We start from the raw sequence: 144,179 nt of genomic DNA, 5'->3' as shown, positions 1-144,179 counted from the left end.
GGGGTTCTCCCTACTGCCATTTTGCACAGCCAGGCCAGGCCCTCCCCCTAGACCCTCCTTCAATTGCCTCTTTCTCCACTCCTAACTTTTTCTGAGCCCCTTAGCACCTCTCTCCCAGGCTGCCCTTGAAACTTAAGTCTCTGTTCTCTGTATCGTTTGAGCAGTTCCCCGTTCCCCCTCTCACTGTTATTTATCTTCTTGGGGTGATTATGACCAAAGGCATTGTAAGAGTCCCTCCCCTCACCCACTCCCCCAATTAAAGAAAAAATTATCTTGCTTTGGGATTTGGATTTGTGCCTTCATCGAGGATTAACTGGCTCAAACTTCAGTCTGCTTTTTTTAAAACATAAAATAAGCATTTCAAATATAGTATTAGACTATATTCCAAGGAAGACTTTAGAAACAGCAATTTTTCATCTATTTAGCATGAGTTCTATATCATCTTAAAGGACACTTGGAGCTAAAATATTAAGCTAAAAAGCCTACATAATTACTGGTCTAGGAAAGAACACATAAAATGTACTACTGCACTGCCTTCAAAGAGATCTATCTTTTCCAAGAGGAGTCGAAACTGGCATCTGACCATTATAATCAAATTTCACAATGTTGAGCAGTAGAAAGAACACTGCACGGAGGAGGCAAAGACCTGAGTTTAAATTCAGAATCTGGATCTTGAACGTACTAATTATTACTCCGATATCACTTCTGTTCTAACCTATTTACACTCAGAAGTGTCTCTACATAACAAAATTATTCACCATCATACCCGATCACTTGTCTGAGATGACATGAATTAATTCCTTTATTCGTATTAGCAAGTGGTGGAGCTTGAATGTATCATAGTGCTTGGATTAGAATGTGATTTTCCTGAATGTTAAGTATACCTTTCTTTACACCAGAAGCCTCCTAGTGGCAGACATGCATCAAAAAGGAGCTTGGATCTTGAGAAGTTTTTCTTCTAGGTATAAAGATGCATGGTAGAGTTTGGCTTAATTTTGTCTGACCTTTTTGTTAAGAACTGATTAGCATCCCAAATATCTCTACTCCTACCACATTAACATGGATGTAGGCTTAGTTTAGTACAGGTGTATAGAAAATTGCATTAAGCCAGGAGAAGCCCATACTCTATCTGCTACAAACTCCTTATCATTCCATTATATTATTTTCCTTTTTTTATTTTTGTTTTTACATCTCTGGCTATTATTTCTTTGATAGTCATAATGCTTAACCAGAAATTATGTATAATGTACTCACTGCTAAATTTTAAGGGTTTGTGGGGGGTTGTTTTGTTTTATTTGTTTGTTTATTGAGACAGGGTCTTTCTCTGTCTCCTGGGCTAGAGTGCAGTGGCGTCATCATAGCTCACAGCAACCTCGAACTCCTGGGCTCAGATGATCCACCTGTCTCAGCCTCCTGGGTAGCTGGGACTACAGGCACGCGCCATCACACCTAGCTAATTTTTTTTTTTTTTAATTTTTTGTAGAGACAGGGTCTCGCTCTTGCTCAGGCTAGTGCAAACTTCTGACCCCAAGCAATCCCCCTACCTTAGCCTCCCAAAGTGCTAGAATAACAGACATGGGCCACCGCACCCAGCCTAAATTTTAAATTTTTCCTTACACCTGCTTTTGATCTGAAAACATCACAAGTCCTTATTTGAATCTGAATATAGCTTAGAAAACAAATAATTATGGTGTAGTGAAGAGAGGAACAACCTAATTTTCTTGATTCAAAGAAGCCTTTGAGTCTGGTTGAACAGAACAAAGAATAAATACCGGGTGTTTGGCTGATGCCTCATAACTGGACTTTTTGTGTGTAAATAGGCAGAAAAGATGACAGCACAAAAGTGAGCTCCAATGCAGATGTCTAAACACAGAGCTAGAAGTCAGGAACACCCAGTTCTGGACTGAATTTAGCTGCTAAACTGTTGCTTGATCTTGGACAAGTAACAATGTAAAATGAGGAATCCGATCATCCTCTGTTCTCTCCTCTAAATAAAGCTGTATGATTGCCTTAGTCTAGGGGTGAGGAAACTTTTTATGTTGAAAGGCCACATTCATTTAGCTATAATCAAATAAGGCCATATTCAAGAAACTTCAATTAGATATACTTAAAAATGTACATTATTTTGTAAAAATCTAGCTACTATATACTTAATAATTTCAAATAATGAAAGCTATTTGTTAATTTTAAAGTGAACTAACCTTTTAACGACTTTGTTGTGGCTGCTTTTTCTTGGAAAGCATTTGAATATTTGGTGCAGCATTAGAGGTCCACAGTTTCAGTTGATGGGTATCAGTTATTTGTGAGCTTAAGGGCGCCTTGATTCAGGTTAGGTAGGAGAATGTAGATTCACAGCAGTAAGTGGTTGAAAAGCAAGAAAGCATTTTTCAGGCATGTTGCCGAAGGAGTGGGTATTCTGCATTTTTCCATATTTCAACTGGATTTTTCTTAGCATCAAACAATGACTTTAAAATGTCATCTACTAAGGGCTTGATCAAGTCCATCTGTAGTTCTTTAGGTACCTTGGTGATACCAACTAGGTGAGGCTAAAATGCTAATTTGAGTGTGATGTCATGATTCTTAAAGTCAGTGAACCTTTCATTGTATTCTCCAATAAACAGATATGTAACAGCTACATATTCTTCAAATGATTTGCATATATCATCCTGCTCATCAGTGACTTTTGCTGTCTGGGGAAAATGTTCATCCCAAATTTCTTTCTGAAGAAGAAGTGTTTTGAAAACAGATAGCTTTGTTCAAAATGCTTGGCTTTTTTGTCACATATCATATCATATACAGACTTAGTTTTACCTTGCAAAGAAATATTCGAGTCATTTTGATTTGACATGATATCACACAGAAATGCTATATTCCTATAGAAATTTTCTTTCAATAAAAAATTCACATTGCTGATTCTGTTCTTCATACAATTTAACTATCTGTTCTCACAGAGATAGAATTTTGCCTAACACCTGTCCCCGTGATAGCCAAAAAATCCACACTGAATACCTCATCATTCAACTTTAGCATGTTATGAAACAGACAATGCCATGTTGCATTTGCATGAACATAGTTAATAATACTTATAAGTCATTGCAAAGTGTCACTTAAAATAGTAGCTTTAGCACAGAGATTTTGCTGATGCAAAATACAATGAAAAGAAATGAGAGCATCTGGATCTGTTAATACTTTTCTTATCTGTGCAACAAACCCTTCATATTTTCCTGTCATGGAAGGTGCACCATCTGTACATACACTCACTAAATTTACCAAATTCAGTCCAACTTCATGACATTTATATTGAAAGTTGTTGGAGATATCTATCCTCCTTGTTCTGTTTGCAACAGTGCCCAAAATGAGTAACTCTTTGTAGCAAAGAAAATCTGTTATGACCTGAATGAAGTATAAAACCTGTGCTGAGTCAGTAGTATCAGTTGATTCATCCAAAGTGATAGAATAATATGTATTTTCCTTTTGAAGTATTTCATGAAGTCATTCTGTTAAGTCAAAGGCTAATTCATGCTGCCGATCCATTATGGTTCTCCTTGAAAGAGGCAGTTGTTTGTACTTTGACATATTATCAAGGTCTAAGCATCCTACAACTTCAACAATGCATTCTTCAACAATTGCTACATCACTGAATGGCTCCCTTTTCTCCTGAGAATATAACCTACTTTAAAAATTGCTTCAGTGGTATTATTTCCAGGTCTTATTGCTGCTTTAAAGAATTGTCTTGGTTTTTGCTTTTCATCTCTGCAATACAACCTTTCATGCCTCTCCCTCTAATTTAAAATATTTGTGGTCTTATGAGACTTATAATGCCGATACACATTGAATTTCTTTAATGCTGATATTGCAGTATCACAAAACAAGCAAATCATCTTTCTATAGCAGTAATAAGATAACATTATAATTCCTAATCCTCATTAAAAAATCTGTTTTCTTTCTTCAGCATTCTCTTTGTCTTGTTTGACATGATGAGCTGTTAAGCAGACAGAATTAAAAAATACTGTTGAGCAGTGCAACTATTCAAAAATTCCACTTCAAACAGAAACACAGTGCACCATTGTCAAAAGCTGATAACAGACTGATGTACTCGACCCCCATAAACTCTCGCCAACCAGCCACATGCAGTAGTGGCACCAGTCAGGCAGGGGAAGTTAGAACTAAATCATGGGCATAGTGGCCATCGATTTAGCCCTTATAGCTTACCAATGTTCAAATTATGCCAGTCAATCTGGGAGGATTATTTCATTGAAACTTATTTTACTCTATGGTATTTTAAATATATTCATTTAAAAAATAAAATATAAAAGGTGAACAAAAATGTATTAATAAAAATGAAAGGATTTGTTCTGTAGAATTTAGATTCAGTTAAAAGTCCACACTTAGGGACCTAGACCACAAGTGGCCTTAAGGCCCCAGTTTCCCCATCCCTGTCTTAGTCTCTCTAAGCTGTTATAACAAAATACCATAAACTGGGTGGCTTATAAACAACAGAAGTTTATTTTTTCCAGTTCAAAGATTAAAGTGCCGGCAGATTCAGTGTCTGGCAAGGGCCCTCCTCCTGGTTTGTAGACAGCTGTCTTTTCTTGCTGTATCCTAACATGGCCTAGCTCTCTAGGGTCTCTTTTATATGGGCACAGCCCTAATGACCTCATCACTTCCCAAAGGCTTCATCTCCAAATACTAACATGTTGGGGATTAGGTCTTAACATTTAAATGTTGGGGGGATACAAACATTCAGTCTATTGCAATGGTTTAAAGTTTGTGGAATGTAACTGATAAAGTGGTTACCGTTAGCCAATCAGACTGGAATCAGAAAATTCTTTGCTGTAGTATATTAGCTAAAACTATATGAGATAAACTTTTGAAAGGTTCAACAAACCCCAATAGGTGATATAGGTGAAGGGATGTACCATTTTTCCACTGATTAACTTTTTCCCCATTTCTTATTCCTATACTACCTAGATAAAAATAACACTCTCTTTTCATTTTTAGCAACCATAATAATGATTCTTTTTTACAAATCAGTACTAATTAGTGCTGGAGAATGATAGAACAATCTGATGTCAAGCTTCCCAATGTGCTAAATTAATCTAAACCATAAGTTTTAAATCGTTTATTTCCCTGAAAAGGTTCTGCAAAATTTCTCCTCTGACATCTTAGAATTCATTAGCAAAAAACAATCCAATACATTCAAATTTACAATAATAGTCTGACATGCCCTTTTAAAATGAATTTCCAGGTGACATTGGTTTTCTAGGAGCATGCTAAGATCAAGACCCTAAACATAGCACAGCACAATGAATCTAATTCCAATTGCTTTTTTTATTTAATATTAAAAATAAAAATTATTTTTTTGTCTAGATGCTTTTCCAGACTTTCTTGGATTAAGTATTGATGTGTAATAAAGGTAAGTAGAAGTATAAGAGATAGCACAATGACTTGCTATTACCAAAACAATTGATTTGAATTTGACTTAGTCATACATTGGCCATACAAGGTCAGTTGTAGTTTAGAGCAGGTAGATCTGGGCATTGCCAGTTACTGGTTTTCTGATCTTAGATAATTTACTTAGCCTGTATCTAAAACTCAGTTTTCTCATCTGCAAAACAGAGATAATAATATCTGTCTATAGTGTTATTCTAGGGACTAAATGACACAGTATATGCAAAGTATTTAAAACAGTGTCTGGCATATTGAGACTGCTCAATAAATGGTGGCCATTACTATAATAAGTTTTCTCTTCTACTCTCTTAGGATCATTCAGTAACAAATAATCCAACACATTCAAACCTACAATCAAAGTCTGATCTACTCCTTTAAGATGATTTACTATATGAAATTAAAATGAGCTTTCTTTTTTAAAATACGATTATTCAACATGCGATGTGTTATATTTTCCACAGTTCCTTTTAAAAGAGAGACAAATTCTGGCTAAGGTTTTCATATTAATAAAAGTATCAAAATGTACCCTAATTTTGATGTATTGTTCAGTTTGCTATATTAAACAAAATGATGACCAATAAAATTTCCCAGTGGACATGATCTTTGATACTTTGATACATTTTAATGAAACTTGAACAGTGGGCAAGTGGTAGAAATAGGTATTTGCTCTAAGCTCAAGAAATCTGAGGGAGAAGACTCCCCCCAAAGCAAGATTTTCTTTCCTCTAACCAAGTCCAACTCTACATCTGGGTCCACCTTTCTTTCTTTCCCTTGCCCCTTCCTGTCTCTCAGCCTACCTTGCCAATCCAGTTTAGTAGCCACCTTGGCAGAGAGAAAGAAAATATTGGACTCTGTAATTTGAGGCCTAGATGGTCTTCTTAAGTAACCTTCAGAAGTGAAAGCACTTTGGGTTCTATAGAGAAGACACATTATTACATCCCCCAAAGTCCTTATTAAACAACATTAGCTCATAAGTGCAATAGCCCTCACTGATTTATATCAATTCTAGCTAATAATTATTCTTGAAAATGACTTTTGTGGATAAAATACAAAACATACTAGTCTACAAATATATCAATGACCTAACTCTTCACAATATTGTCTATATTTACCATTGCAAGAATAGAGACACATCTGAGTACCAAACACGTGAGGAAGCCTACTGACAAAACTGTGAGTTAAATTCAATATTTAACCATGTCTTTGGACATTGGAATTGACATAGAAACCCCTACATACCATTTTACTTTGATCAGCTAGTAGAGAAACTGAATAAGGGTTATTTTTCTTATTTAAATTTAAAAGTATCTTCCAGGGCAGAATTGAAATGATGAGTACAGTATGCTGCTTCTTCAGTCTACAGCAAGAGCCAAGTATTTAGGCAAAGACCCAGTGAGCAAGAAAAGCTACAGGGCTGTTACTCAACAGCGACATCTGCCGATGTCACAGGAGTATGGTTTCCCACATTAGGAAGCACTGCTCTTTGGCAGTAATGTGGCTGGAATTATAGCTAACTCTTAGGCGTTAAGAGGCTTACTCTCTGGTTTGTGGATTTTCTAGGTCTTTAGTGACTCTTCATTCTCCCACTTGCTCTCTGCCAGTTGGCTAAAAGGCTAATCTTGGCATTCTCACCAGACGTTAAGTAAGCAGAGAATAAAAAAGAAAACTCACATCAATCAATATTGCTTCTGTTACTCAATGGTTTAAAAAATACTCAGTTTCCTTACAGAAGAATTCCGAATAATATATGTAGATATTCCTCCCTCCCTCCAGGCAGCCAAGGAGGTGGAATTTATCCTTCTCACCCTCCAAGATGGGCTGGACTGAGGGACTCACTTACAAAGACTAGAGTATGGGGCCGGCCGGGGTGGGGGGGGGGTGGGGACAGTAACCTTATAGCAGAGAAGACTGGCAGACATTAGTTTTACCAGGTGAGTCAGGTGAACATCACCAACAACGTCGTATGGACACCAGGTACCCCTGATATGACATGACCAAAGGGCTCTTCACCTCCACCTCCATGGCATTCTTTCCAAAACCCCCAGGATAACTGCAACAGACCAGTCCACATTGGGGGCCATTCTACAAAATACCTGACCAGAACTCCTCAAAATTGTCAAAGTCATGAAAAACAAGGGAAGACTGAGAAACTGTCGCAGAGCAGAGGAGACTGAGGAGACGTGAGGAGCAAATGAACCCTGGTGTCCTGAGTGAGATCCTGGAGCTTAAAAGGACGTTGGTGGAAAAACGGGTGAAATCAGCTTTGTGAAAGTCTGGGGTTTAGTTAATAGTAAACAGTACATCAATGTTGGTTTCATAATTAGGACAGATTTACCACAGCCACGTAACATGACAACATTAGGGGGAATTAAAACTGAGTGAGGGGTATATGGGAACTCTCCGTACTATCCTGGTAAACTTCCCATCAGTTTCCAAGTATTCCAACGTAAAAATGTTTTGTTTTGTTTTTTCAACACTAAGGACTTGCTCTGTGTCCATCTCTGTGCTGGACATTCTGGTGGACAGCACCTCACATCTGAAGACCATATCACGATTAGAGTGTGTTTTCAGATACTTTCTCTCATTTAAACTTCCACAACAGCCCCGTGAGGCAGGCAAGGTGAGATTATTTCTTCATCAAGAGATGAAAAAACAGATTCAGAGATGTTTTGTCCTGCTCTAAGTCACACAAGGTGTAAGATGCAAAGCCAGGACCCAGCCACAGGGCTCCAGGACTCTTTCTACTCCTCACAAGTTTCTAGACTTTAAATTACAATAGAAGTGATTCTATTGGGAGTGGCTGACACTGTAACATGAGACTGTTGGATTTAAAGTATCCCTGTTATCCTGGCCTCTGGTGTCAGGATTGAAGTGCTGAAACAGTAATGAATGCTGGAAAAAAACAATTGAAATTCTTACGAGAATAAGTCCAAGTTCCAGTATGTATTCCCATACTTCATCATGAAGTAATAAACTTCTCTCTGCCAGGGAAAATCCCTCTCATCCTCTGAGGCTTAGCTCAAGAATGACTTTGTGAGTCCTTCCTCCGAGGCTCCCTTCTGCCTCCTGAGAGCACATTCCTACAACCTCTGTATTCCGGTAGCGCTGTCATCGCTTCTTTTGTTTTTTGTTTTGAAGGGCAGAGGGGACGTAAATATTAGAAATTTACATTCATATCTTTACTACATATAAAATTACTCTCCCACCTCTCCTTTGCTTACAACCTCCTTTTCTATTCAAATTTAATCCTCCAACATGGTTTTTCTAACCAAAATGACTCAATGTGGATGGCAAGTTAAGTTACTCAAGTGAAACGTCTCAAATTCAAATGTCTTCGGAGACCAGATATGGAGTATAAATGGGTAAAGTAGGGCCAAGTATAGGAAAACTCAAGTGGCCTTCTCTGTCATTTATTTTCCTGCTTTTGGAAGATCCATGAAAAGTGATACTTTTCTACTATAAGGAAAATTGCTGCTTGATGATAAACAGCAAGTGACATTTGACATCAGTAGTTGGGGGGAACAATAGTGATATGCATTGTGGCAGGCTGTGCATGGCCTGTTTAAAGGGAAAGTATGAGATGAGCCTGGAATGTCTTATTATGACAGAAAGCAAGCAGTACTCAAAGAGTAATGGAGATGTAGCAAAGGGACGCAGAAGCCAGTTTGGATGGCCTCCTACCGACCAAGCTAGGGGCAATCTGAACAGTAAAAGAAATAATGACTGTAAAGGGTTATGACTCATTGAAAAAGGCAGGAAAACATAAGTCTTAAATAAGTTTAAAGTTCAAAGATGAGAAATGGAATGTTGTTTCAAATTACCTTCCCACGAAACACTAATTAATATAGAAATTAGAAAGGAGTGATTTTACAGTGAAGAATCCTGGCAGACACCACCTTAGTCAAATGACAAAATGAGTATCATTGGTAATTGGACAAATGGAAATTCTGTACCACTTGATAAGATGCAATAAGAACACAGTGTCAACTTGAATGACATTCCTGCCAATAATGCATACTGGACCTAATTGTGAGGAAACTGCTATATGCCTCCACCTTGCACCTCTAGAACTCTTTTTATCTTGCTGAACAGAAACTGTATATCCATTAAACAATAACTCTCCATTCAGCCATCCCCCTAGCCCCTGGCAACCACTATTCTACTTTCTGTCTCTATGATTTTGACTACTCTAAATGCCTCATAATAAGTGGATTCATATAGTATTTGTCTTTTTCTGATTGGCTTAGTTCACTTGCCACAGTGTCCTCAAGGTTCATTCATGTTGTAGCATGTATCAGAATTTTCTTCCTTTTTAAGGCTGAATAATATTCCATTGTATGTGTATACCACATTTTGCATATCCAGTCATCTGTCCATGGACACTTGGGTCGCTTCCATGTTTTAGCTACTGTTACTAATGCTGCTATGAACATGGGTGCACAAATACCTCTTTGAGATCCTGCTTTCAATTATTTTGGTATATACCCAGCAGTGGAATTGCTGGATCATATGGCAATTCTATTTTTAATTTTTTGAGGAACAACCATACTGTTTTCCACTGCAGCTATACCATTTTACATTTCTACCAATAGTGCCCAAAGGTTACAATTTCTTCACATCCTCACTAACATTTGTTATTTTTCATTTTTGTCTGTTTTTTTTAATAGTCATCATCGTAATGGGTGTGAGGTTATCTCAGCCTGGAAAAGAGAGCATTTCTCTTTGTATATAGCCACTCATCCGATATGTTTTGTATGTCAGAGGTCCCAAAGAGAGATTGAATCTGGTTTAGGGACCCTGCCAGGGTGATAAGATCTGGCTACTTTTTGTTCTGAGATAGTAAACTAGGCTTTGACCGTAATTAAAGAGCACCCCTCCCACCCCCACCACCTCGAGAAAAGTGAAAGTTTTCTGTGCTTCAGGATTATTAGAATATCCAGTTTCCAATCTACCAGCTGTAAAGAGTGGGACTAGGCCCAATAACATGCTGTCCATATTTTGTCAGGCCTCTCAGGCCATGATCCCGGACATCACAAAGGTTGCTGGGAGGGCTCTCTTATTGTCACTACTTTCCCAAGCTTTTCCCTCTGCTCTTCTCTCCCCTGGTACAAAGCACCAGCTGGTTTTGGTGGCTCTGTTTCTTGGCCCGATGATTGAATTACTTGTTCAGAATGAACCATTCCATCTCTGCCACCAGGTAGCTCTTTAAACAGATTGGCCACAAACTGGAAACCAAATAACCCTAATGGTCAGCTATTTATTAAGAGAGACATAATCATTCATAATCATCTGCAGATTGCTGGAGAGTGATTCACATTTTGCTAACCAGTCACCGTCAACAGCTTTGCTCTCAAATCTACTATGATAGAGTCTCACCTGAGTTAGGTCTTGCTGTTTCTGTGCAATTATTGCCTTAAGCTGACAAAAAAATTGCATTGCATTAATATTTAAAATTAAGATCAATGATTACTCTAGCATAGTGACAGAATGCTTCTGCTGAATGTCATTGAATTCCTCATTAATATTAATTTGCAGTTTATAGAGAAATGGCTTAACAACTGAGCTACACACATCTAATTCAAATATTGATTAACTGAGCCATAAATCTGCGCTCATGAAAGAAATTGCTTTTAACCATCTGTGTTTAAATTTATGGTCTTTCTTAGCATTTTCAAAATTTATCTTCTTTTAGTAATAACATGTACTTTTTCTAGTAGGTTGGTTATTGGCAAATATTTGGCAATTTGTTGATCAGCATAAATTTGTTTTAGATTGCCAGGAATGACATAAAATTTTCCAATTATTTCTTTATCAAAAGATATTATAACCCAGATATCCATATTATCATTACCAACCATGATTTATTTACTGGATATATTTTAATAAGCTGGGACTGACCTAAGAATACAATTTTCCTTAGTATAGGAAAATGATACCATTGATCAGAAATTAGTAGGATACTTAATTTGAATTGTTTTTCTTGATTGCAGTAATTAACTTCCACTATGTTTAAAATATTAACATACTTGTCATGTTTTTAATATTACTAGTAGATGAAAATGTAACACAAAGCTCACTTAGCACTAATTAGAGATCCACCACCTCTACCTGGATGCTCTTGTGCATTCAAAACATAAGACTTGCTTTTTATAAGGAAACAGTTTATTTATTTTTACCATTAACAAATATTTATTAAATGTATAAACCATTATACTCATTGTTGCTGTGAAGTATATAGATGAATAACACACGTTCTTAAAACTCAAGGTGTCTCACGATTAATTAGGAAAATAGATGAGGCATGTATGCAATAACCAAAATGCAAACTCCACTTTTCACTTATTTTCTTATAAATAAATATGCAATCTCTGTACGTCTGGGAAAACCAGAGAGAACTAGAGAGAGTAAACAAAGTTATTGTAGAGATAAAGCTTCTTTTTGGAACCTGTCATATTTGGATATTCCTTCACTGGAAAACACACTTATTTTACACCACAACAGAATGCAAACTTTAGTGTGTATCAGAATCCTCTGGAGGACTTGTTAAAATGCAGATTGCTGAGCCCAACCTATCCTCAAAGCTTCAGATTCATTGGGTACAGGGTGGGGCCTGAGAATTTACATTTCTAATATATTTTCAGGTGATCTTAAGTTCCCTGCCCAGGGACCACACTTTAAAAACCACTAGAGTCTCTCAAAATTGGTCAGTAGTGACAAATTACATAGGGAGCATTTTCTTTTCTTTTCTCTTCTTTTTTTTAACTTTTTCCTTCCTCTCTCCTTCCTTCTTTCCTTCCTCTTTTTCTTTTCTCCTTCCCCTCTCCTTCTCCTCCTTCTCCTTTTTAACATGGAACTTCCTCCTCCTCACTCTTAAGAGATTTAGTGGCGCTGTGCCAGCAATCAAATATCAATACTTTTAAAAAGCTTATGCTATAATTTGCTGAATTCTGAGTTAGTTAATTTTCCTTGCACTGTTCTGGGGATAATTAAACAGGAGAAGAGGATTGGGCAAACATGGTGGGCAAGCATAACATAAATGTATTGATTAGATAAAACAGAGAATGAGCTTATACTCTTTCACTTGATTCGCTGACAGGCACAGGAACGCCCCTGCATATACACACCTGGGGAGCTTCCTCAGGTGCCCAAAGGTGGCAGAGTTTAGAACACTCTTAAAGGCTGGTACTGATTGCTGACGGGCCATGCACCCCCAGGGCTGAAGCTCAGCCACTGGAAGGGTGGCTGGACAGGAGGGGGCTGTCACTGGGGTGATTCTGAGTTACTGTGACCTCTGTTCCACTCCCTCCACATTGTAGATCTTTTCTTATTTTTAAGAAATTTCAAGGTCCTGTGCCATTTTTCACTCTCACCGTCCCAAATCAAGTAATACCCCTTTGTGTTTCCCAAACTGGAATAAGAGGACACCTCAAATAAGTATGAAGCACCCTCTGGAAATACTGGTTTTAATTAAAAAGTGCATTGTCACACTATCTCTCAGGGGAGTCCCCAATGCTGAGGATTTTAAGTACCACAGAAGTATGTGAGTGTGCGTTTTATCCTTTTGTGCTGGTAGGCTACGAACAGTTCTAATCACAATGTTTGCAGCTATTCTTCTGATTGATAATGGGCAAAATTTGGTATGGAAGATGGCAAAACTAGTCCTTCAATAAATTATGTAACTTTTATTGCCCAAATTTCCCCAAGTATTGATACCTACAGATGATGGCTGGATGATGTCACACTGAATGAATGGGTTTAATATTTCTTATTGTCAGCAGGACAACCTCCTCTAAAATAAACTTGTACATAATCAATTGCCAAGCTAGATCATATGTAAAAGGATGACCAACCCTATCCAAATCTTAAACCTATCAAAATCTAAAATCGCTTCTCATTTTTAAAATGGTCTAGCCTTTAGAGATGTGGTGTTTCTGCTCCAAATCATAGACTCATGCTCTTAAAAGGAGCTTTAGTTTGATGTCCCAACAAATAAAGAAGTCTCCTCCTCAACATCTCTGAGGAATTGGCAGCTGCTTCTATCCTCCTTCTTCTATCCTTCTAAGCAGAGGGAATTTATGACCATTCCCTTGCTGGAAAGCTCTAAATGATAGAAAGTTCTTCCTTTCCAAAGTTTTCACAATAATGCTAATCTTTCTTCCGTGAATCAGGTCTTTCTGATTCCAAAACCCATATTGTTTTATTGTATCACACTGTCTCCAAATGAATACCTACACCAAAAAATGTGCAGGACTATTGTTGGGAACAGAAAACTTAATGAGACCCAGTGCCTCTTCTTAAGATGTTTACAATCTACTCATGAGAGATAATACATGTGAATAATTAGTTCTAATTCAAGTGCCAAAGAGAACCTTTAAGTTTTATGAACCTTCCTTCAGATAACGTAAAAAGAATGCTATCCAGATGGAAGGAAGTTTCATGAAGGAGAAAACTGGTGGGTGGCAATACAGGAGGAGAGGGGGCAGAACGCGAACATTCCACGCAGAGGGAGTGCATGTGCTTATGGGGAGGGTGAGCACCCGGCATGCTTCAGACCTGGGTTAAAACGCCCTGGAGCGCAGCAGAAAGTAAATACAGGGCAGCAGCGAGAGCCATAGTTCTCAGATGGGTTGGGGTTAAGGTCTACACCCTGGAGTCCAGAGACAGCAGCATGGACTTGATTCTCTCCACTAATGTTCTCCAAAGTGGAACACAAACCCAGGATGTATATAAGAGTATGCATTGGGGTGTGAGAAGATGGAAAAACTTCTGGTTAGCTTTTATTTTTAATTTTAAAAATGAAAGAAATTAAGCATTACTAAAAGGTACTGCATTGATTGAATCTGGTTCCTTCACCATCTGTGTTTCAAGGTCACACATCACAGTTCCTGTACGGTACCGGAGGCAGACTGAGGGAAGATGGGGGCTCCGCGATGCTGAGAGGTGGAGGGGGCACCTTCGCATTTGCTACCTTGCAATGGGTTTGCAGGTCGTGGGGGGCCAGTTAGGTGGGTTTATAGATGATGTCATCTCATTTTAACTAAATTCATCTTTACAAAATGGCAAAGGGCTTTAACAGGTTCCTTCAGAGAACCCACAGATTGAAAATAATATTCATAAGACAATCACAAATAAATAAAATGTGGCAGACCTGACATTGCTTTTATTCCAAGGACAAGATGTTCAACAGCCACATTACAAGATGAAAACAGAGCTAATCTGATGAGGTCTGGCAAGAAATACTGTTCTAAAAAGTGACATTTGAAATATGGATATAGATCCAATTTTATTTATGATGAACTTTCCTGTAAATGGTACATACTCATATATTGTGCCTTTATGAAATGTTGAGAGGTTTTTCTTTTTTCCCCCCACAATAGTCCTTGAACTAGGAATTGAAATAAACTGAACCTGGAACTAGAACAGCAACTTCAGTTGCTGTATCAAAAAGTATTAAATCAAGGTTTTCAAAAATAATAAAGCATATACATACAGTACAAATATGCATAAAAATATGAATATAAAACAAGCATATATACTATATAAATTATATGCATATGTAAATAAACATGTATGATATAAAATTAATAATATAAATTTAGAAACTCAAAAAGCTTTTTGAAACATTAAGTAAAATAAAAATTATGGAAAATATTTTTATTTTCTCTTTATCTCCACCTTGAAAACTTTTTTGCTTGTTTAATAATATACCTGTCATATTAGTACAGTAACAACTTATATAGATATTTATATAAGTATATATATGTACATATGTCTATAGACTGTGCATTCTCAAAATGTTTTACCTGAAAGAGGGTGATCATTTTTAACTGCTATATTTATAATTTTGAAATACTGTTACAAATGTACTGCCACATTTTGAAGTAGGAATTCATTGAAGGTTTTGATCCAGGAATTGATACATCAATACACAGCAAGATACATCAATAAGTGTATTTAAGGCCGGGCGCAGTGGCTCACGCCTGTAATCATAACACTCTGGGAGGCCCAGGCGGGTGGATCGCTCGAGGTCAGGAGTTCGAGACCAGCCTGAGCAAGAGCGAGACCCCGTCTCTACTAAAAATAGACAGAAATTATCTGGCCAACTAAAATATATATAGAAAAATTTAGCCGGGCATGGTGGTGCATGCCTGTAGTCCCAGCTACCTGGGAGGCTAAGGCAGTAGAGTAGGATCACTTAAGCCCAGGAGTTTGAGGTTGCTGTGAGCTAGGCTGATCACTGTAGCCCAGGCAACAAAGGGAGACCCTGTCTCAAAAAAAAAAAAAAAAAAAAAGAAAAGAAAAGAAAAAGAAATATGATCTCAACCTCTAAGATGAATTATAAAAGAGAAATAAGGGAAGTGGCTTATAATTTGTTGAGATAATTTAGAGCACGAATAAGGGAGATTGCAATGGAAAGAGGAAGGAGAAGCTAATACAGGGGATATTGTGGAGGCAGGATATACAGGATCTCAATAAATTACTCAATACTGGGGAAGAGAGGGACGTAATGGAGACAAACCACAGGTTAACAGTAAATTTCTCCTCTGGGTTACTGAATGAAGGGGGAGGGCATTATTAGAAATTGAGATGCTATGTTTTAGGTTTGGTTTATAATAGAATATATTTTCCTCTTTTGAGTCATGATTTTTTCAAATAAAGTCACTCTATTCATATTAATCTTTAATTTAGTTAACAAATACTTATCAAACTCCTACTGGCTTAGTTTGATCTGGCTGATATAACAAAATAACATAGACTAAGTAGCATATCAACAAAAAACATTTATTTCTCATAGTTCTGGAGGTTGGGAAGTCTGAGATCAAGAGGCCAGCAGATGTAGTGTCTGATGAGGGTCTGATCTGTCCCCCATGGAAGGTGACTTCTTGGTGAGTCCTCATGTGGTGGGAGAGGTAAGCTCGCTCTCTGCCATCTCTTTCGTAAGGGGAGCCCTCATGATCTAATCACCCCTCTAATATCATCACTTTGAAGGTCAGTATTTCAACATACAAATTTTGGGGAGACATAAACATTAAGACCATAGCACCTACTAAATTTCAAATGGCATAAAGTGCCAAGTATTCAAAGATGAAAGAGATATTTCTAACCTCAGGAGCTCACAAACTAGTGGAAATAATAAAAACATGTGGATAATGATCCATACTATGAGAAGCACAGTGAGAGAACCACCTCTAGGCTGATCTGAAAGCACATGGAAGGGACAACTGGCCCAACTGGGAAGAAGTTTCGGAGATGAGGCTTCTGAGAAGTCTAAATAAATGAGGAAGGGCTAGTCAAGGGAAGAAGAAAGGAAGTACATTGCAGAGAGAAGTTGTAGGATGACTAAGGCAAAGTGTGGTATATGTGGGAAACTCTAGCAGAGAGAGTTCAACAGAAATCAGATCCCCTCTGACAGGTGGACGGTTTAATTCTGCTAAGAGGTCATGGGCTCATATATTCTGAAAAGAAAATCAATACGAAGCAGAAGGCTGTCAAACCTATGCAGAATGATGATCGGGGAGGCCAACTAGAAAGAAGAGAAAGTAGTTTGTATGTTAAAGCTGCAGCAGAGAAGTTGAATAATGAAAATACTAACTGTAATATTTAAATTGGAGACATTACTATCCAGTGCTTAAATGTGGTGCATATTAAATAAGAGAAGCAACCCTGAAGATTGGGACTACAAGAACAGATAAGTAAACACAATTAGAAACTTGCTTTTAGAGGATAAAAGGAAAGAGGACATAATCAGAGCTCCAGAAAGTACATGAATATTTATACCTTAATATTGGACTATATATTTATGTATGTGCATGAACATGTGTGTGCCAGATGAAACTTGAAACTGAAAGGGACTAGGAGATATGTGAAATAGTTATGTTTTGTCTGAGAATGTGGAATTATTGTACGAGACTTGGGCAGGAATGAAACAATATTGTACAGTTCCACTGATGGTGGTGTGGAATAGCTCAGATAAATGTGGCAACTGTATGTTATTTTACAGATTAGGTAATACAAATTGTTCACATCTTATTTTACCAAATCCTCACTACTCTATAACCCAGGTATTGTTGCAGCATTTTGCAGACGAGGAGACTAAGAATTAGTGGCATAAGGTGAGTTGCCCAGTGTCAGATGGTGACAGAGCTGAGATTCAAACCGGATATTCTGACTCCCAGACTCGGGCACTTCATCAGCGGTTTTCATGAGGGATTGACGGTTCCATGAGGCCAAAGAGTTTTGTGGTTCTGCCTCAGGGACAGTGTAGTGAATATTTGTAACTTTTTGGCTGTCTACCAAGCATCATTCTCCTTTCCTTTGGTGACAGCATATTAATACTTTTGGAAAATTATCAGCCAAGGCTTTGTTTAATGTCTAAAGATAGCTTCTGTGTGCAGAAAGGAATTCTTATGTTTGCATTCATTTTCAACAGTAGTCAATACATTAAAATTTTAAATGTAAGTTGTAGATAAATTAACAATAATAGGTTATTAAGTATGAAATGTCCAATTTCCTTAAGTACTAAGTTTGACAGTTGATATCTCCAACATTTCACTTTGACACTTGTTATTTTATTTTTATTGTGAAGGTACATCCTCATTCTTTCAAATGCATGGTTTGGCTTGTGATTACCTTTCAAATTTTTTTTTACAGCCAATTTTGTGAAACCATGGACAAGTCAAAAATTCATGTTATTTTGGAATATGAGTTCCTTTGTGAAACTAATGTAGCACAGACAGCTCAAAATATCCATGAAGTGTTTGGGAAGGATGTGGCTAATGAACGCATGGTACGTCGATGGTTTGAGAAGTTCCATTCTGGTGATTTTAATCTTGAAAATGAGCCACCTAGGTGACCTGAGACCAAGGTGGATAACGATGAGCTGAAAGCTGTAGTGGAAGCAAATCCATCTCAATCTTTGTGTGAATATATTAAGTAAATCCACTCACACATCTGGTGATTGTTAGTTGATACTTGATGAGGTTCTAAATTTAAAATGTTAAATCCCCTGAGTATTTACATACAACTTTAGTTTATCAATTATTTTGAACATTTTATTAAATATTAAATTCACTCAAGTTATATGTCCTCCTAAATATTGGAAAGTCTTTGTAAATGTGATTGATTTCATTACCTGATACTTTTCAACTTCAAATAAATATTTAATATATCCAGTTTTCTAAAGTATTTCAAATAGACAAAAAGGCAGAATTATAAATCCAGCACACAAAATTTTCTTAAGTACTTAAATGGTTCCTCTAAACCTAATAATAAAGATTTAATGATTCAGGTTATTTAAACTTATAAATACTGCTTAAAACTTATAGCAAATAACACTGAATCTTTTAAAATTAAAATCATAATTAAAAATCTTTTCAAATTGAAATTACAACTTTAAAATCTCAGATTTAAAACCAAAACAACACACGTTATTCAGGTGACTTTAAAATGTTCAAATTCCTCATTGTTTTTTCATTTATTTTCTGCAGTTGTGGTCAACTCAATTTGCCCTTAACTTGGTACAAAAATATAGATCCCAAAAATTCAATTTCATCTTTTTTCTTAATGCATATTTTTACACTTTCCTTGAGTTAAGTCATTTACCATCTCTTTAATGAAAAAGTTTCAGGCTCTAGTTAGAGATTCTGGATAGGGACCTGGAACCTAGTGGCAATTTCCAGAATAATTCTGCTCAAGCTGCTTGTTAATGTGCTGAGCCTCTTTACATACAAAGGGGGCTTTTCAAGTCCCAGCCTTTTCTTGCAAACAGTTTCATCTGGCTACTTCTTAGCTATTTATTTCTACTATAACTTCTGACACAACACTTGCTATAATACCGTCCACAAATTTGATTGCCTAATTTGGGTACATGATTTCTGACACCCACCTGCCTCCTTCCCGACCCCAGTCAGTTTCCATCCATCTTTGCTGTCTGGTAAAGTTCAGTGAAATCTACACAATAGCTCCTTCTATTTCCCTGCACTGGGGTTGTAACTAATGTCTTTACTATCTAATTGGATTTTGCACCTTTCTTATATAGATCACTTCCTTATCTGTCTCACAGACCACAAATTTATAGTTATTGCATTGACTAGAATTTCCTCTTTGGTGTTGCGCATAAAAATTGTCAAGTGAGATCCCCTGTTGCTGCCTGGTTCCCAGCGGAGTCTTCAGCCTTCTTTTCAGTTCTTCGAGCTGTCTTCTTATCCTTTCAATAAATTACCCTGTCTGTTGTTTTGCAACCCCAAACCCCCAACTGATTCAGGCAGCCAAGGGGAGGCTGCACAGCTGGCAAAAGGGGTGCGTTAGTGGAGACAGGGCTGGAGGACGTACCCATGCTTCAGACAGATCAGCTGCACTACTGTCTGCTCTGTGGATTTCATTTGAAGAAGGGAATCTATTACTAAAAAGTTTTGAAATCATTACATCCATGACCACTAAGGTTTCAGTCATGAAACCTTCAATTTGGAGAATTTTAAGGACAAATTGAAGGATGGGAACAATGGCAGAAAATGTCTGAATAAAAAAGAAAATGAGAAACTTAAGGTGGCTTTCAAAATTGATGAGGTATCAGAGAAGAAAGAAATCAGGATCTATTTCCACGTAAGAAGCCTCAATGCCTAAAAATTGAGGACTAAGTAGTGAAAGCAAATAATAGGAGGTACAAAGAAAGGGCTAAGGGAGTCGTGATTAAAGACAGGTAGGAAATGCAGGATCGTTATGTCAACATTCCTGGGGGAAATATGCCTCAAAGACAGTGTATGGGCTCAGGCACAAAAAGTTACGATGACTGTTTCAGAGGAATTGATTTAGTCAAAAATGAAAGCTAAAAATTTCATGCTCCATTTCTCAGCTTTTCTAGAAACTAGAGCATGGGCTTGTTTTAGGTTCAACTAACTAGGCACACAAACATAGGTGCATGGGTCAGGGGCACAAAGGAACTGGCACCATGGAGAATCATTCCTAGAGGTTGCATTTGTGGCACATCAGTTTGTAGGGGCAGCAGTGCCTGTGTGTCACCCATGGTAGGTACAACATACAGAATCAGCTAAGAATTTAGGGTTCAGCTTCGAGATCAGCAATGTCCTCAATAAATGGGTTCTCAGCTGCACTTCTGGCAATATGGCTTCCTTTGTTCCTGCCTATGTTTCTGAGCTTGATTCTCTAATTTTTACAGAGATTCTTTGATTTGTTCACTAGCAACTAGTCCTCAAGGAAAAGATGGGGAAGTCTAGTATTTTTTATCTGTCTAATTGGTGCTGAAGACAACAAAACCAGTTAGTATTAAGGGATGGGACTTGGGAAGCCTGTGGCATGTGACAACGACTAAAAATTCCATCAAATTGTCACGTGTGGTCACCTTGGACTAAGAGGCCTATTAACAGCAAGGCCTTGGGAGGACCACACGGCTGCTGCTGTATGAAAAACATAAAATGTTCAGATTGTGGAGCGGATGACCACATCTTACAGTGCTGATGACAAGCTCAAATTCCTAAATGTTTGGCTAAAGGTAAAAACTAAAGCTCAAGGGCTTTCTATTGTCTTTCTATTGTCTATGGTTAAAAAAAAAAATTGCTGTCTCTTATAGCTACAAGATAGAGAGCCAAAGGAAAAAAAAGAAAAGAAGAAGAAAAGAAATTACAATATTTGTCACGTGGATTGCCTGATGTCAATCAATTCACAGCCTTACCAACTGACTTATGTGAGGTTGGCAGCACTGACTGGGACAGAGCTGGACCCCAGACCTGGAATGTAGATGTGCGATTGGATTTGGGAGACTCAGAATACGCCAATCCTCAATCCCTCACTGAGCCTCCTCTGAGGATGTGTGTCAAAGCAGCACATCCGCCCGTACCTGTTGGGGGTACCTGAGGGCCTTGTACTGACCTCTCCTGAGGGTGTATCTTATGAAGGGAAGCCAAGTCTCCCACGCCCCACAGTCTCCAGTCCTACAGGAGTGTCAGAGTTCAACAAGATGCAGCCTTTGCTACTTAATAGCAGCAAAAAAATCTGGGTATACTTCAAGGATGAACAAAACTTTTAGCCTGGAGTGAATTTATTTGATGTGGTTACACTTGGTAGAAATTCTTGCTTCTGTCGCCAACGTGCTGGCTCAGTTAGCTGGAAGAGGTTCTGATTGTTTGTCTAGTCCATTGACTTAAGGCTAAACTCAGTGGTGGCCCATGATAAATAAAGTTGCCAGAAAATCCTTGGTTTCATTTAGAGGAAAGAATCAAAAAAACTTAAGGAAATAGAAATGTTGAAGTATTTTTTTGTTTGTTTGTTTGTTTTCTTTTTCACTCCTAACCCTCCCTAATTTTGTCTCCTGAGGGAAGTCCAGACACTTTCTTCTCTAAAGATTTGAGATACGCATTGGTGTGAGGACCACCCTTGAAAAGCATGTTAGTGGTGGCTTTACTTAGGATGTGAAAGGTGATGGAAGAGACTACAGTTGAAATGGTCTCCCTAATTTCAAATAAGATGGCAAAATCATGGTGGGTAGAAGCCAAGGAGCAGCACTTAACTGCTGGAAGTAAGGTGCTTGCAATTACCACAGTGGGCAGCATGGCTTAATGCTGTCTTCTGAATATAGTCCAACCAGTAGAAATGCTCAGCAGTGCATAAAACCAAAATAAATAGACAGCCCACCAAGATCCTTTTTGATTCTGCTATCACTTCTACCTCAACTCACACATAGTCTTCACGGGAAGTTTCCTATGGTCAATTACATAGACAGGAGAATATTAGAATCTAGTTTGCAAATATCAATGCCTGCGATTTCCGCACCAAATGAAAGTGGTTTGCTGGATCATGTTGGCTTATTTCATGGATGTCTCTGAAGGAGAGTAGAAAGGGAAATCTTCACGTAGCACATTTTGCTGTTTAACTTGCCTAAGAGTATACAAGTATACAGTAAGAACAAGTATACAAGTATACAGTAGGTATACATATATACATTAAGAACCTGTATTGGTTCGTGGGTAGTGGATAATGGATTGGCTGACTGGTCGAAGACCTGTTTGGAACAACATTGAAGGATTGGTGACAAGAAGGCATGAAGAAATATATGAATGTATCACTTGGGGTCCAGTATATACAATGTATTGAGTCATATGAATGTATATATACCAAAGACCCACACTGCAGTGGACTCTCTTAATAATACAATGAACAAAATGACCAACTCTATGGTCATCTTTCTTCCTTGTTACCCCCGAAGTTTGCTCATTTGGGCCCATGAACATCCCAAACTTGTGATAAGGTCATAGACTCAACATGTATTTCCTTTTTCCTGGCAAAAACACTACTGAGTGCCCAATTTGCCCGCTGCAGTCAAAACTGAGCCTGTAGTATATTAACATACCCCAGGAGGACCAGCAGCCATTGAATAGTCAGATTACTTCCCTCATGAAGGGAGAAATACCATTTTTTTATTGAATTAGAATTATACTTGTATTTGCTTTCTTTTTCTACCATTCATTGACTTACTGAATATTTTATGTACCCTCATAATTTCACATTCAACATTGCTCCTTGCCTAAGAAATTGCTTTACAGTGAACAAAGTAATGTAATATCTATGAAATTCAATAGTCTTATTATGAACTCCATTATGTAGAAGCTATTAGTGATTCATTATAGCACCAGCCAGGAGACAACACCTCCTAAGTTTAGGGTGCATGTTGTTCTAAAAACTAGAGATCAGGTTTTATCCTGTTTCTCCCATAGCCAGAATATATGATTTAGGAAAAATTGGGGAGGGAGGGAAATAGCACCTCTTACTGTATTATTCACTTGTAAAAATTTTGCTCTTTGTCTCCAAAAGTCTGGCACCACTGCTAATGCTTTCCCTGGAACCTGATGTTGCTTAAACTTCTGCCTTCTGAAAGTTTAAGTGCAAATGTCTGTAATTGAAAGAGCCTAGGTCTTGTGATTAAAGGTGTTAGGGTCCTAGGAAAGAGGACCTAGAGTTGCAACAGTGGTCCTATTGAACTAGAGGTTGAGACCTCTTCGTGGCTCTTGGTGAACAGGCAAAAAAAAAAAATTATGTGGTTGGGTGGAGTGACTGCTCCTGACTGTGGAGGGGAAACTGGAGTTTTATTATACTCTATACTATAGGCAGAATGGGGTAAGGATGGAACCTTGAGAATCACTCAAGTACTTCCTAGGCTGCCATGTCCTGGGGCAACATTAAAAGGACATGACAGTAACCTAATACAGCCAGAACCATCAAAAGCCCCGGTTCTTTTGGTGTAACAGTTTGGGTCACCTCACCAACTAAAGAACTTTGATCAGATGATGTATTGGATGTAGGCAAAGGGACGTGAAAAAGTTAGAAATCCTACATTCCAACGACAGCTTTGTGATAGTTGAAGAAATGAAAACCATGGCATTTACCCAGTTTTCTAGTCTGTCTTTTCTATCTTGAATAACACTTTATGTAGGTTTGGTGGTTGGTGTTACTATACAGTTTATTCCGCACTTAATATGATACAGATAAGTAGGGAAAGATTTGACTTTGAGCTGAATAAAAAACCAGATTAGACTTTAGCTTGTTTTGGGGGCAATAAAGTAAGCTTTTGGTTATGTGGGGAATAAATTGCATAATATTAGGCAAAAACATTTTTTTAAGTATGAATATAGGAAGAGTATATATTGATCTTACCTAGCTCAGGGATAAATTGAGTGCTGGGCATTAGTCATTTATTTATTTATCCATGTATTTATTTCTTCATTCATTCATTTGTCCATTTATTTATTTACTTCCTAGTGGGAGTGAGCGTTGCATAGTACATGAATTCTCTTTCTGTATTCTGGTAATTTTCCACTTTCTCAGTTCCCCTGGAAGTAGGCACAAATATGTTTTCTAAGCTCTTTCTTTCTCTTTTTCTATTTCTTTCATTCAATTGCAAATCATGATATGATGAATATCCTTATCCATATATTAATACTTAGGCAAATTTTTGCATTACATCCACAGTAAATGCCAGCAGTAAGAGTGCCAAAGAGTTATGAGGACAAATAGCCCTGTGGATAGGCATGTTTGGGGAGGAACTGGACCTCCTGCCAACAAGTAGCACATGCCAACCGTGTGAGTGAGCCACCTAGAAGTGAACCCCTCAGCACAAATTAAGCTTTCAGATGACTGAAGTTCTAGCTGACATCTGATTGCAACTTCATGAGAGACCCTGAGCCTAAATGGCCCAGCCAAGCCACTCTTGATTTCCTGACCTATAGAGGCTATGATGATTCTTCTTTTAATATACTAGTTTTGTGGTCATTTGTTAACCAGCATCAGATAACTAATACGCTTATGGCTAAGAACAGTGGTTCTCAACCCTGGACAGTTTTTCCCCTCAGGGACAGTTGGTACTGTCTGGAGACATGTTTGATGGTTCCAACTGGGGAGGATGCTACTGGCACTTAGCGGATAGAGTCCAGGAATGCTGCTATACATTCTATAATGAATGGAATAGCCTGATAGCCTGCTGTGACAAAAAACTATCCAGCCTGAAATGTCAGTGGTGCCAAAGTTAAGAAATCCTGAATGGTAGAAAAACTTAAATACCATTAGAATCAATTTTTAAAAAAAGTTAAATAGAACTCAGCTGTGAGTCATCTCTTCCTATACATTTTTCAAGGCTGGATTTCTAATCACCTTTACAGGCTCTTCAATGTTAACTGATGAAGCAAGATTTGACCAATGTAGAAACATATATTTGTAATCAGGCACCAGTCATACTACCTCTCCTGCAAGTTAGCTGAATTCCAAGCTCCTCTTCTTTTTGGGTTTCAATAAAAATATGTGAAAAGAGTTATTAATTTTCAGTTCTAATGATTTTTCTATAAATCCTTTTGGATTATCTAGGGACACAATTGTGTCACCTATAAATAATATGATTTTTTGTTCTCTCCAGTCTTCATGATTCTATTTCTTTTTTGTTATTTTACTATTCTGGTTAGAACCTCCAGTGCAATATTGAATAGAAGTGATAGTGGATATCCTTATTCCTGATTTCAGGGGGAAAGTATTAAATCAAGTGTGATGTTTGCAGTAGAGTTTTTTGGTATATATCCTTAATCTTATTAAGGGAGTTTCCTTCTCTTCTAACTGCTAAGAGTTTGTTTGTTGTTTTTTATCACGAATGGGCACTGACTTTTATCATCTGCTTATTTTTTTTTTTTTTTTGAGACAGAGTCTCACTCTGTTGCCCAGGCTAGAGTGAGTGCCGTGGCGTCAGCCTAGCTCACAGCAACCTCAAACTCCTGGGCTCAAGCAATCCTCCTGTCTCAGCCTCCCGAGTAGCTGGGACTACAGGCATGCACCACCATGCCCGGCTAATTTTTTTCTATATATATTTTTAGCTGTCCATATAATTTCTTTCTATTTTTAGTAGAGATGGGGTCTCGCTCTTGCTCAGGCTGGTCTCGAACTCCTGAGCTCAAACGATCCGCCCACCTCGGCCTCCCAGAGTGCTTATCATCTGCTTATTTTTGCATGTATAGAAAAGCTCATATGGGAGAAAGAATAGTCTTTAACAAATGGTGCTGGGGACAACTGTATACCTACATTCAAAACAATGAAGTTAGATCCCTATCTGACATCCATACCCAAAAATTGACTCAAGGTAGATAATACGCCTAAGTACTAAAATTCTAAAACTCTTAGAAAAAAGCACAGAAATAAATTTTTGTGATCTTAGATCAGGCAATGATTTCTTGAATATAGACCTAAAGCACAAATAATAAAAGAGAAGATTGATAAATTGAACTTCATCAAATCAAGATCATTTGTGCTACAAAGAGCCCCACCAAGAAAGTGAAAAGACAACCCACAGAATAGGAGAATATATTTTTCAATAAATTATCTTATAAGGAACTAGTATTAAGAATATATAAAGAATTTTAACAACTCAATATCATTAGTTATTAGGAAATGCAAATCAGAATCACATGAGATATCACTTCACATTGAGTAGGATGGATAAGTTTTTTATTGCTCTAGTTGATGCGGGCGTGTTGTGTAGGCGTTAGCAGTACTGTCCTCACTACTCGTTCATTGGACAGTAGCGCTACCCCAAGAAAAGGATGGTTAGAGTAGGATGGATAAGTTAAAAAAGACAGACCGTAACAAATATTGGCCAGGAGAAATTGGAACTCTCGGATACTGCTGGTGGGAATGTAAGTAAAATGGGACAGCCACTTTGGAAAACTGTTCAGCAGTTCCTCAAAACATTAAACATAGAGCTACCATATGACTCAGCAATCTATTCCTAGCTATTTTCCTAAGAAAAATGAAAACGTATGTCCACACAAAAACTCTCAAATGAATGTTCATAGTGGCATTATTCATAGTAGCCCAAAATTGGAAGCCCCCCAAATAGCCATCCACTGACAAATGGATGAGTAAAATAAAATAAAATAAATCCATATAAAGGATTATTATTCAACAATAATAGGGAATAAAGTATTGATACAAGCTATAAATGGATGAACCATGAAAACATTACACTAAATGAAAGAAGTCAGACAAAAAAGGCCACACATTGTATGATTCCATTTAATTGAAATGTCCAAAATAGGCAACTCTACAGAGACAGAAGGTAGATTTGTGATTTCCTAGGGATGTGGAGAGGGGAAAATGGGGAGTCACTGCTAATGGGTACAAGTTTTCTTTTGGAAGTGATGACAATGTCCTAAAATTATATTACGGTGATCTTTGTCACCTCTGTAAATAAACTATAAGCTGTTGTATTTTATATTTTAAACAGGTGAAGTTAATGGCCCATAAATTATATCTCAATAAAGTTTTTAAAAATATTGGCTGGGCACGGTGGCTCCTGCCTATAATCCTAGCACTCTGGGAGGCCGAGGTGGGAGGATTGCTTGAGCTCAGGAGTTTGAGACCAGCCTGAGCAAGAGCAAGACCTCATCTCTACTAGAAATAGAAAAAATTAGTCACATGTGGTTGGCTCATGCCTGTAGTCCCAGCTACTTGGGAGGCTGAGGCAAGAAAATAGCTTGAGCCCAGGAGTTTGAGGTTGCTGTGAGCTGGGCTGATGCCATGGCACTCTAGCCCGGCAACAGAGTGGGACTCTGTCTCAAAAAAAAAAGTTTTAAAATATATAATATAAATTAGCATTTTTTACCACTTAAACATTATTGTCTATTTACCTCCCCTTCACTTTGTTTAAAAACAGCTTTGAGATATGTCACATACTGTACAATTCCCCCATTTAAAGTGTACAGTTCAGCAGTTTTAGTAGTATATTCACAGAGTTATGTAACCATCATGACAATCTAAGTTTAGAACATTTTCATTACCCCCAAACAAACTTGTATCTATGAACTGACATTCTCCATTCCCTCTTCCCAACACTCCTCCTCCTGGAACCACTAATCTACTTTCTATCTCTATTTATGAACTATTTGGGGGATTTCATATAAAGAAGTCATACAATATGTGATCTTTTGTAACCCATCTCATTTTGTGTGCTCTCATTGCCATTCCTTTTAATCTTACATATTTGTAAACTCTACAAGACATTATATTATTGTTTTATATAATTGAGATTCATTTGGATGTACACACTGATGCACATCTTTGACATTTTAATTTTGGTTATGCTGAATTTAAATTTATCTATGAAAGAGAAATGGTATCTTTATATTGGGTCTTCCTGCTGAAGAGAACAACATATCTTTTCATTTACTTAAGTTTTATGTTTCCTTAGTAGCACTTTAATGTTTTCCTCATCTAGGTCCTTTATATTTCTTATTGGATTTATACCTAGATATTGTTGTTTTGTTTTGGTTTTTTTTTCTTGGTCTTTTTTTTTTTTCTAGTTGAGCCTTCTCCTCTTCACTTACCAGAGTAGAGATGAATGATTCTGTCAGTGCTTTCTTTATGTGATCTGTGTAATAGATGATTTTCCCTGAAGTCTGATACACCATATATCTCTATCTACATAGAGATATACGAAACAGGTAAATTTACGACAAGGGCTAAATGGTTGGTATTTCAGACAAATACTTTACAGGAAGTTCAGAGATTTTGTTTTGATTCAAACTTAGAAAGTGAGAAAAGAAAGAAAAAAAATAACGATGTTTGTCTTTCAGGGTTTCCTGGGAATTCAGTTCTCATTTGTTACTCACATCCTCGTCCATTACTTCATAGTGACACTGGCTCTGGTCCATTTGTGGAACAGCCAAGTTTCTTCCCGTTTTGGGGCCTCTGCACTTACATTACACTTTCTCTTGCCTGGGAACTATTTCTCCTTACGTTTCCGATTCTCCACCACATCTCAGTTTAAGTGCAAACTCCTTTCCAAACTTTCCCGAGTAAAGTGGGCCTCTCCATCATCGTTCTCTTTCACTGCACTTCATTTCCTTCTGAGCAAGCATCACAACCTAACAACAACTACAAACTCCTTCGTCTGGCTCAGACACACAATGTAGATTCTCCAGTGACTACCAGGGTACCTGGCACATATTATGCCTTCGATAACTACTTTAAAAAAAAAAAAAAAAAAAAGGAATTCGTGCAAAGAGAATTAATTAGAACACATATGCTAGGCACAGATCTCGGTGTATTCTACATAGAGTTCCTAATGTCAAGCATTCACCATTCCAGTATCTTTTAATCCCACAAATCTCCTCCCACTTGAGGACCTTGCCCCGCCCTCCCGCAAATCCACCCTCGCGCTTCTAGGAGCCTGAGCAGGGTAACCCAGGTAGAGCCTTCCGGGACTGGGGCGCATGCGCGGCACGATCCGCACATGCGCAGTGCTTGCGCTGCCGCCGTGGTCCCTGCCCCGGGCCGAGTTGGCAGCCCAGCAACTGGGGTCGGGACGCGCAGTGCTATGGCCGAGGGCGGCGGGGAAGTGGTCGCAGTGCCGGCGTCCGGGGCTTCCAACGGCCTCAGCAATGGGGCGGGCGGGACCTCGGCGCCCACCAACAACCCGTTGTCGCGCAAGCTGCATAAGATCTTGGAGACTAGGCTGGACAACGACAAGGTAACCGGTGCTGGCAGGGCCCGGGGTCATGGGTCCCCCGCGGGGCAGAGGCGGGCCGGGGGGCGGCGTCTGTCCGACACCCACTGCAGTCTTCCTGCCGCGGAGCGAGCCGCGAGTGACCCCAGACCCGCGGGATCGGCTGCTCTCGGGAGCAGGGCTGGTGAGAAGGGGGAGCCGGAGGAGCCCCCGGAAGAGCGAAGGGGTTTCTTGGGTGTTCTTCTGACTTAGAGGGGTTCTTTGAAGACTATCTGGGTAGGGTCGGTGAACCGTGGCTCCTCGAGAAGTGCTCCCCCCGCCACCTCCAGGGATCTTCGGGGGTCTGAGCCAGGAGAGAGGAGGAGAACACGGGGCAGGGTAAGAAACCTATGCAGAAGAGCAGATCCCAAGATACGGCAGCGCGAATGGGGATTAGGAGGAACCTGAGAACAGTGGTCGTGAGAGAGCATTTCCCTTGACAAGTGACAACTGCTGGGAGCATCTGCAGTGTAAAGAACTATTTCTGCCCATAGCTCAAATGAACTCATATCTACTGGCTTTTGTTGTCAGCTAAGCACGATGTATGATTGAAGGGCTCAGGCTGTATTTCTTTACAAGACAAACTGTCCACATGGTCTCCCAAGTATCTCCTGAAACTTAAGTTGAACTTTCCAGCTGCTGACATACCTAGTTCTCTCTTCTGTTTCCTGGAGTCTCTAGGTAAATTGGTTATGCCAGTGTCGCATAAAGAAAAAAGATATGTAAAAACGAAAGCTTTTTAGGTGAATCTAGAGGTAACTGAAAATAAGCTGTTAATAAGAATTTGACTCCTGTGTGTAAAAAAATAACATTGCAGTGTAATGAGTAAGAAGGAAGGGCTCTGCGCCACTACTTATTATTAGATAGACTTAGTATTTGTAATCTTTGCAATTCCAAACAATTCTGCAGTGAATGACCTGAAATATATATATATATATATATATATGCCATTATGCATAAGTAAGTATACCGTTACTGTGTTCTGGAAATAAATTTACTGTGAAGTAATTTGAAGGTTATCCAATATTTTTTGGATTGTTTAATGGAAATAAATTATTTGAACATGATTTCTTTACATTTTAGCTTGAGAGTAGGAAAACATTTAAAAATCAGTCCCAATGACTTTCTTCTGTTACCAATTGTGTAGGAGATGTTGGAAGCTCTCAAGGCACTTTCAACCTTTTTTGTTGAAAATAGTTTGCGGACCCGAAGAAATTTACGTGGAGATATTGAACGTAGAAGTTTAGCCATCAATGAAGAATTTGTAGGCATTTTCAAGGAAGTGAAGGAGGTATGTAAACTCTTTTCACATAACATTTATTGAGAACATACTATATGCCTGGCTCTGTGCTAAGTATTTTTTGAATCAGGTTGATATGTTTGGTATTCATATACTATGTCCAAAAAGAAGATGTAGCTACTTAGTCCTGCTGCTTCTGGGTCTTTGTTTGTATCATTGTGATTTCAGAATCTGACCTCCAGTAATACTGGTTCTTAGAAAGTTGTGATACTGTTCTAGGAGATTATCTTAGGAATTTTAGCCTTTTAAGCAAAAAGTAACATTTCTCTGAATGGCTTTCCAATAGTAATATAATATCCCCTCATTGAATAAACCTCTTTTGGATAACCTTTTCTCCATTGGAGATTAGTTAGAATTGAGTTGCTTTTTACTGTATCTTAAATTAAGAACTTTTCAGATTAAGATCAATTACTTCAAAGTGTCAAAAGGACTCCGGAGTTAATTTGAAGAGGCTTCCACTGGCCAAAGATAGGACAATTTGACTATCAATGAGAATAACTGCAGTGGACCGAAACACATCAAACATGAAGTCCATGAGTTCATAAGGGTATTGAAACAGAATGCTCATTGGTTGTCTGTGGTGGTTATAAGGGAACTGACTTCTTATTTTGAAAAGTGCTAAGTAAAAGGAAAGAGTCAAGCACTTGTCTTTTATACCAACTACATATAGTTGTTGAGGGGAGGTGTCTCTATAGAAACAGTCCAACTAATCAATGAAAAGGAAATGGTAGAATGAGAAGATTTTGCAACCACTGTTGAATTTATGGATCTAGTTCAGAACTTCTCGGCCTTGGCACTGTTAACGTTTTGGACCAGTTCATTGTTGGGGACTATCTTTTGCACTGTAGGATGTTCTGCAGCATCCCTGGCCTCTACTCACTAGATGCCAGTAGGACTGCCTTATCCCCAGTTGTGACAGCTAAGAATGTCTCCAGGCATTGTCAAATGCCTCCCAGGGGCAAAATCACTGGGGTTGAGAACCACTGATTTAGCCATTGGTTATCACTAGCTGCTAACCTCACAGAAAGAGAAACACACAGTTATGTGACTCCTGATAAACATATATAACATCATACAAGAAGAATTCTTGCCAGAAAATTGAATTGGAATCTAATCAAACTTATAGATCTGACTTACGGTTTTTAGAAATGCTGGGGACAGAGAGATATGTTAATACCATGAAGATGTCAGGAGAATCTGGAGTGTTCAGAACTGTACAAGCAAATGAACTGGTTTCTTCAACAAATAAATTGTAAGAGAAAGAGAAATAAGGAGAAGTCAGAATCTATAGATTAAAAGAAGAAAGGAGAGAAATATCAACAAATTGCTAGTGAATCTTATTTGGTTCCTGAGTTGAACAAACTATTAAGAAAAGAGGCTATTGGGGAAATTTGAACAATGACTAGATATTTAATATTAAGAGATTATTGTTAAATGTTTAGATGTAAAAATGATACTTTTTCTAATTCCTCTTAGAACATACTGATACGTTTATGGATGAAAAATGACTTACCTGGAATTCAAAAAAATTCAGTTTGTAGGGGAGAGAGAAGGAGAATGAGGAGAGAACTAGAAATTGGATAAGAGAGAGACACAAGTGGCCATAAGTAATTGGTGAAGTTGGGTGATGGGTACATGGGTGTTCATATTCTCTCAACTTTTGTATTTTTTTGAAAATTTTTAATAAAAAGTTTTTAAAAGGTTTATCATATACTAATTGTATTTTACAATCTATAATTTTGTTTAATTGTGGGGGAAAATTTCAATATAAATTCAAATAAAGACTTTAAAAGCAATGTAAGAGTCCTTGAATTATAATTTAGCCAACCTCTGTGTTTAAATCATATATTAAGAGGGATAATTTATTATTTTATAACTCAAATCCATTCAGTGTATTATGGTAGCTAAAGTAAATATTAGGAGTAGTTATTCTTGATCTACGTGGCAGATAATGCCGTAGGGCATTCTTTCTAGATTATATAGTGAGATTTAAGGGAATACTGAGATTAGTTTGCTTAGGTATCTGCTATTGCTGATATTAATTGATATTTTGAAATCATGTTTCTTTTACTGTTCATCTCAAAGCAGTTTAAGATTTAGTTTAATAATTTGACTTATGTTTTATTTATAGTAAAGTATAGAGTAACATTTGAAAATATTTGGTGCTATGATTTTTTTATAATTCAAAGTGCTTTGTGAGATAAGGGAAACAAACTTTTAATTCTAAAACTAAGATTTGTGCTCATATTCTCATAAGTGATTTCCTAATCATAGTTTGTCCTCACATTTTGTTTATAGCTCTCTTGACTGTTTTCATATCTCTTGACCTGATTGGCCCATTCCTTCATGAAACTGCCATGTTTCTATTTGAAGGCCTCGTTTCTGTGTTGGCAGGGACAGGAGTAAGACCCTGTCTGCCACTGAAACTTTCCTTCCTTGTATATTTTTCTGTTGTGTGGCACTAAATTGAATTGGGTAAAAGAAGAGAGTAGTGCAATGTGAAGCTAAATGTGATTTTATGTTATGATCATATTTTTGTTTTTTATTTCAGCATATTATGGGGGTACAAAAGTTTAGGTTACATATATTGCCCTTCCCCCCCCCCGAATCAGAGCTTCAAGCGTGTCCATCCCCTAGACGGGGCACATCGCACTCATTATGTATGTATACACCCGTCCTCTCCCCTGCCCACATCTCATATTTTTATATTAAGGCATTGCTTTAGTAAAGAGTAGAGGACGGTTTAGAGAGGCTGGACATAAAGCCTGGGAGACCTTTTGGAAGACTTTGCGAAGAGAAACTTCATCTTACAGTATCTACAATATTTGATGTTATTTTTCTTTTCAGGAACTTGAAAGCATAAATGAAGATGTTCAAGCAATGAGCAGCTGTTGTCAAGATATGACAAATCGCCTACAGGTATTGTATAATGACCAGATTTTAGCATAATTCCTACCACAAAGTAAGCTTTCGTGTTTCTTTGGGTGATGGTTTATTAATATTGTTCAATTAACTTCAGAGCCTTTGCATTTTTGTCTAGCCAGTAGAGAGCTAACTGTGTAGAATTTTGATAAATCTTTCAATTCCATAATATCCCAGAAGTCCAGCAGGAATGAATTTTTTAGTAGAAAGCCTTAGGAATAATTTCACACTAAAACTGTGCCTGATAAAGACACAGCTAAATTCTGTTCATCCTCACCCTAAAAATGTCCCAGGAAAATATGTATAATTTTAGATCTGTTTATTAAAGCAATCCTAAACTTGGGGAAGGGAGCATTGCTTAGTGTGAAACTTGGCCAGAAATAGTCCTGTGTCCTTTAGATGAGGCTATCTCTAATCTTCACCACAACTCTATATGGTGGATAGTTTGTATATTCCAACTCTCAAATTTTTGTCTCCATCTCAGCCATTTCCACTGAGCTCCACACCAGCGTTTCAGTGACTTAATGTGCTACCCTATTTAGAATATTTCAGTTCAACATATGCATAACTGAAGTCATGGTCTTCACCCTTACTTGCTCTTCCATTGCTATTGTTGCACTAAAAAGCATCATCAACTATTCAGTTCTTTAATCAGCATCCAGATCCCTTATCCTTTCTTGTAAGCGTTAGCATTATGTGTTTATGGAGACCTCTGAGTGAGTCCCTTTTAATAAAGTAGTTCATGAACCTTGAAATATCTATGTATTGCATTTACTTGGACATTTTTTAAACTTTTGAGTTCTGTAGAGTGAGCTCATTTGCTTTGAACTTCAGTAAGTGCCAGTATTAGTTTTCTGAAATATAATAAAATTGGAACATACTGATATTAACTATGATTACAATTTTAGGCGGCAAAGGAACAGACTCAAGATTTAATAGTAAAAACTACTAAGCTTCAATCTGAAAGGTAAGTTTTTATTTATGGTCACCTCTTTGATAATTTGGAGATTAAGTAGAAAGAAAATTATGGATCAAAGTTAAAGCAGGATAATAAAAAACAGTTCAAAATTGGTGTAAGACATGAGGTCCTAAGCTATATCTGATAGTAACTTAAACATGAAATAGTAGTTTAGAAATATTAAACTTATATTGAGGTTGAGAGATTATTCCTTCTTTGGAATAGAAGTGATGATGTGTTGTTTGTTTGCTGTGGAATTCAGAAATGATTGCTTTTTAATCAGATTTTTAGTAATTTTACTACTAGTATTTTTTCACAATTATTATCTTTTTTTTTTAAACTATGATTTATCCTCTCTGGTATAATTCAGAGTTAACTGTATAAATTCTCCTTGTACTTTACACAAGTAGGTATACTATTTGTTGATTGAATGAATGAGTGAATGAAGGTAAGTACAATGTGGATTAGTGTAAATGTTGTGTTGAATATTGCTAAAACTCATTGACAATAAGGTAAAACTCATTAACAGTGCATCTCTTATGTCCAGAGTCATGTAGAGAGGGATGAGTATTATACTATGATGCAATATACCTGTGTACTGCTCAGTAGTTGGGTACATCACTTAAATGTTTGAATAGTCTAGGTGTTTTTTCAGTAATGTGGAGATACTACTACCATAACTGCTCATTATAGAGTAGCTCAGTATGATATAGACCAGAGGTCATCAAACTATGGCCACAGGCCAAATCCAGCTTACCACCTGTTTTTGTAAGTAAAGTTTTATTGGCATACATCCATGCTTGTATGTTTACATACTGTCTATAGCTGCTTTCACCCTACTATACCAGAATTGTTTGGTTACAACAGGGACCATATGTGGCCTACAAAGCCTAGGCTATTTACTACCTAGACTTTTACAGAAAAAGTTTGTCAATCCTGATTACTAGTATTTTTCAAACTACAGATCAAGACCAAATTGGAGTTGTAAAATTATTTAATTAGATCATAAATAGCCTTAGAAATGAAATAGGATAAATTAAAATAGAAATAGTTGGAATAAATGTTATTTTGTGAAGCCTTTGTTTGAGTTTCTGGTAATGGTTTAATGTACTTCTTATTGTGGGCCATGGTCAGAAGAGTTTGAAAGACACTGTTCTAGACCAAGAATGGCAAGTACATTGCCTCCATTCCTTAGTTTCACATCCGTTGGTCTTGACATTCTTTCATATTGATCCCTTAATCCTTCTTAACACAATTCTCTTTAGACTAAGATATGATGAACGGGCAATTATAAAGAGTGCAGAGGTATGAAGTTATTTGTGTAAGAGTATATTGTGGGTCTCAGGGATAGAAAGGACTTAGAGATCAGTTGCAGTGATCCTTTGCAGTTAAGATAATAACCAATATAATTTACTTTTCTATCTTAAAGAAACAGTAAAAAGTGGTGAAACGAACAAAATGAAATATGCTATATACCAACATCATTTAAAAAATACTATCTTTAGCCAATAGCACAAAACAGAGCAACCGTATTTTCTTTACATATATCGGGAATACACCATTGGATATTGAAACATGTAGATTATTTTAGACCTGTGATCTTCAAACTGCAGTCCATTGAAACTTAGAGTTTCTTTGTAAGAATTAAGAAGATACGGAGTTTTTGAAATCACATTCTCTACATCTTAATTTTAGTTAGAGTAATTATGCTTTTACTTATTTAGTATATTAGGTTTCTATGTAAGGTTTTGTTTGAAAAAAGGGTTTGACAATGGGAAAATATAAAAATTTTGCCCCATTTTAAGACTAGTTGAAAGGTAGAATACCAAATAAAATAATGTTTCTCAATTTTATTCTTCATGTCAGAGAAAAATCTTAAAATTAAGTGTTAAAGTTTTATCAAAGCTTAATCTTAATTTCATGCTTTTAGAGCCTCTTTTTTTCTTTATTAGCTAAATGCTCTTTCACTAAAATCCACTTTTACCTGTATTGTGATTCCTACAAGCCAAAATGAGAGCAGTTCATTGTCTTTCTCAGAATTATGCGGTTGAAAGTTGCCCAGATAGGAATTGAAATTAGGTGGTCTAAACCCTACATTCCCTTTTGTTATGTTAGCATTGTAGTTCTGTATTGTAAAGCTGGATAAACAGTCCTACCCCAAATCAGTATTTAATTACTTGATGTTGACCTGTTAGTGGGTTGGTGGTACTTTTCAGGGCTTACTTTCAATCCTTTCTCAACATTTAATCAAAGACTTGGGAGAATATACAGGTAACTTACTGAAAAATTGTGAGTGGCACAAAGTATAGAAAGTTAAGTGTAATATATCCATATAATCAAGCTTTTGAGAAAAAACAGGGTATCTACAAGAGGGTGAATAGGAGATAAAAGGTCTCAAAAAATGGCAGAAGGTTGAAAAAATGAGAATTATTTATTTAGAAGTGTAGGAAGGACTAAGAGGAACATGATGGCTATCTTTAAGTATTTCAGGATCTGTCCTGTTTAAAAAGGCTGGATTTATTGTGTATTGTTTCCGAGGTTGGAGCTGAGTCTCAAAGGAGAAATTTATAGGTACCAAATTTTGGCTTTTTATAAGCAAGAATTTTCTACCCATTACAATATGAACAATTACTTCTTCAAAGTTTTTTTTTTTGTCACTGAAAATACGTAGTCTGATGTGAAGTGTCATTTGGAACCATCTGTAATTTTATCCCAATTTTCCTTTCTGTTCTTTCTTCACAGTGTTATTCAGATACCCTACACCTTACCACAATAAACATAAGAACCACCTGGGAGCTTGATAGGATGGCAAGTTTGACCTCCATCCTCAGAGATTCTGATTGTATAAAAATAAACTACTGTATTTTCTGATTATTGATTCAGGAGATATTGAATTGGGCTCAGGCTTCTGCCCTTTTAACAATATCCCGGGTATTTCTGTGCTGATGGCCCAGAGACTATAATTTGAAAGACCTTGCTTTAGCCAAAATATTATTTGTATCTTTTATTTTTTATCCCTTTCTTGTGATTATCGTGATCATGCTGTAAAAGAAACAGTATGAGGAAAAATTTTAAAACAATTTTTGGTTTAAATATTTTTTAAATTGGGTTTGGAGATTGTATGGATTTCTTTTTAATAAAAATTTTGTCTGATCTAACCGTGTTTTTCCCTCCCAATACACAAGAGCTTTCTTTTTTTGGGCACACATCATTTAAGAGTGGGTGATGCTGTTTATTTCCTGATTTAACTACATTTATCAACCAGGTAGACTTTTTCTGCATTCTTGTTCATTGTACCTGGAATTCCATTTCCCAGAATTCATTTGTTGAAAACTCATTTATCCTTTAAGGTCCCATGGTGGTTTGTGCTCATGATACATTTAAAAATATTTTATAAAATTTTAGAATTTTAGGCAACCATGTGTGTGTACATGCATATGTATGTTCCTTGAGAACATATATATGTCTCTGTATATATATATTTCAAAGAGTCTTTATGACTTTGAAAAATGGTACAGTTCATAGGAAGTTTAATCAACCTTTGTACTTTACGGTTCTATTATCTAGCTATTTTCCCATGCTTGTCCAAGAGCCTTTACTCAGTCACCAGAAAAAAATTAATCAATTCCTTCTGTGTCCTCCCACAACATGTTGCTAATCTAACACTTATCTTTTGCTCTATAATTCTTAAACATTTGCTGGACATTATGGTCTTTGTGTATTTTAACAGGACATCAAGGGCAGTGTATTAATGTAATTGTTCTTTGTACCCATTGCTTTCTGCACAACAAACTTAATTAATTGAATACGTTCATATAGTTACTTTAATATTTTAAAATAGTTATTGCAGACGTTGCCTGTGATGGTTCTTAAGATTCAAGAATCTTTCTTTATAGGAATAATACTGATTGTACTTACACTGAAATTAAAGTTACTGAGGACTGAAAAGTATCAAACCAGAAGAATGTATTAGATGCTTTTTAAAGCTATATTTTGCATGGGCATAATACTAAATGCAATTGTATGTTAAAAGAATTATTTTTTTGTTTATTTTAAAAACATCTTTGTTTCAGTATAATTCACATACCATAACATTCACCATTTAAAGTATATAATTCATTGAGTTTTAGTATATTCAGAGTTGTGCAACTATCATTGCAATATAAGTTTAGAACATTTTCTCTACTCCAGAAAGAAACCTGTGACCATTCGCAGTCACCCCAGCCTTAGTCCACCAGTAATCTACTTTCCACCTCTCTAGATTTGCCTATTATATACCTTATATATAAATGCAATGATACAATATATGGCCTTTTGTGGGTGGCTAGCTTCTTTCACTTAGCATAAATATTTTCAAGTTTCATCTATTACTTCAGCCTTTTCATTGATAAATTACATTCCATGGTATGGATACACCATATTTTGTTTACCCATTCACCAGTTAGTAGACATTGTGAAACTTTAAAGGCCTAGGATTTTTTAGCAACTGAGAAGAAATTGGTTGAAAACAGGTACATATTTCTCACCTATAAAAATAACCTTGTAAATTACAAGATAAAACTATTCAAGTACTTGTAAGTGGCTGAATACTTGTAATGCCCGGACTATTTGTGAACTTATTTCTTCTTTTGTGTAATGTTCAACTCCTTTTATTGTGTGCAAATATTTGAATAGAATATTAGCAAATTTTATCACCTACTTGTCTGTAGGACTTTAAGTCTTTGAGGTAGAAATGAGGCTTTAGAAGATGTTGAGATTCTTTCATACCTTTGTTTTAAAAAGTTAATGTCTGAGATATAATTTGTTTTAAAGCTGTGCAAATGCATTGCATGCTTGATTTTTATTGCTTGTTTTTTTTAATTCTAGCCTAAGGTTAGAAATAAGAGCACAAGTTGCAGATGCCTTCTTATCCAAGTTCCAGCTAACTTCTGATGAAATGAGTCTTCTTCGAGGTACAAGAGAAGGGCCTATTACTGAGGTATTCTTGATTTCTGTTATAATCATTTAAAGTATAGCAGTTACAGATGTTATAGAGAAATTGCTTTTTTTTTAAGGCTTTATTATCTCACTTAAAAAAGTTTCATCTGAAAATATTTTTAAATTTGGAAATTAAGAGAAATGTCTTAATTTCTTTTTAATTTTTATTTTTTCAAAATAATACGTGTACTTTTTTTTAAAGTCCAAGAGCACAACAAAGCTTATAAAGAAAACCTGCATCATCTCTCCCTACAGCTAGGTCCTTTGTAAACCATTTTCAACTTTGTTAATTGCTTCTTTTATAAATTCTGTATTCTAGTTCTATAATTAAAAAGAATATTCTTTGATTATGTTAGCTATTTTCTGTTGATTTCCTAAAATGAAATATGAGGATTTAGCCTCTTAGCTCCTCTCTACCCTTCCCCCAACACAAACAATACACACAAATTTTCTCTTTATGGCCTTCATAACTCATAGTATAGTTATAGCACAGTTCCTTTTTTTTCATTACAGTGACATTACAGTGATTATGTGTTCTTTTCTTTTATAACCTTTTGTCTTTCCTGGAGTTGGAAATTGCTTATCTTTTCATCTAATTAATTTTTAAAGCTATGCCATTTTTTTCCAAATTGACCAACAAAACTGTAAAACTTCTCAAAATGCTAAACAACAATAAAAAGTTTCTTTTTTTTTTTTTCTTGAAAACATTCAATTTTTCCAGAAAGGAACCTTGTGATCTCCTCAGTGGGAGGAGCCATAAATTTAAGCCTGTTGTCATCATTCTGAGATAGAAGGCAAGAAGGGTTCTTAAGATGGGGAAGGAGTCTTAGTGAGCATTTCTTAGTAGATATCACTTTTACTGCCTTGGCTGGAATGGAACCAACCCTCTGGGAGTAGGGAGGGAGGTAGGTGAGAGAATTGGTAGAGACATTTCCTATTAGTATGTACTGTAATTTGAGGATTGTAGCACATTTGAAATATTTGACATCATACTTTTTCTTTACTTGGCAGAAATACTAAGCAATATTAGAGAACTATTAGAGAAAACCCTCTAGTTTTATTCATCAAAGAAAAATAACACATCCATTATTTGCATGGTTGGAACACTGTGGCATTCTGGAAACTAAGGTTCCAGTATATTTTTCTAAAGAAAAGTTCAGCCTCAATCAATTCTTAAATATTTAATGAACATCTTTTATATGTTCAGGTTTGCATTCTGCTCTTGAAAGAGGTGGCAAGAACAAGTGTATAACAGATATATAAAATGTCATCTTCAGCAATAGGAATGCCATGCTTCAGTCATAGATGCGTAATACATAGTATGCTTTTCTTTATGTAATAATCTTTAGGTTTGTATTATTTCTCTCTCAGTAGACTATACACTTCTTGAGGGCAGGGATTTTTGTCTTTATAAATTTTGTATTCCTAGCAACTAGCACACTATTTGTATTTGGCAGAGTAGGCATTGGATTAATAGATGTTTTAAAATGTGAATAAATGCCTGTTACCCCCGCTGTAAAAATTTAGAGAAAGTTGAGATCCTTATGGGAAGGCTTAAATAGAATAGGTGAAAGAATTTGTTTTCCCTTTGTAGTGATCTTTCAATTTTAAGTAATGTGATTTTACCTGAAAGCATGAACATAAAGTCACATTCTTAATTTTAAAGGATTTTTTCAAGGCACTGGGAAGAGTAAAACAGATTCATAATGATGTCAAAGTTCTCTTGCGTACAAATCAGCAAACAGCAGGGTGAGTAGCTGTTCATTGCACTAATTGTATTGCTATTTACGTTTCCAAAATTTGAAAGACATTCTAGGTTCTTTTTGAAGCTGTATGACGTTTTGTGAAATAGGAGTTTAATCTTTATTTATCTTTGGAAAAAGGGGAAGTTATACCCTGACATGTTTAGACTAAAACAGCAGTTGATAAGTAAGTGATGATATTGAAATTTGATTAATTTTAATAAATTGGATTAATTTAATTAAATTAATAAAAATTTAATTAATTTAATTAAATTGGGTTATTTAACTGTAAAAAAACTATTAAAAATCATTCCATAAAATGATCAAAAATTAATGTGCTATTGCCAAATCATTCTGTAATTAAACAAAATAATTAGGTGCTTACATGTAACTATTGACTTAAAGTTTAAATTATAATAAATTTGTTCTTTTTAGTTTAGAAATTATGGAACAGATGGCCCTGCTTCAAGAAACGTCTTATGAAAGACTTTACCGATGGGCTCAAAGTAAGTTATTTCTTTCATGTTGTCTAGATTCATGAATATTAGCATTTTATTTTTAAAATTTCACTTAGTCTTTATTTGATAAATTTTGATTTTAGCAACCAGAAATGTTTTTAAAAAGAAAAACTTTACTTTGAACATATTGTCTTTGTATTTGTACCATGAGCATCTATTATCAGCTAAGCAGTATGCTTGATTAAGGATGGGAATAAAAAATTTAAAAATGAAGACAATGTTTCTGTCCTAGATTATCTTAAAGTTGATTAGATCTCTCTTGTTATTTACATGACTGTAAAATTATAAATGATAAGTTAATTTTTTCCTGTTGCTGTAACAAATTACCACAAGCTTAATGGCTTAAAATAACACGTATTTACTATCTTATGTTCTGTAGGACAGAAATCAGACATGTTTATTTGCATGTCTAAAATCAAAGTGTTCAAAGTGGCTGCATTCATTTCTGTAGGCTCTAAGGGATAATCTGTTTCATTGCTCATTCAGTTTGTTGGCAGAATTCAGTTCCTTCCATTTGTAGGATTGAGGTCTGCATTTCCTTGCTGGCTGTCACTGAGGATTTTCCCATTTTTGAGAGGCTGCCTGCATTCTTTGGCTTGTGGCCCCTTCCTCTGTCTTCAAAGCCAACAGTAATGGGTCAAGTCAGTCTCTCACTTTGAATCTCTCCTGCCTCTTCTTCTGTTGCATATCTCTGACTAACTCTTTTGCCAACCTCTTCCATTTTAAGGCCTGTGTGATTACCTTGGACTCACTGGAGTAATCTGAGAAAATCTCCCTATTTTAAGGTCTATCATGTTAATTTCATCCACAAAGTCCCTTTTGCCAAGTAAGGTAACATATTCACAGGTTCCAGGAATGAAGGTGTGGACATCTTTGGAGGGCCATTATTTTGCCTACCACAAATGCTTTATTTGCTTTAGTTTTGTTTTAAAATATTTCAATAAACTGTTTGCAAAACAGCTTCTTAAAACCAGAGAATATAGTTAAAACAAGCAACAGTGACTATGAAGTCATTTTAAGCTATCTCCAAGTCTGCACATGCATATGTTTTTCTTTATAGTCAGTGCATGCTACATGATGTACTGCTGGTATGAAGTCCTTGTATAGCAAAAGGATGGGAGTTTCTGAACAAGTTCTAAATTTGTTGAACATAGTAGGCATCTGTAAGCATTTTATGGATAAAATTAGAATAGTAAAATAAAGAAAATCTTGGTTGTAGAGATTTTTAAGAGTTTAAAATCCAAACTACTTTGAAATTACATTAATAATTTTATTACCATATATCAATTATTCACATTAATATCTTTAACGAATTGCTTGAAGATTGCTCCTGAGAGAAGGAACTGACGATGTGTTTTCAGAACTCCTCCCCTCTTCCCTTATGCTGCCATGTGTATGGCAGTGATTCAGTAAATATCCGTTCATTGATTGGTTTCTTTGAATTGTCGTTTTTTGTAATAATATATGTGGACATTTAAAGTTATAGAACTGCTTAAACTTAAATTTTTTGTTTGACAGCAAAAATTAGTTTTTGATTGGCATATTCTCTAGGTTTTTCTAAGCGTTTTTTTCCTAGGATGTATGCTATAGAATTTAGGCTCCTGATATACAATGGACATAATAAAGACCTAATTTTAATTTAATAGAAGTTATGTAAATTATTTTTCAGGTGAATGCAGAACATTGACACAAGAATCATGTGATGTATCTCCAGTATTAACTCAGGCAATGGAAGCCCTGCAGGATAGACCTGTCTTATATAAGTTGGTGACTTTCTGCTTTTCTTAATTTTTATCTTTTCTTTCTTTTTAAACTCCAATGATAACGAGAAGTGACTTTCTTCTAATTAAAAAAGAAACTCTACTTTTCCTTTCATAATTTACATTAATGTTCAGTATATCAAATTCACATATAGTCGCTTGAGTAATATTTATAATAATTTCAGTGATCTTTTCATCTCAACTTGTATGGGTATCATTGGCATATCAGCTTATTTGAGTATTACCTGCTATAGAATATAATATGGAGAGGAAAATCAAGGTGTCCCCGCATCTCCACTACCTCTTATTTATGTAGAGGTTAAGTGGCTTCTCCCTAGTCTGTCATCTCATTAACTCCCTTGGAATAGTAAGTTACTAAAACTCCTGTATCAACCATGCCTGGAGAGAAGGAAGTCATATAGGGACTGAGAGAAATAATTACTCAGAGACAAAAAAAAGGATATTTAGTGTCAGTGTTTTATTAATAGAATTCAAGAAAAGAGAGGGTTCAGGTCTTTGATCCTGTAAGTTATGCCAACTAAGAGTTATGTGGTAATACTTTAGATAACAATCCTATGCATTTAAAACTTGTTGACATATTTTTTATTTTTGTATTTTAATTTTATTCTTTTGTTTCTCATAAAAAGTAAATCCTTTTTTTTTTTTTTTTTTAAGTAGTATGAGACTTAAGCTTTAGGTAAACCAAGGGGTTGATGATAATTCAGGAAACAGAAAACTAAGGTACTTTACCAAGGTATTGAATCCTGCTCTGAATCATCCCTTTTAGGTAAACACTTATACTATTTTTAGGGGATTTCCCATTACCTTCTGATTGGAACATTACTTATCCTATAATAAGTTTACAGAACACAAATTCTGGGACAACTTTGTAAAGTAGTAACACTCAAGTGCTACTTACTGAGTACCATGTGTTAAGCACCATTCTAAGTACTAAGGACACAACATCAGTAAAACATTGCCTTCAAATTGCTCTATTTTATGGAACCAAAAATAAACAAATGCATTTTGATCAAATATATTAATTGTATAGTCTAAGGTCATGTCTCAGGTGCCTATTCTGGGGTAGGGGAAAGAGATGAACATCAGGGAAAGTTTCCTAAGGGAAGTAGGTATAAAGTGAGTTCTGATGGTTGAATAGGCATTTTCTTAGAAGAAAAGGTAGGACAGAACATTTCAGGTTGAGGGAACAGCAGGTGCAAAGTCGTGGATTGAGAGCAAACTTGGACGTTTGGGAATTAATTGCAAAAGCTTGCACTGGCTCTTGAATTAGTAGCAAAGGCCAGATCATAATAGCCCTGAGTGTTGTACATATGCATGTGATAAGCTAATGTTCGCTGTTGATCAGCAGCTTAGCAGTTTATTTCTGTTTTGAAATGTCTTTCCCAACTTTTTCACTTTAAGATACTGGCATTGATTGTGAATCTTTTATTACTTTAAACATTTTTGATGTTTGATTTTAATTAGATGTTACATTGTCTACAGATTAATATTTGTTCACAAGGTTAATCTTTTAAAAGAGATTTGTATGTTTTGAACACCTGAAAAAGACAACTTACTTCTACCACGCAAATAAATTTTTACTGAGTTATAATTCTTGATCAACACTTGGAAAGGACCAATGTTGAATTAATGGTTTATAAGGTGGGCTCTTGAATCAGATTTTTTTGACAAGGCCTTAAACCTTTATAAGCTTCAGTTTTCTTGGTTGTACAAGTATGAGTGCCTATTTTACAGAATTGTTGTGAAGGTTAAATTTGCTAACATGGGGGCTTAATGTAATGCTTGGCACATCACTAAATTTTAGGTATTATTTTGATTTTGAGTGGAAGTGACTAGAAAGCTCTCAGCTAAAGAGGGGTGTATTTAAGGCCTACCTGGCAACCAGGGAAAAAGCTTGAAAGACAAAGACTGGAGCCATACTAAAGAAGCAAAGGCACATTCCAGGGCACAGGGCAATAATGGCAATTTGGGAAATTTTAAGAGGTGTTTGGAAGTTGAGCAAGGCAGTAAGTTTTTAAGGCCAAATGATTGAGATAAAATAAATGCTAAAAAAGAGAAAATTGGCTTCTCCTTAAGTAATCAAATATTTTTTCAAAGTGATAAGTTTCCTTAAATTTAAGAAAAACTTAATAATTTATCATGTTAACCACCAGATGGCACTGTATGAACTTTATAAGTAATGTATTAGTATAAAAGCTTCACTATTCATGATTGTGTCTCAAATCTGTAGTAGCATGTGTAAGAAAAATGTCAATTATTGGAGGCCCTGGGGAAAGTTGCCATACTCAGTGTTTTTTTAGGTAGGATAGAACTAGAATGTTAATGCATTATTTACTTTTGGTAAATCAAGTATAGAAACTTCTTTAAAAAATTATTTATTATAAATGAAGTGAAAAAAATTTAATGATTTCTTTCCTTTGGTAAACCTTCAGAATATGTTATTTAAGAGTGTAGTAATAGGCATATTGCTGATTTTTCTTCATTCTTTATATATTTGTTGTATTCTAAAGAGGAGCTTCTATACTATTCTTTTATCTTTTAACTTGTTTTTTGATCAGAATTTTTCTTCTTTTAATTTACTTTTTGACCAGAATTTTTCCCTTTTTTAACTATAGCTAAACATGATTTAAAAAATCATGTTTAGCTATAGTTAAACTCCATTTTTTAAATGGAATTAACTCTTTTAGCTAGAGACATTTTAGAATATTTACATAATTTGAACACTCACCTTTATAAAAATACATTTTGGATTTTTGATCATTGTTGCAAGAGAGTTTGATTTTGGTCAAAGACATTTTCTTCCATCTCTGGGAAGGATGTTTCATGTCTACAGATATTGTTGAACATTCATTGTGTCTTCTGCTGTTTTTGCTTTCAATTATATTTGTTCTATAGGAGGGTTAATATTAATATTAATGTTTATTCATATTTCATATTATTGAACAGATTAAATTCCAGTGTTTTCCAGGCTTGGTAATTCCGCCCCCACACACACACACTTAAATACCAGTAGATTAACTTTTTTTTGTTATAACAGTAGTACCAGTGAACAGTCCTTGAAACAAATCATGTTGTTTATTTTTACTATGGTTAGTAGGCTCTTGGGAGTGAGGATTAGTTCTATATATTTAAAAAGTTAAAGGTTTGTGAATTTTGTGCTGCCTAAAGTAGTCATCTGGTAATAAGCTCGTTATTTCATAGAATCCAGCGATCATTTAAAAGAAGGCCTTCTTCGGGCCAAACGGATTTATAATTTAAAAGCATGAGAGAGAAAAATAGAAGTGAGCATTTTGGTTCTAATTTGCTTTAAAAATAGAAAGTAAATGCAAGGCAATTAAGCGAAACTTAGGTAGATATTGCACTTTCCCTTTCCTATACTAGTATGTCACTGCAGGGAACTTGAAAACATTTCTTTTTAACTGAAAACTAACACACAAAGAACCACAGTCTGGTTAATAGTAAACAGTCCTCAAAAAAGATTCAGATTCCTAAAAATTTATAGCATTTCACCACATCTCCAGACTTGCCCTTTTATTTGGAAATAATTCCTTTCAGTTTTCTTGTATTTAACAAAATGTGGATTTTTCAATCAATCAGCATATGAAAGAAAGTAGTATAGCCTAAGAAATGAATTCTTTTGGAAATCTTTGGGAAGTTTTGATGATTTTTCTTTATGTATAGGTTAATGAAACTTTATGATTTAGTCTGGCAGAATATTGTTTAGGGATTTAAAAGTTAATGGGTCTAGAAGAATCTGCTAACCTTGGACTGCTAAAAAATATTTTGTTTTCCTGTATACGTTTAAAATAGAAAGAACTTTCAACTGGGAATGGGTCTAAGGAATGGAGGTGATAATGGGAAACAAGGGCTGAGGCTAGTCAAAGAAATGGGCACTGTTGGCAACTCCAGGCCATCTTCATAAATTGCATCTCAAATTGTCCTATCCCCCAGTTCAGAGCTTTCCTTTCCTACCAATTCCTTCACCTTGTTATAGAAAACCGTCTTCTCTCTTTTCAATTATAATGGGTGACTTCTAAATATATATGTATTTTTAAAAAGATACTTGCTGTGTATGCATGATTGGTCAGTAAATTTAAGGAACATTTAATTTAAATGTCTAATATTGAGGTCAAAATAAGCTTTAAAAAATGGATAGCAATTTTGGGGGCAAATTGTGATAGTATGTGTAGAGGATCATTTTTTAATATAGAAGAAAAATCTTAATTTTTGGATTGCAGAGTTCTAATTAAATGACCAGCTTTTGAGTGCTAGATATTATGGTTTCACGTAAAACAGTGGAACATCATGCTTTGGACTGCAAATATACTGAAACTTGAAGAGTTAGGGATTCCCACCTTGGCTTGACTTTGTTTCACTAAATTAATTGCTCTCTCCCTTATGGCTGCTGCCCCTGTTTTAGTCCCAAATCCTAGTATTCTTTCTTGGAAGGAGTAAAAACATGTGCCTTTAGATTGAATTTTCAATATGCTAAAGTTATCTCATAAATCTTTTGTTCTTGTTTAAAAGCAGTATTGTTTGAAGGAGTGCCTAAAGGAGCTGTGTCTTGCTTATCTTAGAAATTGCATGAATAGTTCTGATATAACCATTAGGAAAAAAATGCCAACTGCTTTTCCTATAACCTGTTTCTTCTAGGTATACCTTAGATGAATTTGGAACAGCCAGAAGAAGTACAGTTGTTCGTGGATTTATTGATGCTCTTACAAGAGGGGGCCCAGGAGGTACACCTAGACCTATTGAAATGCACTCTCACGACCCTTTGAGGTATAATTATCAGATAACGGTAGACAATGTTGGATTTTTTTTTCCCAAGGAAATATTTACTAATATTTAGTTTCCATTAGGTATGTGGGAGATATGTTGGCTTGGCTCCATCAAGCTACTGCTTCTGAAAAGGAACACCTTGAAGCTCTCTTGAAGCATGTAACTACACAAGGTAGGTGCACCGATTGTTACTGCTAATACCTAATTTTAGAAAATAGCATAAGCTTCTCTGTTTCTATTCTTGTTGCCATCTTCTTCACAGCGATAAATAAACACTTCTCAACTAGATGGTACAGTGTGTCCTAATTACTCTTTGTCTCTCTAGATTCTCCCTTATTTTGCTAATAGACCCTGTCCTCCCTCACATTCATCTGACTGAGCTGTTCAGTTTTATAGTGGACACTTATAACCTTTCATATCAAGCCTAGACTCCTCTAACTTCAGTTTTAAGACATTTCTGGAGTGTCTAGTGTACCTTATCTCAGATCCTTGCCCTGATACTTTAAAGGTAAAGAGTGGTGTTATCTTCATTTTATCTGTGAGTAAACAGACTGAGTGACTTTCTGAAGGTCATTCATTAAGATACTAGTTCTTTCATTTCTACTACCCAGCTTTTTCATTCTCATGGGACTGTTTTTTAAAATAATTACTGTATGTACTAAGTGTACTTTAAATTTTTGTATTGATTTCAAGGAAAAAAATGACTACATTTGAGAGTTGTTGATGTCTTGCTTATAAAATTCCAAATCTTAGTTGTGGTTACCTAAAACGTGCGTGTTTTAGAGTTTGAGGGCTTAGCGTGTGATTAAAAGATGTTCTGTTTTTGATAGGAAGTAAAGAGATATATTGTGACCTGGTAGCACTTGACTGTTTTGCTTAGCTCAGCCACACATCACCGTGGTTCATCACACGGTCTGCAAGAGAGGCCGGTGTACCGATCGGTGGTGATACTTAACCTCGTAGCTTTCGACTCTTCAGTATTAAGATTCGACTCAGCATATATGTTAGATTGGCACAAAGTCTGCATTTTTTTCAAGTTTTCTTCTGTTATTATTTGAATTACCCAGTTTAAAAGAATGTGTTTCTTTAAAGATGTTTTAGAAAAGTATATATGAGAGGCAGTATTGATTATTAAAGAGGTGGGAAGAAAATAGATTGGAATTAGATGAAATAGGTTATTCTGCGGGAATGACTTAAATCTTCTGAGCCTCACTTTGTCCATCTGTGAGAATGAAGGTGGGTACAAGCAGTAAATGTCAGGTACTCAGTAAAGTACTTGATAAATAGTTAGTATTTAGAAAATAACGCTTTTTCCATTAGATTGTAAGATGTGTTTTTCAACTTTTTGCCCTCAGCTTTTGTGCTCACCAGTACTGTCTGAAATAAGGTGTTTGTATTAATAAAATAAATGCTAATACATCTTCACATCACTTTCTTCAATTGATAAATTTCATAGTCTTTTTTTCCTGTTTCATACATTTAGTTTTTTCCACAAGTAAATGATGTTCATTTTATTAACTGAACAGTCAAATGAACTAACAAGAATTTCTAGGTACACATTAGCTATTAAAGATATCAAACTTAATAAAAAATATTATTATGGTTATTTTAAATGTTATTAATGCTGTTATTCATATGTATCATTGTTACTAGCTTTTTGAACTTATATGAAGCAAAGTATAATAAAAAATTTTAATTATATAGTAATTAATTTTAGGTGTTGAAGAAAGTATTCAAGAAGTTGTTGGGCATATTACCGAGGGTGTGTGCAGGCCTCTAAAGGTAAAATGTTTTGTTTTTATATATGTTGTATGGTATCTGGTTAAATTATTGCCTTATTTTTATGAATTTAAAGAAACCGATACCCATTTGAACTGAAGCTGTAATTTTGGCAAATTAACACATTAATATAGACTAATTAAATACATTTAAGAATAATCATTGCCAATTTTATCTGTAAGAAAATTGGAAATAAATTCTTAGTTTGCACATATTGACTTATTTTTTATAGGTTGTATTTCCTGTGGAAATTTATGTTAATCAATCCAGGAAAAGTCCGTTAAATTGAAACAGCTGATCTATGAACTCTTAACAGAGACTTACTAAGAACATACTGTATTTACTTTGTTGCTTCAAGCACAGTAAATTTTTTTGCTTATCATGGAAATAAATAATAATCCGAGGATAAAATAATATGCATCGATATTATTAACACTGCTTATAGTACAAGGAGCAGAATTTGGAGTCAAACTCGGGTTAGAATTCCCACTTTTCCATTTAATTGTGTTCACTTTTTCTAGTTGCTTAACTCTTCTGCACCTTAATTTGCTCACATTGAACATGTATATAAAAATACCTACCATCCAGGGTTGTTGTGAGAATTAAATCAGATAAAATTTTTGTCACTCAATAAGCCTGCAACAGATGCTCTTTTCTTTTATTAGTATTTATGGAATACTTGGCAATTATGAGTTTACTTTTCTTGCTGATTGACTTCAATTTAGTATATAGAAATTGAAATCCAGAAGTTTTGTTAATTGTTATTAAGAAGTAAATTTTAAAACTAATTTTCTTTTATTTTTGAGATTTTTCTTTGGTATGTTGTCTCAGGCAAGGAGATCTCAGATGACATACCCTGTGACAATTGGTTCTATTTATAAACTTAATAATTACTGTAACTTGATTATCTTAAGGTCTAATTATGTATTCAGTAAATAATAGCAAAGTATTTTGAAATGATTTTGTTTCTCCCAAATGAAATATTTACTTGCCATAGTTTGATTTTCAGACATTCTAGCTCATATAAAAGTTACTTATTTTGTATCCTGTAAGTTATTGGAAAGATAAAAAAAGAACAGGGAGAATAAAAGTAAGATTTATTTTTCTACACTCTTCATACCTTTTTATAACTCCATATAGTTAAATGAAACTCCTAGTCACTTTGATAAGTAAATCGTACTTCATCTGCCTTACCTTTTCCTCTCATTACTTATGGTATTATGCTTCTTATTATAGCTTTTCTTTTCTTTTTTAAAAGTGCTTGTATAAAGTATCATAATTCTAGAATCTGAGGGTTGGAAGGAACCTTAAAATTTCCTGTCCTGGTCTGAGTAAGAAATGTTATTATGTTAAAAATGTTTAACACATTAACTGCCATGTGAGTTGCATTTAACTCACGCTAGTTTTGAGCCTGGGGCCTCATGAAGCACATGTAACTCACACGTCTCTTCACCTTCGGAGCCACAGGAACTATTTTTCAAGTTGCATGTAACTTGCACACAGAAAACAATAAAAAATAACAAATTTTTCATTAAATGAGAAAAGATCATTTTGTTTTCAAAGTTTTTATTCAATTTTCTTAATAAAACACTGTGGCCCCAAGGAAAAAAATTTTTTTCTAGCGTGGCTGGCAGTCAATGTGTTAAACTAACACCTACTGCTTATATAAAGAAATTATGTACCGAAGTCTGTTTTTGTTTTAAAATATACTTAAAAATTTTCATTCCATCTTCCCTGAATGTATATGCCCAGGAAGATGTATATAACAATAGTAAGATGTTGTTGTGATCCCCTGACAAATTTTAATATAAGATACCAAAGGTAAAAATGGAACTAGTAAGCAAGCATCTTTTTGTTGTCAAATGAGGAAAATTCCCTTTAGTTTCTGAAGTAACAGAAACTTTAAATCTTTTTATGTGATAGTAATATTCATTGCATACTTCAGAAAATATTTAGCAAATGTCCACAGTAGCTATACATCAGATTAGCTTGATAGCTATATAAAATCTAACAACTCTTACACCTTCCCTTCCCTTATATACTCAGGGATAGGGTTATCCTATGGTAAGAATTTTCTTTCTGTGTGTAGTATTTTGTTTTGCAATTATAATTCTGAATGTTATTCTTAGTGATCTATGTGTTTTTACATTAATATGAAATTTCTTCTTAATTGATAAGCAGCTAAACTTTTCATAATGGTGTATAATAGATGTTTTGGCTACTTTTCTGTCACTCAATCATTTTTCTTTTTCTGAAGTGTCATCACCATGATAATTTCCAGTCAGTTGCTGCTGCCACCACTTCTTTAGTCTCTGTTGCCCTTTTTTCTTTTTAATTTTTGCTTCTCTTGTCTCCTGTTGTTTTTCCTATGATCGCTGGCTTTTGCTGAAAATGGTTGTCATCTTATATGGCCCTCAAAAGACAGAGTGTTTCTTTTTCTGTGGCAGGCAAGCAATCTTGGTGTGTCATTTGTAAATCTCCTGAATTTGCAGCTTTCTCTGTTGTATTCTGTATTGTAGCTGAAAGGATGCCGCCACTTTGCCTCCAAACCTTTGTGTATGTGTGGAAAGGGATGGGAGTTGGTTTTGTTTTTGTTTTTATCCTTCTTCCGCCCTCCATTCCCTCTTTTCTTTTCCTTTCCTTCTTTTCCTCCCTCCCCTCCTTTCTTCTTTCTGAAGGGAGTTAGAACGAAGAGTATTTTCTTGATGCCTCAAAATTCTCGTAGGCAGGTTGCCAGATAGCGGAGATGGTGTGATAAATCTGCTAGGGAAGGGCTGTCTGTCTACAATTAGCATCTTTTATATTTTGCTCTAATAATTATATTAAAATTCATAAAATATCACATTTATTGATATAATATATAATTTAAACCACTGTTGAGGTCTTGGTCCAAAAATAAATTGTCACATGAAAATTACGGTTTTTAAATTCAGATGCCATTCAGAATCTCTGGTATTGTGGTAGTTAGTCTATTGTGTTGTGCCAAAAGATAAATCAGTTTCATAAACATATTAATGTCAACGTAAGTTAATTTGTATAATATAAGAGGTTTTTGTATGCTGATATACATACATTTATAAAATCTCATTTTAGCAAATCACATTTGTTGGCGTTATGACATATGCCAAAATCTAAGTACAGAGAAAGTTCAACTTCCAAAAGCATTTATTAAACATCTGTTGTGTGTGTACTGTTCTGCCAGATGATGCAGAGATGTAAAAGAAGCAGAAAATACAATGTCTATAATGTATTTGTGCTTAGAAAAACATTAGTTAGGAAAGCAAGAACAGGCTTAATACAATGTAAGCAGTAGCTTAAGGGCAGATATAATACAATTTGTGTTATGTAAGTAAGCATATATCAGTGTGCTTTAGATTGTATTCATTACTGAGGGGATATAATGTAAGAAACATCAGTGAGGGATTAAATTTCATTAGAAAAGGTTTGTGTTGGGTAATCTTGAGGCAGATCAAGTTAATCTTGAACTATTAATAGATCTGATTTTTCCCTGGTAGTCTAATATTCATAATTAGGCAAATGTGTCCGTGCTAATTTAAGACTTGTCTGCTTTCCTATTCTTTGATTAATATACCAATAGAAACTTGGTATTAATATATTAGTTTAAAGACAAGAATTCTTTAATTTTTTCTGAATATTTGACAATATATTTTCATCGATAATGTGCTTTTAGGGATGTAGCAGCTTCTTTGTGATTTAATATTGAAGTAAATTATATTATATAGTGGTGATAAACCTCAAAATGATCTCATTGTATTGATATTTCTGATAATAACTGGCTTGAGCTAAATGCTACAAATAATGGATCATATTTTTGTAGAGTATATCTGTGTTTAACTGTTTGTTACTTCACCGTCCCCTTTGACTTAATTCTCAGAAATTCTTCATTTAGAAGGCCTTTTGTGATCTCTGCAATAATAAAATTGTATCATTAATTTTTATGTTGTTTATACCGCATCATTAATGAATAAAAGTTATACTTTTAAGAAATGCTTAATTTCTTCTCGCATGTTTTAATAGGTTCGAATTGAACAAGTAATAGTTGCTGAACCTGGAGCAGTTTTATTATATAAAATTTCTAATCTTCTCAAATTTTACCATCATACAATCAGGTAAGTGGAATGGTGATATGTGCTTGTTAAATCTGGTGTGATATTCTTTTTCAGTTAGAGAGAAGTGTAAGATTTTTTTGGTTTGTTTTCACTGTGTATACTAAATAAATACTATGTATAGACTAAGTATAACTAGTAGACCCTCCACACTGTGTGAATCATTATATGCATGTTATACATTAAGACTATACCGTAAGTCTTCCTGCATTAGTAAAAGAGATCCATGGCAACTACCTGTTACATTCACAATAGGGCATAATGAGTGAAAGAGTGTGGTAAGGTTATCACCTACCCCTTAGTGACTCAGAGTAGCCACCCAAAACTCACAGCTAAGAAAATGGGTTTCATATCTTATTGGTAGATTTTCAAACAAAACTAAGACACCATAGGCTACAAAACTGATCAGAGATAGGATTTGGATTAGTCCCCTAACATTTTAGATATAAACTTATTATTCCTAATAAATTAGTTTCAATTGTAATGTTATAGTCTTCCTAAAATAAGATAATGATACATACTTAGAAAATACAAGGGCAGCTGAAAGCAGCTAGATGTAGCAAATGCTGTGATATAAAAACATGCTAGTAAAGTAATTTTCTAAATTGTTTAGTAATGTCCATGATGATAATGTTCATGATCTTTAAATTTATTATTAAAGATAATAACTCAGTTTCTAATGCTGGAAACAGTAGAAATATAGAAAATGATAGAAATAAAATCATTTGGATTCTGAAGATAATAGGTTTTTTAGGCTCTGAGAATTATAACTTTAATATCTTTGAAGATGATGATATTAAGCATGACAGTTAAAATCTTTTGATACATTTTTTGTATGTACTTTTTCTACTTTTTCATGCATTTCCACATTTAGTCAATTAAAAAGTTGAGTATATACCTGTTACTCTTTTAGGTACTAAAGAAACAGCAATGAACAAAACAGAGCTTAAACTTACATTTCAGTAGAGGAGACAAACAATTAAGCAAGTATCAAATAATAATTTTAGATAGTAATAAGGGACTGAAGAGAAAGGAAATAGTCCAGGGAGTGGCCATGTATTGAGTAGGGGAGTGTGTGATTATTTTTGAAGGTCTTTCAGTAGAGGTGATACTTGAACAGAGACCTGAATGACATGAAGGAACTGGGCATGAAAGAATCTTGGAGAAGAGTGTCCTAGGGAGGGATATACTCTGGTCCCGAAGCTAGGAAAAGCTTGCATTTTGGAGAACCAGAAGGAAGACCTGTGGTTGTAGGGTAGTGCGTTCAAAGGTGCAGAGGGAGATGAAATCAGAAAAGTAGAGATGATGAGTTAGACTAGCGTGATAGTCTTGCAGGTGATGAAGAGTAGTTGATTCTGGAGATAATTTGTGTTTTAGCCAATCGAACATAAAAATGGACTAAATGAAGTGAAATGTGAGGAGTCAAGGATGAATTTTTGGCTTTGGGTTTGAACAGCTGGGTGAATGGTATTGTTTGCTGAGATGGAGAATGCTGGTGAGGAACACATTGGTGGGGCTGGTGGGTAGTGAAGAGTTCACTTCTGTTTTGTCTATGTCAGACTTGATGTACCTGTGAACATACAGAAGGAGATTTTGAGTGAGCAGATAATGCAGAGAGGAATCAGAGCTAAAACTATGTATTTGGTAGTTTTCAGCATGTAAGTGATGTTCAAAACAATGGGACTACGTAAGATCACTGAAGGAGTAAGTTTAGATAAAGAATAGGGCCTAGGACTGAGTTCTGGGAACCTCCAATATTTACAGGTCAAGACAAGGAAAAAGAGTCAACGACAAAGAAAACTGGGAAGGAATAGCCAGTGAAATTGGAGGAAAAAACAAGAAACATGCAAGATCTCAGAAAATTTACCTCCTATAGATTAAAACTATCCCCGCCCCCCACCACCCCTGCCAAAAAAAAAAAAAAAAAAAAAAAAGAGAGAGATACGGAATCCAGGAAACAGGAAATTGAGCAACTTGAATTACATATCCTTTCCTGTAAAACTTTTCTCCCTGGAGTTAACAATTGCTTTGTTTTTGTACTTGCTTATTTTCGTATACCCTTATCACTATTTCAGATCCAAGCCATTAAGTGCATTGTCTCACCATATAGCCAAACACCTCAAGTAATCTCTCTCCAGCCCCCTTCTGATATTTTTCTCAAAACCTTCATTTTCCTCCAGTCTAGCTGGGTTGCTCTCCAGGCCTACTGCGTGCTGTGTGGCTGTCACACTGCAGTTCTTCCCTTTACCACCTTGCCCATTCCCTTGTTTTAGATGTCCCTGATTCTTTGGACACCTCTGAATAGTATTTATGTGATTGTGATGGTAAACATTGAATGGTTAACATTGAATGGTTATTTACCAGAACCCTGTGACCATAACTATGTCATGAAGCCTGGAGAAGGTGGTTTGGGTGTATTGTGGTAGGGAAGGAGAATTGTGCAAAAGAGTTTAACTCTCATCTTCTGTATCAGGGAATTTGTATATAATACCTAAACCTGAAAAATCAAGTAATAGGAGTATAAGTATGTTAGGTAGAATTATGGAATGAAATATCAAAAGGAGTATCTACAAGTATCTGGGCCACTTAGTGAAACCTAGTGAATAAATATTAGTAAATTCTAGACATAAGTAACTGCAAAGTATAGATAACTCCAGAATTTAAAAAAATTAATGTAAATGTGTCTTGACTTCTCTCCAATTTTATTAAATTATCAGTTTCTATTTGCATTAATTTAATTTACTTATACTGTTGCTTGATGTATACTTCAGAGGAATGCTTTTTCATTGCAGGCAAAAGCTTGTGTAGGAATTCCTTCTAATGTATTTTGATGTTTGGCTTATAATATTTGTAACTGAAATACTTTTTGTTGCTTTTAAATACAGGTATTATGGCTACCTGTTAAGTAATTTGCTTATATTTTACTGTTTGGTTTATTCATTTTTTTTAGTGATAATTTACTTTGTTTCCACGAACTATATAAGAATCATCCAATTTATTTTAGTCTAAGAAGGAACTGAAATATATAGTAGTAGTATTTGCTTTGATAATATATCATAGGTGGTATATGATTTTCAAGTAAATTTGCTGTATTTTTATCTCACTGTCAGTATTAATTGATACCATTATATTTGTCTTCAGCAATCTAAATTTTTTAAAGCATAGTAAGGTGTTATTGTGCTTTTAGAATTTACAATTTCCTGCTGGATTACAGCATATTTTCACATCCACAAAAAACTTTTCCCCTAAAAAAATTTGAAAATCACATTCAGTATATGAATTAGGAGAATAAAATTAGAAATTGTTTTATATACATACTTGTCTTAGATCTTGGCAAAAATGGCAAACACCCTTGAAGGGGTCTAAGAAATAGCCCTGTATAGTAATAGCAAATTGAGGATTATGGAATGTGCTAATGGAATCAATAATTTTAAAATACTATATTAGACATTTCATAATTAGTCTATACTGCTAGTTAGGCAGCTATATAAAAATTGAGAAACTTTATAATTTATAGGTGTGCTGTTGCTATAGTTTTAACTAAAAGAACTCAGTAACTATGCAATTTAAATATTTTAGCAATAGAGCAATTGATGGAATGCTTTCCTTAAAATTAGATCTTCTTAGATAAGATAAGCAAGACATACATTCACTATAATAAAGGAAAAATAGAGATATGGGTTTACATATTACAAATGTCTGTTCTAACCCACAGTTTTGCTAAAAGAGATTGTAAAATATTAAAAACATTTTTGAATTACCTAGCTCAAAAGAAAAAAATTCTGGCATTTTATATAAAACTAGAGTAATTATTTTTAATTCGCAAGTTGTATTCTACATAAAAACATTTATTTAAATCTAGATCTTCTTAAAGCATTATACTCAGTTAAAGAATTGAATTGTTTTCAGCTTCTATTTTTTGCAACCTGAAATATTCTTTGCTTTTAGTGGCATTGTTGGAAATAGTGCAACTACATTATTGACTACCATTGAAGAAATGCATTTGCTAAGCAAAAAAATATTCTTCAATAGCTTGAGTCTTCATACAAGTAAATTAATGGACAAGGTATGTTTGAAAAATATAATTCTTAAACTATGTGAATGGAAATCTTTCACATTTAAAGGTGTTGTTTTAATGTTTTTACATTGGTTGATGATTTTTTTCCCATTACATACTATGTTCTTTTGAGTTCTTCCTATGAACAACAAACTTCATTTAGAGATGACTTATTGGACCTAAGTGTATATAATGTGTACTCCTGAAACAGTATGACACTGAGTCATAATTGGAGATAGAATCTCAAGCCCTAATTTCACTATTATTTTTCTGTAACCAAAAGTGTATAAAGCAGACTTACTATATTTAGGGGTAAGATAACATACAGATTAGAAAACTGGAACTCTCACAAAAGGTTTTTCCAAACAGCTTATATTTTTACCCCCGTTGTTACAGCTTTGTCCTTAGGAAGTTTATGCTCTTTTGAGTTATGTATTGTATATTTATAAAACAAACAAACAAGAAAATCACCCCACAAAAAACAACAAAAACTTGAAAGGGTCCTAGAAGATCTAATATTTTAAATTGAGCAATGTATTGTGGCAGAAATTTAAGGAATGAGTTTACAATGATCACACACCTCTTTATGTTTGTTTCATTATTAAGGACACTAGTTTTTCAAGAATGTATCATAAACACCATGCTGGCTTTGTTATTGTACTACTTCATCTAATAGGCTAGCTATATTAGGCACATATATTACGCATAGGTTTTGTAATATAGTATAAAATAGTTAGTAGCCATTCAATCCTCAGTAACTGGGCGATCTTCACTTTCCTACGCTCAGAGAAGCTTTTGTAGGCGTTTACTTCCTGACCCTATGCACGACTCAAATTCTGCTGGAAAAGCAACGTGAATTTGTGGAGCTAGAGTATCCGTCTAATATTTTTTCTGGCCTTGTGTATTTCAGTTTGCACCACAAGTTTACTAATAGTTCTGTTTATGTTTGTTTATGTGAGTTCTTACTGAAACAGAATTCTTATAAAATCATTCGTGCATGATACAAACATTGAACATGAACAAATATGTGCTAGTTGATGAGAGTACAGGGATGAAAGGTCTATTGGCCTCAGGTTGCTTCTCCTTTAGTGGAAAATGGTCAAATAAATCAGTTATTACTCTATAATCACATGTTTTATGAATGATATGTGCCTAGGGTGCTATGCTACCACCAAAGAAGGAGTATATTTTGCAATCTAATACATACAGTCTTGTACAGAGAGGGAGCTTTCCACAGAGGGAGATAATAGAGTTGAACTCTGAAGGATGTGTGCAGTGTAGATAGATGAAGAAGCGGGTGGACAGAGGTCATCCTAAGTAGAAGAAACAAATAGAATATGCCAGAACATGAGCTATGAGTCACCAATAAACACATTTTTCATTTATTAAAAAAATCACTTGAAAAGTGGTATGTGTTATATAAAAAAGGGGAGGCCAGATTGAAGACAGGAAAATTAAGAGAGTATTGAGGTGGTTTTTATGAAAATACATGATCTAAGGGGAAGACTCTAGGAATAGCTATGAAGGGACAGCTTTATGAGGAGTAAAGATAAAATCTTCAAAATTTGGTGACTAGTTAAATGTGGATGGAAGGAATAGTCTAGAATAATTCATAGGCCACTCACAAATACCTAGAGTACAGAAAGAAGGTATAATTTGGGAAATAAAGATGATGATGTTTTCTAAGTTAGATAAATTGAGTTTGAGGTACCTATGGGATATCTGGAATTGGTCTAATCTAGTTGGGAGCTATACATTGTGGATTAACAGAGTTTTGCATATGAGAGATACTGGAATCCATGGTTTAGATAAGGTCACTAGGAATCATTTTTTTTTTTTTTTAAGAGTAGAACTACTGGGTCATACAGTCTTAGGAAACACTTAACATTTAAGAGAAGAAAAAAAAGTCAACAGTGTGATGCTGAGAGAAGATGGCCAAAGAGGCAGGAGAAAAATGAGAAGAGGGCTCTATCAGAAGAGCCAAGAGGATTGAGTTTCAAGAGGGAGGGCATAGCTAATAATGACAGATGCTGCACGAAGACTTCTAGTAGCAGGTTTGTTATCTTTGGCAATAAGTAGATGATTGATAACCTTATTGAATAATTTTAGTCCTGTGGTGAGGACAGGAGCCAGATTACGGTATCTGGGAAAGCACGTGGATAAGCATTTGCCCAAAGCTCTACCAATTGGAAAACTTTTGGAACTCAGGACTGAAAATGAAATGTATTAGGCATTCGTATTAAGACATTCGAAAGTGAACAATGAAATAAACTATGATAAATAGGAAGAATGGAATTAAATTTCTGTGATAAATTAGGAAACAAAAAAAGAATTGACTATTTGATGAAAAGATTAACAAAATCGACAAATTTCTAGTAAGTGTAATCAAGGAAAAAAATTTTAAATTATAGCATCAGAAATTAGAGACAATTCACAGATGAAAATTAAAATTTAGAGAATATCATATGCAGTTTGTGCTAAAATCTGAACATCTGAGAAGGAAGAATGATTTTTAGCGTAATGTAAATTAATAAAAAATGAGTCAAAAAGAAGTGGGAAATCTAACATACCTGGAGAGGGAAGAAAAGTTATTAAGGAACTCATTGCTAGGCCATAGTTCTGGTTGTATATAGAGCTTCATTCATATCTACAAAGAACAGATAATTCTCCAGAATACAGAAAAATATGGAAATCTTCCCAGTTCCTTTTAGGTGGTATAACACTGACATAAAAACTTTTTAAAGATAGTGCAGTAGTGAAAACCACAAATCAGTCACTTTTTTAAGTTTTAAAAAAATGTACCATCAGGTCAAATCCAGGAGTGTATTAAAACTAAGTATGGTTTAGCAATACATGAATACAAGAATGTTTCAGTGTTAGGAAATATATTAAATGAGTACATAAAATATATTAAAATTTAGATTCTGATATCTGACCAAATTGTTGCAGGAAAATCTTAGTAATTAAGTGAAGAATACCTATTATTTAACCATATGAAGATCAATAAAACTTAATAGCCAACATCATAATTAACATAGAAGCACTAGTGGTATATTCCTATTTAAGTGAAAAACAAGAGTGCTTGCCAATACTTTTAAATAATATCCATGGTAGAAAGGCCAGATAAAGAAATGAGATTTAAATATTTCAAAGGAGGAGACATTAGATTATTTATGGATGCTATGATTATCTACTTTGAAAACCCAAGAGGATCAACTGAAAAGCTATAGAACCAGAAAATGAATTTTAGTAAGGTAGTTGGTGAAACAATCAATATACAAACATAATTAATTTTCTTACATGCCAGCTCACGGAGAGCTCAATAAATACTAGTTACGTGAATGACTGGTTTAGTTCATTTTCTGTTAGCCTGTATTCCATCACTATTTTGCCATTACCTTTAAATCTTTTGCACCTTTGTCATTTTACCAGACTCACTTTGCAAAGCCACCTTAGATTAATTCAATTTTTCAGTTTCTCCTATGTGTACTATGCCTGCTGAGCACTGCTAAAATGACATGACCGTGCAGACTGGAGCTACCAAAATTCATCGTGTCCGACATCAGCAAAGCCCTCCATGATGTCCAGCAAATGCTGCATGTCCTTAGGCCACCACTCACATTTCCCTTACTTTCCCCCTTTTCCTCAAATCCACCATACTATCTGCTACCGAAAAAGTACCACCCTTGCTAAACCTGGACAATGAGAGTTTAAAAAAATCTTTGCCAGTATGATGAACAAAAAGTGATATTACTGTTTTTCTTATTTGATTTCTGTGATTCTAGTGAGAATGAACATCTTTTAGATACATTTATTGGCTGTTTGCGAATTGCTTATGCAAATCTTTTGCCATTTTCCTACTGCACTGTGTCTTGTTAATTTCTGATATACTTTATATATTAAGAATATTAGCTCCGTCATATCTTCACATTTTCTGCAAGTCATTTGTCTTTTAAATTTCCTATAGTATTTTCTGACACATCAACTTTTAATTTTTGCATAGTACTATCTAAAGTTTAACAAGAAAATACATTTAGGGTTTAATATATGATAAAGTTAGCATCTATTATAGGGGAAATGATGAATTATGTATTAAATTCATTTAGATGTATGTTCTTAGATGTTTCTATGGTTTCACTTTTCCATCAGATTTTTAATCTACTTGAAGTTTAGTCAGGATCTTATTTCCCAAGTGGTTATCTATTTATTTTGTTTTATTTTCTCCCAAAATACTGAATTTCTATAAGTTTTATTACTCATGTAAAAGTTAAAATGAAAGTTGCAAAAAAAATAGGAAAATATATAGTTGACCCTTGAACAACGTAAGGGTTAGGGATGCTGACCCCCACACTCGAAATCCTCATATAACTTTTGATTCCCTCAAAACTTAACTACTAATAGCCTACTATTGACCAGAATAACATATTTTGTGTGTTATATTTATTATTTGCTATATTCTTACAATAAAGTAAACTAGAGAAAAATTTAATTAAAAATTCATGAGGGAGAGAATATATTTACTATTCATTAAGTGGAAGCAAATCATCATAAAGGTCTTCATCTTTGTCATCTTCACATTGAGTAGGCGGAGGGAGAGGAGGGGTTGGTCTTGCTGTCTCAGGGTGGCAGAGGTGGAAGAAAATCCATATATAAAAGGACCTGCGTGGTTCAAACCCGTGTTTTCAAGGGTCATCTGTAATGAATAATAAAAGGCAACTTTTAAGGATGACTTCTTCCAGTTAAAACCTGAAACAGAATAGGGTAAAAGGGAAGAAAGTAATTTTAATTTGAATATATTAAATACCAATCAATACTGCATCTTCTGTGAGTTTTTAGCAGTGAATGGATTCCGATCATCATTATTGTTTTTTTTGTTGTTATTATAAATATGTGTACCCTGAATGTTTTGCTCATATATGAATTGGGCCACATTTAGAGATATTTTAACATTAAATTAAGATTATGATACTCTTTACAATTTATATGTTACTTATATCTACAACCATTTCTAGTTTTTTCCAGAATGTTTTCCTTTCATCAAATTTTAGTGTTCCATATTTTATATTAATTATACCTTTCCCTTACTCTACTTGAAATCCATTTCACTTCCCCTAAAAAGATTCTAGCCTTATGAAGAAAACAACACTTATTGCAGAATGTTCTTCATTAGAAAAGCACCCAAGTGGAAATTTTTGTTAATAAAGAATTTAAGTGGATAATAAATTGTTAGGAAGAATAGCTTTTAAAATAATGATATAGCCAGAGAGGGACTTTTTTTTATATGATTGCTTTTGTACTTTTAAAGAGACATATTTGGGAGCTAATTCTTTGGCTAGTATGAAAAAAGAAAATTCAAGGACATAATTTTATTGAAAAATGTACCTTTTTCCTAACAAAGCAATTTGAAGCACTTGAGTATTCAAGTATGCATACTCCCTTTTTATCAAGCTCTTAGGAAACATTCTAACTGCAAACCTAGTGAAGTTTAAAGAGAATATGTATCTATACTGCAAAAGACACAATGCTATATCAATTTAGGATAGACATGTTCTATAGTAATAGTATAATTCTAATTTAAAAGGATATAATCTGTCATAAATGAAACCCATATCAAATTAATAGTAGTCAGGATTGATTTGCTTAGTCCTCTTGGAAAAATAACCCTAAATAATTCTTTACATAAAATTGTAATTTAAATTCGATTAATAGAATGTGGTTACTGTTCAGAATGTTTTTTTAATAATCAAAGTATAGTATGTAGATAAGCAGCTTGGGCATCACCTGGGAATTTATTAGACATGCAAATTTTTCAGTCCCCATTCCAGACCTACTGAATCAGAATATGTATTTTAACAGGATTCCCAGGATAGTCATTAAAGATTGAGCAGTGCTGTTCTAGTTGAATAGTTTGAGTTTAACATTATTCTTTACAGATTGTTCTGCTAGGATAAATAAACAAAAAAATATTTTTCAGCTAAAATACTTAAAATTTATTTTTAAAAACAAAAGCATGTAAAATAAATTATAATTTAAAATTGTTTTAAACTAATGTTATTTGTACTCTTAAATTTATCTTGGATAATTTTATTGACTTAAAAACTTTAATTTCCACTTATTGTCAATTACTGGAACGTATGTATTTAGATAGAGCGAAAGGAGTCTATATATAGAATGAGGAAATTAGCTTAAAAATATGAGATTTTTTTGGTTGGTTTGTTTTTGTTTTTATTTTTTGAAAGGCTTCTAAGAAGCTACGGTACAGAAGATTGTAATACCTTAAGTGGAAGATAGTTGAAAGAATAAAACTAAAGTTGGCAGTGGAATGAAGTCGTAGAAACAGCTTTTGGAATTTTTATAGTACAACCTTTTCATTTCCACTAGTAAAGTCAGAGCACCTATACTACTAAAGGGGTAAAAAGTAAGCAGTCGTAGGAAAAATGAAGACTCTATGTATAGCACTACACATTTAAAAAAAAGAGATTCTAATGTATGAAATATGTTTTCAGTAACCTAAATACTTTTATATGTGAAATTTTTCTTTATAGTTTAACTTTGTCATTTGGAAAATGTACATAATTATGAAATATGTCTTAAAATGTTGATTCTCAATATTTACAATAATATAAAGATCAAATAAGCATTTCCAGCACCTCAGAAGGCATCCTCTTTCCCTTCTTAAGTCAGTACCCCCACTCGAGGTAAACCACGATTTGACTGCTGTCTCCTGTTTTTCCTGCTGTTTAAACTTCACACAAATAGAGTCATAGAGTGTGTGGTCTGTTTTGAGGCTCTGACGTCTTTCATTTAACGTCATATCTGTAAGATTCATTGATGTTGCAAGTTGAGTAGTTCATTTTTAATTGTTGTGTAGTAATTCCTTCATATATACGTATATAAAAATATACACACACAATTTATTTACCCATTTTATTACTGATGGACATTTGGGGTGTTTCCAGTTCTTGGATATTATAAATAAAGCTACTATGAATATTCTTGTACTTGCCTGTACTTGGATATGTTTTTTTTCTGTTGTGTGTATACCCAGAAATGGAATATCTGAATGATAATAAAATTGATTAGTTTTAGTTTTAGCAGTAGCTAAGCATTTTCCCAAAGCGATTCTACTAGTCTGCGCTGCCAGAAATGTGTGGGAGTTTCAGTTGTTCCACATTCTCTCTAGTACATGGTGTTGGTATTCTTGTTAATTTTAGCCATTGTGGAAGGTGTGTAGTGGTATTTCATTTGTTTTTGAACCAGTTTTTGGACTGTCGTTTCACTCCCTTAATGGTCTATTTTGATCAACAGAAATTCTTAATTTAGTCCTGTAAACTAATCTTTTATATTATTTCATTTTGTGTCCTATTTAACACATTAACTGCCATGTGAGTTGTATTTAACTCAACACTAGTTTTGAGCCTGGGGCCTTGTGAAGCATATGTAACTTGCATGGCTCTTTACCTTGGAAGCCACATGGTGCACAGGAAATTCATGCTGCCATGCTGTAGCATACTTATTACGTGATGGGTGGTCCCCTTGGCTTGGCAAAACCCTTCAGTTGGTTCATGAATATTCCTACTTGTTGATGTTTTATTTTTACAATTAATATTGACAATTTAATTATATTTGACTCATGCACAGAAAACAATAAAAAATAAATTTTTCATTAAGTTAGAAAGGATCATTTTATTTTCGAATTTTTTATTCTAGTTTCACAGTAAAACACTGTGGCCCTGAGGAAAACTTTTTTTTCTAGTGTGGCAGTCAGTGTGTTAAGAAATCTTTGCCTATCCCAAAATCATCATGGGGATATTCTTCTATAATTTCTTCTAAGAATTCTGATTATTTTTGCTTCCACATGTAGGCCTTTGATCATCTCAAATTAATTTTTGAGTATGGTATGAAGTAGGGGTCAAGGTTAAGTTTTGATTTTCATGTGGATATGCACTTGGTGTAGCACCATTTATTGTAAAGACAATCCCTTCCCACTTCATTGCGGTAGAAATTTTGTCGTAATTCACATGTTGGAATATTTTTGTTATACAGTGACTTATTAAGAAATGATTTGCTGTTTAACCCATTGGTATTTTCAATACCAATACAATAATGTATTAAACGTACTGTGTAGTTATATATGTATATGTTTATAACTGTGCTGCAGGGACATAAATATAAGTAACCAGAGTCAACATTTTTCATTAATTAAATATCCATTATGTAAAATACTGTGAAAGATAGACTGGTAGTAAGATATATCCCTGAAATAAGGGGTCTGCAATCTAGTTGAGGTAGACACTTTTCATATCTTATTTTAGCAGTCTTGTATTTTGGATTTAAAACCAAAACAAAACAAAATAAGCGATGTTTGCTTGTTGTCCCTAAGAGAATATGCTTTGAATATAACCAATAAATTGTATCCATTCATTAACATTAACATGCTTGGTTGGTGGCGCATACTGTGACATAGATATCTGGAAGTAACATATTGCCATGTTTATAACAAAGTTTACTTGCCTGAACATGTATTTGCATGCTCTAGCTTTAGATCCTCAGCACTGTGTCATGTGGGGCCAATTTCAGGTTACACCTATGGTTAAGATTTTGGAGAGCCTGAGATCATGACAAACATAAGGGAAAAGATCAAGCATAATACAGAATAGGAAAGAGGCATATCTTTATTTGTAGGGTAAAAGTTCAAATTTTCTTCAACTTTTTTCTATCAATGTGTAAGATTTCTATCAATAGCTCGAGTCCTGGCACAAGCAGCAGTGATAATATTAACACCTCTTTCTCCCAGTCACATCACTCTGAGAATGCATCTGCCACTCTCTTGCTAGTGCTGACTGGTTTCCAAGGAAGTACAACGTGAACAAATTGGGATTTGCTACACAGCTTAAAGCTTATAGGGATTTCTGTATTGTGATTATTGTTTTACATGAAGTTCATAAGGTTTGTTTTGTTTTTCAATAGTTGCTACTAGTTGTTATATTAATAGTTTGTCTAAATCACAAAGCCCACTTAATTCTAGTGTTCGGGCTCCACGGCCATATATGGAGATACAAAAGACATAGTAAAGGGAATCTCTTCCCTCAAGGAGCTTATATCAGTCTAGAGTAAGTGCATGAATGTGTTGGAGGGACTTCAGATGAAATAGAGATAGACTTTTCTCGTATAAAGTTTAACCTTTTGAAATGAATTTTACCTAATGAAATTAAATTAAAGTGGCAGAAGGTTATTACTGAGATATTTCTCCTCTTTAGATTTTCTTTTTGTTATTCTACTATAGAATTGTACAGTCGTAAATCTTGTTTATCTGATAAATTGCCATAATTTTCACTTTCCTTTGGAAGTGTGGTTCTGACCTGTTGCTGGTATGTGTGTAAAATCACCTCATAAAATGGCAGTTTGTTAAATGACATGAGTTCAAGTAACACTCACTTGTGTCATTGGCTCTAACTGTGGCAAGATGTGACTTTCGCTTTAAATTTACACAGCTTTTAAAGACCTTAGTTTCAGCACTTTGGGAGGCCCAGGTAGGAGGATCACGTGAGGCCAGGAGTTCAAGACCAGCCTGGGCAACATAGTGAGACCCTCATCTCTACAAAGAAATTTTAAAAATTAGCTGGACGTGCTGGTGTGTGTCTATAATCCTAGCTTGTTGGGAGGCTGACCCAGGAAGATTGCTTAAGCCCGAGAGTTGGAGGTTGCAGTGAGCTGTGATTGTACCACTGCATTCCTGCCTGGGCAACAGAGTAATGAGACCCTATTTAAAAAACAAACAACAACAGCAACAAAAACCCTTGATTCAAGGGGATAAAAAAGAAATTTCCTTTCAACTTTCTTTCATTGGTACATAAGATTTCAGTCATTGGTCTTTTGTTTTGTTTGGCAATTGACAATCTCTTGTGTGAATTTTTGAAAGTTTTTTTTTTGCTTTCAAAAGATACTATATACCACAGTTTATAACTTAGAAAATTACTCATTAAACATTTAGGATCTTAATCCTGCCATGTATGTAGTTCTACTAGAGTTGTACTCCCTATCAAGCTTTCTTGGAGGTTAGATTATTTTTTTCTGTTTATGAAAGGTATTGGGAAATTAAGACACACACATTTGCTCTGGTTTCTGTGCCTGCCTACTTACATATAGCTGTTATATTGCTAGAAAATCTTAATAAGATTTGTACTAAGCTAAAAATTACACTGAATTGGGCCGGGTGTGGTGGCTCACGCTTATAATCCTAGCACTGTGAGAGGCTGAGGCGGGTGGACCGTTAGAGCTCAGGAATTTGAGACCAGCCTGAGCAAGAGCGAGACCCTGTCTCTACTAAAAAAATGGAAAGAAATTAGATGGAGAACTAAAAATATATAGAAAAAATTAGCCGGGCATGATGGCACATGCCAGTAGTCCCAGCTACTTGGGAGGCTGAGGCAGTAGGATTGCTTGAGCCCAGGAGTCTGAGGTTGCTGTGAGCTAGGCTGATGCCACAGCACTCTAGCCGGCGCAACAGAGTGAGACTCTGTCTAAAAAAAAAAAAAAAAAATTACACTGAATAACTTTTATATGAATATCTTCTGTTCAATTTGTGTTACATATATATGCATACATGTGTATGCAATGCCTTTATATTTAAATTTTTAAAATTATGAATACATTGATTTTTATTAAATAAATATATATTTATTTTAAAACAAATGGAAACACAAAGAAGAAAATAACACTTATCTACATTGTTTCTCCCTGACTTAACTGTTATTAACAGTGTGGTATGTATATCTCATTCAGTTTTTAGGGGTCAGGGATCACTGTATTATTTTTTTAAAATTGATATGCATGTACTCATAAAAAATTTAAACCATGCAGAAGAGCACAGAGATGAAAAAAAAACAAAACACAAAACGCTCTATCTAGAAATAACATTGGTTAACCATTATTGTCATCAGTTTAACGCTATTCTAGATATCATCTTAAATAGGAATGGTAGAATACTTTTGTAAAAATAGATCATATTCTCGAGGTTTTTTTCAGTTCACATTTATTTGAACTTAATGGAAGAAAAGGAAACAAAATTGAAGGATCTGTGGAACTTCAAAGAAATATTTCTTCACCACAAGAAATATTTTCCTTCAATTTTGTCATTTTTGGCTTCATGTATTTTTGGGCTTTGTTGCTAGGTCCATATATATTTTTAATTGTTATATTTTCTTGATGGATTGGCCCTTTTATCATTTCAAGAGATCCATTATTTCTAGTAATAGTTTTTGTCTTAAAATCTATTTTATCTGATAGTATATGAGTATGTTAGTATAGCTAATTATTATAGCTAATTTAGTCTAGCTCTGTTTTGGTTATTGTTTGCAAGGTGTATCATTTTAAATCCTTTCACTGTCAACCTGTTGTTGTCTTTAAATCTAAAATGTGTCTCATGAAGACAGCATTTAGTTCAATCACGTATTTTTAATTCCCCTACCAGTCTGCCTTTTGATTAGCATGCTTAATCCATTAACACTTAATTCAATTGAGGATAGAATAGGGTTTATGTCTATATTTTGCTCATTGTTTTTTGTATGTCTTAAATGGTTTTTGTTTCTCTCTCTCCCCTTTACTTTTTTAAACATTAAGTATATATTTTCTAGTATACCAGTTTAATTCCTTTATTGTTTATTTTCATATATATATGGAGGGTATATGGTTAGTTATATTTTCTTACTGGTGCCCTAGGAACTACAATTAGCATCTGAATTTATAACAATCTAGTTAAGATTAATACCAACTTTGAATAGCATACAAAATTTTTGTAGCTATATAACTCCATCTCCTCTTCCTTTATGTTATTATTGTTAAAATTAAATCTTTCTACATTGTATGCCTTAATACAGATTTATAATTATTGCCTTGTGCAGTTGACATACAGATCAGGTGGGGAAGGGAAAGGAGTTATCTATAAAAGTACATTAAAACTGTCTTTTATATTTACCTTTATTGGAACCTTTACCAGTGTTCTTTATTTCTTCATGTGAATTGAGTTACTGTCTCGTGTCTGATTCTCTTTAGTATTTCTTGTAGAACAAGTATGCTAGTGAAGAATTTTTGTCTTTATTTGGGAATGTCTTAATTTCTCCTTCATTCTGGAAGAATAGTTTTGCTGAACAAGGAATTCTTTTGGCTGACAGTCTATTTCAGCCTGTGAATGTCTCATACAATGCCTCTGGTCTCCATGCTTTTTGGTGAGAAATCAGCTGTTGATCTTGTTGAAAATCCTTGTTAATAATGAGTTGCTTCTTTCTTACCGCTTTCAGGATTATCTCTTTGTCTTTATCTTTTGCTAGTTTGATTTTGATGAATCTCAGTGTGGTCTCTGAGTTTATCCTACTTGGAGGTCAGTTAGCTTCTTGGAAGTTTAGATTAACATTTTTCATAAAATTTGGGAAGTCCTCTGCCATTATTTCTTCAAATATATTTTCTTCCCCTTTCTGTTCTCTTCTTCTGGAATTCCCATTATTCTTATATTGTTGATGGTGTCTCACAGGTCTCTGAAGCTCTGTTCATTTTCTTTTGTTCTTTTTTCTTTCTGTTTCTCACACTGTATAATTAATTGACCTATCTTCAAGTTCACTATTTATTCTGCCCATTGAAATCTGCTGTAAAACACCTATAGTCAGTTTTTCATATCAGTTATTGTGCTTTTCAACTCCAGAATTTCTATTATTTAAATGTTACACTGTTTCTGTGAAGTGATTTTCAAGCATGTAGCTCCTAAGACTCTCCTGGGGTACTTGTTGAAGTATCAATTCCTGGACCCCCAACCTACACACCTATCCTATACATATTGAACCACGATTTCTGAGATTTGGGCCTGAGAATGGGTAATGTTTCTCAATTGTATTGTAATTGGGATAGCACTGGTCTATGGAGTGCATTTTTCTTATGACTTGGCTTTAAAAAAACCACAACAATAGGCCATTTAAAATACATATCAAAATACGATTTTATAATTCAGATGAACACTAACTTTACTCATTAATTTTTAAACTTTAGAGTACAGAGTGACATTAATTTTAACATAATCTGACAAAGAACTTTTCTGTCACTTTCTGTGCTAATTAGTATAGCTCAAAATAAGCTATTGGTAAACTATAGATATTTAATGTGTGAGCCAATGCTTTATATCTTTTACATATTTTACTGTGAACTGACATTTATATATTAAGACTTAGTGGAAAAATAGAAGCAGTAGATAAACCATCCTTTATTGTAGGTTGAACTCCCACCACCTGATCTTGGACCAAGTTCTGCACTAAATCAGACACTCATGTTGCTGCGTGAGGTTTTGGCATCTCATGATTCCTCAGTTGTACCATTAGATGCTCGTCAAGCTGATTTCGTGCAGGTATGTTGTCAATTCATTTTTAGTGACTGCTTATTGCCCTTCTATTGTACATTCTCTTCTCCTTGTGGCATTTTTTTAACCCAGGTATTTTGACAGTACCTTTCTTATCGTTGATTTTCCTTCAACTATTAAATCATTTCTCTTAATTTAAAAAAGTATTGATTCGATGATGCCCACCTCTTAAGCTACATTATTATTATATCATTTAATCTTTTTCTCATGAGCTTCTATAAGTTGGCTCCCTTCCAGTTAGTTTGGCATTAATTTTGAAGTGTCATTAACCCAGGCCCAATGACTGGGAAATAAACAATTTTATTTTTCATTTATAGGTTTTATCGTGTGTCTTGGATCCCCTTCTCCAGATGTGCACTGTATCAGCCAGCAATTTAGGCACAGCCGACATGGCCACCTTCATGGTCAATTCACTACATATGATGAAGACAACACTAGCTCTATTTGAATTCACGGACAGACGTCTGGAAATGCTACAATTTCAGGTAAATTTTCCTAAAAATGATTACTCACATTTTATAGGAAAAAGATGGAATCCTTTTCCTCTATATGATAGCTTTAAGTTACTGACTTGATTAATTTTAATGATCTATTACCTATAAATCCTTTGATATAGTCTGATGGAAGGATCCACATACATTCGCTATTTTAGTTTTCAGCTTTGGAGAAGCCAGAATATGTAATGGTTAAGATACTTGATTCAGACCATAGTATGTGATGGTAGAATGAAGCTTTTCTGATTACTTTGAACAGTTATTCTGTATGCAGATTTCAGTTTCTGAACTGTGAATAATATGCCGTATTTTTCAAGCTGTGTAGCTAGCACTGAATGTGTTACAGAGGATATATTTTTATCTGTGTAAACCAGTGTTAGGCAAAACATTACAGTTTGTTATACCAATCACTCTAGTCCTATAAACCAAATGGTATCACTTAAGAGTGTATATGATGACTAAAACAAAGCCATTTGTAAAATTTACCAGATACTTGGGTTCCAGTTTTAAATAGTAATTACTGGTAGATGTAGTGTTTTTTAAAAAAACACCTCTGAATCTTTTGTGCTATCACAAGTATATAAACAATTTGACAGTGGGTATAGTAAAACTTCATTTATTAAGTTATGAGTTTTAATATACCAAAATTTGTGATATTTTATAATTTCTAATTCCTTCTTAGAAATATATCAGAATTATCCATATTCATGCTTTAAAATCAAACAGTTCTATAGAGTTTGTAATAAGAAGCCACAATATACCATCCTCTCCACCCCAGCGTTTCTCTCTTATTTCTCTCTCTTACAGATAGTCTCTTTCAATTCTTATAGTTGTTTCTTTTGGTATTTATATTTGTAATTCTAAATGCTTGTGTGTGTGTTTCTCTTTACAGATTTTTTTTTATTCTTAGATCTAATGTATTCAATTTGTACTCTGGATGATCAAAATTTATTTCTCTACACACACACACACACACACACACACACACACAGGAATATGGCCATACTTAGAGCTTTCCAACCTCCCAATGCAGTTTGATTATAATTTTTGGTTAGACTAATATTGTGTTAAATTATTATGACTATGTAAACACCATTGAGCCATGTAATGAAAATGATTAATTTTCCTTTTCTGGATAATTTTTGTTTTCTGTGGAATTAATAACATTTTTCTTAAAAAATCTTATTTTTTTTCCCTATATTTGTCAGTATTTCAAGCCCAAATCTTAGCCATTTTCTTAAGATGTTCAGATATATCAGTTCATTAATTTGCATTATCACCAATTATCTGTTTTTCTTAAATGTTTCATTGTTATTTTCTGCATGTTATAAATTTCCATGTGTGTTAAATTGAGTTTATTAATTTATTCAGGTTCTCTATGTTCTTGCTTATTTTTTTACCCCTATTGGATGTGGGGTAAAAGCTGAACTTTTCACATGTATTTCAACATTTTCTCCAAAAATCTCCTTAGCCAGATCTTTATTACTCTGGGTGGCATTTTCAATAATTGTTCTATCAGCAGATAATTCAGGTTCCCCTTTTTCCAGCCTCCACTAGCAGTTTTCTTCCTACCCTTCCAGACCCCACTGGCAGTCTGTGGGCATTCCAAGAGGACAAGCCCCGATGCAGAAGGGCTTATTAAGCCTGTATTTGTATCGTGTTTGTTTGTGTGCCGATGGCCAAGGCTGGTCACGTGGAACAGCCCAGGTTCAGTGTGAGAAAGGACGATACAAGGGCATGGATACTGGAAGGCATGGCTTGTCGGGGTCCTCCAAAGCAACAGTTGACCTTGTTGGGTAAAGGATTCTTGATTTTCAGATCTTTTCTAACGATTATCTATTAGTTCTCTTCCACTCTTGTTTAGCTTCTTCTAGTGTTTAAAAAGGCCAGGCTAGCCTGACTCTCTCTCTCCCTCTCTCCCTCTCTCTCTCTCTCTCCCTCTCTGTCTCTCTCTCTCTCTCTCTGTCTTTTTCATGTTAACTTATTTTACCCATCTGAAAACTTAAAAGGATTTTCTTGAGTTCAGATATTTCCCCAGGCTATTTTAAGTATGTCCCTCTTTCCATTATTTCCATCTTGGAATGTGGAGAGCCATTTCAGTTTAAAGAGTCAAACCTTTCTTTTGCTCAGTAAAGTTTTCCATTATTTCTTTAATCACTGCTTCTCCATTTTCACTTTTTATAATATATTCTGGGGCTCCTGTCTTGGTTGATTTTATCTCATGGATCTGTCCTCTAATTTCTTCTTAAATCTCTTTAATCTATTTTCTTTGATATTTGCTCTATGTTACTTTTCTTCCAGACCACTAATTTGGTTTTTAGCAGTAACTCTTCTCTTTTTCACTTTCATTAAGTGTTTACATTTGTTTTCTTTGCTTTCCAGTAAGTAAGGGCTTTAATCGTATTTCCTTGGGCATTACTTTAAATAAAATAAAAGTAGTTTGTGTCTTTCAGTAGTGTTGCATTAGGAAAAGATACTTATTCTGATTATTCAGATGGGCTTCCCTTTAGCTTACTCACCTCCTAAATCAGTTGTAAGTTTTTTAGGGGGAGGAGTTATTGGAGTTGCTTGGACAATGGCAAACATTCAGATGGTAACACATGCTGTAGTTGGCAGTGTACTATACCATTAGCAAACAAACTAATAAAACTGGGGGAACTTCCTGGTGAGGAATAGAAGGGAGGCCTCCAGACCATCAGGATTATACTGGCAAAAACAAGGGAGGAGCAGGCTTTTTCCCATGAGGGAATGCTCTAACTCATCAGGCTAGTCCTTTATTCAGTGGCTTCCTCCAAAATAGCACGAAGCTGGGGAGCATGTACCATTCACATCTGTTAGCCAGATCTTCTGAGATAGTTCCCAAATCTGAAATCTTTGACCAAAGTTCCACTGGGCCCTCGACTGTCCCCTGCTTGTCACAGACCTGCTTTATCCGCAGTGGGAGAATTTACTGCCTTAGCTGCAATGGGATTTCCTCCAGGCTTCTGCAGATGATATATGTGATTTGTTAACTCAGCCCAGCAAGTTGGAAAGGTGAGGAGGTCAGGAGGTTAGGAACATCAGGCCCTCATCTTCCCAGAATTCATCCTAAGTATTTTATTTTATACTGTTTTTGTTTATTAGTGTTTTTTGTTTGTGTTTTGCTAGCTTTTAATAGAGCTGAGAAGCAACCCAGATTTTGTGGCTGGTGGCTAGTTCTAGAATCCCCTTCGGTTATCATTTTAAGTAAGACTTTCTCTCCCTTTTGGAGGAGGACTTCCTCTTTGGGGGAAGAAAAAGCCTTTGCTATAGAAGCCATCCCTGCGCTTCATTATCTGTGTCACTCCAAGGAACAAAGCTATGATGGAGAACTAAGCAGGGTGGTCTACTTCTACCCTCATCAGTGTTAGTCCTCTTTTAAAATGTTTTCTGTTGTGTTTTATTTTAGATTGAAGCACATTTGGACACACTTATAAATGAGCAAGCATCTTATGTTTTAACTAGGGTAGGCTTGAGTTATATCTATAACACCGTACAGCAACATAAACCCGAACAGGTAAGCATGTAGATGTTCCCAATTCTAAAAATATGCCAGTTTAGAGTATGGCTTCTAGAGCTGGACTCTGGATTTGAATCTTGGCTCTACTACTTGTTAGCTTTGTTTTCCTGGGAAAGTGACTTATTTCTCTTTGTCTGTTTCACCATCTGTAGATTGGGGGCAATAACAGTATCTGTGTCATAGGATTGTTCTGAAGATTAAGTGAGATGTGCAGTTCTTAGATGATTGCCTTGTGAAAGTAATGAAAATATACAAAAATTAGTATTATAAAATGTATAAAGGATATTCATACTTGTAACTTTTGCAGAGTTCTGTATCACTATTTGTTGAATGCATAGATTACTATATGAATAGCAGTCATCTTTTTGTTAATTTGGCAAATCATGGAAGGGTGATCACTTCTGGGGCCAGCATATGATCTTGTTAAATTACAGAACCCTAATAGAAATAGTAAAGGAGTGGTGGAAACCCTAGAAAACCATGTAAACCATCTTTCACTAAGAGGCAAAGAACTCTTTCAAATGACATTGACAGGAAGAATATATTAAAGCCCCAGGCTTTCACAAATCAAAACTTCTCAATTTTTTCTTTGCTAAAGTAATAAGCAAATTTCCACCAATAGGAACCAATTCTGCTGCCTTTCTGTACTTCCTAAAATAATCAAAGTGAAGCCCTTCAAACCTCCATGTCTCTCTGGCATCTTCTGAGTGCTTCATTGACTTCTTTTTCTTTGATATGACTAAATCTGAAGTATCCTGGTATTTCCATGGTTAATAACTTATGTGTTTCTTAATCCTTCCAACAAATCATAGTCCCTGATTTACTGAGGTTGAAGAGATGACACTTGAGTTCTTTGGAAATAAGCTAAAAGATTTTCCAAATTTGGGCAGTCCACTAATGGCCTGTATGAAATGAAATGTCTGTCTCCTTTTTTACATCTTGTTTTTGCTTTTTTTTTTAAATAGGGTGCTTTAGCTAATGTGCCCAACCTAGATTCCGTGGCACTGAAGGCTGCAATGGTAAGTGCATGATAAAGCATTTTTGGCTATGTGATAATTTTGTCCCGTATGATAATTTTTATCTCTTGGTAAGCAGTAGTGACATTGGGTCCAGTAATGACTGAGCATGTATTCTTTTAACTGAGCAAGTCTGACCAGGACTTACATTTACAGTAGTATTCCACCATACCCTGATGGTCTTTTCATTATTCTTTAGCATTTCTTCATTTTCAGAGTTATTATTTCTAATTTCATGGAGAAACAAGAATGACAGACATGAAGAAGTTAGGCAATGTGTATGTTATAGACTTGCTACTGATGTGATCCTTGGTTTGTGTATCTCAGTACTTCTTTCTGAGATGAAAACCGAAATTATATTCCAGTCTTACAACAGTACATTGCTCCCTGAAACTCCACTCTATTACCCTCTTTTCAAGCAAAGAGCTTGTACCTTCCTTTCTGCATGAGCACCACTCTTGGAGCATGTTTTTGTGTGTTAAGTATATACTTTGCATGTGTGTTTACCCATTTATTGCATGATATTTAAGTCACGTAGCCCTGTCCCTCATAGGAATGATCCCCTTTGGAAGCTTTATAATATTAATAGTACTAGTAGTAATAGTAATAACAATGAACAACAATAGCCATTAACATTTACTAAGCATGCCAAGTGTTTTTCATGTATTAACTCTTTAATCCTCACGACCACCTCATTCAACCCAGGAAGTCGGCTCCCAGAGCTCAGGAGCTGAACTACTATACTAACTACTAACTATATTAACTACTATATGTGAGTTTAAAATACTCATACTCACTACGACAGTGGTTTGACTTTCATAAATAGTTCCCTAGGATAGTTTTTTTTTGATGCCAGGGCTTGCTTATATATCGTCTTCTAGAACTAAATTTAACTGAAAATAAAGGGATAGGCCCACAAGATACCTAACAAGTGCAAAGATGAAGGCACAGCTGACTATATTAATATTAGACAAGGTAGAGTTTAAAACACTACATAGGGTAAATAAGGAACATTATGCCATGATAAAACACATTATATAGGAGTAAGAGTCATAACTTCTATGTATCAAACAAAAACTGTAACAGCAAAACCTATAGAAATGCAAAGAAAATTAGAGGTTAAAAAGTAATATAAATGAAAATGAATGAATTTTAGATTGATTAAAAAAAGACATAGTTTCTGAGGAAGTTATATAAACATTCACCATATTATCTAGTAATTCCACTTCAGGGTATTTACCCCCCAAATATGAATATTTATGTTCACACACGTAGATTGGTAACGTTAGTACTCGATAAATGTGTTTTTCTTCCCTCTGTTTCCCCTTCTCTTCTGACACATATGTAGCCCATTATTCACAAAATATTTTTAAACCCCATTAAAAATCCTTAATGTTCCTGGTCAATTTTAAAAACAATTAAGTTGAATATGTTATGTCTCTAAAGAAATCAGATCTTTGTTGAGTTTTGTATGCAGTCCATGGTTTTACGTACAACTTTTGTTGCCTGCACTTGGAGGTTTCTAAGGCACTTCAATCCATCATATTCAAAACTAACCCTGCCCACCCCACCCCAATCCCAGGGCCTCTTTCAGGTATTCTCAACTCAGCATGAAGAACATTTATTCATTTATCATATCAACAGTTATTAACCAAGTTTCTGCTATTTTCTAGGCATCATACTAAGAATTGAGATGAAAATAGATATAATCTAGTAAGGGATGCAGCTATTACCCAGCTAAATAAGTGGATTAAAAAGACAGTTACATGTTATGATGTTACTGTGACTTAATTTATATAGCTCCAAAATCTGGGAGTCAGCCCCTTCATCTCACTAGTAACCAAGTCCTGATGGATTTACACTGACTTCCCCAAATATCTCCACTTCTCTCACCTTAACTGCCCTGTAGTCTAAAAATGCTGCAGTAACTACCTAATTGCTATCCTTGCATCTACTATTGCAATCTTCCAGTGTATTCTCCTTGCTGTAGCCAGATTTAGCATCTTAAAAGTTAAGTCAGATTATTCCCCTACTTAATTTCAATGGTTTACTAATTTTATAAGAATTAAAATCCTTAAAAAAGCATGTAAGTCCTACGTGATCACTAATTATCTAGCTGTTTTCCTCCCCGCCTCAAATCTTCATCTATGCTGTCTCCTCTCACTAAACCTCCCTCTACCACCTGCCCACTTACTCAATGTCGTTCATCTTTCAGATCTCACTTCAAATGTCCTTTTCTCTAAGATGTCTTTGCCAAACCCACAGACTAGGTGCTCAATTTACGCTTTTTGGTATCTTAGTTTTTTTCTTCATAGCATTAACATTATTTATAATTGCATATTCATATACCTTATTATCTGTTTAATACCTCTCTTGCTAGACCATAAGCTCCATGAAGCTAGGGACTGTCCTCTTTTGCTTATTATTATATTTTTATTACCTAAGATAATACCTTTCTAATGGTAGCTACTCAAGAAATATTAGTTGAACTAATGAATGGATTAATGAACAAATGAACAAATATATTAATAGTAGATGCAAGTGAGGTGGACTTGAAATCTGATGACTTTACTTCTTGGTAATATTATTACTTAAAAGCTTGGTGAGGGAGACTGAAATGAATGGTGTGGATTCAGGATTTTAAAAGTAAGTATTGGTAATACTAACTATATTAAAAAGTTGGTAGTTTTAGAGAGTTTTAGTTAGAATGTTTAAGAAACACTTATTTGAACACAACGATCTAGTAGTTTGAAATGTGGGATTTTTTCTTAGGATTTAATCCTTACAGAGGTGGTTATATTTGAGATGTTTGTCAGCAAATATATGCCCTTTATGTTTTGCATTTCTGTTTCATTTAGGTTCAGTTTGATCGTTATCTGTCAGCCCCAGACAACCTGTTAATGCCACAGCTGAACTTTCTGCTGAGTGCCACAGTGAAGTAAGTATTTCTGGTCTCAAATAGTTGGTAAAGATTCACATGTTTTTAAATATGAAGTACATTCTTTGGAAAAAAATGTGTTTTTAAGAATAAAATTTATCATTGAAGATCTATAGTTTTCAACCCTTTTTCCTGCCTCAGCACCCCAAGGGATCTGACCTCACCTTGTCCATAGTTAATTCCTTGCCTGTTATCATTCCAAAACTCTCTAATTAGTAAATAATTTTTAAGATTACTTTGAATGTAACTAGAGCTAGATAGCCAGAAACCAAATTCCCTTGTGTTAACAAACATGTCAGACTGACTTTGAATATATTACTGAAGATCAATAACATATTCATTGTGCAATGCAGATGAACTGTTTTATAGATGATCTTGAACCTAAGCAGTTTTCTGTAGATATATATCATAAAATTGTTCAATATCATTAAATTGTTCAATATCATTTACCAGGAATGTACTCAAGACAAAGAACCATATATTAAAATATTACAATATTATAATTAGAAGAAACTGATAGACCATGTAGTCTGACCTCCTTGATTTTAAGAAAAATATTGACAAAATTGTCTACATATAGGAAATTGGTAATATATTTTTTTTTTTTTTTATTTATTTTTTTTTTTTCAATTTAATTTTACAGAATCAAAGAGTCTAACAGTATATCTTGTTAGATACAGTATGTCCTCATAATGTATACATTATTTCTTGTACAATGATATGAAATAATACGGGAAATATTCATGATAAATTATCAGGAAATTGGTAATATTATGCATATGTTTCTTTTTTCTTCAGCAGTGTGGTCAGTGCTTTCCATTTAAAAGGCACTAGAGGTTAAGTTTTAAAAGACATTTGCACTGTCTTCATAGAGCTTACAGTGTGATAGGTCAGTTAAACATGTGAACAAATATTTATATTAAAAAGTACAATAAGGAAAGAACTATTGAACTTGAAAAAAATGCTTAACATACCTAAAAGGGTGGTATATTACAGAGGTAATACACTTATTTTCTGTTGTTCTGGAATGTAGAACTATAACAAAAAATAGAGCAAGGAAGCAGCTTTTAGCTCACCATGCAGAAGAATTTGATATCAATTAGAATTATCTGGAAATGGGATAGAATTTTTTTTCCCTCATACACAGAGTCAGGAAATTCCCCTTTTAGGTAAATAGTTAGTATAAATGAATTTTAGATGTCTGCACCAAAAACAAGGCAAACAATAAACTAATAGAACTAAGATAGAGTTCTTGCTTGGCCAGATTCAAAATTAACATAGAAAAATTAGTGCCTTTCCTATATATTAGCAATATCTACTTAGAACATGTAATGAAAAATAAAAGGCTTTGTTACTATCGTCACAAGATTGTTTCTTAGGAATAAACTGAATTATATTACTATATGGAAAATTAAATGAATAAACTTATAAAACTTTTGAAAATTCTAAAAGAAGATCTTAATAAATAGGCATACTCTGTTCATAGGTGGAGAAATTCACTAGTGGAACAAGTTAATCTATAAATAACTGCAATACAGCTCCAACACAATTCCCATGAAACCATCTTATTTAATATTTATTATTCATCTAGAAAAGAGTTTGTAAGAGAGAACTTATCACTTTTGAACATTTCTACAGTTACCACTCTGGTCCAAGTTAGCATCATCTGTGCCTGATTATCACATGAACCTCTGATGTATTCTGTTTTCACTCTTGCCCTGTCCTCTGCCATCCACCTCAACCCCTACAGCCTAATCTGAACATCTCAGCCCGAGTGATCCTGTAATGGATTACTTAATTTAATCCGTTCCAATGAGTTTATGAACTAGGATTCCTGTTTAACAGAAAAGGACGTTGCTTAGTAGGATTAAGTAATTGAATATACATTACTTAGAAGGATTAAGTAATTGAATGTCTGTATAGATACAAAGATACAAAATACTCTTTAAGATAAAGGATGAATTTACATAATAATTACTACTATAAATAAAAACAACTAATAAGAAGCAGAGCCATGATCTGAATCCAGTATTTCTGATTCTAGAGCCTATTCTCTTCAACACTAAACTATATTGTGTTTTAGTAACTCTTTTCTATGTTGAGATTATATTATTTTATTATTTTTAAAGGATGCGCAAAGGTGTTTGACATATGTGATTGATAATACATGTGAGATATGTGCCTTGGTCTCATAAAAGCTATGTTTTAATTTCACTTAAAAATAGCTGACCTGGGGTGAAAAATTAACTTGACCCATTGTGACATTTTTGATGTTTGATAAAGAGAAATCAAAATTTAAACCCATCTATTATTCATAAGACTATTATCATCTTCTTAGTTTTTTAGGCTTAAACTGTTGTCACCTTTTCTGTTGTGGCAGATTTGATTACACTCTTAACTGTGCTGCTAAAATAAAGCCCAATTTTAGTGATCCCAGAGCCTGATGTTGAAAGAAGCTATTTTTAGAATGCTGGGTTTATGGTAATGATGAAAGTTGTATCATGTTGTTATGGTAACCAAAAATTCTAAAGTACTGATTAATGACAAGCTCACTGATTTTGGAAGTAAACAGTTCATTTCTCATTTCAGTTCACTGTTTTAAATAATTATTTAAAATACAGTTAATTTCTTTGAGCATATTTTAAAAAGAGAATAATATTTCTATTGCGTTATACATCAATCTTTATTAAGCTTTTTGAAATTTCTAATACTAGGTTGTTATGGCACTGTAACATTTGTAACTGGACAATTTTTTTCTCTACCAGCTTTGCTGTCTCTATCTTCTCCGTGTTCATTTTTCAATCCCTTCCCTATCTCAGTGGCTTCTTAAATTGAGGAGCAGAATGAAGAAGCCATATACTATCAAACACCAACATTTAAAATAAATTATAAACTCTTGCTTGGCTTTTTTGGCTTGGTTTTATTCAATTATCTGTGTTTTAGCAGGATTGCTTTATTTTGTTTCTGTTGCAGACTTATGGTTTTTAAGCTGCATTGTGAGTTACAGATAGACATTTGTAAGCTAATTTAGCTTAGAAACAGAAATGTGGCCTGAGTGACAACTAAATTTCAGTAAATTAAAATTTTTTCATCATTGGGACTTGAAAATGAAATTTAAAATTTACTAATTCCTCCAAAGTTTTAATAATTTATTCTACATTTCCCATTTATTCTGAATTTTTAAATATTATATTTAACATTTATTATTGTACTTTATTATGATTTTAAACTTCTTATAAGAAAGAATAGCCTTGTTTCTGTGTACTCCTTGTATGCTATCAAATATAGGCTGGGTTCAGCTTGAGTGTAGATTTTAGAGTATTAGGTGTGAGTAATGCATACTTTATACACCACCTCCAAATCTGTCTTATTGCTTTGACTAAAGAACTAAAAACACTATTTCTAAAATCCGGTATCTGACTTATTGAAAAATGGATACCAGATGTATATGATAGCTAACAAAGTTTTAAAATACCGGTTTATATAGCTTATTTCATTTATGAAAAAAAAATGTTTGTATCATTTTGGTGCATTTTTTGTTAAGTTTAATTAATTACAAGAAAAGATCACCAATCAATAGATCAAAAAAAAAATCTTAGAGCCTCATTTAGTTAAGGAGTTTTCTAAACCAGTTTCTGCCATTATTCCTTCCAGCAGAAAGGTAGTACAGCCAGTAGTACAACTCCTTTCTGCTCAGAGAATTTACTCAGCATTTCTTCCTTTTACCCACTCTCATTAAGGAAGCTTTAGCAATTTGGGGACAATGTCAAGTTGCTTCAACTTGCCAAGAGTTTGTACCTCATCAGGACAGGGTTCTGATGCTCTGACATCATAAGTGAACTTCTCATTCCATCCAGCTATTTTTGTTCTTTTCTAAACCATAGATACGCATATTTCTACAGATGGTCTTACAGATGTATCATTTTGGCCATTATTATTAATATCAAAAAAGAATATACTTCCTAGAAAAATAGCTTAAAGAATATGTTGTAATGATGGTGACTTCGTGGTGTTGACTTGTGTGACAACTAACACAATATTACTGTTACCACCATTACTGTTATGTTAGTGTGGCCAGTCACACATGTGTACTCTTGACTATGTGACGGAAAAGCTTGGCCTGAAATAACCACTGACTCCATGCTGTGGAAAAGAATGGTGGTTCATGAGGCCGGAATCGGACTCCTTAAATAAGAAAAGAGTTATTTTTTTTTTCAAACATTCAGTGATTATTTATTGAGAACCCATCATATTCAAAATATGCTGGGTTTTAAGGGACAAGACATGAACATAGTATCAAGTTACTTGAAGTTTTGCAGAACAGCTAAGACATGAAGATCATATATTTCTGTAATTCTAAACAATTTTAAAGTTCATTTTGAAATTGGGTTATATTATAGTTGTTACATACGTTTGATGTGGAACTGTCCTCTCCCCCAATCTATTAGGATCTGAGAATCAAGAAAATGTAGATGCTTTATTGTCGGGAGTGGTAAACGTCAGAAGAGAGGGGGAAAAAAGTGCTGTAGATGTTCTAAAAAGCAAGGAAGTATTTCTAGCTCTGAAGGTCAGGAAAAACTTCGTGGATAAGAGAGAACATTTTTGCTGAACATCAAAGATGTTTAAAAGTGGTGAGAGAGGCATTCTAGGCAAATAGAGAAGTGTGAGCAAAGGAACTGAGGTCAGCAAGACCAGGGCAGAGAGAAGGCAGGAGTTGCACTGGGCTGCAGAATTAGAGCGGTGATGTAGGAAGTATTAGAGGATTGTGAATAGTAGGGGAAGCAATATTGGCTTCCCTGAAACCAGAGGAAGCCACTGAATCTCCTTGAAGGCCCCCAGTAAGGGAGACACATGATAGAAAGTATGCTTCCGTAAGATCACTCTAACAGCAGTGCCTCGGAGGGACTGAATGTGGAAGGGACTAAAACGGGGAGGACTAGGTAAGAGTTTTTGTGTACTCCAGGCAAGAGTTCATTAGAACCTGAACTGAGGTGATGGGACTACGCTATTAACAAACGTAGGAAACATTACAAGAAAAGTAGGTTTAGGAGTAAAGCTTGAAAGATACATTTTTAATTTAGTTTGGTAAAAATCAGAAAATTAGTGCCAGGGTTCTCATGACTAAGTATAGTGATATATGAATAGTATAAGTAGCTGGGGATGGCAGGAAGTTAATGTCACAAAAACATGGAGACAGTTGGTACAGATTTAATGAACTTAATACTGTCTTTCTTGAGCTGGATAATTTTAAAAACATTTGCAAGACTATGTCTATTATTCTTGTCTGTGCTGTTTCGTAGAAATACACATTTCTGACAATGCTGTGATTTGTTATAAGCAAGTGTCACACTTTAACTTAATGATACAGAGAGATAAAGAGAAATGTAGATATAGTTGTTAGTGTAGAAGCTATACGTGAAAGCTGCTTACTGTAAGTTTTTCTGAGAGATAAGTGTTTGTAAATTTGAATAATTGTAAGCCTCTTTCTTTAAGGTTAATGTATTATCATTTGCTTTTGCAAAATCAATACATTGTCACACGGTCACAGTTTCTGCTTCTTGTTTAGCAATCCTGTGTCTATCAGGCACTGTTCTAACCTTGAGGATATAAACAAAACACAGTCCCTCTCCTCTGGAACCTATATAGTAATGAAGAAGAATTTAATAAATAATAAATATAAAAAATGTGTTTTATCCCCAAATCAAGATAAGTAACTTGTGTAGTTGGAGTGATTTTTAAATGGTGTATACAATAATGAAAATGAAATATATTGATTCAAATATGAAGCGTTTTTACAATTCTTAGTAAATACATTTTTTCAGATGATGTGTTCACATTTTGCTTGTTTATCAATAGAGAGCAGATCGTGAGACAGTCCACGGAATTAGTCTGCAGAGCCTATGGTGAAGTGTATGCAGCTGTGATGGATCCAGTCAATGAATACAAAGATCCAGAGAGCATCCTACACCGATCGCCGCAGCAAGTGCAGACACTTCTCTCTTAATTACCTTACTGGATCGTGTTAGCAAAACATCGCATCTCTACAACACCGTACATTATTTTGTTCTTTAGTCCATTAATCTTTACTTTGAAATGTGATAGTTCCAGTTTTCTTTGTATCGTAACATTATAGGTCCCAATGATTCGTTTTGGTGTCGATAACATGGGAGTAAGTAACATGTCGACCTGAGATAGTGATGCTCTGTATCTTCCCTCTATACAGAGATGCTCTATGCTTTGCTCACTGCCTCTCCAGCTCTGGTTTCTCCTCTATTCTGAAAGCAAAAAGTAGTATGAAAGGTTTGAGGGATTTTTTTTTTTTTTTACAAGAGTAGTTCTAAATTAACAGCATATAAAAAATTTGTCTAAACTGAATAATTAGAAGAGGATATGATCTAATAAATGTCTCTGTACCTAAAGATTCATTTGCTTTCTCATTAATGTAAATAGGTGTACTTAGTAGCTTTGTGGACCTGGCCTATGTCATGGCCCTTAAAGAGTTGTTATAAAAGAGCAGTAGATTATGCAGCTGGTGTACTTAGCAGTGAATCTCCTTTCTTTTTTGTTCCAGCACACTGTATATAATTGCCTACACACATTTTTATGCGATTTTAAATATACACTAAGCAAAAAAGGAAAAAAAGAGGGAGAAAAGTAACTTAAGCAGGGTGGATTCCACTCTGTGGGTGCCCTGGAAGGAATTCCAGGGGGAGCTCAGCACTTTGGATGAGTTTAGGCATCCAGGCAGCCAGAGCTCCATCTAAGTCCAGTGTTTAAAATAGGTTTTTGTCATACAACATGGACCCCAAATCCAACCAACTACAAATTTTATCTGGTGTTCAACCCAAAGAAACAATGATCTACTAACTGGAGGAAACACTGCCGGAGGAAGAGTTGTAGCTGGCAGTGTGTCTTGTCTCCGTGGTGGCTCCTGACAAAGTACGATTTGGGCTCTGACTTTGCAGCTTTACCTATGAGGAAGATTCAAACTCACTGTATTTTTTTAAAGAATAAATCTCTATGTGCTTGATGTGACCTTACTATGTTACCAAGATTTCAAGGACAATTCTTACTAGCAGAAAAATTTTAATTTCTGATAAATCTATAAAAAGGGATAAGTTCCTAAATTATAAATGAGAAAACTGAGGTATGAGGGAAAAAATTGACTAGTTTGAAAGATTTTGAAAAACAATAACATAAAATTAATATTTGTAGTAGATTATGTAATATATAACAAATTAGTATTTATAGAACATGGCCTATTCATCTGTCTGAAGTTTATAATTGTTTATAACTAATGTGATTCTTTGGAGCAAGACTGATTACATATTATCTGTTTTGGCATAAAAATCTGTATTTTTAGTTTTTGTTCCTTCAATGAATATATGTGATATGTAAAAGATAGAAAATAAAGTATAAGTCAAGAGCTTAAATTTTACATAATTTATTTCTACTGTGAAAAAAGATTGATGCCTTACCATTAGAGAATTCCTTTGTTTTCTAGGGGGAAAAATGTATTTTGCTTTTTACTTAGTTTTTGCAAATAAAATATTAAACTATTTCTAGAGTAGTGATCATTGCAGTATTTTTATATATCTCATTGATGTGTTTTTATTAAATCTACTGATAGAAAAAGAAGTACAATATAGGGGAAAACTGAAGTAACCAGTGAAAGACTAGCAGGCAAAATATAGTATTATATGATCTTGAGAATAAAGTCAAAATAGAAAATTATAAATAATAATCCATTAGCATAACACTTAGATTGCTACATACTTCATAGTTTGCATTTTGAACTATTGATTTGGCATAAGTATTAATTATAACCTAAATAATGCATGTCAGCCCTTTTTGTCTGCCTAGCAAAATCCTCCTCTGTTTGAACTTTTCCTTTTCTTTCTGTATGCCTGTACTTGAGCAGGTGAATGATAACTGAAAAAAATCACATCAGTGGATTGATTGACTTGACTTTAAATTCATGATCACAGTCTTCAAATAGGCACTGCTGTAGTCTGAAAATTTGTTTACCACAAATTCACATGTTGAAACCCTTACTCCCAAGGTGATGGTACTAGGAAGCAGGGCCTTTGGGAGGTGATTAGGTTGTTGGGGTGGAGCCCTCATGAATAAGATTAGTTTCCTTATGTAAGAGACTCAAGAGATTCCTTGCCCTTTCCACCATGTGAGGTTGTAGTGAGAAGACGACATCCATCAATCAGTGAGGAAGTGGGCCCTCATCAGACACTGAATTTTCCAGTGCCTTGATCTTGGTCTTGCCAGCCCTCAGAAGTATGAGAAATAAATTTCTGTTTATGCCACCCAGTTTGTGGTATTTTGCTATAGCAGCCCGAATGGACTAAGGCAATCAATATTGCTTTGTATTTCTACTCTGTCTCTTTGGCAAACTCCCTTTCCACTTTTCAAGAGGACTTTTTCACTCCCACTCTTAGTTAATGTCTTTTATAATTCACTGAGAATAGAAGCTGCTGGGTTAGTCTTCCTCATTTTCCTACCCTCAAACATTGTACACACCTTCTCCATCCTTCCTTTCTCATTGGAGATGTTGTCCCTCTTCCTGTGACAGGCTGTTCCCTTCCTTTATTCTCTGACTTCCATTCTCTCATCTTCTCAATGCCTTTTCTCTCTGGGCTATCCCTTACAATTGGCCTATCCTTGATGGCATACACAACATTGTAGCATTCATAATATTGTAAAAATCTCTCCATCTCTCAGATCCCAACTTCGCCATTTCTCTGCTTCCTTTCATGGCTGTTCACATGTGCTGTCATCTACTTCCTTATTTCCCATTTTGTCTTTACAGTCTCCGGTATGGCCTCAGTCTCTCCATTATACCAAAACTAACCTGATAAGGTCCCCATAGGTCCTGTATGTTGTCAAATCCAATGGATTCTTCTTTGTCCTTGTTTTATTGAACTCTCAGTAACATTCCATACACTTCTGTTTGAAATACTATTTTTTTTCATATTTCTGTGGCACCACTTTCTCCTAATTTTCCTTCCATTTCACTGGCCAAACCATTTTTGAACTTCTTTTCTGGCTTTTTTTGCCTCTACATGACTTCTAAAAGTTGGCATACTCTAGAGCTTGATCCTGGAAATTCTGTTTCTCTTTTTGTCGTTCCCTTAGGGTTGTTTATTACCTCAGCATAGCCTACCCAATCTGGACTAATACTAGCTCATGTCTTTAGATATGTCCATGTAATGGAATACTCTAATGAAAAATTAATGATTTTTAAATACAGAATAATTCAGTATGATTACAAATCATACTAAAGTATGAAATGACATACTAAAGTATCAAAAGCAACTCAAGAAGAAATAGAAAATCTGGGTAGACGTATGGCAATATCATTGAATTTAGTAACCTAAAACCTTCCAAGAACTAAAAAGCCCAGGACCAGAAGGCTTCACTGGTGTATTCTCCAAGACATTCAAAGAGGAATTAATGCCAATTCTTATCAAATTCTTCCCCAAAATAGGAAAGAAGGGAGTACACCCTTATTCTTTGAGGCTAGTGTTTGTTATTAGTATAACAAAGTCAGAAAAGATATCACAAACTGCAGACCAGTAACCCTTATGAACATCTATGCAAAATCCTCACAAAATCCTAGCAAACAGAATCCAGCAACATATTAAAGAATAATATGCTACAATCAACTGGATTTATCCCATCAATGCAAAGTCAATTTAATATATGTAAGGAAATAAATGTACTACACACACACACACACACACACATACACACACACACATACACACAGTGGTCCCTTGGTATACATAGGGCATTGGTTCCAGGACCCTCCTGTACATACCAAAATGAATGCATACTCAGTGACTGCAGAACCAACATGTATACAAGAAGTTAGCCCTCCATACTCAAGTTTTGCATACCTCAAATACTATACTTTTGGTCCACGTTTGGTTGAAAAAAATTCAGTTGTAAGTGGACTCGAGCAGTGCAACACTATGTTATTCAAAGGTCAGCTGTGTATCCAGAATATAACTCTTACAACTCAACAATAAAATGACAACTGAATTTTAAAATCTGCAAAGGGATTTGAATAGGTATTTCTCCTAAGAAACTATAGAAATGGCTAATAAGCACATGAAAAGATATTCAACATCATTAGTCATTAGGGAAATGCACATCAAAATCACAATGACATATTGCTTTGCACATACTAGGATGGCTATAATATTAATAATTTTAAAAGGACAATAACAAGTTGGTATGATAGGGAGAAATTGGAACCCTCATACATTGCTGGTGGGAATATAAAGTTGTGTAGCTGATGTGGAAAACAATTTAACAGTTCCTCAAAAAGCTTAATAGCGTTACCATATGACTTAGCATGCCTAGGCATATACACAAGAGAATTGAAAACCGATGTCTACACAAAACTTTTACACGAATGTTGATAACAGCATTTATAATAGCCAAAAAAGTAGAAACGACCTAAGTATCCATCAACTAGTGAATGGATAAACAAAATGTGATATATTCATACAACGAAATACTATTCATTCATAAAAAGGAATGAAGTACTGATACATGCTACAACATGGATAAATTTTGAAAACATACTAATTAGAAGCCAAACACGAAAGGCAACATATAGTTTGACTCCATTTGTATGAAATGTCCAGAATAGGCGAATCCATAAAGATGTGAAGTACATTAGCAGTTTCCAGGGTATAGGGAGAAGAGGGAATCAAGAGTGAGGAGTGACTGCTAAAAGGTACTTTTTGGGGTGATGAAACTGTCCTGGAATTAGATAGTGACAATGGTTGCATAACACTGAATATACTAAAGACCACTGAATTTTACTCTTTTTAAGATGACAAATTTTAAGTTATATAAATTTTATCTGAATAAATATAAATTACAAAAAAATAATTGGCCAGTTTATATGTCTTAAATTTAGATTTTGAGATCCTATTGTGATGTTGTGATTTAAAGATACCACCGTCAGCCTCTTTGAAAATCAGAAGGTGAGACATATTTTTCTTGAACCTGGCAATAACACTGATACGTAATTGTCCAATCTTGGAATATTTATCAGTTTTCATTTTGTATAGACTTTAGACTTTACAATAAATATATAAATAAAATTCAGAGTCACATAATAATATTGAATACTTGCAGAAGATCAGTTAATTTTTCCTATTTAGCTAAATATGCTGTTTATGTAATACTATAAATAGGCCTATGTATGGTTACTTTTGGGCTATAATTGTATTTAAGCAAAATTATCTATCATCTTGAAAATACATATTTATTTCTCCTCACAGAGAATGTGCTTTTGGAGATAGATGATATAATTATGTATTTTTATAGGTCCAAATATAAAGTTACTATAAATTAGCTGAGAAATAAATATGATATTCATATTAATCACAGCATGCTAGTCTATCAAATCCAATTAATATTAATGCCAGGAAATGTTAAAAATAAAAACTTTCTAGCACGGATAATTCAATAAATAAAAAATAAACGGTACTAAGCTTACGAAAATGAGCTGAGTTGGGGAATATTTTTGGTAGAGCCAAAAGTAGTCATATGAAATATTTGTTTGTTTTGAGGGGATATAGCATTCTTTAACAAAATATTTTCTTATTGCATATTTAAAACAGTGAAAGTCTAAGCCAGTCCAGGATTTTCAAAGTTTATAGCTTTGCCACCAGCAAATTAATTTACTTGAATATTCTCTTTGTTTTCATCAATGTCAAGATCTGAAATACCACTGGAGTAAACATCAGTTGTCACCTACTAAAAGCAAAATGACAAGAAACAAGAGGGCAAGCCAGTCAAAAGTTGGGTCTCCTGTGTTGAGATGCTATGAGTCTTTCTAGGTATATCATCTATACAGGAGCCTAATCTGCAGGTAAGAGCTGGCTGCTGTTTTGCTAGCCAGACCTCCAGTGGAATATAAAATACTAATGAGGATTGAACTGAAATAGAAAAATGCATTTGCTTTTGAAGCCAAGTCTTAAAAAGGAACCCAAAGATTTGATTAGTATTCCATGTAGTTGCAATATGTATTTAATTACACACCAGGAATTTTTCTTGCTTAAAACTGTATTAATTTCTTTCATAAACAAAGACATAAGCAAGACAAACATTAAAAATCCAAAAATGTGCTGCTAAAAAAGAAAATAACAAAAACACCACATCAAGGTACCCTTTCTCTATGCTGAATCTTATAAAAAAGAAAATTACTTATCCACTGAGTATTAACAGGTTAAATAATTAATCATATAATAACAAACATTAATAGCATTTGCATTAACCAAAAAATGTGCAAACACACTCTTATGATATGTCAAAAGACTGTCTTTGCAAGTGATAAATCATTAGCCCTGGTGTTGCTCTTGGTAAACTCAGGTCTCTGGGGATGGTGCAGAATTAGTATCACTTCCTTCTTTCTGTGTGATGATGGCGGGGTGAGGCTAGTGCCATTTCTATCATAAATAAAATTTTCATATATGTGGACAAATTTATGGATTTTTACTGCATTTTTGATAGGTTTATTCCTGCACCAATAACCAATGTTTTAATTTTTATAGCTTTATATTAACTCTTGAAATATGGGACACAGTGCTCCATTTTATTTTCTTCATTTAGAGTGCCTTAGCCATTCTTGGCTTTTTGCTGCTGCACAAATAGCAACTTTTATTTCTCAGTTTAATAGAGAATCAACTTATATTTCTCCAACAGCTATGGGGAATATGGTTGGGATTACTTTGCATCTATATATCAATTTGGGGAGAACTGATATCTTTATGATACTGAATAATCCAAATCATAGCATGTTATATTTTCCCTATTCAGCTAGGATAGTTTTAATGTCTTTCAAAAAAATTTTATAATTTTCTCCATATATATCTAAGAAAACTTCAGTATGTTTATTCCTAAGAAAGTTATAGTTATTATTAATAGTGTAAATGGCATTTATTTTTAATTACATTTTATTTGTTGCTGTATATAAAAACTGAATTAATTTCTATATGCAGCAATTAAAAACTGGATATCCATATGGAGAAAAGGAAACTAAACCCCTATCTCTCACCATATATAAAAAGCAACTCAAGATGAATTAAAGACTTAAATGTAAGAACCTACCACTAGGTAGGTATTTTATAGATAGGCTTTATTAAATTAAGAAAATTCCCTTCTGTTTCTGGTATGTTAGGATTATTTTAAATTATGAATGAGTATTTAATTTTATCAAATTTTTTTCTATATCTATGTAGATAACCATATACATTCCCCTTTTATTTGCATAATGTAGGGAATTCAAAATGTCAAAACAACCTTGCATTTCTAGAATAAACCCAATGATCATAATACACTATTCTTTTTTTATATCTTTTTGTTTGATATGGTAATATTTTATTTAGGATTTTTGTTTCTTTGACATAAGAAAGGTTGCTTTGTAATTTTATTTTCTTTTAATGTCCTTGTCAGGTTTTGGTAGCAGGATAATACTGGCCTCATAAAAAAATTGGTGTATATATTCTCCTTTTCTGTTGTCTGGAAGTTTGTGTAACATTGTTTTTACTTCTTCCTTGTATGTTTAGAAGAATTCCAAGTGAAGCCAACTAGACTTGGATATGTCTTTGCGGGAAGGTTTTAAAGATTCAATTTTTAAAATAGATGTATGACTATTCAGATGTTCTATTTCTTCTTGTGTCAGTTTTGGTAAAGTTTGTTATTCAAGGTATATGTCTATTTCATCTAAATTTTTTGTCATAATGTTCTCCTTACTATCCTCTTATATTTTTAATGTCTGTGGACCTGGTATTGGTAATTTGTGTTTTCCTTCTTTTTTCTTTCTTGGTTAGTCTTGCTAAGAATTATAGATTTTAATTAGTCTTTTCAAAGAACCTATTTTCTCCTTTCTTGAAGTGGAAGCTTGTATCATTGATTTTTAGACTGTTTTCTGTTATAATATATTCATTTAATGTGTTCATATTTCACAGGTTTAGCTATATCCATAAGTTTGTATATGTCATATGTTCCTTATCTTTTACTTCAAAGTATTTATTAATTTCCATTGTGATTTTTGTATTTGACCCATAGATTATTTAGAAGTATATTTCCAAACATGTGCCTGTTTCCTAGTTACCTTTGTATTACTGATTTCAAGCTTAATTCCACTGTAACCAGAAAAATATGTCTATATATCCTTTTATATTTATTCATACTTGCTTTGTGATCCAACATATGGTCTATTGTGGTAAATTGTTCTCTTTAGACTTAGAAATGATGTGTTTTCTATATTTATTGGGTACAGTGTTCTGCATATGGTGAGAAGATACATTTTGTTAATCTTGTTCCAATCATCTGTAGCCCTTCTGATTTTTAATCTGCATAATATATCAGCTACTGACAGATACTTGTTAAACATTTTAAATATGACTGTGGATTTGTCTATATTTCTTTTTAGTTTTGTCAGGTTTTGCTTTATATGTGTTTTGGGGGTTCTTTTTTTTTAGGACCCATGAAAACAAACACTGGATGCTTTATATATTTTAAGGCTATTTCTAGATATTTAAATTCTATTTATAAGATTTCTTCTTTGAACTGTGAGTTACTTAAAAGTATGCTACTTGTATTTTTGCGAGTTTTTAGCAAGGGAGTGAGGCTATCAATATGTTTCTTCAAAAGAATAATCAATGAGGGTACCTTTCCTTCTGCAGTACCCTCTGATGTCTCTCTGTCTCCTGTTCCCATTTATAAAAAGAAACTGTGAACTTACCAGTTAAGCCAATCACTGATATATGAACTGCTGGCAGCTCCCATTGCTTTGACTCCATGGTCAACTAAGCTAAATTCTCACAGCATATTGAGGTACCATTCATATTGTTCTCTTATCCTTCTTTCCCAAACCCTGGATTGGGGGGCTTGGATTCTGTTGCCTCTGACTGATTTTTTAATACTATCAACAGCATATGGCTTTAATCTCTAAAAGATCTTGGTGTCTTATATACCAGAAATAATCTGATTTTACTTACCAAAATGACTATATCTCAAAGTGAGTTATGGTACTTAATCACATTAACGAGTATAAGCAAGTATGTCACATTGATTTCCAGCTTTCAGTTTTCTGAGATAAAATGTGGACCCTTTTTTCTGAATAGATGTTGCAACTTTCCTTCTAGATGGCTTCTTGAACAAAATAAGAAAGCAATTTTTTTGCTTGGTAGAAATTCTGCTGTTTTTAAAGGTCTCCATAATCTGGAGCCTCAACTTAGTGTAAAACTCTTGAGTTTGGTTTATACCCAATAGCCCCAAAGAAGTTGTCATTGAATTTTGGTGGTCGGCAGAGGAATTATTGGAATAAAAATATCACAGCTTCTGTGCTGTGTGCAGATCCTCACTGAGTGTGATGAAGGAATTACTCTCTAAGCGAGCACATATTCTGAGCAATTAGGCTAAGTGCCAAAACCATTAAGGCTCAAATGCCAAGTGCCTGTAGGGAGGGTTCTGTTACAGGATTTAGCAACCAACCCTTGGCTCACTTACCAGAGGGTGGCACTCCAGGCTTCCTGATCGCCGTGCCAGCCTGGCTGAGACTCAGCAGTTGCCACCCGGCCACTTCTGGCTTCTAGACATTCTCCCCAGCACTGCCTTTGTCTCCACCCTTCTTGCCCATCTGCCCTCCATCTGCCTGCCACTTGAGCAGTAGGTGCACAGTCGGGGACACCTTACAAGTTGAGTCATGACACCCGGCTGACACATTACATTCACCTTCCCTGTGCCTCCACCCCCCACCAACCCTTCTCCAGCTTGGCAGCTTGAAAGGAAAGGGCTGCCAATGCCTGTTTCATAACATCTCAGGGGCCTCCATTCAGAGGCTTTTGGAGCCTCCTGGCACTCAAGGAAAGTGGGCATGCGGGTGGGGTAGCGGGAGCCACTCAGGGGGCTATGGACATCCAGGCACCCCTGGCCTGCACCCAGAAAAACCTGGGGGAACAAGAGTGGCCTTTGTAACTGCAAAATTTCATCAAGATGAGCTGAAAATCTGGTTCTGCCATTTCCCCATCCCACACCGCTCCCCCCCACCCCCCACCCCAAAACCAGAGCAGTGGAATATCTTAAAATTTGACTTTTCTCCAGAACTGAGGCTCTTTATTTGTTAGAGCTGAGCATTTGGTCCAAGATTTTCTAATTCTTTCTGTGGGAACTTGAATCAGCACCCCCTCCCCAGGCTCCCACGGAAGAAGCAGATGGGGATCTTGGCGAGGGCTGGAAGTCCAGGACTTGGACAGGTTGAGAGTTCTATTTGCCAGGCTGAATTGCTTGTAATTAAAAAGCTTATCCTCCTCCTTTTTTGCACTTCTGAACTTATCTGAGGAATCAACAGAGTGTTTAATCATGCGTAGAAACAAATCTGTCCATATAAGTGAAAATCTGCATTTGAAGTCAGGGGCTTACCAGCACGGATGAGTCATGGAGGCTGGTGAGGGTGAAGTCTTACATCTCCCCTGTTGACTTGACGTTTCTTGTTTCAAAGGGCAATGGGGCATGATCAGTGTCTGTGCACGGACTAGGGCTGAGCTATGCAGCTCTTCTTTCTCCCCTTCCTCACCTCTTTCCTTCCTCCGTCTCCTTGCCTAAGCTGTGCCTACATTAAGCACTCTGCATGTTTGGGGTCTTGTTAGTGACACTCGCTGACACCAGATTGTTAATGTTTATCTGTTTTCTAATACTGAAAAGAAAATAACTCATTAGTCTTGACATTTTAATGTGTGAGGGTTTTGAGACAAAAATTAACTTTCCTTCTTCCGGACTAAGTTGTGCTAATTGCCAGATTGTGCTCATGTTAGAAAATTGATAACAAAGTGAGGCATGACCACCTGTGGCTCTTGGGGTAATGAGGGCTCTGGGTTATTGTCAGAAATCACTGGTTTTTCTTTAAAATGTTCCAAAGGAGGTGGGTAGCTGAGATTTTTCTCCTTTCAGGAGTGCTTGTAGGGGGCATTGATGATTTTCAGGATGCAAATGGAGGTGGCAGTAGCAAGAAGCATTGAAGTTGGTGCACCACCTGTTGGAAAGCGAAGTGTTCTGTGTGTGTGTGTGTGTGTGTGTGTGTACACGCATGCACGCTAATGGGGAAAGCATTTGCTGAATCTAACCAGAGCCTGGTTGTGTGCAAATTTGGGGGGACTGGAGGAAGATGTTACTTGTATGGACTCCCTTACAGAGTAGCAAGGACTTTTACTGCTAATTGGAAGTATTTCGCCCCATAGTCACGCTCTGATTCTTAGATTTCCCGTTACACAGGCAAACAGCCCCAACTCCGGCTCTGAATTCTGCCATGAAGGCTACCAGGCATGAAAAGTCCCAATTTTACAGCTTGCTTGGGTAGCAATGCCAGGGTGAACTCTGGAGATAGAAAAGGGATAGGGAAGGTTTTCCCTAAACTAGATCTCTGGCTTCCAAAATGGAGACCTCCTGGCGGAAGATGAAACTTGGTTCCATTTAGTCAGTCTCAACTGTGAGCCATCATCCCGTGAGAGCAGACGTGAGCTGGGCGTTCGACATGCCACCCTTTAGAAACCAAGGTCTCCTTCTGTGTAGGTAGCACTGCCAGGCACTCTCGGATCCCATACACTCACATTCATTTATGCACCTTTTTTTTTTCTTGCAATTTAACACACGTCTGTCTATCTCCTTCACACTCACGCACAATGAGATTTAGTAACCCATTTTAATGAGGCAATTATATTTTAACTCTATTATGTGCAATTATGCGCTCTCTTAAATTGCCTCAGCTGGGGCGCCCTGGTGTTGCTATCTCACTGGCACTTACCTGCTGGCCCCTGGGGGCAGCTGGGGGCAGCTGGGCCTTGAACACTGACACCCCTCCTGCCCCTGCTGCTGCTCCACAGGTGGCTTAGTGCTGCCACAGGGCAGGGACAATTGCAATTTCCTGGCCCACCCAGTGGAGCTCTTGATTGCTGTGTGGGTGGCCTGGATCTTTCTCATCTGCTTTGCTCTACTGGCAGGATTGTTTATCCAGGCCCCAGAGCTCCAGGTAGTCCTCCAGCTTGGAGGGGCCAGAAAAACAAACTTGGGTAATCATAGCCATGCACCTTTGTCTGATGTTTTTTTCTTTTTAGTCATCTAGGCTTTAGGCTCCTGGGGGTACGAGTGGGAGTGGGAGGGGGAGGCCCCTGATGCGCCCATCCTATATTTGCAGTTAGGTCTCAGTGGTAACTTTAAAAAAAAGTTTTAATTATGTGATATCTGCTTCTTTCGAAATAATGTATCTGATTTATATATTAGCCACAAAGCATTACGAAGTGGGCACCCATGGACGTCACCACCCAACTTAATAACTAGAATACCCTCCATACTTTTGCATCTACATGTGTGTATGTATTACATGCCCCCTGCATAGCCTAGAGGGAGCCATTCTGCTTGAATTTTGTCTTTTCCTTTCATGTGATATTTTAACTTTGATCACATATATATGTATCCCTATACATTTTTTTTTTAGTTTTGTTTATTAAGGTGATACCCTTCTGTAAGTTGCCTTCTGTAACTTTCTTCTCCATTTAGTGCAATGTTAAAGAATCATTGCTGCAACTACATAGAGTTGTGGTTCATTCATCTTTACTGCTGTATGATATTCTACTGTGTGACAAGTTATTCATCTTCCCGCTGTAAGGTTTTAAGAAAGGAGTCCACAGGGGGGGCAGCGCAGCCAAAAGTCAAAGTACCTTCCCGGGTTTCGGCACCAAATGTAAGGCTTTTTTGGATTGGCCGGCACCAGAGAAAGAAAGATGAGCAGAGTTGAAAGGGATAAGTAAAGAGGCTTTATTGGGGCACTCCTGGGTGAGGGTAAGGAGTCCCAAGAGAGAGACCCGGGCGAGATTTTCGGGTCCTGGGAGAGAGAGAGAGGGAGACCCGAAAAGTCACATCGCCCAGAAGTCTGAGTGGGTTTATATATGCTTTTAGGGCTGGGGGTAGGGGTTTCTTTGGCAGGAAGATTTATGGTGGGGAGAGCAAGGAATTGTCCCTTGCAGTTTTAGGACGGGTATTGAAAAATAGGAGGGGCCGGTGGTATGTGTGGACTCCAGGAACCGAGACTCTTATCAGGGTAACCATCCAGGTGTGGTCGTCCTTTAACTTAGCTGGGCCTTGCAGGCATTGTCCTTGGCAGGTCTCGTGGGCTTCTTCTTTTTCCATTAGGGAGGGGAGGGGTGCCCGCCACCAGCCTTACACCGGCCAAATGCATTTTTGAGCTTTTCTAGGGTGTTTTGTGTGTTTGTTTGTTTTTTATTTATTTTTGTTTTTTTAATTTCAATAGATTTAGGGGTAGAAGTGTTTTTTGCTACATGGATGAATTACATAATGCTCAAGTCAGGGCTTTTAGTGTATCCATCACCAAAAGAGTGTGCATTGTACCTGATAGGTAATTGTTTATCCCTTATCTCCTCTCACCCTCCCCACTTCTTGGTTTCCAGTGTCCATTACACCACTTTATAACCATATATACCCATCCTTTAGCTCTCACTTATAAGTGGGAACATGTAATGTTTGTTTTTCCATTCCTGAGATACTTCACTTAGGATAACGGTCTCCAGTTCCATCCAAGTTGCTGCAAAAGACATTATTTCATTCCTTTTTATGGCTGAGTAGTACTCCATGATATATATACACTATATTTTCTTTACCCATACATCAGTTGATGGGCACTTTGGTTGATTCCGTATCTTTGCAATTGTAAATTATGCTGCAATAAACCTTCGAGTACAGGTCTTTTTGATATAATGACTTCTTTTTCTTTGGGTGGATAGCTAGTAGTGGGATTGCTGGATCTACTTTTAGTTTTTCGAGGTCTACTTTTAGTTCTTTGAGTAACAGTAGGTCTACTTTTAGTTCCTTGAGGAATCTCCATACTGTTTTCCATAGAGGTTGTACTAGTTTAAATTCCCACCAACAGTGTATACACATTCTCCTTTCACAGCACCAATTTGTTTCTTTTGAATTATGAACAATGCTTCCATAACATTCCCGTGTACACATACTTGGGTAAATGCATGAGAATTTCTCTACCTGGGAGTGGAATTTCTAGGCTATAGAGCATGAGAATGTTCAAGATTATAAAAGAGTACCAAATTGTCTTCCAAGGTGATTGAACCAACTTATACTCCCTTCAGCCAGGCAGTATCTTTTTCAATTTTCCAGATTCCCACAGTGTTCTTTGTCCAATGGTTAAGAGCAGTTTTTGGATATGAATTCTAGCTGTTGGCTATGGAACCTTGGAAGAATTAGCCACTCTTTCTAAGTCTCAGTTTTTACATCTGCAAAGTGGGGATTATCAATTGCAGTAAGGCATAGGTTTATCGTGAGAATTAAAATAATCTATGCGAAGCCAAATAATCTAGCACAGTGCCAAACACACAATAGTGTCCAATAACTATTAGCATTGATTATTTTGTGTTAAAACCAGAACTAAGAGAGGAGGGAAATGTTTGAATACACTGCTACTATGGTCTGAATGTTTATGTCCCCCCCAAGTTCAAATATTGAAACCCAACTCTTCAGGTGATATTATTTGGGGGGCAGGGTGGGGGTGGCTTTGGTAGCTGATTAGGTCATGAGGGTGGTTCCCTCATGAAGGAGATCGTGCCCTTATAAAAGAAGTTTGAGAGAGATTGTCCTCCCCTTCTGCCATGCAAGGAACAGCTAGAATGTGCTGTCTTTGAAGCAGAGAACAAGCCCTCAACAGATCCTGAACCTGCTGATGCCATGATCTTGGACTTCCCAGTCCCTAGAACTGTGAGCAGTAAATTTCTGTTGTTTATAAATGACCTAGTCTAAGATATTTTGTTATAGCAGCCCAAACTGACTAAAACAAGTACCTAACATCTATCTAGTGGTCATGTTGGTGGACTCCTTGCCTTGTGAAAATACAGCAGCCTCCAATAGCCTAGTGCCTTAACATTATCAAGCATAGTTAATCTAAAGTCCTTGTGCTGTTGTTTAGGATGTTTGCTACTTAGTACTGTTCACAATTTAAATCTGTCCTGCAAAGATAATTAGAGATCAATATCAGAAGGTAAAAATATTTTCTGGTTTGTATCACAGATGGCAATTTGGTAATTTACCTAATTAACACCTACTACTCCTGCTGTTGTCTTGTAGATGTTAGTTGGGTTTCCTCTTTGGGCTTCAGTGGAACGCCATTGCCCTCAGCACTCCATGAGACAGCACATGCCACCCCCAGGCCCCCTCACATTGAGGGAGCTGTCTTTAGAGACAGCCAACGGTGATGCCAAGAGCAGCCAACATTCGCACGGGGCTTTCACAAAGCACATGCATGTATGGCTTCTCATTAGCCTCCCCACTGAGGCCCTCAAATTTTCATGTTATTTCTAGTCTCATTTTTACAGATAACAAAACAGAGTTGGAGACAATTAAGTGATTTGTCTTACATGACAGAAGCTTGACTAAAGCCCAGGCTTCTGTCACTGGATTCAATATTTTTTTTCCACTGCCTCACCCTGCCGTACTGTATTATGCTCCATAGTATGTGTTTATTTACTTTTCCTTTCAATGCCATTTAATTTAATCCATTTGATTATATTAAAAAGAAAAAGAAACCCATTCGTGTCTCCAGAGGTGGCTGTAGCCATTAGTCAGAATACAGAACAAAGTTCACTGTCAAATTTACTTTAAGAGGAATGGTTCAAGAATTAATTGCAAAAGGCTTATTTGAAATTAAAAGGGCTTAAGATCATGGGCTTTCATTTCTCCCAATCAAGTTTTAATTACTGAAAAGTGTAGTAACAACTGAAGCGTGTAGATACTGCACTCTTTATTGCTGAGAGGATTTTTTTCAAAAGAGCTCCCACTGCCTCATTGCCTTCTCTTCTTGTTTCTACAAGACCTCACTTGATAATATTCATTGTCTTTTTAGTGTTCACTTTCATTACAAAAACTTCTGCATTCTCTGGGGCTCACGCATTAGCTGCTCCTCGAGTTGTACGTAGCAAGAGATCAATCCAGGCAGACACAGGTGCCCGCCACCCCCACACACCAGCAGGGAGAAAGCCTGCCCGGCTCAGGGTCATTCCACACAAGGCTGATGGGCAGAGCCACTGGTTGCAGGGCCTGTCTTCTGCATATCGCTCCGCAGGTAACAGCCCCAGCCATCTTTCTGGCTTGTTTCCTGCAGGTACTGAGAGGCATTTGCTCCACTCAAGTCATACTATAAGATTTCCAAGCCCTGCTTTGTCCACTGTCTCCACATTGGACAAGATTAGCCAGGTGTGTTTGTCCCAGAGGCACCTGGGTGGACTTAGAGTGAGGGTGTGTGTGTCAGCTTCTCCCCAGGGCTCCCAGTGAGCCCCTCCCTGCTGCTCCGTCCAGTCACTTGTCATCACAGCGAGCTTGTGACTGGACCAGGAGCACAGAGTCAAGGAAGTGCATTGGCCCAGGAGGACAGTCCCCTGCAGGAGGACAGTCAGGATTTCACCCCTCATTTTGCCTGCTTCCTTGGTGTGGAGCACCTTTAACCCCACTGGTCCTTTCTTACTTGCCCAAGGAAGATACTACAAATACACAGTTTACCCACCATGCCAAATTATTCTGAGCATCCCCCGAAAATAATAACCTGAGAGCTTGATTGCATAAAATAACTGAAAAGCGTATATGATCTTACAGTTATCAAAATTGCTTGTGGGCCTTTATCCCACCCTCTGCCTGTAAGAGTCACTATTTTGTTTACCTATTCAACAAATTTCCGATGCCCATCAGGTTCCTGGCACTGTACTCAGCGCTGGGGAAAAAGCAGTGAGCAAGGTGGGGTGAGAAGGTTGAAGCCTGGCACAGAGCAGAAATAATACTTCTGTGTCTTTTACAGCAACTTGCGTGGAACTGGAGACCATTATCCTAAGTGAAATATCTCAGGAATGGAAAAACGAACTCCACGTGTACTCACGAATAACTGGGAACTAAACGACGGGCACACACAGGCACAAAGAGATGGAAAGGACATTGGAAACCAAGAAGGGGGAAGGATGGGAGGGAGATGAGCTGTAAAAACTTACCTGGTGGGTACAATGAACACTATTCTGGTGATGGGCACACTAAAAGCCCCAACTTAAACATTATACAGTGTATCCATGTAACAAACTCATTTGTATCCCCTTAATGTTTTGAAATAAATAAATTAATTAAATAAAAGAATGAACATGTTTTTTTTAAAAAAGCACTTCCACCTTCTCATTCTAAAACTGCCTTCCAAAGTAAGCACGAATCCCTCAGCCCCCTCTGCAGGTCTCCCTGGCAAGGCCCTGCCCTCCTCTCCGAGTTGGGTGCTGGTCCTCACAGCACGCCCGGCCTGACTAGCCCCTGCGCACGTGTCGGAAGATAGGTGTTCCCTGAACACATTGTGTGTTTCAGCTGTGCTCACGCCATTTCCCGAAATGTCTTCCCTTGCCCGAGTTTTGCTTAAACTTTTACAATATGTCATCAGACTTTTCCTGATTTCCTCTACTGACCCACTGGTGCCTTTCCCACCTCTGAGCCTCTCCACAATATGTTGTACCTGCTTCATGTTATAATTCTTTGCATATTTTATTCAGTAAACATCTCCTGGGGCCCACGATGTGCCAGGCATTTGGTTCAGCACTGAGCATCCTACGATAAACCAAAAAGACAGAATTCCTGCCGCCAGGGAGCTCATAGTCTTAATTCCTCAGCTCTCCATTGTTTGAGGGACAAGCCTGGGTCTTTCTCACCTTTGTGTTCTTTGCAGGGACATCAGTCCCGCAATACCGGTTGGACTGACTTGTTAAAGTCAGAAGAGCTATGAACACCTGACGCAGACTTTCCTACAGTTCCCTGGCACCGTGGTGTCCCATCCTGGGTCGTCTATTTCCTGGCCCAGAGGCTCTTATTGGGCTCCCGTCTTGGCCTGAGAGCTCCGTTCTTGGCCTCTTAAGGATGGTCCAAGCAACCAAGTACTTGCTTCACCTTTGGTCTCTTTATAAAGCAGAAAGACATCCCTCTTCCAATTGCCTTGGGCTCTCTTGCCCCTGTAGAAGAACAGAAGGATTTTACAAAGCATCAGTTACCCTAGCCAGCGGCTCTAGTCACAGAGCAGTTACTAGCCGGTGGAGATCTGCACTCCTTCCATTGTCCCAGCACTGTTTCGTTTCTGTGCACCTGCCACTTTGGGTCTCCAATGTGGGGCCAGGCACTTTGTGTATTTTATGTCTCATCCTGACATCAGCCCAATGAGGTGCAGGTGGGTCCCGCTGTTTTTCAGAAGAGAACCAGGAAGGTCTGGGAGGTGAAGAGACTTGCCCCAGTGGCACAGCGGCACCAAAGTCATTTCAGTCCACCCCCTGTTTTTCTTACCTCTCCGCCTTTCCTCCGTCCTAATGCCGGGAAGGGAAAAGGAGCAAATCTGTCTCCAAAGGCAACCAGAGGGAGGAGACTGGCCTTCCCAGGGTGCAGATCATTTGGGCTATTTACAAATGCTTGTTTCTTGGGAAGAGGCTCAGACCTGGGTGGAAGCAGCAACAAGCACTTTCCAAATCAGCTTCCTTGGCAGTTTCGGCAGAAAGATCTTCCTGTGATCTTAAGCACCGGAGATTGTCTATTTCTGGGGCTTCTGAAAAAAAGAAAGAGATTTTATGCTATTTATACATTTTTCCACTAGCAACCAACAAGGATGGGGCACCACAGTTCCCAATTATTAGAACCTGATTATCGGTTTCTACCTATGCTTGGATTGGAACAAGAGAGAAACAAAACAAAGGCCCTGAACTAAGGATTGTATGATTTTAGGCGGACAGTGCCCAGGTAGTAAAAGAGCCCGGCCACAGTCACCTGTCAGTTACTGCATTGAGAGAGAGTAGTCACAAGAATGTAGAAATTCTGCTCCAGCCTGACTTCAGTCGGGATTCTTTTAAAGCTGGTAGTTTTGTGGAAATAGGTTAATTCTTTTTTATGACTTAAGTTCCACCCACCTCGTGATCAGCTACTTACTGCTTAAAAGTCAATGCATTTCCTTAGAATTAAAAAATGCTGTGGTTAGCCCATGTAAAACTCATCATGCTGCACCCTAATTGGTCCAGATGGAAATGGAAGTTATAAATCATTGACATTTTCATTTACATTTCTTTTATTTACCCCATTATGTCTAAATTTTGGCTGCAATGAACCTAAAAATTACCCACACAAGGGAACATGACGTTGGCAGAAGTTTGGGTAGAAATCCACACGAGCGTGTGGTGTGTGCTGAACAAACAGGCTCCGGAGCGGCCCCGCGGTTCACAGCGCAGGATTGTCTAATTGCAGGGAGGGCCCAGCTGACTGCTCCCCTGACTATATTTAGGGGGCAAATCAGGGTGTGCTATTTATAGCATGCTCATCAGTAGGCCCCAAGTTCACATCTGTCAAAGGGAACCTTATCGTGACTTTCAAAGTTCTCCACGTTCTCTCTTCTTTCCCAAACTGCATATAATTTTTAAATGTTGTGAATGTATTGCACATTTTGAAAGCTGCTTTTTGCCCATGAAAAGTCATTTTCTATAAACTGTTAGGCCAATTGTTTCTGATGTTTACAGCAGAATAGAAGATATACATTAAATGTGGTTTTGAAAAAAAAAATTGAGAACCATAATATTTGTACAACTTAGGCTCAAAAGCTCTTCTGTTTGATCTGTGGTTTTGGATATTAAAAAATTTCACTTCTATAGATTGTTATACTGGTTCTTTTATAAATCTTGTTTGTAATTATATTTACTTTTACTAGTGGTTTGGGGAAGAACTCAATATTTTTATTTGTAGGTAGTTTAAAAAGATGAAAAAAATTACAAAGTTCACATGTTCATATGTTCACAGCAAATCAATGTGATTATATTCAGAAAATTCTAAGGGCATGAGATTGCACATTTATTAATGCTTATGTAAAAAAAAGAGGCTACAAAAATGCAAAGCTACAACAATGACATTGAAATATCAGTGAAATATCAACATTCAGGCAGGGTAATAGGCGTTTCCATTGCTTTCCCAGCCCCAAGGAAGGTCTACTTTGCTGCGAGGCCGCCAGGTGTAAAGGCTGGGTGCGTCTGCACTGGAGCCAGGCCTTGGTGTCCCATCCTTTCTCTGTCATCTGTTACCTAAGGTGGGTTACTCTGGGCAAGTAACATAGCCTCTTGTGCCTCAGTTTCCTCATTGGTAAGATGGGAACAATGATGTTGTGACTCAAGCAGGTTAAGACACATGAAAGTGTAGAACAAAATAAGCATTCACTGGATGTTAGCTGTTCTTATTTTCATAACGGTTATGTTGCTAGAAATAGACTGGAGGAAAAAAAAAATAGCAACACAATTGTCTCTGTCCACTCTACTCACTTGGTATAATGAGGAAAGTTCTAGATGAAGAGTGAGGACATACGGGATACAGTCCCGACCTTGACCTTTACTACCTTGTGACCCTACCGCACATCCTGGGATTTGGTTTCCTTGTCACTAAAATGAAGGGCTGTTGTATAGGAGGCTCCCTGCTCCCGTTCAGCTCTCACAGCCTGTGACCTTGCTGGAGTGGCTCACAAATCCCTAATAACGTAGTTATTTTTTAATGTAGTATTACATTTTAATATAATACCGAGACAAAATAAGGCATCTAGAATCAAGCGAAAATAAAAGCTGGAAATTTCCTAAAATACTATTTTCAGAGACAACTTCTGAAAGATTATTTTAGGCAAAATTCTCAGCTCTTTTATTCTAGCATTTGGCTTTGTTTCTAGGAACTATTAGATGAAAAAGGGGGCAGGGGAGGGAAGAGGAGGCGGAGGTGGTGGAAAGGGAGCAAGAGGAATAGAGTACAACTTGTGTGTGATGTGTGGTTGTTATTTTAAGGAAATTTATTCTGACCAGTTTTATTCAAAGAATAAATCAACAAACAGCCAGAAGCAATCTGCCCCAAGATCTTTTATTTCCAATATAGACCTAATCAAAATAATCAGGTTGTATCAGAAAAGTTCCCAGTAAGATGACTGTCTCTATCTTCTGTAAAGTTATTGTTATTCATAGATATTAGCCCCTCTGATCTGCACGGTGCCCTTGCTTGGTAATGGCAACTAAGTAAATATTAATACCGTACACTTTTCCCTTGGGAAAATGAAGGGGAGCAAATGGGAAAAGATGGAACAAATGTTTTTCAGCCCTATTGTAAATATTTTATGAATGAATCAGAGAAATGGAAGATGAAAACAGCCCACTTAGCCAGTACCCTGATGTCCACTGCTGTATACTTTCAAGTGGTTTGTCTGGTCTGGTCTGTAGTGACTCAGGTTATAGGGAATTTACCACTTCCCTCAAAGCTACTTGCCTAGCGGAGACTCTCTCACTGCTGGGAAAATTTGTCAAATTCCCCTTTGTTTAATTTTCTCATTCATCTCATTTGATTTCACTTATTTAGTTGCTTATCTTTAGTGTCTTTAGGTTCTTCGTGGATTTCTATGTGTCTTTTCTGATTCTTTTCTTTTTATTCAGCTCTTTCTTCTTTCTTGTTGTCAGGAAGAAAACAAAACAAAACAAAACAAAACAATTTTTGCCTTGTGGATAGGTGAGCTGTGACCAATGTGTTCCATCACCATTAACAACAGCAGCAACAACAGCGTGCATTGAACACGTACTATGTCAGGTGTTAGGCTAAGCACTTTGCATACATGATCTCATTTGTGAAGCACCTACTGTTTGCCAGACACTGGGAATGCAAAGTTAAACATGATCCCGCAATTGTTGTCAAGGAGCTTACAATGTACTGGGGGAGACAAGCATTGGAGCAGATAATGTCAACGCAGCATACTACACGCGTAGGACTGTCTTCAGATAAGACCGGAGCACGGAGGATGGGGCTCCGCCCCAGCAGTGAAGAGGAAGGGGGAAGGGCAGAGGTCAGTGGTATGGGAGGGTGATATCCCAGGTGAGGTGACCATGGGGCTGAACCTTGTAAGAGTTAACTAGGTTAGAAGCAGGTGTGGAGCTGGAGAGGACGGTTACTCAGGGAACTACATAAAGTTCAATGTTATTAGGTTGAAAAAATGTGAGACTTGTTGGGAGATGAGGTAGGCCAGGGCAGAAACTGCAAAGCTCTTATTACCTGGTGGAAAACCCAAACTTTGTTCTGGATTTTAAGCAGTGGAGTAACAAGGCTGCTCTGTGGAGAGCACACGAGAGTGGAGACCGAGGGACTGTGGTGTCTGTCCTGGAGAGAGGATGAATGTTGGAATTCCAGGGTCACGTTAGCTCTTCTTGGTTGCAATATCTTTTCTGATACAAGTGCCTTCTGAATCTCTGAATAGATTTTCCAGTTACCTTGATACTGAAAAGTGGGCAATAGGAAAGGTAGGTTTGCTGCAGCCAGTGGAGTTACATCAAGTGATGGTTACTCATTGACAATTACCTAACCATTTTGGGGGAAGACTAATGTGCTCCTAACTGCATATGTGGGAGAGAAATAAGAACTATCATTTACTGAACATCCACCCTGTGCAAAGCCCAGTGCCGTGGGCATTAACATTCACTGTATCTACAGGGTGGCAGCAGAGAGTCAACCTTCTGACAGTCAGGCAGTCCCAAGCAACATATGATGGAAAATAACCACTTGCAGAAGTGATCCTATCTAAGAAATGAGTTATGTATATTTTCTCCCACCCTAAAAGTAATAGATGATAAGAGAGAATTAATACCTGAGGTCAGTAGATTTAATGCGTATCCAGTTTGGTTAAGGTGAATATGATATATCCTCAGGACAGGAATGGTCCTAAGGAGGCTGTAATCTGATTAATTATATTGTAACAGACTTGTCCCTAGCAACATGCTAATAGAAAGGTAGTGTCTGTCTATAGGCTATAAAAGGCAGGATAGGGCAAAAGTTCTCGACCAGCATTAATTCAGAACATCCTAGGAAGGGAGTGATTGTATATAGCCGATGTGCACATCACCATCACTGGATTTCTGAGTGTCTAGAAACATCAGAATTACCTGAAGCTTGGATAAAACATTTATTGTTAGAATCTGAGCTTATCAATAATTTCCTTATTATCAGGACAGGCAGAATGGTACAGTGGTAAAGGGTGGTCTCTGCCTTCAGGCCTGGATCAGTATCTCGGCTTTGCCACTAAGAAGCTGTGAGTATTACTTAACCTATGGATACTGAACAAATTACTCAAACTTGGTGATTTACAACGATAAATTTTTGTTACATCACAGTTTCTCTAGGTGAGAGATTCAGAAGTGGCTTGGCTGGGCAGTTCCGGCTCAGGGCCTATCACATATTCGTTGTCATCTGAAGGCTTGACTGGGGCAGGAGGACTCACTGCCGGTGGGGCTCAGTCACACAGCTGGTACATTGGTCTGGCTGCTGGTCCTCCCCTTGCGGGTCTCTGCACAGGCCCTCAGAGCCCTGTGGGCCTGAGAGCACTCGCCACGTCATGCCTGGCTCGCTCTAAAGAGAGTAATCCATGAGAGAGCCAGGAGAGGGGCAGTGTCTTACACCCTTCCTAGGAAGCACATGGTGGCACTTTCGCCACATTCTATTCGTTAGAACTGAGTCTCTAAGTCTGACTCAAATCAAGGGAAGAGGGGAATTAGACCCCACTTTTTGAAGAGAGGAATTTCAAAGAATTTTTCATGCCGCTTTAAACCATCATACCGTGACCTTGAGTAATTTATTTAAAATTCTTGTGCTCCAGTTTCTTCTTCAGTAAAATAGAAATAATATCAGTACCTACCTAGGAGAATTGTGAGAATAAAATGAATTAATGTAAAGACCTTAAAATAGAGCAAGGTATAAGGTACGTGCTCGAAAAGTATTAGCAGTTATTATGCAGATTACTAATTCTATTCTGGATCTCTTTGGCCTGCGATGGCATTAATCCAGAGGCAAAAAGGACAGATGCTGGCATGCGTCATGGGTGCACCTTGAATTGATCGTTTCTATAAGCAACGGCATTATCTGCACGCTCTCCTGTTGGGCTTTGATGAACCTGGGTACCGTTTTGCCTGGGCTGGGGATCCAGGACAGGCAGCGTGTGTTCTTCTTTGTTACAAAGCCTCATTTTCTTTTCTCACCAAAGGCAGTGGTCTGGAAAAGTGCCAGCCAGGCTAGGTCACTTCTTCGGTTCAACATCACAGAGATGAGAAAGACCCGGGGGCTCCTGCTACGACCAGAAGTATAAATCCCTGCTGGAGCCATCCAGGAACCCTTGTATAGGTCCTTTCAGATTCTTAGTGTGGCTTCATTGAACAAAGTCCTTCCCAGGACTCTGTCCTGAAGTCCCCTTGGAAAGCTGTCTCTGACATAGGAAAGGGACCCAGGGCCAGAAGTCACTTCAGAATCACCCACCTCAATTTCACCTCTGAGAATTGAGCCATCATGAACAAATATTGTAAGAATGTCCAAGAAGCTGGCTATCAAATAGTCCGTGGAGATATTATCCTGGGTTAATAAAATTAATAAATATTCATTAGGTGCCTACTATTAATATGAGTAAGTCACGGTATTTCCTAAATTAGAAGAAACTTTCTGATGACCAGGAAATGAATAGAATTTTAACCCATGCAGGATTTTAGAGGATTAATCTGGTGCAGTCAAAATCGACAGTGATATTCCAAAAACATGTGTCATGAAGTTGAATGAGGAGAGAGTTTTGAATTTTTTACTAAAAATGCATTGAGTCCAAACTAGAAACCAAAATCAATGTCTACCTTTCTCAGGTACAGCCCTCACACCAGCAAGCTTGCTTTCAAAAACACAAAAGAAAAATTTTGATAGAGTGTCAGAATATCCCAACTCCTGATATCTAACCAAATTAAATCTAAGAGTTCAGCACTTTGTTTAGACTATATCAACCAATGTAATGGCTGGTGCCATGGAAAGCAAGACCACCGGAAGCATAAATGTCACCCTCGGCACACATGCCCTGGCAGCTGACCCTTTCCGGAAAGAAATGTCCCTTCTATTCAAAGGCATCATCTGGGGTGAAATAATTTATAGGTATGAATACAACACATAAAAATTACTCTTTCTGGACAGGTAACCCTATGAATATGGAAGAAATGAGAAAAGAAGCCCCATGATTTCTCAATGTATTATTCTTTCAGCCACCTTAATAGAAGACTCAGCTTTAGGATAAATGTTAGTGTGTTTCAAATACTCTATTATTTAGGGAGGTCTGAAGACACCTGGACATAGAGCATTATCAAGTTATACATAATTTTTCAGGCAAAATTTACCTTTCAGAATGGATTTTCAGCCATCTAATTTCCCCTTGTGTGTGTTCATATGAAAGAATGCCACACAAGGAACCGGGCATAGAAACAAAGATAAGAGCTAGTCTTTTCCTTGCACAAAAGTCCGAGCAAGAAAAGGCGGATGGCTCTCAGCACCGTGCACTGATGCATGGCTGGGAACCACATGACTTTCTTTTCTTCTTGGAAAATGGCCTCAAATTAGTCTAGGACATTAAGTGAACTGCTGCTAACTAAGCAAAAAGTTCATTACTCTCGGCAACAGTGAATATCATTGAGTTATATCAACGGTTCTGAATTCTTTTTCCTCCAAGGGCCCCATTTGGCCTCTAAATCTCTCTCTCAACTCCTCCTCCCCTCTCTTAAAAAATGTTTTCTATTCAATGTAGGGCTCTCATCCAAGGAAAATAGATGGAGGTGAAAGACCTGGGGGGTGGGGACAGGGGCGCAGAGGGGAGCTGTTTCAGAGAAGAGAAGGGGAGGTGAGAGCCGCTCCCCACATAATACATGGGCGCTTGTTAGAGGGTTGGAGGACTCTTTTTTGGCAAACATCAAATTAGGTGCAAGAATTCATCCCAATTCACTGGAACATGCAAAATCAGTTGACAGGTTAGAGAAGAGAGGTTTTAAAAAAATTAACTTTCTTCCCTTGAAAATATGAAATGACTCTAGGCTGTAGAGAAAAAAAAAGTAGCAGCAAATGAGGAGGGCTTTTTGTGGTATGAGAAGCTAAGCGGCTGGAATAGAACTATTCCATATTTTAGATGCAGTCTGTTATAGCTGAATAACCTTCTTATTTTGACTCACAGCTTCACACAATGCAGGCTTTCATCACATGAAGAGCCACAGCAAAGAGTTTTGGGCCATTTTCTCTTTTTATTCATTTTCTAAGCCCCATCCCTCCCATTTCCTGTCTGGGTTTGAATAGCTGAAGTGTGCCCACAATATGTGTGCACTGGACACATTGTTACCTCCCTCTTACCAAAAGCACCTGGCAGGGTCACCGGTCCCAAGCCCCTCCATGGAGCCTGGCTTAACTCTTTGAGTGACAAACATCCAAATATATCTTATGCTTATTTTTTAACTTTTTCTTAAACTGTATTACACACACAGAAAAGTTCACAGTCACATTAATGATGCCTTTCTTTTAGCTGACTCTGTTTTGATCCAATTATTAATATTACTTTATTATAGAAGGATGTATTAGTAAAGCTTGAGTACTGATTTTCCTCATATTTTTAAGGATGATGTTAGAGGCCTTACATATGTTTAAGTAGCAAATAAGAATCCATTCTCTTAATTCCTGCAGGTGGAGACAAAGCTATATCATTCAATCCTACACCCTTTGTCAGGAAATCTTTACATTGCAAATGGAAATAAATATTGTCATTGCCAAGAGCATGGCAGCCATTGGGCCAGTAGGATGACATTTTTTTTGTAAATTTGCTGACGATCAGCAACACAAAATCCTGGATTTTTCAATTACTGAGACTTTTAATACTTATAATATTGGATAACTAGTATTTGTTCATTTTTGTTTTCTTTTATCCATTCCTAATGTCATAAATGAACATAATACCTTATTTTAAAATTGTTTTATTCTCTTCTGCATTTCATGTTAAATTCTTGGAGTCAGGAACTGTGTCTTTTTCTATTTTAAAATGATGCTACCGGCCGGGCGTGGTGGCTCACGCCTGTAATCCTAGCACTCTGGGAGGCCGAGGTGGGCGGATCGTTTGAGCTCAGGAGTTCGAGACCAGCCTGAGCAAGAGCGAGACCCCATTTCTACTAAAAATAGAAAGAAATTATATGGACAGCTAAAAATATATATAGAAAAAAAATTAGCCGGGCATGGTGGTGCATGCCTGTAGTCCCAGCTACTCGGGAGGCTGAGACAGGAGGATCGCTTGAGCTCAGGAGTTTGAGGTTGCTGTGAGCTAGGCTGACGCCATGGCACTCACTCTAGCCTGGGCAACAGAGTGAGACTCTGTCTCAAAAAAAAAATAAAATAAAATAAAATGATGCTACAGTTGGCAGTATTACTCACATGCTTTGGAGACTGAAAAGGACAGTACTTCCCAGAGGCTTCTTAGACTACATACCAATTCAAACTAACTTCAAATGACCAGATATTTAATAGTATAAAATCTAGTCCCCAGTTTGGACTCTGACTCCACACCTGCAAATAACCCAGAATCTGTCTCAGTTTAATCCCAGGACATCGGAACCCCGTTTATCTATCTGTAGGTCCAGGTCCTCCTCAATCTAGGGGTGGCCTTGTTGCAATTGTGACACGAGTTTCATATAGAAGCCCAACTTTTGAGTTTACTGAGGGGATTTTTCGTTCCCTTTTTATCGAAGGTATTCTGATAAAAAGGTAACCTGAAGGCAAGTGAGATAATTTTTCATTCCAGCCTAGAGGAGGTGGAAACAGGACTGGAAGTGGCCCCAGTCAGCAAGGATCCTCGGAAAGCGTGGTGGGAGGGAAGCAAACTGGCTGCAGCACAGCTTGACTTAGGGATGGCTTGATCTGGTCACATCACATGGTTTGCTACAGGCCGGACATCTAGTATTAAGAAGCGGGAATGAGAGGGCTGTGCCTAGAAGAGCTGTCATTACCTTCTTGGTAAAGTCACCGAACTCCTAGGACATACCTGTCTGTCTTACTAGGTCAGAGTACAGCCCACCTGACATCACCTACAAAGAATAGCTCAGGTATAGGACCTCCAGGGCAGCATCCTTTGAGTGTAATGGCACTGCCTAGATGAGTATCTGTGAGCAATGAGTGGTGGAGTCCAGAAGAAGTAGGGGCTGGGGTTAGTTGGGAAACGGCAACAGAAAGTTAAAGGAGACCACTGCCACCTAGAAGGAGAAGAAGGTGGCCTTTGGGCACCAGATCCATCCGACTAGTGTTTCCTGAACACATATTCTGCACCAGGGGCAGCAAGCAATGGATACAGAAGTCAACAAGACTGCAAATTCACAGGGACTTCATAGTCTAGAACACAGTAGGCTGTTTACTGAGTTGGAAGTAGTGGCAACTAATTGATCAGAGCTTTTAGTTTACTGTGAGGGAGTGAACAATTCATATGACAGTTGTCCAGATGTCTGCAAGAAGATTTCCAACTCCTGTTCTCTTAGAATCAAAGTTAAGGAAATCTTTTTGGATGAAGATGATGTCCTCAACCAAGGCCCAGGGACAGGGAGAACAGTGAGGTCCTCCATAAGTCCCCCAAGAATATAGAAAGAGAGGAATCTCTGGGTTGGCTGCTACCCTGAGGTAGCTGTTGAAGGAGGCTGGTTTGGAAGTTTCCAGTGCATGGGTGCTGCAGAGGTACCCTCAGGGGCAATCTGGTGGCCTGAGGAAGTGCCTGGGAAAATGAGTCTGATTGCTAGCATGTTGAGCTCAGGTTCATTTGATTGTGGGAATTCCTAGATGAGTGATGTACCATACAAGTGCAAGTCAAACTTGAGGAAATGCCAGGCCTGGGCAGGAACTGGAGCGAAGGCCCAGTCTCTCATGACCAAATGCAGCATGCTTCAGCCTTGTGGCTGCAGCATGACCAACAGAAGACCTCTTGGAACTCTCTGGAATTCAGCTGGCTCTCCCCTTGCTGGCAGCATTGTTGCTTTGCAGCGGCAATGAAAGTGTCCAAAAGGGGTGCATCCAAGTCCCTGCTCCAGAGGTAAGACCAGGAAGCTGGGAAACTGCCTTTAGGTTCTAGTAAACACCTGGGATTTCAGGGCTATATCAGGGTATATAGTGGGGAAATGGGAAAACTGGAGGTAGGAGGGCAGGAATGAAGGGGTGGATTTCCTATTATCTAACCACGTGAGAAATTTAGTATTTCACTTTGAGTCTCTGCTGGAAAATGTTACCTTCTCAGATGTAAAATGGATTTATCTCTATGACCATTTTCTAGTTACTATTCAAGAGTTCTAGCATATGTGCAATACATATTTTTAATTGTTAACAAGGTCTGCTTACTCTCTTCCATCAGAAACAAAAAGGATCAGAGAATTTACCCAAACTTAGGTATTTCTACCAATCTCTTTATTTTTTAATTATTCAATGTTTTAAACAGTTAGGATACTTAGGAGAGATTTCAGGTGGAAGATTATACCGCATGCAACATTTTGCTTTTTTGCTTTTCTAGCTATTTTATTTATCCTTTAAATCTTTCCAATTAGGGATTGAAGCAGAAGGACCACTCCCAAATCAAAATAGGGAGAGAGTAGGGGTTGGAGTACTTGAAGGATGAAAGGTTTTCCTCTTTGCTCAGCTCTGAGGAATGAAGGAAATGATATATCAAAGTAGGGACAGACCTCAATACCCCGGGATCTAAATATGACGTATTGTACAGAGAGTAGGACGGTCCCTATGAGGTGCGGTCAGGATAGAGCCCAACAGTGCCTCAATCATGTACATCCCTGGCTCAGGAAATCCTGCACTCTGACAGCAGGAAACAGAGGAGCACGCTGAAATCCTAGGGCTTAGAGGAGACTCTTCACTGGTGGAGAAGTGTTAGCAGGCTACGCAAAGGAAGCTATATGCATTCAAGTGAGAAGAGAGGAGGAAGTCAGTTACCCATAACAACTTGGCTCGGAGGCCATGCTAAGGGGAGAAATTTCCCCTTCCAGGAGATTACAGGAAGCTGGTCCAGACCTCTGCAGCAGCATGAATAGGCAGAGGAAGGAGTGGGAAGGCAGATAAAGAGGGCGGCTGGAACACTGGGTCAGCCGTTTTCATCCGACTGGCACGGAGTGGCAGGAGAACGGGGAAGCCTAGAAAGGCACATGTTGCTGTGGGTGACACTGGGGATCTGCAGAGTTTGTTGTGAGCCGGTGGGGAGTGGAGGGCAGAGCACGGTGGTTAGGGCTGGACAGTTTAGGAATCTCATTTCTAGAAAATGACCACCCCAATAGGGCACACGATATTGAAACAAGTTTTGCAGAGGGAAAATTGTACTCATCTATGCATTTTTAAGATTCAACTTTACAACAGTGGCATTTCAGACAAATAGGAAACTGAGAATCAGTTTTTAAAGTGCTCCCAAGGAAGAGCTGCTCTGTAGTATCTATTCCACCTAGCCTTGCTGATTGGAGGTCTCCAGATTCCAGGAGGGACACTGGATTTTAACCACTGCAACACTGTTAGTTCTTTGCTGGAATCAAGTAGAACTTTTTTTATTTGTTGATTGATGGATTGATTCTGTAACCTGTTTAGATTCCAGCATGCATGTGAATAAAAAGAGACTGACTGAACCTTCTTCCATTCAGAATTCAACGATGGTGCATTCCTAAGAAACCATTTCATCTGGAATGCTCAAGGCCGCTGAGACACTTAATATTATTAATCACATTACATGGCCTAAGAGATTGCTTACTGGAAAGTATTTTGAGAAATTTACAGATGGGAAATGGAAGGCACCACAAGTCTGCTGGTTCTCTGCCCATTTTTTTTCAAAGGTAGGAAATGTCCCCTTTCATTGTGAGATTGGCTCCCCATGCTGTGAACTGTAGTGAGCAGACTGGGTCAAGGGTCAGAGGAGTGGCGTGAACAAAAGAGTGTGGGTGGTCACTGCACAAAGGACCAGTTCCAGGCAAGGTGGTCAAATTCGGTTTCAGCACAGTGCTCTTGCACCCCTGCCAAGAAGATGGGGTTAATTGGGTAGGAAAATGTGGGAGGAAACTGATGTTAGTGGAACGTTTAACTGGATGCTTTAGCATTTAACTGGATTCTGTATCAAGCAATGTCTGTGTGTGTGTGTGTGTGTGTGTGTGTATTTAATTCTCACAACCACCTTATGAAACGAGAATTATTTGCCTCATTTTACAGATAAGAAACCTCAGATTAAGTACTCTTGCCTGGTGGCACAGAATTATTAAAGGGATATAGTAAGGTTTAGAACAAATATCTGAGTGACTTTTATGCTTTTGCTCTTTTAAAATAATTCACCCTATGTATTCAATGTTAGCCTTTCTTACACACACACACACACACACACACACACTCGAGCTGGCCCTGTATACAGTGGTTCCACATCCATAGATTCGACCAACTAATGATTGAAGATATTGGGGGAAAAATAATAAAAAATAATAATACAGCAATAAAAATACAAATAAAAAACAATACAGTATAACAACTATTTACATAGATTTAAAACATACAAGAGGAGGTGTATAGGTTATATGCAAATACTACACCATTTTTATAGGGGACTTGACCATTTGTAGATTTTTGGTAGCTGTGAGGGGTCCTGGGACCAGTCCCCCATGATGCTGAGGGACAAATGTATATATTCACTTAAAAAGTGGAGTTGGCAGACAATAGACAGCACTGCTTCCTATGGAATTTCAATCACTTAAGATAGAGATGTATAGAAAAGACATTTTGGATGGAGTTTTCTCAAAGTGCCACATGTCAAGCTTTCCCTGTGTGACGGCTGTCACCACTATAAAATAATCAGCTACCTGATTGCCCTTTTCACCTTCACATGTCCCCCACCACATGGTAGGTCCGTGGTTCTGGATAAGTCTTCATTTTGGTCCTCACCTTGAATACTCAGGCATGTAGACATTCAAAGCAGGAAATGGCGCTCTCAGCAACACTGTCTGTGAGTGTTGATATTTGCTCATGGTCAGGGCACCCTACGGCCATCATCATCCCCTTGTGACCTGGGCAGGACCTTGTGCTTCTGGAACCACCCTAGCTGTGGGAGGTGATGTTGTCTGGGGAAACTCCACCCCAAGGCCTGGCTTGTAGAAATGTGGCCAGATACCTCTGTTGTGTGCTCCTGTCTACACTATAACTCTCTGTTTGATGAAAGTGCTGCAAGGCATGAACCCAATGGAAACTGCGATTTACTCTTCTGAATAATGCAGATAATAATACACACACACAACATGTAGGGTTGCTGTGAGGGTTAAAGGAATCCATATATGCAAAGCACTGAAAAGAGTGTCTGCAAACTGTAAGCACCAATTAAGCGTTAGCTATTATCCTTATTATTGAGGTTCTTGTCTCAAATGTATGTTACTTTCTAAATGACTTTAATTTTCAAAGACTGTTAATAGACAAGATAACCTGAAGAAAAGTGAGCCCTGAAGATCCATTTATTGGATGACTTTTTCCTCTGCCACTCCCTTTACTTGTAAACTTCACTGTTCTTTGTGTTTGCACAAAAGTTGCCCAATTCAATTGGCAGACATAGCATTACAAGGGGATGATTAAAATATCCTCGCTGTAGCTGTTGGTTTTAAAACTTATCATTTATGAATAGGTCATAACATGTACACTGTAAAAAGTTCAAAAGGTACAAGAGGATATACAGTGAAAATTAAGTTCCTCCGGCCCTGGACCTTAGCCGTCAATTTCTCTTCCCACACGCAATCAAAGTGTTAGTGAGGGATGTCAAATGATTATTTTTAATCTTCTCCTTTTAAAATTACATATATTTAAGATCACAAATATGTTTTACTAAGTACTACTTTATGTATAAGCAATAGGTTCTCTATGTGGTGTTTTATGTCTTTATTTTCTAAATATTCTGCAATTCATGTTTTTATTTTCTCTTTTTAAAATGGCAGGTGGTAGAGATTTTTCTATTTTTTAGTTTTTATATTAATTGCTAGGTTTGCTTCAAGTAATAAGGGAATGTTATCTGTATTATTTTTACCTGTAGGAATTCACTGAGTTTTTCACTGTGGCCTAATATATGACAGTGTAATATGTGTTGTATGCACACATGAAATGAAGATTTGCCTGGTCCTCAGGGGGCTCCTAGGATGTAGGACTTTCAATGCTAAAACTGGGACAGTCTTAAGTAAACCAGAACAAGTTGTTCACCCTGTCTCAGAATAAAATCCTTGGGCCATTTTCTTTCACTGAGGACTTCGTAGGTTTTACTGACTGTCCTTTAGTAGTGGATATAGCAATAAAGTAGTCCGAGAGCAGCATGGGTTTTTTCCTCCACTATAGGTGATTTGATATTTTATCTTTGAAGTTCAGTAACTTTACAAGGCTGTCTCAACATTAATTCTTCTATGTCAATATTTCCTGGAGCATTGCACATCATTTTAATTTGTAAAATCAAATCTTCACTTACTTCTTGAAAGTTATAAAAGTTATATTAATATTTTTCACTTCCATTGTATTTTCCCTTCTTCAGAGATATCAATTATGCCTTTTGATTCTTCTCTACCATATATATATTTTATTGTAATCCTTATAAACCCTCTTTTCATTTTTTGTTTGCTTTATTTAAAAAAATTTGGATTCTTTTATTTATCTGTTTTTAAATTTCAGAATATTATGGGGGTACAAACATTTTGGTTACATATAACGCTTTTGCCTCCCCAAGCTAGAGCTACAAGTGTGCCCATCCCCCATACAGTGCATTCCACATCCATTAGTTGTGCATTTACCCATCCCCACCACCCCTCCCGCCTGCCCAGCACCTGATGAATACTGCCTCCATGTGAGCACCTAAATGTTGATCAGTTAGTACCACATTGATGGCAAGTACATGTGGTGCTTGTTTTTCCACTCTCACTTCGAAGGATGGGCTCAAGCTCCACCCAGGATAATATAAGAGATGCTAGTTCACCATTGTTTTTTATGGTTGAGTAGTATTCCATGGTATACATATACCACATTTTATTAATTCACTCATATATTGATGGGCACTTGGGTTGTTTCCACATCTTTGCAGTTGTGAATTGTGCTGCCATAAACATTTGAGTGCAGATGTCTTTGTTACAGAATGTCTTTTTTTCCTTTGAGTAGATGCCTAGTAGTGGGATTGCTGGATCAAATGGTGATAATGGAAAGTAATCAAATGGACAGTAATTTGGAGATATCTCAAAGAACTAAAAATAGAGATATCTCCAAATTACTTTCCATAGGGGTTGTACTAATTTGCAGTCCCACCAGCAGTGAAAGAGTGTTCTTATCTCTCTGCATCCACGCCAGCATTTGTTGTTTTGGGACTTTTTGATAAAGGCCATTCTCACTGGAGTTAAGTGATATCTCATTGTAGTTTTGATTTGCATTTCTATGATGATTAGAGATGTTGAGCACTTTTTTATGTGTTTGCTGGCCATTAGTCTGTCTTCTTCGGAAAAGTTTCTGTTCGTGTCCTTTGCCCACTTTTCAATGGGGTTGCTTGGTTTTTTCTTGTTAATTTTCTTAAGTTATATATAGATCCTTGTTATCAGCCCTGTATTGGATGTGTAGCATCCAAATATTTTCTCCCATTCTGTAGGTTGTTTACTTGCTCTAATGATAGTTTCTTTGGCTGTGCAGAAGCTTTTTAATTTGATCAGGTCCCATTTATTTATTTTTGTTGCTGCTGTGATTGCTTTGGGAGTCTTCTTCATAAATTCTTTGCCTAGGCCAATGTCTATAAGGGTTTTCCCAACATTTTCTTATAGAATTCTTAAGGTTGAAGTCTGTTATCCATCGTAAGGTGGATCGTTCTCCAATTTTCTCAGCACCATTTGTTGAACAGCGATTCTTTTTCCTAGTGTATATTTTTGTCTGCTTTGTCAAAGATTGTCATCTAATCTTTTGTTTGCTTTTTAACTTATATTTTGTTGTGGTAAGAACACTTAAAATGAGATTTACCCTCTTGACAAATTTTTAAGTGTACAATACATTATTAACTATAGGTATAATGTTTTCTATCTATTTTTATTTACCTTTACTTGGTTTTCTAAATTCTCTTCTCTAACCCTTACTGTATTTCTCATTTGTTTGCTTCAGTTTGACATTTGTTTATAGGATAATTTTAGTTTTCAATTTCACTCTTTTTTAAGCTATCAACTCCAAAAAAATCATCTCATTATAACTTCTCGGAGCTCTTGCATTTCTGCTTTATGCTCTTGATTTAGAGAAGTGGTTGTTTCTCAAAGATTTAAAATTTATAGATTTATAGTGATATTTGGTCAAAATGTTCATTTATTAAATGCAAGTTATATTTTTTTGATGTAAGTTCTTTCTGTACTATTTAAAATTTCTGTTTCAATATTTCCCTGCCTCCCTTGTGGTATCTTTGAAGAAGAGGAATTATTTCTGGACCAGCAATTTGCAAGAGGTTTGTGTGGAAGAGAAATCAGTGCCACGTTTCAAGTGAACAACAACAACAACAAAATTCTTCTTAATATTTAGGGTTGTGTGTGTATGTGAAGAGTTACTGAAACCTTATATCTCTTTATCTGACTAAACTCACTATTGTACCTCCTAATCTTATTGATGGACTGTTTCCTGCAAAGGTGGCTTGTCTCTGTGATTCCTTTTTCAATCTTAACTTCCATGCTTCCTGAAGCTACCAAGATTACTCATGCTTTTTGTTTCAAGATATTGTCAGTTTTATCCCTTCAAGGGACAAACCTTGGAGAACAGTATTCTGCTGTTTTTTCTGAGATCTGCAACAATGAGCATTCTCTCTTGGTATCTCGAGTTCCACTGCTTTTGTCAGCTCTTCTTATATATTATACATAAACCTCATAGTTTTGCCATAGATGGAGCTTGCATTGCTATTTCTTCTCCTTGTTGCTTTACTCTGCCATTTTCTACAATTTTAACAGTATTCTAAATGATCTATTTGTAAAATAGATCATTTAAAAGGACCCAGAGCACCGACAAAAATAATTTTAAAATCCTTTATTTTTTTCCCAGATGTCTTTGCAACAAAAAGTGGAGAATTTTTGTTGTTTTGTTAAGTGTTTAAACTGATGAGTGCAGACAACCAGATGGGATCATTAAAAATTTAGGTCATACATCCTGAAGAGTCGATTTTCATGAAAGAGTGGTAAGAAAAAAGAGATAAGCGATGATACCCACTGCAGAATGGACAGTCAGTGGGTGCACACAGTGCAAATGAACCACGCATTTATAGCTGACGTTGGGTCTGATCAGGCAAGTATCTGATTGTTAGTTTCTGTACTGTTTCATTTTTGTTATACTGTACCATTTTGTCACATATTTTGAACATTACCCATCTCCCCAATACAAAGTAGAGATTTGTCAATTGTTTGAATACTTTGGGCAGTGTGGCTAGCCAATCTGGAAGAAGTCTTGAATTTTTCTACAGTGACCAAATTAACCAGATAATTGCCATGTATCCAAAGTATTACCTGATGCTGACACCAGCTTTTCTACGTACACTTCTTTTTTCTCTTTGACTTTACAGACAAATTAACTCCATGGTGGCTTTTCTTCTTATCCAAATATTTTATTTATGAATAGGACCCTCTGATTCATATTTTCTATATTAATGCCAAAGCAATGTTTATATACTAACAGTCAGTGGAACTGTTTATGCAGTATAGCCAGACTGGCTTGTTATGGTTTCAGGGGAGCTCCTTTCTCGGGACATAAAAGCTCTAGTGTTGGAGATTAATAAACCCTTTCAGAACCCATCAACAGTAGCCAAAAATCCTTTCTGTCCAGCCAAATCTACGACTTTGGGTCCTTTTCTTCATCTAGGATTAAAGAAACAAACACAAACACAAAAACACATTATTTAATTATACCCCTAAGCTGTGTTAAGCCAATTTGCGCTGGGGTAATAGTAAGAGTTGCAATTGCCTTCAGATTAATTTTATCTTCCCTTAAGATCCATAAGAAATGTTTCTACCCTACCTCCCATGCTACAAGACTTGCTCAATTCACATCTTGTCTGGTCAGATTCTACAGTGCCTAATATCTCCATTAATAATACTAATACTTGATGAGCATTTAACATGAGCTTTCTATGCCTTACCTCACTTAATCCCCAGAACAACTCATTAAGATGGAAGCATTACCATTCCAATTTACAGTTAAAGAAATTGAAGGTGAGAGAGGATAAGCACATTGTGTAAGATCACACAGCTAGTTAGCGTTAGTACCAAGGCTCTAACCTGGTCCATCTGACCCACTAAACAGTGTTGACCCCATGTGCACAGTTTTCTTTTACTTTGGGCCCCTGCAGTTTATGTCCTGCTTCCTCAACCCAATGGCTTTTAATCCTGGCCGCAATCCAGAGATACTAATTTAATTGGTTTGGATGGGGATCAGATTGGAATTTTCCAAAAGTTCCCAGGATTAAGAACTGCAGCCCGAACTATATATTTTTAATGAAAAAGCCTGGGCACCTAATATGCTGATTCATATATGTTAGGTTCCCAGTAAAGGCATCATTAAGTGAATTAAATGACTACAGATTGTTTTCTGAATTATTTAGTAGAGTTTATGGTACAGCTGTGTACATTGAAAGAACAATGTCTTAAATCAGCAGTTCCTTTCAGAGGACCTGAGAGGTCAAGACAACTTTCATAATAGTAATACGACACTATTTGCTTTTTCATACTCAGTCTCTCATGAGTGTAGAGGGGCGTTTTCTTGAGGCTACAGGATGTGGAATGACAGTATCGGTCTGACAGATAATATGGTGTATGTTGACATATTCTTGTGTTCTAAAATTTTCTAGTTTTAATCTCAGATATAGTCAGTGCAGATAGCTATAAGCTCTTTGGGTTCCACAACAGTTTTTAAGATTGTAAAAGGAATTCTGAGACCAAAAAGTTTGAGCATCACCATCTTACATGCTCTTTAGTGGCTTTGGTAAGTAAATACACATTTGGAGATTGTGACAGTTACATCTGCACTTAAAAATAGGGCCTGAACTCCTTAAAAGTCCTGCTGCTCATAGTATAGTCCACCTGGCAGGAACCTCAGCCTACCTGAATGCTTGTTAGCAATGCAGAGTCTTGGGATCATGCCAGATTTTATGAATCAAAATCTGCATTTTAACAAGAGCTGCACGTGCATCACGTGCCCATTATGGGCTAAGAAGCACTGGCTTAGAGAATTAGTCCTATTGATTGTATTTGTTATCCATTGCCCCATGTCATTTTTATCACCTTAATGGAACACAGGTCTTCCTGCTTGTCTTTTCCCCTTGTTTTGAGCATGATGTCATTAGGCTCAGGTTTTCCCCGCTGGTTTGCAAGACTGGGGAAAGTAGCTGGTTTCTTTAAAAAAAAATTCCTAATTTAAATCACAAAGCACAGAAGGAAACAGAAAAACATAACCCATTCAAAAGGACAAAATAAATCTCCAGAAACAGTACCATAAGTACCGTATGTATCGGACTTATTTTAGAATAACTGTATTATGTATGCTCAAAAAACTAAAAAAGAAAATCAGGAAAACAATACATGAATAAAATGAAAATATGTACAGACAAAAATTATAAAAAAGAACCAAACAGGAATTATGGAGGGGAAACATACAGTAACTGAGTTGAAAAATTCGCTAGAGAGATTCAATGACAGACTCAAACACGCAGAATAAGGAATCAGCAAACATGAAGACAAGGCATTTGAAATTACTGAATCTGAGAGCAAAAAGAAAAAAAGAATGAAGAAAAGTGAACAGAGCCTGATACACGTGTGAGACACCATCAAGCAAACCAACGTATACATTATAAGAATTGCAGAAGGAGAAGAGAGAGAGAAAGGACCAGAGAGATTATTTGAAGAAATAATGGCCCAAAACTTCCCAAATTAGAATTAAGCCATGGATATACAAATCCAAAAGCTCAGTGAACCCTAAGTAGAATAAACACAAATAGAACCCCATTGAAACACATCAGAATCAAATAATCAAAAGCCAAATACCCAGAGTATCTTGAAAGCAGCAAGAGAAAAATGACTCATTGTGTACAAGAGAGCCTCAATAAGTAGATTCCTCACCAGAAACCTTGTGGGCCACAAGGAATGAAATGATATATTAATATTAAAGTGCTAAGAAAAAAATAAAAACTGTCAGCCAAGAAATTTATAGATGGCAAAACTGTCTTTTAAAAATGAAGGAAAAATCAATACATTCCTGAACAAAAGCTGAGGGAGTTCATTACCATAGAACTGTCCAACAAGAAAAGCTAATATGAGGCTGGGTGCAATAGCTCATGCCCGTAAAATCCTAGCACTCTGGGGGGCCAAGGCAGGGGAGTGTCACTTGAGGTCAGAAGTTTGAGATCAGCCTGAGCCCTGAGCAAGAGCAAGACCCCATCTCTACTAAAAATAGAAGAAATTAGCCAGATGTCGTGATGCGTGCCTGTAGTCCCAGCTACTCGAGAGGCTGAGGCAGGAGGGTCTCTTGAACCCAGGAGTTTGAGGTTGCAGTGAGCTATGATGATGCCACTACACTCTAGCCTGGGCAACAGAGGGAGACTCCATCTCAAACAAACAAACAAAAAGCTAATATGAGTCTTTCAGTTGAAATGAAAAGATACTAGACAGAAACTTGAAGCCATACAAAAATGTGAAATTCCTCAATAAAAATAAATACATGGATAAATAGAAAAACAACCAACTGTCCACTGTTGGAGGAATGGATAAGCCAAATGTGGTGTATGCATGCAATGAACTATTATTCAGCCTTAAAAAGGAAAAACATACTGACATGCTGCAGCATGATCAGCCTCAAGGACATTATGCTCAGTGAAATGAGCCAGATGCAAAAAGACAAATACTGTATGATTTCACTTGTATGTGGTACCTAGAGTGTTCAAAATTATTGAGATACAAAGCAGAATAGCGGGTGCCCTGAGCAGGAGGGAGGTGGAACGGGGAGTTAGTGTTTAATGGGTAGAGATTGTTTCAGTGAGAGAAGATGGAAAAGTTCTGGAGGGGGATGTTGGTGATGGTTGCCCCACGATGTGAATGTCCTTAATGCCACTGAACTGTACACTTACTAGTTAAAATGATACATTTTATGTGTTGTATCTTTTACCACAATAAAAAATAATAATTCCAAAAAGAGGATCACATTGACAAAACATTACATCAGGTGACCCACCAGTTTCCTTTCTTTCCTGGAAACCTCCCACCTGGGACTCTCCTTCCCTTTGTCTAATCTGGGTGCGTTGATCTCCGGAGACCCAGTGGCCTCTGGGGGACTTCCTTTCCCAGCTCCATTATTGGAGTCACGGCTCCCTTAATTTACTTCCTGATTTATTCCCTTGTTTTGGTGGAGAGTATTCTCCATGAAAGGATGCATGAGCATGAAATCTTCTGAATGTCTTTATTCTGCCCGTGGTCGAATTGCAGTTCAGTTTTCCTCCAAACACTCTGGGCATTTCTCCATTTACTTCTAGCATCCACATTACTGCTTTCGAGTTGTTCCATCACACTTTTATTAGTATATCTCACTCAGCTTCTGTGGGTGATTTCTGTCTTTTAGGGTGTATTGGCTGATTTCTAACTTGAAGCTCGTCCCTCTCTACATGTTTCTGTAAAATTAACCAAACAGTTGGGGAATCCCATTCACTGATATTTTCTGCCCGCACTTAACTATGGTGTTTGATCCTTTGCTTCTTGCTGTGCCCAGGAAGTTGTTGGAATTCCAGAGCTATAATCTGACTGTATAAAAAGGGGCATAATCAATTGTCTATAGTCATGCGTTTCCCCCGATTTTTTTGTTTCATTTCAAAATACCTTTGGAGTTGGATTTGCTATTTATGTTTAAAAAAAAAAAAAAAAATCAATCCCCAGAACAGCAAAACGTTAACTAAACACAAACACCAATTTATTTGAAAACCTAATTTGTTAGCTATTAAGTGTTACTTTCATATTTTCTTTTTAGACCGTTGTTATTAACCGAAAACCAGTCATTGCAGAGACTAGATTCTGCTGTCTCATAAGGTGTGACACTGAGGGTTAAGAAAATATATTTCAGATTTCATTTCACTTTTTTGTTTTGTTTTGTTTTGTTTATTTTGTGCCTTTATATTCCCATCTAAATGTTTTCAGGTTTAAATAAATATTTAAGACCCAGATCTATATTTGGCTGCATGCATAATCAACATCACCTTCAGGTAAACCTTCTGCATTTTGCAACAAATGGCAGAAATTGACCTTGGTATTTTCCAGGAGGACAAATTCATAAATATGAAAGCAGAAAAGAAAATCTTGCACCAAGATAGCAAATGACTCAGTGCAGCTACTGTAGTGAAATGAAGACAATTCACAAGGCCGGCATATTTACAAAAGTGCAATAAATTATATAATACCACAAATAAGCACAAACAATAAGAGCCTGAGCCTCTTTCTCGATGTTGACAGTTTTTATGTATCTTCTCATGTGCTCTGCCTTCGTTTCAGTGGGTTTTGTCCATAAAAGTTAAACATTCCAGAGAGATCCCTGGGGTAAAACTGTCATTTAAAATCTTACTTCTGCTCTGTTATAGGTGCTTTGGTGGAAAGGAAGAAAACTAACTGTTGATTTTTTTTTAGATGTAAAGATGGAGCTCTAGAAAACATTGATAAAGGAAATCTATAAATAATTTTTTTAAATGGCCAATACTTGGTAAACCCTTTTAGCAGAGTAGCTAGCCATTAGACCAGTAGGCTAGTTTGAGGTTCACAAGGCTTAATTTTTTTCTGCAATTTATCCTTTGATAAGCACAGAAAGGCTACACGGCAAGGCTGAGGAAGAAGTGAAAGTGACATGAATACTAGACAGCACGTATGTAGAGATGGAGGCACGGGGTCTACACAGCCTGCATCTCCCCAGGAGCTTGTACTGGGAAACTCAGGGCCCTTTCTCAGCAACAGGCCAACTCTTCCTTCTCAGCCTCCTCTTCCTTCCTTGCGGCCCTCCCAGCAGATTCAGTCTGTGGTCCCCTGTCACCGCCTCCACCACTGTCTTTGTGGTCCTCCTCCCCCCTCCTCAAGCCTTACAGGAGAACAGACCCAAGATGTCGGCTGCCCTGTTGTTTGCCACTCCCCACGACAGGTGCTTTCAAAATGGGCTTCGTGCATGAGGGGAACAGGCCTTTGAAGAACCACACGCCAGCGAGTGGGGTGCCCTCCACGTGATAAGCGTGACTCCAGGGCCGGTGCATCCACTGTCACATTTCGTCCTGCTGAATAACTGTCCCAGGCAGGCGTTGGTATCTCTCAGTGATGTTGGGACTTCTGATCATGTCACCTCAATGCCCACATTCTTCCTGCTACACCATATCCCTCTGGCCCACGTTACAGAGTCTAACAAAGATCTAAGGTTAGACCTCTACCTCCCCCACTTTGATTCCCTTTCCTACACAGCACACCTCTGCCGCCCAGAGGCTGCCGCCGAGGAAGGACGTGCTTTTTGTTCCTTGACAAGTTGCAGGTGATGCCGCCTAGGGAGCGCCCACTCCCTCGCCAGTCCCTGCAGGTGCCCGGAGACAGTGGATAGCATCCCCCCCTCCGCACATTAGGCATGCGTCTCTCCCGCCGCTCCCACGCCCACCTCCCCATCTCCCCCAAAACCCCAAGAGCTGATGACTCTGAGGTTTGTCAGGTGGTTGAGTAAGAGTCCTCAAAATCAGATAAGACATGCCATTTTCATTGAAATGGAAACAGTGACTTTGTGAAATGAAGGTTGACCAGCAAAGAACATTCTCACAATGGCTGTGAGGCCCCAGTGGGCCTGTATTCATATTCTTCCAATAATCTGCAAGGGTTGGATGTACCCTAGTGACTGTCTGCGGGGCAGAGCTCATTGTGCCATCATGAGGCACAGCTGCAAACAACCTGTGTCCAGGGCTGCAGGTGAGTCTGGTGCACTGGTAGGGCAGCGCTCCAGCCCCACTGCACACCCTGGAGTAATTTTGCTTCAGAGCAATGAATAAGAGTGGAGAGAACTACGTTGCAGCAACTTAGGGGTTGGAGGGACACACCAGTATCCTGACTTTGGTGTCCACACTCCGGTGAGAGGGGCAGTTCCCCACTTCTGCACTGAGGTGCTGGGTGGCCTCAGCCTCAGGGGACCTCAGAGAACACGGCTCCAGTGCGCCGGCTGCACTCAGTGGGGCAGAGGCAGGAAGGGTGAGCTGGGGCTGCTGTAACAAAAATATCATAGACTGGGTGCCTTAAACAACAGGATTTTATTTCTCACAGTTCTGAAGGCTGGGAAGTCCAAGATCAAGGTGCTGGCCAATTCAGTTCCTGGTGAGGGCTCTTTGTCATGTCCTCACACGTTCAGCCCATAACAGGTGGGGTGACATTGGCACGGCTCTTGCAGGGCCTGGCCTGGGCAGTGATGGGGGTGGCTGTGGCAGAAGTGGTTCTAGAGACACGGGGGAAACCGCTCGACAGTGTGGACCGCAGGCAGAGACGATAAGCCTCATGCGGTTTTAGGAAAGCGAGGCGTGGGCAGTAGATGGTCCCAAAAGGGACCCGGATGGCAGAGGAAACGCAACTGCCGTGAATCCCCCAGAGCAACCAGAAGGAGTGTCACCGAGAAGGAAAGAGCCCAGGGCTTCCCACCCCAGGGGTTAATATGAACCACAAAACAAAGATGCTAATAATATTAATATGATTCCACTTTAAATCTCTGAAAAACGTGGTTTATAGCTGTCAGAAAGGAATGCTGACATAATTTATCTCCACATCATTTAGCAGGAGATGAAAATGATCTCTGTTACTCGTATGAATCAATGTTTGCTGTGGGAAGGGGCCAGGTGATCTCCCGGGCTGTTAATTTCAACCTGAGTGAGCATCTGAGTTGGTGGTTTGAGCCACGATGCAGATACGTGTGAAACTGAGCCTTTCGGGGTGCTGCTGCTTTCCCATTGGCAAACACTAGCTCAAGGCACCCAAACATTACAGTACAGCATTTGCACATTTCACCTCACCTTGCCGTCTGCTCGCTTCCCGTCGCTCCCAGGCCTTTGCTGGGCAGCCTTAGTCCACAGCTGCCTATTCCAGCCCCATGTCTGCCGCGTCCTGTGGACCCCCCAAATGTCTTAGAGCAGTGGTGCCCAACCTTTTTGGCACCAGGAACCAGTTTCATGGAAGACAAGTTTTCTACAGACCGGAGATGAGAGGATGGTTTCAGGATGATTCAGATGCGTTACATTCACTGTGCAGTCGAACCTCTCTGCTAATGGTAATCTGTATTTGCAGCTGCTCCCCAGCATTAGCATCACCGCCTCAGCTCCACCTCAGATCATCAGGCATTAGATTCTCATAAGGAGCGCACAACCTAGCTCCCTCGCATGCGTAGCTTATAGTAGGGTTGGCGTTCCAATGAGAATCTAATGCCGCTGCTGATCTGACAGGAGGTGGAGCTCAGGTGGTGATGCGAGCGATGGGGAGGGGCTGTAAATACAGATGAGGCTTGGCTTGTTTGCCCACTGCTCACCTCCTGCTGTGCGGTCAGGTTTCTAACAGGCCAGGGACCACACCGGTCCGCAGCCCAGGGCTTGGGGACCACAGTCTTAGAGGGCTTTTCCTTGGTCCCTCCTCCGCTGCTTTGTGTGGGGCCTCTGCTTATACAATGTCACTCTGGAACCCCTGACTTTCCAAACGGTGCTTGTATCAATTTTTAGCTCAAGTCTCTCTCCCTGGGTTCTTTCCTTCAAATTGCCACCATGGGTTTCAATTTGGGTACCCTGAAATTAATGACGCTGGCTACTGGCTGCAGCATCCTGGGAGACCCACTCACTGCCTTAGGGCCCCTTTTGTTGTTGTTGTTGTTCACACTAACTTTTCATCCAGACTTTGTTACCTACATAGTCCTACTTGGAAAGGGGTAAATTAAACTTTATTTTCTCAAGGGACATGCCTGCCTCTCCAGGGGCTGACAAAAACAGCCTTGGGTTGAACTTCCCCTACTGCACAAAATAAGTGGGGTTCGAGGTCTAGGTACACCTCATTCATGGCCAGATCACATTTAAACACCAAAAAGATTGCCTAATGAGTAGATACGTATATTTATTACATGCCTAGCACCGTAGAGGATTCAAAGTATCAGACATATTCCCTAATGGCCTTGGCAATCCCGGCTCATCTACAAAAACCTGGGGTGAAGGAGAACAGACAATATAAAGTGTCACGAAAGCTGACCCTTCCTTCCCTTCCTGTCTCTGACTTTAACGCCAAACATGTAGTAGTCTCTGCAAAATGCTGTCCTTTTTTTGTTTTCTTCTGTCTCTTTACTCTCTTATCCTGAATGCCAGATATGATACTAACATTTCACTGCATCATCTACCTATTTGCATATTTTTTTGAAACTCCATCATGTTGCCTCCAAAGCTTACTCAAAGTATGACCTTCAGCAAGTTATTTAATTTTGTTGTACCTTAGTTTTTTTCATATGTAACATGGGAGTAATAATAAACCTTGTCTTGTAAATTTGTTGCAAGTATTGAATTAGATCAATGTGAAGAATCTTAGCCTCATTCCTGATAAATAATATTTATTGACTTGCAGTGAATAAATATTAGCTATTGTTTGTATATTAGAATTATTATTAATTTCCATCATCATCATTTTATTTGGCCATAGATGAGATAAGGGTAATACCTCTCATTTCCACAGTGCACAGCAGTGTGCACTGTACTTTAAGTATATAAGCTGGAGCAGCTGCTGAGATGGTGGCACTCATCAGTTTGGGTGGCTTTCTTCCTCTGTAATTGATGACTGATTGATTCAGAATCATGAGGGAAGAAGAGTCAGGGGAGCCCACAATTCTCGAGAACCTGACCACAGTTTCAGTGAAGGGGCCACGTGACCATTCTTCATCACAAGTATGTTCTGTTGTCCTTTGAACTTGAGGGTGTCACAGCTAGAAGGGCTTCCTTTTAGCAACTGTGATATTAAATATTAAATTACACGTGTGTAGCTCCTGGTGACATTTTCACAGCACTTTCACATGTATTTGCATATCCTATTTTACAGGTGAGAAAATTGAGACTCAAACAAATGCTGCCCCCACCCCCAAAAGTGGAGCTGAAGTAGAATACAGATATTTTGAAATCTATACTAGAAAACTTTCCCCTATGATATTGTAGCCTTTTCTTTCATATCGGGTCTCGCCGGACATTGCTCCCTTCCCACACCTATTTCTTTTCTTTTCACCTATGTATTTTCTCTTCTTCTTTTGGGGAGCATTACTTCAATTATTGTTAATGTCGATTATGAAAGATTTGGCAGTAATTTAAGGTTCGATTACTTATATTATCTTCTTTTGGTTCTGGGATGACAGAAAAATGTATTCTTCAGAAAAACAGTGCTTTAGGGAAAAATATATAATACATACCAAAAATGGGCTTGTTCCTTTTCGGATTTGAAGGGCACAAGTCTGGAGTAGGTTGTTCAACTTCTGACACCCTTCAGACTATGTATTTGGTACTCATTTTTATCATGTCCAATACTATACATTTTAAAGTTATTGTTGATAAAAATATAAATATCAACTAATAACTGAAAAGTTTCAAGATGAGTACTTGTGTGTTGATGTATCCACACGTATCTATAATATATTCATGCATTTATTAAAAACATAAATTTGTATGTAAAAAAATACAAATGGCTCCAATGGAATGATATAATTCTAAGCTGTCTTTTTCTTTTTCTTTCTTTCTTTCTTTTTTTTTTTTTTACTGTTTTAGGCAAATGTTTCCTTTTTATTGCACTTCTATGGCTGCTTTCTTTTATGTTTTAGACTGCCACCGCTATGGTTTTCCGCTCAGCATAATTTCTATCCGTATGAAATTATTCTGATTGCTACCTGCAAGGCTCTGTGATTTCAAATTGTTTGAATTCATGGTGCCTTTCAGATAATGTTCAAAAATGCAAATATTCACAGTAGGAATGTCCACAAAAGTCATTTTCCCACATTCTACTGAAGAAAAAAACAGAAGCAGGAGTATGATGATAGTAAATTGGCATAAGAACCAAACACTGAGGGGGTGGCAGCTAAAAATTAAAATGAGGAAGGGGAGATAGTGTGCTCTGAGTGTTCTTACAAATTAATAGTATAACCTTGGATGCTTCAAACCCTGATTTTGACGTAAAATCAAACCGACAAAGGACTTCCTGCCAGATTTTCAGATTCTACTATGCACATTTTTAGCCCTCATGTTTATGATTAGACCGTCTACCTCTTGACACTCTTTGAGTCCAACGATTTTTAAGCATCTGCACACATTTTTGTTTCCTCGAGCTTCAAGACTCCTGATTTCTGCGAGTCAATGTCAAGCTTCCAGCTGTTTAAATCATAGGCAGGGGGCAGAGTTGGTCCCGTCACTAGTAGAGATGGAGCCGCTTGCAGTTGCTGTAGTTACAAGACAAAGAATGAATGAGAGGACCGACTGGGAAGACTGCACGCCTGATGTCTGTCTCCACAACACCAGCCCCGGGAGGCTGACTGCCCCGGAGTCCAAGTGATCCATTTTAGGGATTGTGAAAGTCACTCCTAAAGAGATCAGTCCACCCTCTTTTGGTGTTTTTCTATGAATAAAATAGAGCAGGGCTTTTCAACTAGGACAGTAGTGACACCTGGGGCCAGATTATTCTTTGTCGTGGGGACTGTCCTGTGTATTACAGGATGTTCAGAATCCCTGGCCTCGACATCATTAGTACCTCTGTAGCTGTGACAATCAAAAATGTCTCCAGATGTTGCCACATGTCCTCTGCGGTAGGGGTGTGGGACAAAATCACTCTGGGCAGAGAATCACTGAAATACAATGTTGTGTGATGCACTTACTCATTAAGGCAAATTTTTCTAAATTAATGGCTCCCAAATATTTTTTCCGCTTATCTTTAAAAGGGAAGTGATAGAGCTTGACAATTCGGTGGCACCTAATATTTATTATACTTTTTAAAAATTGTTGAATTGTTCTTATATAACAATAGTGATCACATTACAAAGATCACACTTTTTTTTTAAAAGCATCTGTTTGCAGAGTATGGCAGGATTCTTGTTCCTGTTATTTTTCTCTTGACCTTCCTCCCTTTGCCCCAGTTTCTCTAGAACCTCCGTAGAAAGTAAAAGGAATGCAGGTGGCTGTTGCCTCTATAAAGTCAAAGATGTGACGCTGCATTTGGGGGAGATTGCTAGACAGAAGAGAAAGTAGAGAGAGCAGTATGAGAAGTTCTAATCCTAGACTAAGTTCTAACTCAAGAGGTTGGTGGTATGTTAGATTAGACATTTTGGAAGAAGGTAGCCAGGTCCCCTCTGTGTCTGTCCAGGAGAAAAAAGCCATGTAGAACTTCCATGTATACTCTGGACTTCGGATGCTTAGGCAGACATCCGCAGTTTCAGAGACAGACGTCGTTATGCAGCACAGCCCCATAAGTGATGTGGTTTGGGAGGGAGGGAAGGTTCTCAAGTACCTGTGTATAGTCCCGAGATGATCCCCAGTGAGGAACAAGAGAGGAGCTCTCCAAAGAATCAATGTGAAATTGCTGAAGAACTGGGCCCCAAGACCTGATTTGAAATTCTTCTTTATCTGATAGCATATCTCTTAACCTTTTGTGTTGCTTATATGATGCATTGAAAACACTAAACTTAAGCTCTTGATATAATGCAGATCATGCCTACATTTGGGGTTAAGATAGATGTTATTGAATCTGTTTGTGGAAATCTTCAAAAGGAGTACTCCAGCCTAACTCATTGCTGTTTGTTTTTTTTTTTTTTCCCCACACTTAAAGTTACATTGTTGGAAAATCCAAACAGTAAAATTCATTACCTGCCATTATTACATCGACAAAAAGAGAGCATTTTAAACAAAAAATTTGACATTTAAAAACTGAGAATAAAAAAAAGGGCTTTTATAATGTTGATGAACTCATTTTAGAATGCATGATTTATAAATGCACAAATATCCATGCACACTTTTACAGCAGTAGCTCAAAAAAAGGAGAACTCTTAAAAAGCCAATCTAGACTGATTCCTTTTCATTCCAACTGCCTCTTTCTGGTGGTAACACCAAGAGTCTTCAGAGAGGGGCCATGGTCTGCGTCACATTCAGCCCAACCTCCTTTCTGAGTAAGCCTGTAGCTCACGATGACAATGTCATAAATCTGCCTTAGCTTTGATGCTTTTTTGTTAACTCACTTCTGGTACTGAACTGTGGCAGTCTTCCACTTCAGTCCATCAGCCATTCCCATCACCTTGCCTAAAAGGTCTTTCTTGTAACTGCAGCCCAGGAAGAGATGGTTGGCCCAGACCATAGCTGGTCTGGGAGGGTGGCGGGAGTCGGGCAGATGGTGAAGGAGAATTCCACGTGGGCCTTCCATGGCTTCTCGCTCCCCAAGTAGGAGCTGAGCTGCTCCCTGAGGTCGGCTGCCTGCTGCACCCCCAGACCAGCTCTGCTGTGTTGCCCTCATTTCAGCTTCACATTGTGGTTTGGGCCCCAAAGTTAATAAATAAAGGGTGTCCTTTGGTTGCTATCCTCCATGTGTATGTTCATCCAGGGCTGAGTTTAGGGTGCTCTTGGGTTCTTTGCAGTAACCTGTTTAGACTTAACCCATTATTTTCCTTTTTAACAGTTACCTTTGTCTTGTGTATTAGTTGAATCTGCCTTGCTTTACATAGCAGCAAAGACTTCCTAAAACTTTTAGGCGGGCCAATCACACCTGGGAAGCTTTGGAAATGTTAGATTTTGAAACGTGCTTGAAAAGAGACAACTTTTAGGCTTTTACCTGGGCAAAAACTCTGTATGCCTATGAAGATTGCACAAATCCAACATGTTATTTTAAGTGGGTCTGTTCGTTTCCTCCCATCAACATCCTTACGTAAATCACCCAGACATTCTGAGTCTGACGTTTGTATTTTATGGAATCAAGCTCACAATTTATTGCTGGATCAAATCTGCTCTAGATGATAAATCTCAAAGGAGAGATTTTAATTCCTTTGCATACTTTGGTTTTGGCAGAGAAAATTGTCCAAGCACTTGGACCATATTAATCTTCAAGAAAAGAGAAAATGGAGATGTAGGGTGGAGATAAAAAATACAACCAATATAGACACTTACAGCAACTCTATTTTAATAATATTCTTTTTAAAAATAACTTTATGATATGCCTTATATAACACGGGTATGTGAAAAGATGTATTGAAGTTTCAGGGTCTCTCTCTCAAATTGTAAAAAACGAAAAAAAAGTACAAGTACTTTCCTTAAGGATCTTTATTTTAAAAGTTAAAGGTTTTGAAATATGTTATTTCTCTCTAACCTTCAAAATTCTGAGGTCAGTGTGCAACTGCTCTCCTATGTGGGCTGAGATGGTACAAACTCTGAAGGCAGAACACGGTGTGCTTGAAAATGCTGATTCAAGTGCTCACAAAGTTCATGACTATTTTTGAGAAGCTCCAAGTCTGCATGCCAGGGGCCAGAGGTGAACGCAAGAAGAATCAACAGACTTTAATTTTTTTAACCAAGTACATTTCTCATCCCAATGAGCTATGTAATTTTTATAGACTAGTGTAAAATGAACACACAGGGACCCTTGTTCAAAAATTATTAAGAATTTCAGGACAGTGACTACAGATCATTAAACTGAGTGAGGGGCTCTTTTAAGTGTGACATTTTTTAAGAGACACATTTTTTTCTTCTTATCTAATCCCTCTTTCTGCTCCAGTTGAGCACTTTGGAACTCAGTGAATGTCTTCAGTTGTTCTGAACAGGCCAGGCAGATTAATTCCGTGGTTCATCTTATAGTAACAACAACAACAACAAAACCAGGACTTTTGAATAATGCTGTAAACTGGCAAAACAATTTTAACCCAAATTGTATTTTATTAAATTTAGATATCATTTGCTAGAAAATCCTTGTTTCATGTACCATTAAGACAGAAAATATGTTGCCAATTAAATATGATGCATCAGCCCTTGTAAGATGAACTGTAAATTCAGAGACATTAAGATATGAAAAAATGTTAAAGATCTTAGAATTGATGTAATTGTGGATTTCAATAGGGAAGTCTTACTATGCTGTGAGCCAACTACTATTATCTTCTTACCACACACTTTTAGAAGGCTCTTTTGTTCATAGAAATGAGGCACACAGGGTTAAGAGAATGTGCTAAGCTCACATGCCCTGTTAGGGGTAGAGTGGTGGGATTTGAACCCAGGTCCCCGGTGCTTCCCCCCAGAGCTCAGCTGCCTTGTCTCTTTAGCAGGGTCTTTCACTGGGAAAGGGAAGATATGCTGTAAAGAAAGGAGAAAATGACAGAAAGCTGGATGAGAAAAGAGAAAGTGTGCAAACAAATGTTAATGTTTTCTTTCACTGTCTCTGTGTGTGTGTGTGTGTGTGTGTGTGTCTTTTAAATGACACTTGGGAAGCAATATCTTTCACATGAAGTTTGATCAATTTATGCCTCATTTTTAATTAGTGTCAAACTTAATATATCCATAGTATTAATATATTTCATTTCAAACTATTGATTCATGTGTGCATATATATATCCATTTTATATTTTTTGGGTGAGTGGTATAGTTATTTTTGTGCAATAAACACCATAAAAGTTGAATGTAGAACCATGCCTAAAGTTGCCCATTAAGATGAAAGATAATTCTGTAAATAAGCCTCGTGGTCAACTAAGGTTAGGTAAATGTTGTTATCTCTTCAGTTAAAGTGTCTTGAATGTGAGCAATCTGGGATGGCAAAAGAACGTTTTTGAGGTATATAACAGAAATTATTTCTTACCAACTTTACCAATACACACGCACAATGTGCAACACACCTAGTGTACACACACAGTGTACACCACACACAATGTACACACATGCAATGTACACACACAACATACACACACAATATACACAAAATACAATGTACACACACACACAATGTGCACACATACCACCTTCCTAAGCCTCCTTTTCAATCTTATAATCTCATAATTGAAGTTCATTGTGTGACTGAAAATGCGGGAAAGATTAAGAGTTGCACCTCTGTTGCTCTCCCTAAGAGGTGGGCTGTTATTTCAGAGAATGAAATCTCCGGGACAGTCTTTGTCTCTCTTCCCAACCGCACCCTGCGTTGGGAGAGGGAGGTTAGGGGCTGGGCTGGGACGCAGAGCTGTGGATATTTCCTTCCCTGCACAGGATACCGTGTGTAGGAGAGAGGGGCTGCCCCTAAGGCTGACAGCAGCCCCCATGTCCCAGACCCCTCCCTCTGGAATTGCAGGGGAAACAATGGCAAATGCACGCTGTGGTTTGTGTCTGCCCACCACCAACCAAAGCTCAGACTCCCCATACGAGGTACTGGTGCCACACAAAAGCCGATGTTAAAGTCGACCCTTCGAAGAGGAGGGGAGAAGGGAAAAGGGATTTGGGGAGAAGCTGTTGGCACTCTGGCATTTAAGACTTAAACAACCAAAAACAAATTCAAGTTACATTCTTCCAGAGACATTCTTTAGCCTGAAAGCCACAACTGGTGGAAATTTGCAAAGTCTTGGAAAGCAGCCGACTTAATCAGATTTCAGTGGGAAAAATTAAGTAAGGAATGTGTTAGAAAATAAACTTCAGTTTCTAGCTTCCTCCCCCTTCTCTTTTTCCTTTTGCTTTTCTTCCTCTTTTAGAGGGAGAAAAACAATAAGGATATCCATTCTATTATTCCTTAATTTTCATCTTGCAGCTCATTATCTCAATCAGCACATCACAGTTGAGTGCGTTGATTTCTGAGGAAAATTCCAGCAGGTTCTTGTAGCTGTTGATGAGCTGTGGCTAATAGCCACAGTTAACATTTTCTGTCATTACCTGAAATGGATTCTATGGGTTTGATTGGCAGGAAGGTTAAATGAAGAAATATCATACGGAAGCAATCATATTCTTTCTTGGATCTTGGGGACCTGGCGTGGGAGGAAGAAGGTCAGGGATCATGAAACAGAAACCACCAAAGACCAATTAAAGGACAGTTTTATTGTGAGCCAAATGGGGTCCCAAAATAATAGTGTACATTGAAGGAGAGGCTGTGGGTGCCCTGGGCTTTGGGATGCAGCAACTGCAGGTGAGAAAGGTGGAAGAACCTGGTCTACAAAGGGAAAAGTCCCTTCAGGAATACAGAAGTCAGACAGCAGCAGCAGCATTGACTGCATTGTTATTCACGGAAGCTCCATAGAGATCTGGGGGTGGTTGAACAAAGAGGGGGGACCCCAAGTGCTGGGACTCATGGAGAAGTGAGGACAGGGAGTTTGTACCACGCTCACCTCTAGCTTGGTGCTCTGCAGTCAGGCTCTTTCTTTCGGCCTCCTCATCTGTGAAATGAAAGAAATAGAAACTAATTTACCTCCTAGGGTATCTTCAGAGCGTAAAATATAAAACAGGTTTGGAAGGGACAAATGGAGCAATGTGAGGACGTTCTGGGCCAGAGTTAAGATCAGTTAGGTGGAGAATTAACGTATATGAAGCTTGAACTGAAAAAGTGCAAAACCCCAAACCTATAATGGCCCACCCCAAAACAAGGGAAGAAAATATAAGAAAGAAAGAAAGTTAAAAACTGAAAGAAGAGGCCAGGGAGCATGATATGCTTTGGAGATGTGATGTGGTCAAACGGGGCGTCTGAAAATATCTCTGTAGGTCAATGTCAGGTGTGCACAGAGACCTTACCAGGCAGCAGTTGGTTTATAAACTAAAATAAAAATGTGTGTTTGTTTGTGAACAGAAGGTGGAAAAGGAAAGGAAAAACAAATAAGAAATAAAAGAAGTAGAATATATGGGATATATGCAAATTCATTAAAAAAAGTACTACAGTAAAAAAAAAAAAGCACAAAAGCTAAACTAAAACAAACAAAAAGAACTCCTCCTTTCCCTCACCAACCAAATAGATTGTTTGAATTACACAGACAGTTAAGCCAGAATAGTTATCTGGTTGCTCCTTGCAAGCACAATCTTAAGGAGTAGTTTTTGACTTGGTCTTAGACTACGTAGGCTGAGATTCTGAGGACCAAGTAAAACAAAATGAGTCATGGATCACAACCATCCTGCTTGTCTGCAATGGAAAGTAGAACGAATCAGATGTTTTCTCACGGCTGCTGAAACCACGGCATAGAGGTGCGATGGTGGTACTTGGGGAAAGTGAGCAGGGTGGGTGGGAGGCAGATGCCCCCCTCAGCTCTTGCCTCTCCCTGGTGGAGCTAGAAGTGCCCTTTGTATTCTAAACAAAACAATGGGACAGACACTGCCTTCCTCTGCCTGTGACAGTGCCGTAATTCACCAATGCCAAGAGATGGCACAGGGCGGCAAAGCCTAATAAACTACTGATTTGGAAACCAACCAAGATCAAACCTTATTTTCAAGGCAATATGAATATGCAAAGTAACCTTTCAGAAATGAGGCGGACAGTCAATGCACTCGTTCTTTTCATTTCAGCATATGGTTAGGTAGTCAAAGTGAAGGCAAATGAAACCTAAGTCACCAGTGTCCTGGTGAGATCAGAAAATGCCTTCCCTGCTGTAGTCATCTTGCGTGGAATTTCAAAACTGTGATGCTTCTTGGTCGCGCCTGAATAATTTGTGGCTTCCAGGAAGGCATCAGGCTTGTTTGAACTACACAGGCATTGGCTATTGAATATTTTTATTTGAAACTCAAGAGGAGAGACACAGCAGAAAGTAAAATAGGTTTGCCCCCCACTTCCTGCCACTTTGCTTTCTCTACTCTGATAATTCCACATTCCTAAACCAGCACAGCAGGTGGGCACATCCTGTGCAGGAGGGCAGGTACTCCCACATCTTTGTGTTCTCAACACATTTTCCTTCTTTGAGCCCTTTTCCAGACAGAAGTAAACTTTACTAGCAATGAGGCCTTGGATTAGAAGAATTAGAAATGGAAAAATCTTCTGTTTTGATTGTGGTCTTATCTCAGCTGAAGCTGAAAGGAAGTGGAGGAAGTTGGGTAAGCAGAGGAGAGGCCGGGGGGCCCCTGTCTAAAGCAATAGTGTTCACTGCTTAATTCTCCTTAGGGGATACATCACCCCTAAATCAAAAACTCAGGCACTGGGCCCTGGAGAAGTGGTTTTTGGACACATCTTAGTACCTGTCACCAAAGGCTCATATCTTCCATGACATATGGACATTTTAAGATCTGCAAATAAATATGCTAGGCAATAAAAGAGCTGTGTGTAAGCTTAGAGTGGCAAATGGAAAATTCTGGAAGATTTTCAAAGTCCTCATATTAGAGGAGACGGGAACACATAATTATTCTTTTTGCCTTTGAGCAAGAAAGACCCAGTGCCATTTCCTAGGAAAATGGCGCTAACCTTCCAATTGGCTACACCTTTTATTCCTCATCTGCCCCCACCTGCCCTCCCCTTTTTCTATGAAATATAAGTGAATACGGTTTTCCCTGGAAGTGAGCCCTAAGACTCAATTTTATGCTGCTTATTTGAAATGATTTAAAACAAATATTTTTGTGAACTTTGAATCCTCGAATTGGGAAAAACTGTTTGTAAACAGATACTGACACAGCTGATGACATACTTGGCTTGAAAAACAAGCCTCCCTTCAATCTAGCCCCCTGAAATAGTATTTGTAAAGGACGAATTTGTGGGTAAAGGAACAATTTCCTGTAAATCAATGTACCTTACTTTAGATTTCAGTTTAATACAAAAAAAAAACCCCTGTCCTTGAAAAACAAACGGCACAAAAATTGCTTATGATCTTCATAGGAAAAGGCCGTATGTTATTTGGGTGACTTATCTAGACTTTTATTCCTTGTTCATTGGAAACCTGTATTTCTCAATCATGTTGCAATTAAACTAATACTGTAGAATAAATGTGGGATACCTGTGTGATAATAAATGGACACAGGCTGATTCTTTGGGCATTTTCATTGTAGGATGCATCCTAATGAACAAATAACAACAGATGCTTTTAATGTTGGCATTGCCATGAAATCACTTGGCTTTTCCAGTTTCAGATCTTCTCAGAGCTATTTCAGTTATTAAGGAGAAGAAAAATAAACAAGGGCTGCTCACCAGGATTGAGGACAAACATGATGGAGCCAATTACAGAAAATACTTTTGCAGTTTCAGCTATAGTACCAGAGCCAGGGGGTTGAAGCTACTCTCATTTTTTAGGTATGTTAGAATGGCAGATTTTTGATTCCCTTTAACAAGAGTATTTATAAAGTTGTTGTATGATTCTGCTCATCTTTTTAAAGAGAATATGGGCAAAAGCATTTTCTTATGTAATGGTTTCTTGTCATCTCAGAAATCGAATTCATCACTCCGTAAAATTTAGGCATTAGGGCAATACATTGTTGTTTCCTGCCTCTTGGGAATGTGGGAACCTACTGGGAGGAACATAGAATGCACCAGAGAGCACGTTGACTCAGGAAGACTCAGTTTCATCCTGGGAGCTGCACATTCTTTTGCATAGTCCTGGAAGGCTGGAAAGTAGCAGGGATATTGGATTTAGTACAGGGAGGGCTCCGATTTCTAGGTATTGTGGGGCTTTCCGTTTCTGAAGAGAAAACAGGACACAGTCAGCCATGAAATTTAGGGAGCTAGTCTAGAACTGCATGTTTTCATCTTCCAGAGAAGCACTGGCTTGGAGGTCACTTCCGGGGAATTTTATATACTAAAAAACACCTTTCTCCTCTAATGTAAATAGGATGATGATCTAAACTAAGGGTTTTAAACTTGTTTCTTTAATATCATATCCTAGCCAAAAGGTCTTATTCCATGACTTTTTATGTGATATTTGGCAAGTTATTTTATTTGGTTCTCATTTTTGCCTCCAACAAAGTGATGACAATATTTTCTGCCCCAAATAACCTCAAAAGGGTCTTGTAAAAATATGGCCATTTATATAAATTATTTTTCCTTCTCGTGTTAAAATAAATACAAGATGCTTTATAGGATTATTTTTATTTTCACTAACATGAATCCCAAGATAAGCATGATTATAGTATCTCATATTTCTGTAGTGTTCTGTGGTTTATAAAGCATTTTTTGCATACACTAACTCATTTAATATTTACAGAAATACTAGAAAATAAACCAGGAAGATGTTATTTCTCCATTTTAAGAATAAAGAAATGAAGGACCAAAATGGTTAAATGATTTATTTTACGTCACACAGGCTTGGAAAGGGGACTTAAAATCTATGATTTATGATAATTGTCAATTGTTTTTCACTTCTCTTAAGTGTTAGTTTTATCAGATCACTAAATTTATATGTACTTCCTGAGGCAAGTTGGTAAAAATCTTAATATTCTGCTGTTCAAGTACTGAAACTTTAGTGTAGAAATAAGACCATCGTGCTTGGCTGTGGGTCTGGGTGTGAATGATTTGACTGCATGGCAAAACTCAACTTTGCTGCCTCATCAACAAATTGACTTCATAGATAGGGAATTTATATTTCCAAATTTATAATGGAAAGAAGTATTAATGTTCAAATATTTAGTCTGTGTAGTCCTTACCTTTTTTTCCAGCTTACCTTTTAGTAGTTCCTCAGTGTCTTTTTGGACAATATGTTCCCACTCCCCTGGCCTCAAGTCTTCGTCCCTCGGGTAGACCCCTAATCACATGGGGCCAGTCAGAATTCCTTCCCTGGGAGTCGTGGGCAGAGGGCAGATTCAGTCTTATCCAGTGGATGGGACTGTAATAGGGACATTCTGGGGCAATGGTTCTCATCACACGGATCCAAGCAGAAGAAGATACTTTGCGGGACAGAGAGAGAATCTGAAGCAGAGCCTTGGGAGAAGAGATGGAAACCACTGGGAGTTCTGACAGGTGTCCTAAGCCTAGCTCCAGTGCCCTCCTAGGGACTTGGGGTATCCTGGCCCTTGGGCTCTGGGATGTAGCCCTGAAGCCTTACTAATGTATGAATCTGGAATCAATGTGGCTCAGATCACCTTGCAATCCAACTGAAACAATTGTTCAAAGTAAGTGCCTTCTCAGGCAGAGCATTTCGCATTGAGCTCTGTAATCCATGCCATGCGTCATAAACATAGTGGAGCATTGATGTAATTATGTGGAGGGCAGACTGGAAATTAAAAGGAGGAAATGCGGTCTGGTGGTTAGATTGGCAGACTAAATGTCAGGAGTTTTGTTTCTGTTTTTGACACAGCCACTGGCTCTGGAGGCCTGCTCAGCCCATGGCTCTCTGCTGTCATCCCTGGAGCTCAAGAGACTAGGACTGTCTCCTGTTCAGGAACATCGCCTGTGCTACCCTGGGACCCCTCTGATGGTAGAGGAGGTCCTCCAAGTGGAGAAGTCATGAGCTCACACAGCGTGAAAGGCTGGTTTCACAGTTGGCCCGTACCTCCTTATCTACAGAA

The 144,179-nt window shown here is 37.0% G+C and overlaps 1 protein-coding gene and 1 pseudogene across 2 annotated transcripts; one reads left to right on the top strand and one right to left on the bottom strand.

The window, feature by feature from the left end:
- Nucleotides 1–26,439: 26,439 nt before the first annotated feature.
- Nucleotides 26,440–26,542, bottom strand: LOC138383113 (U4atac minor spliceosomal RNA; annotated as a pseudogene).
- A 2,695-nt stretch (nt 26,543–29,237) lies between these two features.
- COG6 (component of oligomeric golgi complex 6) lies at nt 29,238–118,521 on the top strand. 2 transcript variants are annotated; one of them, XM_069467302.1, is made up of 19 exons: nt 29,238–29,464; nt 30,627–30,770; nt 33,627–33,698; nt 34,610–34,668; nt 39,526–39,637; nt 41,303–41,385; nt 41,814–41,884; nt 43,566–43,659; nt 48,331–48,459; nt 48,540–48,631; nt 50,177–50,241; nt 54,277–54,368; nt 58,314–58,431; nt 71,681–71,812; nt 72,142–72,309; nt 75,746–75,853; nt 76,822–76,875; nt 79,731–79,810; nt 117,772–118,521. In XM_069467302.1, the coding sequence occupies exons 1-19, from the start codon at nt 29,312–29,314 to the stop codon at nt 117,890–117,892; spliced, it is 1,947 nt and encodes a 648-aa protein (XP_069323403.1). In that variant the 5' UTR covers nt 29,238–29,311; the 3' UTR covers nt 117,893–118,521. The 2 variants fall into 2 exon arrangements, with proteins under 2 accessions (XP_069323403.1, XP_069323402.1); XM_069467301.1 differs by lacking the exon at nt 117,772–118,521 and adding an exon at nt 85,667–87,032 and having other exon boundaries at nt 29,275–29,464.
- Nucleotides 118,522–144,179: the final 25,658 nt, after the last annotated feature.

This window comes from Eulemur rufifrons, chromosome 4, assembly GCF_041146395.1.
Source record: "Eulemur rufifrons isolate Redbay chromosome 4, OSU_ERuf_1, whole genome shotgun sequence".
Classification (NCBI taxonomy): Eukaryota; Metazoa; Chordata; class Mammalia; order Primates; family Lemuridae; genus Eulemur; species Eulemur rufifrons.
The sequence above is the reverse complement of the archived record's forward strand: the minus strand, read 5'-3'. Positions and strand labels throughout refer to the sequence as shown.

Coding starts and splice junctions, on each gene's coding strand:
- COG6 (XM_069467301.1), top strand. CDS start 29,312: ATGGCCGAGGGCGGCGGGGAAGTGGTCGCAGTGCCGGCGTCCGGGGCT. Junction 39,638..41,302: donor GAGAAGGGCCTATTACTGAG/GTATTCTTGATT, acceptor TTAATTTTAAAG/GATTTTTTCAAGGCACTGGG. Junction 41,386..41,813: donor ACAAATCAGCAAACAGCAGG/GTGAGTAGCTGT, acceptor TGTTCTTTTTAG/TTTAGAAATTATGGAACAGA.